The sequence below is a fragment of the Crassostrea angulata genome, chromosome 6 (genome assembly GCF_025612915.1).
Source record: "Crassostrea angulata isolate pt1a10 chromosome 6, ASM2561291v2, whole genome shotgun sequence".
In the NCBI taxonomy this organism is placed as follows: Eukaryota; Metazoa; Mollusca; class Bivalvia; order Ostreida; family Ostreidae; genus Magallana; species Magallana angulata.
Genome location: NC_069116.1, coordinates 17923235 through 18067413, shown reverse-complemented (window position 1 = coordinate 18067413; position 144179 = coordinate 17923235). Strand labels below are relative to the sequence as shown.

The 144179-nt window shown below is 34.1% G+C and overlaps 12 protein-coding genes across 18 annotated transcripts in view; 6 read left to right on the top strand and 6 right to left on the bottom strand.

The window, feature by feature from the left end:
• The window catches only part of LOC128187931 (uncharacterized), a 45624-nt gene extending 44390 nt beyond the window's left edge, over positions 1-1234 (bottom strand). Inside the window, exon 1 of the mRNA XM_052858620.1 lies at positions 831-1234. The gene's annotated coding sequence lies outside the window, so the exon portion shown is untranslated. The remainder of the gene's footprint in view (positions 1-830) is intronic.
• A 1640-nt stretch (positions 1235-2874) lies between these two features.
• On the top strand, positions 2875-5521 carry LOC128189393 (39S ribosomal protein L52, mitochondrial-like). Its single transcript, XM_052860989.1, has 5 exons — positions 2875-3007; positions 3111-3225; positions 5003-5070; positions 5173-5237; positions 5362-5521. The coding sequence occupies exons 1-5, from the start codon at positions 2893-2895 to the stop codon at positions 5470-5472; spliced, it is 474 nt and encodes a 157-aa protein (XP_052716949.1). The 5' UTR covers positions 2875-2892; the 3' UTR covers positions 5473-5521.
• Positions 5522-7399: 1878 nt separating this feature from the next.
• Positions 7400-21261, bottom strand: LOC128189646 (alanine--tRNA ligase, cytoplasmic-like). Of its 2 annotated transcripts, none has more exons than XM_052861327.1 (23): positions 21186-21261; positions 19389-19553; positions 18938-19126; positions 18429-18574; positions 17964-18155; positions 17452-17596; positions 17117-17262; positions 16642-16750; positions 16491-16529; positions 15980-16091; positions 14266-14390; positions 12302-12446; positions 12043-12212; positions 11677-11790; positions 11292-11429; positions 10723-10863; positions 10118-10230; positions 9358-9466; positions 9049-9174; positions 8846-8965; positions 8643-8729; positions 8195-8308; positions 7400-8044 (listed from the first exon to the last, which is right to left on the bottom strand). In XM_052861327.1, exons 2-23 carry the CDS (start codon positions 19530-19532, stop codon positions 7871-7873), a joined length of 2898 nt encoding a protein of 965 aa, XP_052717287.1. In that variant the 5' UTR covers positions 19533-19553; positions 21186-21261; the 3' UTR covers positions 7400-7870. The 2 variants fall into 2 exon arrangements, with proteins under 2 accessions (XP_052717287.1, XP_052717286.1); XM_052861326.1 differs by lacking the exon at positions 21186-21261 and adding an exon at positions 20977-21045.
• Positions 21262-24285: 3024 nt separating this feature from the next.
• On the top strand, positions 24286-64430 carry LOC128188963 (adenylate cyclase type 2-like). Of its 3 annotated transcripts, none has more exons than XM_052860305.1 (25): positions 24286-24513; positions 27781-28114; positions 30635-30775; positions 31569-31925; positions 32464-32613; positions 37685-37812; positions 40056-40167; positions 40505-40632; positions 43357-43515; positions 44195-44333; positions 45363-45512; positions 49596-49619; positions 51669-51724; positions 51886-51966; positions 52410-52586; positions 52889-52973; positions 53630-53764; positions 57874-57930; positions 58435-58589; positions 58733-58820; positions 59482-59640; positions 61406-61552; positions 62471-62687; positions 63021-63145; positions 63259-64430. In XM_052860305.1, exons 2-25 carry the CDS (start codon positions 27968-27970, stop codon positions 63385-63387), a joined length of 3246 nt encoding a protein of 1081 aa, XP_052716265.1. In that variant the 5' UTR covers positions 24286-24513; positions 27781-27967; the 3' UTR covers positions 63388-64430. The 3 variants fall into 3 exon arrangements, with proteins under 3 accessions (XP_052716265.1, XP_052716268.1, XP_052716266.1); XM_052860306.1 differs by lacking the exon at positions 24286-24513 and adding an exon at positions 25361-25756; XM_052860308.1 differs by lacking the exon at positions 49596-49619 and having other exon boundaries at positions 24287-24513.
• A 338-nt stretch (positions 64431-64768) lies between these two features.
• On the bottom strand, positions 64769-67706 carry LOC128188964 (M-phase phosphoprotein 6-like). The gene is made up of 5 exons (XM_052860309.1): positions 67547-67706; positions 67337-67449; positions 66259-66349; positions 65688-65782; positions 64769-65516 (listed from the first exon to the last, which is right to left on the bottom strand). Exons 1-5 carry the CDS (start codon positions 67595-67597, stop codon positions 65342-65344), a joined length of 525 nt encoding a protein of 174 aa, XP_052716269.1. The 5' UTR covers positions 67598-67706; the 3' UTR covers positions 64769-65341.
• Positions 67707-67916: 210 nt separating this feature from the next.
• On the top strand, positions 67917-101820 carry LOC128188220 (uncharacterized). 2 transcript variants are annotated; one of them, XM_052859135.1, is made up of 52 exons: positions 67917-68010; positions 69486-69534; positions 69674-69823; positions 69996-70087; positions 70485-70532; positions 70856-70972; positions 72118-72173; positions 72358-72501; positions 72630-73650; positions 73742-73816; positions 73923-73962; positions 74241-74357; positions 74539-74727; positions 74857-74991; positions 75598-75699; positions 75970-76014; positions 76788-76979; positions 77099-77227; positions 77697-77817; positions 78063-78211; positions 78846-78995; positions 79140-79201; positions 79677-79764; positions 79875-80034; positions 80159-80213; positions 80365-80425; positions 80541-80630; positions 80755-80817; positions 80928-80989; positions 81123-81252; positions 81350-81420; positions 81545-81664; positions 81861-82005; positions 82172-82322; positions 82409-82494; positions 82644-82790; positions 83398-83493; positions 83650-83714; positions 84308-84436; positions 84923-84983; positions 85456-85523; positions 86132-86207; positions 86412-86464; positions 90171-90278; positions 90627-90752; positions 94943-95021; positions 97515-97615; positions 97888-98031; positions 98394-98507; positions 98624-98783; positions 99657-99750; positions 100063-101820. In XM_052859135.1, exons 2-52 carry the CDS (start codon positions 69505-69507, stop codon positions 100242-100244), a joined length of 6249 nt encoding a protein of 2082 aa, XP_052715095.1. In that variant the 5' UTR covers positions 67917-68010; positions 69486-69504; the 3' UTR covers positions 100245-101820. The 2 variants fall into 2 exon arrangements, with proteins under 2 accessions (XP_052715095.1, XP_052715097.1); XM_052859137.1 differs by lacking the exon at positions 90171-90278.
• LOC128188221 (uncharacterized) lies at positions 95077-96778 on the bottom strand. The gene is made up of 2 exons (XM_052859138.1): positions 96222-96778; positions 95077-95645 (listed from the first exon to the last, which is right to left on the bottom strand). Exons 1-2 carry the CDS (start codon positions 96301-96303, stop codon positions 95350-95352), a joined length of 378 nt encoding a protein of 125 aa, XP_052715098.1. The 5' UTR covers positions 96304-96778; the 3' UTR covers positions 95077-95349.
• Positions 101821-106257: 4437 nt separating the features above from the next.
• On the bottom strand, positions 106258-114432 carry LOC128190482 (von Willebrand factor D and EGF domain-containing protein-like). Of its 2 annotated transcripts, XM_052862556.1 has the most exons (16): positions 114290-114432; positions 113812-114053; positions 112973-113059; positions 112490-112882; positions 112243-112392; positions 111640-111846; positions 111348-111553; positions 111197-111253; positions 110884-111103; positions 110154-110303; positions 109798-109981; positions 109273-109460; positions 107870-108115; positions 107637-107664; positions 107248-107338; positions 106258-107161 (listed from the first exon to the last, which is right to left on the bottom strand). In XM_052862556.1, the coding sequence occupies exons 1-16, from the start codon at positions 114333-114335 to the stop codon at positions 106807-106809; spliced, it is 2850 nt and encodes a 949-aa protein (XP_052718516.1). In that variant the 5' UTR covers positions 114336-114432; the 3' UTR covers positions 106258-106806. The 2 variants fall into 2 exon arrangements, with proteins under 2 accessions (XP_052718516.1, XP_052718517.1); XM_052862557.1 differs by lacking the exon at positions 114290-114432 and having other exon boundaries at positions 106260-107161; positions 112490-112878; positions 113812-113830.
• A 1111-nt stretch (positions 114433-115543) lies between these two features.
• On the bottom strand, positions 115544-118707 carry LOC128189984 (F-box/LRR-repeat protein 8-like). Its single transcript, XM_052861828.1, has 2 exons — positions 118572-118707; positions 115544-117537 (listed from the first exon to the last, which is right to left on the bottom strand). Exon 2 carries the CDS (start codon positions 117510-117512, stop codon positions 116316-116318), a length of 1197 nt encoding a protein of 398 aa, XP_052717788.1. The 5' UTR covers positions 117513-117537; positions 118572-118707; the 3' UTR covers positions 115544-116315.
• Positions 118635-123070, top strand: LOC128189985 (U6 snRNA phosphodiesterase 1-like). 2 transcript variants are annotated; one of them, XM_052861829.1, is made up of 7 exons: positions 118636-118841; positions 120063-120211; positions 120538-120715; positions 120843-120896; positions 121586-121691; positions 121981-122064; positions 122262-123068. In XM_052861829.1, exons 1-7 carry the CDS (start codon positions 118711-118713, stop codon positions 122385-122387), a joined length of 828 nt encoding a protein of 275 aa, XP_052717789.1. In that variant the 5' UTR covers positions 118636-118710; the 3' UTR covers positions 122388-123068. The 2 variants fall into 2 exon arrangements, with proteins under 2 accessions (XP_052717790.1, XP_052717789.1); XM_052861830.1 differs by lacking the exon at positions 120843-120896 and having other exon boundaries at positions 118635-118841; positions 122262-123070.
• Positions 123071-124049: 979 nt separating this feature from the next.
• Positions 124050-127952, top strand: LOC128189304 (uncharacterized). Its single transcript, XM_052860859.1, has 8 exons — positions 124050-124209; positions 124373-124562; positions 125316-125490; positions 125759-126030; positions 126532-126598; positions 126693-126851; positions 127082-127239; positions 127766-127952. The coding sequence occupies exons 2-8, from the start codon at positions 124374-124376 to the stop codon at positions 127850-127852; spliced, it is 1107 nt and encodes a 368-aa protein (XP_052716819.1). The 5' UTR covers positions 124050-124209; position 124373; the 3' UTR covers positions 127853-127952.
• Positions 127953-135525: 7573 nt separating this feature from the next.
• LOC128186489 (high-affinity choline transporter 1-like) lies at positions 135526-143465 on the top strand. The gene is made up of 7 exons (XM_052856278.1): positions 135526-135724; positions 137409-137516; positions 137635-137790; positions 138186-138334; positions 138909-139191; positions 141917-142146; positions 142822-143465. The coding sequence occupies exons 1-7, from the start codon at positions 135559-135561 to the stop codon at positions 143386-143388; spliced, it is 1659 nt and encodes a 552-aa protein (XP_052712238.1). The 5' UTR covers positions 135526-135558; the 3' UTR covers positions 143389-143465.
• Positions 143466-144179: the final 714 nt, after the last annotated feature.

Here is a 144179-nt window from a genome sequence, read left to right as displayed (position 1 = left end):
TCTAAAACACAGCCCCTTGGTGCAACAGGTGCCCCTATCAATAAACTCTAGCAACGTGGAATTCTGTCTTTACCAAGAAATACTGAAAGAAAAGGGACATCCTTTGGTAAAGGTCTCCCGGCAATTCTTATGTCACATAACATGCCATAAAATGACAGGGCCTTGCTGATCTTGTCCAGTGTTCTGGAAGAATTTACCTGTAGTTATGGCTGGACAGGCTGGTGCCTATTCCTCTTTCTCTCTCCTTCTCTCTCTCACACCTTCATCTCTCTTTCTCTAAAAATCTATATATTTCAAGCAATGGAAGATAAGCCATACACTTAAAATTGATTAAGTAAACCCTTTCCTGTTGAACATTTTAAATGGCACTGCATTCTGCCAATTCAAAGACTTGCCAACAAGGTGATACAAGAAATCTTTGGCATCATTGTAAAACTAATGTAACATGTTCCTTAAAATTCCTGTCTTGGTTTATTATAGTTATTACCATATATAGTATTGAAAAATCTTATTTTTTATCTGTGCCTTGAATCTTTCGCTGGCTTATGACATATGCTATGGTTTCTTAAATATATAGGTTACATGTAAATTTCGCTTAAAAACTGTGTATTACATGCTAGGCCTTGCTTTCCAAACAGGAAATGTGTACATGTTCAAGTTTCAACACAAAAACCAGGGCTAACTGATGTGGAAAGAACAAACCATTCAGTCAGCTATGAAACTTGGGGAAAAGTTCTCGAGAGATTAGCATTAGAATATTACCAGATTGACATTTCAACATCGTTGTTTGAGTTAATCCTCAAGTTTGGTCAATTAAAGAATACACTTACCCAGTAGCCCAATATTCTGTCGAGATCTTCTATTCCTGTTGTCAACTCGACGTCGCGATACCACGGATATAAATCGGTGGCGAACCTACGTACTTTCTGCTACAGGCGAAATTCCTTTTCGGCGTTGTAAACCTTGATAAATGTTATAAACTTTTGGACTACAGAGGGCGCAACTTCTCTTAGAAATATATTACCAAAAGCGGGAGAAATTAAGAACATAAAGAATATGATGAAGAAAAAGAGGCAGGGAAAGCATTGTGACATTTATTTTGTGTTTTTACATTTTGCCATATGTTCAGCAAAATGTGCGCATGCAAGCGTCACGTTGGTTCTAGATTTGACATTGGCACCAATTACAGAATTACAGCTGACGAACAATTACTCGGCTCGGCATTGGCAACATGTAGTACTGTTAGTTATGATAATTGGGGGTATTTATTTTGGAGTTAGTAGAAAACAAGATATCCTCTGAATATGATATTACTCTGGCTCCAAATGTGTCATTAAACGCATTATTTGGTTTGGTGCACGTACGAATCTACAAATTTTTTTGGCCTCAAATTAGCGCACATGCAAGATTTCTTTTTTGTTTTGTTTGGCGATTAAGGCCCTTAAGTGTGTTTAACTCTCAGAACAAAGCAAGTACAAACATATGGTGAATGACATATTTTTAAGATCTTGATGAGTCTAGAATTACTTTTAGAATGCTTTCTGAGAGAGAGAGAGAGAGAGAGAGAGAGAGAGAGAGAGAGATGTAATTTACTATGTAAGGAACCTCCTATGCAAAAGAAATTGGACAAGCAGTACACTTATTATATTGTATTAGTATGCTATATAATCATTATTGAATTTCTTTTTAATCTAAAAAACAAAAACAAAAAACAAGTGATATATTGCATCCAATAAGTGATATCCAGGTGCTGTCCAGAAATTATTGAAAGGGGGGGGGGCATTTTTTTCTTGCATGGGGGCTGACTTCAGAAGGCACGAAACACAGTGTGTTTGGGGTGGGGATATGGGCAGACATATCTCAAGAACATTGTATGTTTTTAAAATAAAAAATATGCCACTTAACATCATTTAAATATCCATTTGTATTCTGCCATAGCTAAAAAAGTTATATTAATATGAGAACGCCATATCAATTAATTTTTGCAAAAAAAAAAAAAAAAAAAAAAAGAGTGGGAATGGTTTGCCGCGTGCCAATGGAGGCCCCCAGTAGGTTCAGGACAAAGTCCTGGCGGCGGTCCAGGGGACGAAACTTCAAGAATCTCGTTAACGAGAAAAAAGAACATGTAGAATAAGCCTCAACACTGCTGTTCCTGTTTACTGAGAATCTAATATTTGAAATTATTTTGAAGAAATATTCATAGTTATTAATTTTAAAAAAATGGTTACAGAGTGAACTTTTGAATATTGATTCTAATGAATGGATCATGATTTCAAAACCGATTTGAAAACCGAATGGTCAAAACTCGAAAAAAAAATAATTAAAATTGTAATATATATTAATTACTATATAGTTCAATTTATAAAGCTCCCTCGTCCACTTTGAAATTGCAAAGTGTCAAAAACCTACTTCTTCTTTTATATATCCTATTGCTGGTTTTTGTTCTTGTTTTTAAAGCACAAACCATTGTTTATTTCACAGAAATGGCAATATCATAATCGTTTTACTGATAACTTTCAAATTACTGATCCTCTCCGTTTTGTAAGTATATCTTAGCAGATTCTCTCAGTGGTTGGTGAGGAGAGAGAGAGAGAGAGAGAGAGAGAGAGAGAGAGAGACTTTAGAGATTAAACAGATCCATTTAAGTTTTAGCAAGACTTAGCTTCTAATATTTTTTTTTATTGACCAGTTGCCAATAGGTACATTGAACATAAGATAAAAGATTCTACAACCGATATTACATGTACAATCGGTGTGAAATAATCATACTGTATAAAACTCTTTATATACTCGAACACTTTATAGATATATGTTTATTTTGTTATTGCTTTGTGTGTCTCTAAGTTTATTCAACAAAAGTACAGAGAACCCGACCGTCAAAATCTTTTCTGTATGAAATGTATCCGGAACATCGTTCCCCTTTCAGTTTGCCTTTTTTCAGGCACAGCATGTTTCCTGTGTGAAATTTTGACAATGTCGAATGGATGTAAGATAAAACTTTTATTAGGTAAGCATTCTTGAAAGTAACTATTTGAATATCTTACTTTTGTCTTTAAAGAGGGAAAATGTGATTTTTGTTTAACTTTTTAAAGTATGCCATGTATTTCCAGGGCTTTGTTCAAGACGGAGCGTTTCTACAACACCATGTGCATTTAAATATAATGACAGATTTACCAAGTATAAAAGAGAAATAGGAAGGGGCTTTGGAGCCAAATGGAGAATGGCGTAAGATTTTTTATTCATTCAAATGTTCTTAGAAATTTTTCTATTGTTCATGTTTTAAGTTTGGGCTTTAGCAAGTAGACCATATCCCCTTCAGTTTACAGGTTTTTAAAAATATACGATCAGTGCTTACTATCTATTCAAGATGTATTACTATAGTCTGGTACTCTTCACACAATTGCGCTGAAAATTTTAGTTCTTTTCATGATCAGCAAATGTTCCATTACAACAAATGTTTTGATTATTGATGCATATATAAAACAAAATTAGCGTAAAATTAATTGTAAAAGCACCTCTCCCCAAGAAATGTAAATGTGAAAACATCATTTTCCTACGCTAGCTGCCTCCTCTTTTTTTCTCACAAAAATTAAGATCATTTTTTGATTGACAATGTTTCAAAAATGAATATTGCTTACATTATTACAATAATCCTATTACAGTCATGATTATTGTTCGTTTGTTATCACAATTCACACAATCTCATTTTATTATTTATTGTGTATGAGTGTGTGGTGTTTTTGTTATGGAATGGTTATAGGGTGATTTCACCATGCATCGGACACCTTTGGATTTTTCCCTTTGTTCACGCATTAAATATCGTTCAAATATAAATAAAACTTGTTTTAAAAGTTACAGGTTTTCCCCTTGCTTAATTATTGGAGAAAAAATTGTAAAATTGTTAAAAATGTAGCAAAAAAGCAAATTAATGAAGTGTTGAAGTATTTCATCATGGATCGGACAATGTTTACCAAGCATCGGACAGCTATACTGTAGAGATTAAAAATAACAACATTTTCTGGTTTTAATGCAAAAATACAAAGGTTCGGTAAAATCAATTCATTCAATTGCTATTCAGATTTCTTTTAATTTAAATCCTCAAATCTACATAAAGGAATTTAGACTAGTGTTTCTGTTTAAAGGAATATTTATCATGAGGGGTTCTTTATCGTACCAGCTCCTACGGGAACTTTGGACTAAAAAGGCTGTGTCCGAAAAACTCGAATTTGAAGTAGTCTGAGGAAAATGTATCAATTATTTGTTTAATTTTTATTTTACTTCACATTTAAAGCATATCACAAGGAATGGGGACATAATCTCCTTATTATTAGAAAAAATCATGCACTAAAAACTGTCAGATGCATGGTTAATTTGTGTCCGATCCATGGTGAAATGAACATATGGAGCAAAAATGACCTTGACATTAATTGTTCAAATTTCTTGGACTTATTTTAATCAAATTTTCTTTCAAAACTTACTTCTTTCTTATTATTTTACGCAAAGAGTTCATTTTCACTAATTCACAATCAAATGCACAACATTCAAATAATGCTTTAGTGTAAAATCTTCATAACTATATTTTCAATGATGGCATATTTGACGTCATTTTACAATGCCTATATTGCTATTTCTTTGACAATGTGAATGTCAAATTCTTAATAATGATAAATTTCATTAGTTCTAATTCAGGAATATACGAAACAACACAAGAGCGCATGCACATTTATTTGTATATTTATAACCAAAGTTGTCCGATCCAAGGTATGTGTCCGATGCATTGTTAACTCACCCTATACAATTTCTTCACAATTCTTGGAGGCTGTCTAGGTCCCATTGTAGCATTACTGTGTGTACTGCTTTGCTTATCCTGTTCCTTAATTAATTAACAAAATTTTACTCATCATACTAGCAACTGGAGCTTATACAAACATTGGTTTTGGTATTTTTTTTTCAAAGAAAATTAACATGTCCTATTGATGTATTTTTCTGGGATTTTTTTCAGAAATGGTAAATCACATGATAATACAAGCTATGGTCCTCTTATAGATCTTCCAGATTTCTCTTACCTAGGTATGGAGTTTTTATTGATTTTACTAAGTTCTTAATTATTAGATGTTTGTAAAGCCAATAAGTTAAGATTGTCTTAAATTTACATCACATTTTTATCTTTAGATGGGAGACCTGCACCATTAACACAACGACAAATGGGGCGACTTGAAGAGAGGAAACAAACTGCTGTAAGGATATTTTTGTTAAACTTATTAAAAGTAATCCATATATTTAAAAGTGTCATTGTAGGAATTGTCATATTTGCTTTTTTCTTAATGATTTTTATTTTTAACTCTCTTTTTTTTTTTGTAGAAAAAAGTATACACACTGCTAGGAGAAATTGAATATGCCAAGGAGCGTCACAGAAAACTCAGTGAAGAAAAGCAGCATGAAAAACCGTTCCCCTTAAAGCCGAAGTCATGATGTTTATATACATTGTACCTTTAATCGTTTATTAAATATATTGTATGATGCAAGTTTTGTAGTTTTTTTAAAGAGGGTTGCTAGAGATCTGCCGAGATAAATATACTATGTAATATGTATCATTTATTTATTGATGTAACTGGCATGGAAAAATTCTACCCCAATCTTTCCCCAAAAAAAACCCACCATTTACACGAGCTAATAATATTGCATGTGATATGCTGATGGTTTCAATGATGTGTTAATCTAGAGTCTGCAAAGGTTTCTTCTCCCCCTATCTGCTCTATCACAGAAATAGTAAAATCTGGAGTATTGTGGAGTAATATATGACATCAAGGATTAACCTGTAATTTCTACATCTCTTGTGCTCTGACTGCATCAACTGTGAATGAATAATCACAGGTTGCAAAGAAGGTAAAGAAGATGGGTGAATAAGGCGTGTAAACTGCCTATATGATAGATAAGATACTATAAAAGTAAAATATAAATAAATCTTATAATTTCTTTCTAAATTATTGAAAACAATGTACATTTACCATAACATAGATTTATAACCTTCAAATGTGTTAAATATTTGGAATAGGTTGATTTAAACTGGCGTATGCGTGTCAAACCTCCAAATAGTGTCATTTTTAGAACTTCAATGCCTTTTCTTTTATAGAGTGGGTCTGGGCTCCATATTTTTGTCATAGTCTATATAAGGTTTAAAGGAAATCAAACCGATTTCAACCAACAAAAACGTGGAGAGATGACCCACTATACTTCAAAAATGTCATTTTGTAGCCCAACAATTGAATGTTTTAGAGAAATACTACAAGTCTGTAAAATCTTGGTTGAAGTTGCATTTAGCATTTAACAATGAAGTTTGTTGTGACTGAAATGGCTCAGTGGTTAGAGCACCAGACATTAGGTAACATTATAGAGCTAGGGTTTTAGGTTGTGGGTTCGATACCACCAAAAGTTTAGACTTTTTTTTTTTTTAATCGTTTTTTTTAATATTCAAAACTGAATATGTTTAGAAATTGTGCTTTTGTAAACTTGTAATATAACATTATCTAGTATATTTAGTTGGAAAAAAATTAATTTGAAATTGTTTTTACGACAAAACCAAATGGGCATTTGCACTATCTTGTTCCCCCATCTTCTTTGCATCTATGCATTACTTTAATGAGCTATGAGATTTTCCATCAAAACCAGTCAGATAGGAGAGAATTTTACATGTCGGCAAAGATTTAGGAAAATGCTTATTTCCATGATGAACTTTTAACCCCCTTTGGGTAACTTCCAGGCCTAAGGAGGACATAGTTTGAATAAATTTGATTCTGCTCTATCCAAGTAAAAATATTGATGTCACTGGCTACTGGAATTAGGTTTTTGAGATTTTTTAAATACCATACCCGTTTTCATTATTTTCTATTCATCTTCCGTTGAAAAAGGAACTGGTCCTTCATTTGAACAAAATTAGAGAGTCCTTAACCCAATGCTGCTGTATGCCATGTACTCTGTGGTTCAGGAGAAGACATAAAAATATCAAGTAATCAGAAAAGTCATATGAACCTTCAGTTCAGGTTAACTAATAAGATGACATCTATAGAAATCAAAGTGATTAAAGACTAATGTTTATTATTTTTGGGGTAATAACTACTGAATTTTCAGAAATTTTTATGCAAAATATTTAATTTTTTTGTGGCAAGTCAAAAAAAAAAAAAAAGAAAAAGCAAAAGTATTACAGATACTGGTTTACAATATATATGTAGAAAACAGAACACTCACATTTTGAACATCAAAGAAAATTTTTATGTTTATAAACTTTGATTATAAGTTTATTTCTATTCAAAATTTAAAAAACCAAACAATTCATTAATAAACCATTTTCTTTGTTCCATATTTCTGTAAGTTTGTATCACAATACAAAATAACAAATACATGTCATTTCCTTCACTTGTTTTATTTCCTTTGTGTTCATAATCCTTAGCATACATACATCACTGAATTACTTTAATACTTGTATCACATAAAGTACATTGAAACTAAACTTATATAAGCACTTGGTAACACAGAAGCTATTTGTAGACCTTTTCCCTGATTGCAATGAAAACTTGGTGATTTCTTTATAATTTTTCTTTAAACATACATACATTGATGTAAAGAGAGTATGAAAAGTTTTTATCAGAGATACATATGTGTTATTAAACAGTATAATAAATAAGTCAGACACACTAATGAAGCATGGAATGCAGTGATACCTGATATTTTTACACAATCATACAGCATCACTAACAATTTAGAAGTCGAGAGGTCTGCCTTTACATATACCAAAACTGTAAGAATTCTCTGTGGGTTGTCTTTGAGATATGCTTTATGGGGTCACAGTTGAATGCCTAGTCAGTCTTTATCATCAAGAGAGTTTGAGGCCCGCAAACTTGGTGGCAATGTCCATGGCCTCCTTCAATGCCCCGGTGTTGGTGCCTGTGGCCTGGGCCGAGGCCTCCTTGCCTCCCCCTTTGCCCTTGATTAAGGGGACAATCTCGTTAATCCAGCCATTGGCGGTTAATCCAGCAGCTATACTAGACTGAAACAATGAACAAAAAAAATTAGCGTTGTATAAAACGAACAAAATGTAAAGAGAGACAATCAGTTTGATAATCCATGAAATTGATCTTCAAAACCTTGAATGCTGATGTCCCTAACCAAGCATGTTCTTAGTTCCATTAAAGCTTACTTTTGGTGTACAACTCATGCACACAATTTTCCCTGCACTCTGGTCCACTGTGAAGAAGAGGGCAGCAGTTTCTGGACTGAGGGCCTTGTACTGCTTCATCGCAGCATCCAAAGCCTGCCAAAAAAAAACAATTGAACTTTATTTATTTTACAATGATTGATAAACAAGTTCTCTAGCTTAATATCTCTTGTTGGCATAGATATTAGCATGAGGGGATCATTGATGTGGAAGGAAAACCAAAGAACATTGTACCTGGAGAAAACCCAGCTGTCCATGCAGCCATACATTTTTACGGTTATCACACTGGCGTTGCAGCGGTGAGGAGCAAGTGGATTGTTCCCTGTGCAACTTGGACATCCAAAGAGCAATGACAACTCACTTCTAATGATGTCAAATTAGGAGATTACATTAACTACCATTGAGCAACATTTGTACACTTTTCTATTACCTTTGCATTGGCATCTGCCTTGAACTCATGAACTACAAATTTCTGGTTCGGACTTGCTTCAATCATTTTCTTTGCTTCTTCAACAACCTGCATAAAAATATAATTACTAGTTAATGTATCGGCATGCAAAAGGTTCCATGAAAAACTCTACATCTAGTACATGTTGCCACATGTAATCTAAATGTACATGATCAGCTTTTTACCTCTGTCATCACAGCAGCTTTTCTGTTTTTGTCAAGCTCATCCATTTTCTGTTTCAGTTTTTTCACTTTTGATCGAAGTTCATCTTTTTTCCAGTAAGAAATTAAAGATTGAGACACCTCCTGCATAGAAAATCAAACTATTTAAAAATTTTATTCATACAAGAGTAATGTTTTACATGTTGTAATTCAGGTTAGACACCTACGTCATCATAGGACACAATTTGCCGAGTGAGCTCTTTTTCGGAGACAGATTTTGATTTCAAGCCCTCGTCGACATCTTTCTGTAGCTGTAATAATGACTTCTCCAGTAGATCTACTTTATGCTGTGCCTGTCAAAACATTAATATTTAAATTCAATTCTTTGTACACGGACATTCTTTTACCAAATCAAACTATCTGAAGAGTGTACAAGTAAAACACAAACCCGAACAAATTCTACTTCTTTCAAGAGTTAGATAATGCTTCAAGAATTTGAGAATACATGTATTACACTGACAAAACATTTGGGTTACCTTAACTGCTTCAGTTCCTGTGAGAGCAATGATTCTTCGAATTCCCTTGGCAATGGCTTCTTCAGAAACAATCACCATTTTCCCTATATGTCCAGCTCTTTTCAAATGCCTGTAGAATTAATTTAACTTTATATATTATACATACAACTGTATATAGGTATCGGTATGTACAATGATATATGAAACTGAAGTTTGTATTCATCTAAATGATAAAAAGGTAGATCCTACAAAAATAATTCGGTCATTAAGACTGGCACTGCATATTGTTACATGGAAATTTCCATGTCGGGATTATTTTACATTACAGACAAGCACACAATAAGTCTTTTATTCACCTCTGAACTGGCTACTGGTAATATACATTTCATTTCTTAGAGAAAACTTACATTGGAAAAATAGTATAAAATACCAACGGTACTTGTACTGATTTCACAATTGATTCTCATACCATAAACAAACTTATATTTTCATGCTAGGAAATTTCCTCATGATTCATGAGAATCTCTTTATGGTACTTTCTCATTATGATACATTATTTGAAGTCTCTTTCATTTGTTTTTGTACGCAAAAAGACTAAGTCACAAATATTAGTAGCTGCAAACCAGATCATCACCATCACAAAATATAATGTTGCAAATACCGGTAAACGTTGGTTTACAGTGATTAACAACAGATAAATATATCATACTTGCAATGTTATACGTGCTGAATTACTGATGGAATCGATCATCTGGGATCGTAGAAACGATAAGACACTTACGTTCCTCCACAGAATTCAACTGATGTCGTGGAGGCACCAGGTCCCATGGGGTCCTCCACCAACTGATTGACGTCCACCCCAATAGACACCACTCGTACAGGGTCGGGGTACACCTACAGACGGGGAACATATCAGTACCCTCACATATTATAATGGATTCACGTAATGCAGACAAATATCTGTTTTGAAGTTGAAGACATATAGTATGTTGTCTAAAATCAGAATTTATACAAAACTTTATCTTTTTATTATAAAGACAAAGTTAAAATGCTTATAACTTTCACAGCAATTATGGGGAAGCAGGTAAAATAACAATTTTTTTTAAATGGAGTATCCAGTATTTGTCTTTCATTTTCAGACAGATTTTTCAAGAAAACAACTTCTATAATTTTATCTTACAACATAATACACGTTTAAGTACCAGTACAGTGTTAACCCTTATTGCAGAGATTGGAAGGCATTTTAATTTTTTTGAAACCAATGTTGATAATCTTCTAGTTGATAAAATTTTTTAAACATATAACTTTAGATAAAATTGAAATCTCCAACTGCATAATTTAGAAAGTCTATTTCATCTTTGGTTATCGGTGAACAAAGACACCTACCTCATCGAACACAGCACGCAGTCCCTGAATCGCCTTGGCAACAGCCAGACTGACGTTCATGTCGTAAACCTCACCATTTTTCTCGGCCATTTTATTTACTATCTCTTCCACTTGTTTAACCTCTGAGACCTTCATTGCTCCCTGAGAGAAAAATCACATCCTTAAAAATTTTGAAATCTCTATTACATGAAGAGAGACCACCTTTGGACATCAAGTCACTTTTTACTTCAATCCTTTCATTGTTGTGCCTTCTATTATATCTCATCAATGAATGTAAATAATGCAAAAACAAGCACTGTACAAGTAGATCAGTAAATTATACTCTCAGTTTCTGATCGTGTAAGAATGTGTGGCTTTTTCAATTTTTTCTTACCTACCATAAGATTTCATGAATGCATATCATGGCTAAATATTTATATTTTTAAAATCTCACAACGGTGGTTATATCTCAAATTGGGTGAGCTTTCATTGTTACATGTATCTTTATCTCGGAGTATACCATTCCTCCTTAATTTCTAACACTGCAAGTACTTACACAGACATTAGGTACTAACAAAATGCGGGCTCACCTTGGCAGAGAAGTCGAACCTCAGCCTGTCAGGAGCAACCAGAGACCCCCTCTGGTCCGCCTCTTTCAGGATTTCCCGAAGTCCAAAGTTCAGCATGTGGGTTCCTGTATGGTTTTTCATAACTGAACACCTTCTTTCCTGTATTCACATAAAAACATCTTCATCACTTAATTTTAATTAAATGTACTTACGTCCAAATAATATTTGCATCTTTAAAAATTAAAAAAACATTCACCAAGCTATGTGTAAATAGTTATTTTGTGCTCTTATAACATTTTGTTAATTTAAGGCATATTTCAATCCAAAGTGAAAATACATTCTTAAATAAAAATATACGTTTTATCAATGCTTAAAATCTGTGAAATGAGGTTGAACTACATCTGACCTCGTCAATGTTGAGCTGTACGATATCTCCGGTTCTGAGCACTCCCTCCATCACTCCAATGTGTAGCACATACCCTGCTCTCACCTGAACATTGCGGACACTGAACTCAACGTCCTGTAACAGAGTCAACATAAATATAGCTTGTACTGAGAGAGATTAGTTAATGAATAACCTAATGTTTAGTTATTTACAAAGGACCACTTATATTCTTCATATCAGTACCAATATTGAGTAAGTGAATTATTCACCTTGTATTAAGTATCTGATTGCATTAAATATGTCTTTACTGTATCAAAGTAAGATTTGATTCACTAAGAGCTATAAAAAAAATGATAAAACTGCTGTTACAAATAAAGGAGCACTTACAGGATCGTTTTCCTTGACCAAGAAGCCTGTGTCATATATCTGTCCCCCCTGTTCCGCATAGAAGCTGGTCCTGTCCAGTAGCACCCCACACTCCTGGCCAGAAGACACTTCCTCCACAAACTCCTTGTTTCTCCGGAGGGCTATCACCTTGCCTGTTGCTGGTTCAAATGCTGGAACGAAACACACATTCACATAGATATAACACTATTTCTCTTGTTACTGAGAAAAAAGTGATAACATTATTTCGAGACATGCTTACAATATTTGCCATTCTCAGTGGCCTGGTATTTGTATTTGGGGGCATCATCTGTGGTGGGCACCCCCCTATTCTGTAGGTCACTGATAGCATGTACATCTAGTCCAATCAAATCAGCAGCAGTACCCCCTGTCCCCTGTGACAAAGCCTGTCAACAACAAGTTAAATTATTTAAGATTGATTCAAGCAAATTTTTGTAATTATTAAACTGTCATGCTCCCAACAAGGTTCTTCATACATTCACATATTCTCCATACTCTTACATAACATTTTGCTTTTACTGATGAGTTTTTTAACAACAGAAAATACAGCCTACTCCGGATATATTGAAATTCAGGGGACCATTCAAATTTTTTCAATATATCCGTAATTCAATATAAGCGAAATCGACTGACACGAAGCCGCCATTTTGTAAAAGTTCAATCCTGATCTTAAAAGAAGAACAAAACCGAACAAGTTAGTTTGAGCATCGTTTATCTAATGGATACATGTATTACACATGGAATAATACTCTTTGAAAGTTTAATTGAGAAAGTAATAGAAAACCTTTAACCTCATTATAATTCCCTGATTACATTCTTTTACGTTTTGGGGAATAACCACTCAAATGCTTCAATCACTGATGAACGCTGCTTGTAAAGAATTGTCAGCGTACTCGGGTTATTCCCCAAATCCTTAACTATTTCAGATTTAGGCTTTATTTTCTTATCAATAGCCATAACTAGTTCGTATTTAGTGTCCAAAGATAAAGTTTTTCTTTTCTGTATATGGTTCCCATTTTAATTATATCTAACCTCAATACATCCGTGTGTACATGGAAAGAAAGAATTCAACAGTGAATACATTTTATTTTGTAAAAGCAGTATAAAAACACATGAGGTGAGAATTAATCAATGTACACCTTTGTATATCAACAGGTCAGTCAGGCATAATTACTGTCACCAACCGCTAGGGAGCACTTCAATATAACCGTTATAAAAACAACTCATTATCACCTCTAGGGACCAATTAGTGGCTTCAATATAAGCGATATTTCAAAATATCTGATTTCATTTTAACGTTGTTTTTATGCAAAGAAAATAAGAAGCTAAAACTGGGGATTTATATTTATTTCAAAATAAGCGTAATTTCAAAATAAGCAATTTCAATATAAGTGGAGTAAGCTGTATGAGCAAACATTGCATGACAAAATTTGAAAGATGTTCTGCTTATTATTTGAATATTTCATAGAGGAATGAAAGATATTTAAAGTTATCTTTTTCATAAGCAGATCATTGTAACTTAAATTACCACCAAAACACCCCTGCTAATGTGTTCAGAATGTTTTCTTTATCGTTGCTAAGTATCCCGAGTTGCTCAAATGAAAGTTCACGAGACTTCCACGATATTTGTTTAGTTCCTGTGAATGATCGTGTTTCATATTATATCCTACTTCGATTTATGTTAAAACATGAAAATCTATGAAAGTTTTATGTCTTATTTAATTATCTATAGCAGTTATTTAAACTAAACGATGAGTTCAGATGAGAAAATTAAACCTAAGGGGGGGGTCGCTACTAAGCATGTTTATTGTAGCAACAGCAGTAAAAAAAACCTATATTTTCTATTGTCACATTTATTTCCCATTTTTTTCCACCAAATAATGAAGATAAAGTTTAAAATCAATAAATGTCTAGATTTCATATTTGACTACAAGTATCTAGATTCTAGGAAATAGACTATAAACACGAGGCACAATTTTTACTGAGAAACTGAAAGGGTCAAATAAAAACACGTAGTCTAAATTTAAATGACACTAACATTCGCAGGGGTGAAAAGTGAGACCTGGTTTAGAGTGACATGTTGACAGCAACCATAAAACCGACTAACCAGTAACAAATTGTCTGCTTTTGTAAATGATCTTTCATCTTAGAGAGATTTATACAAAATCTTATACAGATTATGTTTCAATCCCACAATTAATATACCTGGGCATCTTTTTTTGCAGACTCGTAAGCTGGCATGTCAACAGCCAATCCTTTCTCTTCTGCCATTAGAGCAGTCAAGTCAACAGGAAATCCATAGGTGTCATACAATCTCCATGCAATGTCACCTTAAACAACAATACACAAGTTCTGTCAAAGTTTAATATCAATCATTTAAACCTTCTTCAAGCCATGAAGGCTCATAAGGCTGGTGCTTATCCCAGTTTCTGTGGTGCTAAATGGACGAGAGTCACTCTGTGGATGGGACAACACTCCATAACAGATAACCGGTAACTCCCAGTACCCAATTTCAGCTAGGTAGACTGAGGCAATGTAGATAAAGTGCCTTGTCTTAGGGCCCAACTATCAACATCAAGTGACCACAGCAGTTCTAAATTAGTGACATCTAGGTTAGTAGCCTAGTGCCTATGACCACTGAGTCATGTGCTTCCACAATATGATATAAATTACCGTAATGTATCGTGTATAATACGCACTCGTGTATAATACGCACCCCCCAAAGTTGACCAAAAAATAGCGAAAAAACAGCAGGTCCTATGTATAACACGCACCCAAAAAATGGCGAAATCAATGGCCGCAATTTCCCCCAAAACAATCGATGTTTCGTGATAATCCATGCGCAATTTCTTTAATTTTGTGATCGGAACATAGCACAATGATGAAAATCGACGGCCGCCATTTTTCCAAATAACTATCGATGTTTAATAATAATTTTGTAACCCAAGCGCAATTACTGTAATTTCGTGATCGGAACATTGCCCAAGCAATATTAGAGTCAAAGTTCTTACAATTTTACTTAAAAAGGACGGCATGATTTACATGGGCGATAGCATTAGAAACTTCGTAAAACAGTGGAAAAGTTGAAGATCATCATACGTAGGGAAGAACGGCAACCGAGCTTAAAAGTTATAATGTTTACAGATATAAACCAAAACAACATCAAAAGAAATGATTTAATTGATTAATTATAGTCAAACTCATTGAATGTAGTTAAATAAACATTCTGAGGAAACGTATGTATGTCGTATATCGTCATTATCAAGTCGTACAAACCATCGATGTATTTTTAGCAGTGTCTTTGTAAAGCAATAACGTTTAACTGCATAACTGGACACGAAGTAATCAAGTTTAATAAAATCAGAATAATCGCTAATCTTCATGCACATGAAAACACCCTGTGAAGTCCGACACAAGACAGGTGCATGCTTCTGACACCGGAAATTGTTAAACAAACATTGACCACGCGCCGAGTCAACAGGTGATTGCTTACGTAATGGCGAATACACTGGCGATATTTAAACTTGTTTTATGCAAGAAATAGTGTTGAGAGTGGATAAATATTTCAATACATGGAAATGAAACTAAGAATAAGGTAGGCCTATTTCTGATGCAGTAAATTTAGTATTTAGAAAACACTCGTACAACTTGCATAACGCGCTATATCAGCAGAAAATATACACTCATACAACTTGCATAACACGCTATATCGGCATTCACGTCTGCCAAGGTATTAAGAATCAAGCTTGAAAAAATGGGTTAAAATTTTAGTCCTATGTATAACACGCACCCCCCACTTTTGATCAAATTTTGGCTGAAAAAAAGTGCGTGTTATACACGCGACATTATGGTACTTACGGTAATAGAAAGACCAACTTCAGCATTTATAGATTGAAATACCATAAGAATGCTCTTTTACCTGGTAGAGAAGTTGTGTCTCCTAGCTTTCCTATTGTTCTTTCCAGCAATCTTCTACCTCTGGTTAATGTCTTCAAGAATTGGGCTTCCTCTTCGTTGATAATGTCTTTGATCTGTAAAATGTTTTTAAGAAAATGACTCATTGCCTCAGATGAGAATGACCTCCTGTCACTGGATATATAAGACACGTCTGCTTTTTCATTCAACAGCAAGCAGCAAAATTTAGACTGCAACATGCAAGAAGAAACGTCTTTTTCATTCATTTTTTGGTTCTTCAGTTTATTAATATACAAAAGATTTTTATCTTATGCAAAACAGAACACTTATCTTGTTTGATACCAACTGTCTAAGGATATTTGTTAGAATTTTAAAGCCTATGAACAGAAGCTGCAACAATAATTAAATTCAAATCTTCAAAGATGTGATTTGTAATTACATGTATCAAAATTGATTTAAACTGTTTCCTGAAAAGAGTTAATAGGTATTTCTTTAGATCTTATCTATTTTCTTACCATCTCTGGGTCTTTCTTAAGTTCTGGAAAAGCATTTCCCTAAAAGAAGAAATAAAGAAATTCCTTATTATCAGAAGTATTAGATTAAACTTAAAAAATTTCCTTTTGAAGAGAGTGAATCATGCATTTGATTGACAACTAATACACTTACAAGGGATTCCACAACCACATCCACAAGTGAGGCAAACATTCCTGGCTTTGCATTAAGTTTTTCAGTGCCATACCTCACAGCACGTCTCAGAATTCTCCTCAAAACATAGCTATTAAATGAGAAAGAGTTTAAAATATAGTTTTTAACACATGAATTCTGGGAACAAGTATTTACATGGTTGATACAACATATAATAATTAATACTGACAATCCCCTTTATATACAAATTTCAAAGAAAAAAGTTCTTTGTTGAATACTTTGCCCTGAGTATGGCCACACAGGATACCAATACACCTTCTTTGCATTGGATGAATTACTGGTACCTTATCCTAATCAAATATCATCTTTTACCTTTGAAATTGATTTCAACATGATCATGATTAATGTTTTTGGAAGCAAAATATTAAGAATAATTAGCACCATTGATCACTGTAAAGTAAGCATTAATCAGACAGTTAATATATGCTTTTCTTACCCTCTTCCCATATTATCAGGCCTTCCCCCATCAGCCAGAGCTACAGTCAATGTCCGAGCATGGTCCGCCAACACTCTGTAAGCCATATCCACTCCGTCCACATCATCTTTTCCAACACGCCCTTGGTATGGCTGGGAATTTGTTGCCTGTTTATCGAAAAGAAGAGATACACATTATTAATAATATGTACAGTTGGAAAAAAAATATCCTGCCTGGTAGAGCTCATTGAAATAAACTGATTGATAATCAATGGGATTTCTATGATAAATTTAGTAAGTGGCCATGGTTGACACATTAATCAGTATTTATCTCATTCTTTCCCCCGCAGTCCTTACTTTTTGTATGAATTCGAAGTATGGTGAGAATAGGTCTGTATCGTAGTTTGAGGTTTTTCCCTGCATGACACACACAAGACGTTCGAGTCCCATTCCACAATCACAGTGTTTCCTTGGCAACTCATTCAATTCTGTCTCAGATTCCCTAAAAAAGCAGCATACCAGTTTCATTCTTTTGGTCATAACAAAACTAGTAAAGATGTAAAAACGAATTGGCTACAAATACTTAACATAACAAAGTTACTCTGAGTACACTTGTGTAAAGCTACTCAAGTAAACAATATATACAGTATGTTTATTTGGAATCAATTAAATCTGGAAGGGGGCCCTAATTTAGTAAGATTCTCAATTTTTTAAAGGTTTGTTGGGAATCAATACCTTAGATTTGCTTCCAAGTATACTGAATAGAGAATATGTTTCATAATGCATTGAAGATAATAATTCATGGGTAGAGGGTATTGAGCTCCCATGAATATCAATGATTGCACAGAATATTATCAGGTGGTGCATACCTGTTAAACTGAATGAACACAAGATTCCAGATTTCGATGACCTCTGGGTCATCCATATTTACAAGGGCCTTCGCGTCACGACCTCCAACCTTGTCATAATGAATTTCTGTGCATGGACCACAAGGACCTGTCTCTCCCATTTCCCAGAAATTGTCCTTCATTCCAAATGGCAGCACTCGCTCTGCAGGAACTCTGAAACAAATAGTAAAGCAGTTTTAATATGAGATATTCTAATGTTTGGATATTTTTTTATCTTCATACCTTTTTTTGTGAGTAAGGCTAACTGTCATAAATAAAAAAAAAAAATTACATATCAACAGGTCCATAAAGTTTTGATTTTATACCAAAAAATTGTTCTATAATTGTTGGATATAAACATTTTTCAGAGCAGAACAATGAATCAAGGGAAATTAATACTCTATAAAAGTGTTGGGTCAAATTCAGTCCCATGAAATGAAAACATACCCCAAGTTCAACCAAATGTTCTTGGTTTCATCATCAGGTTTCAGATTAAACTTTTCATTTCCACCAAAGTAAGTGACATAGAGGCGCTCTTTTGGTAGACCCACCCTCTCCGTCAGGAACTCCCAGGCCCAGGCACAGCACTCAGTCTACGTAACAATACAGGACTATCACAACGAAAAATACATATAGCATACATTCATATATACTCCTTTCAATTCATAAATGCATAAAAACGACATTCTAACATGACTTAAATCAGCAATAATAAAACTTGTATCATTGTCTTATGTGCTGATTTATGCAAGGATATCCAAGAGTTGAAAGAGTTGTTTGTGAAAACTTGTCATTGTCCTCTCCAGCAATGTTTTATTAAATGTACTCTAATTATACAATGTTTTCAATGCACACACTGGCATATATAATCTTTGTTGTTTTTCATGTTAGCAGCCAAAACTGAAACTGATATGCACAATATATGCAATTTAACAGACTTCACTATTGGAACAAACCTTGAAGTAATCTCCAAAGGACCAATTTCCCAACATTTCAAAGAATGTGTGATGGTAGACATCTTTGCCGACATCATCCAGATCATTGTGCTTTCCCCCTGCCCTGATACATTTCTGGGAGTTGGCTGCACGCACATACTTAGCCATGTCACTGTTGGGATCAACAATCTCCAGAAAGATGGGTTTAAACTAAAGAAAAACAAATACATGTATGAAAAATTGAAATCCTTTACAATTTAACAAAATTTCTGACCATAATACACATGATAAGAGTTTACCAATGGGCAAAATCAAATGGAATCTATATTAACAGCTAAAATTGATTCAGAAATCATATAGCATAGATGACAGGTATTAATTGTCTGTTCTCCGTGAAAAGTGTTTTTATAGAGTATTCATACTCCCCATCCCTCTTGTAATAAAATGCAAACAGTGAGTCTTGAAATCTTACCTGGTTCATTCCAGCATTGGTAAACAAAAGAGTGGGGTCATCTAGAGGAACAACTGATGAGGAGTGAACATAGAGATGTTCTTTTTCCTTGAAGAAGTCCACAAACAAATTCCGAATCTCAGCACCTGTCAATTTGCTCTCCATGGCTGGTGTAATCTTCTACACCTGCAATCAAATCAACAAATTACAGCATGTTTTGTAACCAACAAATACAATGTGACTTTAACATTTCCAATCAATTTTTAAAGTAGTCAGCAGAGAGAAATTACATCTCAGTGATGACATGGATTAAGATTTGAGCAACTTGTAGAGATAACAATTTTGTTGATGAGATGTAGTCCCAGCACGTACAGGATTTAAGGTTTTTACAATGGAAACATGCTTCTCTATGACCAATTTTTCTAAATGATGAACTATAGGTGGGTTTGTGAGCAATGACAACTAGTGTCAGCAAATTCTCTATTTTCAGTATGACTTGAAATACATGTATGACACTATGTCTATAATAAAGATCCATATGTAACAGGATGGGAAAAATAATGATGGGTCAGACTCAGGAGATGAATGTGGGCCCCCTGAATCTCTAGTCAGGTGTTCTACCAACTGAGCATTCTGGCGCTGGTGTTCTAAACGGTCTGAAAATCACATTTTTCCCCCATGAAATAATATTGGCCCTCAAAAAATACCATCTGAGGCTCTTTCCACTGGCAGGAGTTGACCTGTCGGTTCCAAAGGTTGATCATGGTACTAATTGTATTCAACTCTTAAATGGGATGAGAGAAAGGATGACTGTTAAGACCAGGAATCAAACTCGGGCCCTTGAATCTCTATAGTCAGGTTCTCTAGCTACCAACTTAGTTTTCTGGCGCTTACAATTAAAGCTGTCTGACCCCCACTTGCCTCCCCCTTAAGCAACCCCTCCATTGAAGATCACTATCCCAGTCTCTTTCACTTGGGCTGGCAGGAGTTTACCTGTCAGGTCAAGTATTTGGTAAAGGCACCAAATGTAATTGTATTAGAGAAAGAATGATGAATCAGCTAGACCAGGAGTCAAACCCTCCTAGTCAGGTGCTCTACAAGCTATCTGGCGCCAGTGATCAAACCAGACTGAATATCACATATCAATTAAAACAGGCTTCGTTAACCACGGGCCCTGGAAGTTATTGTAAATATATTGAATGTGCATGTATAAAAAAGTACTTTTTTAATACATGCACATGCAATATATTTACAATAACTTCCAGGGCCCGTGTCGTTAACAGACTGACAATTGATATTGCAATGAAACATATGGATAGCAATTTTCAAGTTTAAAATAATGTTTAAAGTATCAAAACGATTAAATTGGACTAACTTGCTTTATCTGAATTAAAAGTTTTATTCTAGGATAGAGTCTTAATGACAGAATCTTGAAATGCCGACAGATGATGCAATTTGGATGTAACATTCGAATTTCCTTTAACTTCGAATTTTAATGCCGGTTCACATTTAAATTAAAGAACCGATATTCTTCATTCCTAAAACGCCAGGTGGAATGAATATTGTATATCTAACATTTGTGTTCCATTGTATGAATTTTCTCCTTTACCTTTCCTTTAGCAAATGCTGTTCTATGTTAGCCTAAAAGTAAAACGTGATTATTTTTTTCCAACCAAACGGTGTCTTGTCAACTTTTATCCCCGGTAAAAATTATTCACTAAAATGTATTACATATTTTCTTATTTTTGAACTCCACTTCGTATTTTGTTTATACTATTACAATATAAAACAAACTGAACAAATATGGAGTAAACTTACCTTCTAAACAGTTATTCGGACTGAATTATACTGATCTTGTCAACACTAGCTCAAGGTGCTCGAGTGACGTTACGACGATTTGTGCAACTTAAAAGGAAGTTTCGGATTTTGGGATTATCAATAAGACTCGTTCTAATTTAATTAAAATCCTCAATCTAGTTTTGATGAACGTTAGATTTATAAAATATCTTTTAATTAAATATCATTTTCACGAGATACACAGTCTTCAGCATTGTTCAGCTTTGTTTTATTTTACTTTTGGCGCCATATTTCAAAATACAGAATGGGCATGCATGGTGGATTTTTATTCACTTTTTATTGCATGCTTGTATGATTATCATAATAGTTCTTAATCAAACGTTTCTAACTGATTCGTTTTGTCAAAGCTGGAGATATCAAGAGAGGGAGTATGTGAGGCACGCCAAATTCACAAAAATGAGCTATTTATGTCTCTGACTATAACCATATATATAGTTTCACAGTCGATACTCTAGGTTTAACGATTGTAAACTATGGTTTACGGACAGAAAACTATAGTTGTTAACAACGATAATCTATATTCCACATCTGTAAACCGTAGTTAACGCGATCATATATGTTTCAGAAGTGTAAAACTATAATCAACACTGAAAACAACCATTTGCAATTGCAGAGATATAAATGACATATAAATTATGTCAATATATAGTTTCACGATTGTGAAACTGATTAATAACTCTTAACTATAAATAACAAATATTAGTTTACAGATGTGAATCTATATCTATCGGCAAAATCTATCGTTAACGTTATTTATAAATAGATAAACTTAGATTATCATTCATAAACTATAGTTTACAACTACTATATAAATATGGTTTTGCATATGAAAACTATAGTTAACGGATCGATAATTATAGTAAATTAACGTATCATTCACTATAGTTTACGGTAAACTAAAGTTAAAAATAAGCTATTGTCAACTACAGTTTAGCATTCGTAAACGATAGTTGACAGTCGCGATAAACCAAGTTTATCATCTGTGAAACTTTATCTTACGCCGTTAATCTATATTTCACATATGTAAACCACAGTTAACGCGATCAACTATGTTTTAGAAATGAAAAGCTATAATTTACACTGAATAAAACCATTTGCGATTGCAAAACACAATTTATCTGATAAATATATTTTAACGATTGTGAAACTATGATTAACAACTCTTGTGAATCTATATTTATCAGCAAAATCTTTATATTGTTAACGTTATATGAAGACAGATAAACTTAGATTATCATTCCAAACGTTAAATATAGTTTTACAGATGAAAACTGAATTGTTTACTATAGTTTGTGGTTCTTAAACTATAGTTAACTGTCGACAAACCTGATCATACATACACACATCATACACACAAAACTTAGACATAACTGTGTGCTTCGACCTTTTCAGAAAAAATATTATTGAAAGCCGTAATTGCCATTGTGGATCATCAGAAGATTCTTATCATTTGTTTTTTGGTTGTAAAAAATATACCAATGCACGAAATGAATTGTTTTCAAACCTTTTGAACTTATATCGGATTAACATTATTAACTGTCATTTACTTTTGTGGGGAGACGAATCTCTGAGTGTCAATTTAAACCAACATATTTTTTTTAACTGTTCAAAGATTTATCAGAGATAGTGGCAGATTCTCGTAGTTCCAATCTTACTGCCTAGACCAAATCAAACAGAACTGTTTTTAAATTCATGTACATTTGTTCAATAACTGAACTATTTTAGTAATAAGCTTATCCATATCTATGTACTTTCCGTTGTAATCTACTATACAGTTGTAAATTGTTATACTTGGTAAGAACCTATGGTGTTCCGATGGGGCCACTTCGACCTTCGTCGAAGATGCGAGAGTGCGAAGTTGCCAAGGCGAAAGTGCGAAGGTGCGACGGCGAAGGAGCGAAAGTGCGAAGATGCGACGGCGAAGCGCGAAGATGCGAAGTTGCTAAGGCGACAAAGCGATACTACTATCGCTCCTTCGCCTTTGCAACTTCGCACTCTCGCATTCGCATCTTTGCCTTTTTATAATTGTGGAGCTCTCTATCGTTATGACATAACAAGTTTTGCGTGAATAAAAAAAACCCTAGTTTTATGAATATCGCATGCAAATTTGAATAGGTCACGACGCAGGGGGTAAGTTTTGGTGGTATCGAACCCACAATCTAAAAACCATAGTTTTATAAAGTTAATCTTTTTTATGTTTCTTTCGTGGTTGTTTTTTTTTCTTATTGTTTTTGTTTTTCGTTTTTTGTTTTTGTTTTTGTGTTTTTTTTTAGATTAAAATGAGAGAGAGTTTTCATTATCCAAACAAAAGTTATCTCTCTTTCATTGATAGAATATGTCATAATTTATTGTCTATGTAAATAAACATGAATAGACACTTCAAAATTATCATTCCAAGGTAGAAGGCGACACAGTACTTTCGTTCTTGGCCCATTAGTTTTTAACATACCGGCAGTATAATATATATACATATACATTGATATATTAAATAAACTTCTTTTACATTTTTTTTTTCTCAAGAGCCAAGAGCAGTGTACATGTAATGTATTAGATTGTATTGAAAATGAATTCATTTCTTTGTTCAAACTCTCCTGTTGATAGTACGTGGGTCACTAAAACATTTAACTACAAATAAACACGCCGTGCTGGGTACATATATATTGAGCTTTATATAAAATTGCATCCCATGTGATAATGTACATTTTCATCCCATGAGACAATGTAAGACCCATGTGAAAAGTAGTCATTTCTCATTATATGTAAGTGTATTTTAAAAATGATAAATGTCATATTTTTTCGCATGCCCATAGAAGGCCTCAAGTGGTGAATAAATATACACATATATATTGATTGTTCATTCATTTTATCTATTTTAGCGCAATAATGCGCATGAAAGGGATTGCATTTACATGTATTGCAAAAATACACAAAATAAAGGTCCTTTGTATGTAATTTTATATAAACAAAAAACTTTAATTTCTTTCAAGTGTTCAGTGAAACATGTGTTATTTATCAGGAAACGATAATATAATAGTTATATCCTTGTTCAGTAAATGTCATGCCGTCTAACACACGCATACTCAAACGGTCAAACATCGTGTCTGTGAAAAATCCTCTATAAGTGGACGAGGTCTAATTTTATCTGCTTAATTTGAATTTGATACAGTGTTTACATGTGTCTGTGGGTAGGTATTATCGGCCCGTTGAACAGGTGCGCCAGGGGATTCTCAAGACTTCGCGACATGTGCTGAAGACGGAACAGCGACCACAATGAATTTAATTCATGAAGGTAAGACCTTTTTTTGTAGAATATACACGATCATGTTTAACATTTTGATTCAAAAAGGGTAGTTTTTCTTTAATTACAAGATTTAAATGATTATGACCTTATTTACGTTTATTTTGCTTTATAAATACAGTATACGATATTTTTTGATAAGTTTTTTCCCCATGAACGTTTGAAAGTTTTGACAAGTAATAGCACTAAGGATGTTGATTAATCGAAATATTAAGAGTTAATTCTTCTCTCCAAAACACACCTTCAACAATTTGAACCACCTCCTTCTATGTGCATTATGAACGCAAAATATTTCCGCAGACAGTCCCTATCAAAAATAGTTAAATACTAAGTAATAATACATGTATATACATAATTTTGATATACACTTGTATATATAAGTTGATTTCAGGTCATATCTAGATAACAAGTTTAATTTTGCGCGGAGAGAGAGAGTTAGGAGAGAGGGAGAGAGAATAAGCTGTTACAACGTGAAGAGACGAATCATGCGATATTTTAGATGACAATTTAGCATTTGCCATTGTGTTTTAGATTTCATGTACACGTGCTTAGTTATTTATTTTCAAGTACTTTTCATGTTGATCGATTTACATGCACGCATAATTAATGCAGCAACAATGAAGTCATAAATATAGTAAGTTCAAGTAATGTTTAAAAGAATGAACTTCCGTGGTTTTTTATATATAGGTCTATCTTTTGTACATAGTCTACGGAAAGTGAATTTAAGATAAAGCAAGAACCAAAAAACTTCCTATTAATAATTATTTAAATAAGCATAGCAAGGTCAGCAGTGGTTACCTGTCATCTAGTTACACCTGTAAATTTGAAATGTAGGAATATCTAGTACACAAACAGACATGGGCCGTGTCTTTAGTTAATTTGCCAGCGATTTATAATGCCTGTAATATTGATGACGATTTGTACAACAGTACCCAGGAGATATTTGTGCATGCAGTCATCTGTGCGCGTCATTTTAGTCCGTGTCAGAGTAGCAGATTGCATCGCGTTACGCGGAAAAGTCCGACGTTGATGCAACATGAATGGAATGGAGGCCTGAGAGTGTTGCTTGGACTGTTAATATCAGGTGAAGTCCCAGATATCAGTATTTGGCCCCCCTTAGGAGGAAATTTTATCAGCATCGGTGATAACTTGTGCTCACAAAGCGTGTACATATATCGAATTTATATATTTGACTTTAATGGATTTTAAATAATTACGAATTGCAAGAAAGTAGGTAAGTGATACATGTCATCAAGCATTTAAATCTACATTAAATTTGTTACATTTATGTTTGGCAATTTAATGTTCGCGATTATTTCGTTTGATAATGTGCATACTTAAGTGTAACCGGGACGTGTGAATTTTGTTCCCTTATTGTTAATTAAGTCACATGCCCAATTTTTAGAAAGGTTAAGTTTTTGATCAATCATACTTGACCGACCCACAAAGAGAGAGGAAATGTACAAACGTTTCCTTCATATATACAAAAAAAAAAAATCTAATGTTTATTTTACGTGATACGTAACTACACGTTTTCTCTGTACATATATTATTATACATACAGGTAGCTTCTTGATGAAAAACAACTTACGAAATATAGGCCTATTTGTATTAATGTGACACACTGGTCCAGCACTTTGTTTTAATTTACAGATTTTTGTTAATTCTCAGTTTGAATCAGGAAGTTGATTAAATGCCATGGTGCTGGTTAAATCATGGTTTTTTTAACATTGTGAATTGGTTTATATGACAGTTCCTTAAATTTTACCTCTTGTAATTTTCTAGATGGAAAAAGGAAGTGTAAACTGTTTTGTTTTAAGAGGAAGCTTTTTTGTAACTAAGCTTAAGGGCAGCTTATTAGAATAATGAATTTTATTCTGGGTAGGTATTATGGAATGCAAGCTTCATGGAGTTGATACATTTTAGAATTTCTTGCTTTTATGGAAAGTCTTATATACAGTTATCTAAAGAAACAAATAGCTTTACATTATGTAAAACGTAACCATTGTTCATGCCGTAGCGAGATATTTGATAGCCCCTATTACCTTTGCCTTGATCTATTTAGTGAACTTATGTAGGTATTCATATTGTCCTCTTGGAGGTCTTCATTTACCACCGCTACTGCATGTTACATATTGAATGACTCAAAAGTCTGGGCATGACATGGCATTCTTTACATGGATGTACAAAACAAGAAACTTGTCCCCAAATTCAGTCATTTCCAAGATTAAGGTTCCATCCTCAATAAGATATAAAGAATCGTAGTGTTTATTCCTCCAAAAATCTGGAATTATGCCATGACTATCCTTATAGTGTTAATATATCCTACATTATACATGACCACATACATACATCCTTAGTCCTAGCTTCCCCTTTTTGTTGATACTATGATATAGATGTATAGATAATGCCTTGCCCAAATTTCACTCCCTTTTTCATTGTTCCCAAAGGAAACAAAAAGCTTGTTTTATTACATTCATAAAATCATCAACTGATGCAAATTTATAAATATTCATATCAATTAACGAGGACAAAAGCATACGTTATGCCATATATCGATATTCAACAGAAATGGGACAGATATCATGAACCGAGAGCAAATTTTATACGAGTTACGACCAAACAAGCAATAAGAGTTTACACAGGAGCAGTGCCCGGGGATATTATTTCTAATGACGGCCCAAGTAACTACACAGTGTTTTGTTGGATAACAGGTCAGAGACAAACCTGTTAGATCCTTCATCACTTTACCTTAGGTTAGAAAAATCCAGATTTGGCTACCTCCTAAATAGTAGTTATTGCCTGAACTTATTTATGTCTGACAGATGAAGAGAATGAGTATTTTATTGCTGGACTTAATGAATAACAACCCACTTTTTGTTGTTTCTTAATTTAAAAAAGGATTGACAAGTGCAGATTATATTGCAATATCTTTTATGCATGGGATTGAAAATGTTAACTGATGAATAAAGTGTTTTAGTCCTTAAAAAAAAGTGTGATGGATTTATTGATATCATCATGAGTTGATAAAAAAAAGGGATAGCATTTATTTTTCCAGGTCAAGTGCAGGTAAAAACAGAGGTATTGATTACGGCCCTTGAAAAGGTCCATAAAATTGTAGTTGATGATGTTTTTAGTGTGCCATTCTACAATTCAAGCTTTTAGCTCCATATTTAACTGCTTTAATACTGGAATAAATCACAATTTAAGGTTATAGCTCTCGACATCTGTTAATTTGTTCTCAATAATTTCTTTCAGACATGAAGCTAGGCAAGAAAAAGTGCCAATGACAACCTCGCTGCCTGATTTGCTGTTTTGCGCAAAGACTTCAAGATTAGGGATCAAGGTACCGATATTAATATCAGTGACATCAATCAATTGGATTGAAAATTTAACGTGTTTATGTGAAACAGTTGGAGGTACCATGAAGCATCCAGTTTAGCGAATGATCTCGTTAATGACAATGATCACAAACAACAACACCTTCGGAATTAGCCCAGTGGGCAAAGGGTCCCGCCGGAGAAGTTATGGATTGGTTAATGAAAATGGAGAGAAATCTATGTGGAAGGAATTCTCTTTAGCTCACATCAAGGTAGCTAGTTTTAATCAGTCATACACAAATTAGTGTCATCTATTATTTACATGGTGGTGTATAAGAGATTGGCTTGCTTGACATAAAGGAATATAACTCTGCCCAAGTGACATACAGTATGTCTGGGCGTTTCCTGGCTTATTACAAACTTTGCAACAAATGAAGCAAAGATATAATACATAATGGTGAAAATAATGAAAAATAGTATACCTTAATCAAACCATTCTGTCATTATCATTGAATTTCTGAAACTCCTGACCAGTATAAATTGTATATGGAGGAACATGAAATCTAACGCATAAAAGGGGAGCATGTGACGTCCCCTCCCCAACCCTACCTCCCACCTTAAAAGAATAATATTAAGACCATGGTTTATCATAGATTGAATTGGATCTAGGTAGTCTGGAGCAATATCAATACAACTGATACAGTCAATATTTATTTTCAACTACCAACATTTCATGTACATTTCCCATCTCATAAAAGCTAGCATACAAAAATATTTTTACCAGCATAATATGAAGTGATCAAAGAAAATGGTGATCTTTTATATGAATAATTTGTAAGCCTTTGATTTTATCTAAATCTGAATCTGATGACAATGTTACCTTTTATTAATCAATTATTGATCAAATAGTTAATTTTATGCTATCTACTGTATATGAACACACAAAATAAATGTGAAAGTACCAAAGAAACTCACAAGTTGTATTAATTGATATTTTCACCTAGAGACTTAATTATGGGGTATTTTGAAATTGCATGTGCACTCTAGATTATAAATTTATTTTGTAGACAGTATTTGCATAACACATGCAGATATAAATAATACCGACTTCAGTAAACTATATAATTCTTTTCAGAATAATATTCTATGCTCACATAAACGAAAAGTGTATCAGACTTTATCATATTCACTCTTAGAGACTCACAGTGTTCATTATTCTAATGCTTTATGAAGACAGAATTTTAATCCTGTTTTCTGGTTAATTAATTGTGTGGTAATTTGTCCACAGTGTTGTTGTGGCAGCTTTTTGATTTATTGCCTTGATGTACGTAGTTTGTTCATCAGCAATATCTCACACTAACGTCTAAAATCTCTATATGGCAGCCATAACACAATATTTTAACCTTCGTCACTATCCAAACTCTGTCATCTCTATAAATATAGCAGCCATAACACATAACATACTTCATCACTATCCTAACTCTGTCATTTTCGGGAAAATTGGTGTGGGTGTATAATCAAATGTGATAATGACATCATATTTTTGCCTGTCAAAATCTCCAATTAAATTTCAACAATTTATACCTATATATGTATCATGATCGATATATCATGTCAAATCAGAAATTTAGCGCTTTTCCAGATATTTCATATAGCTCACGTGTTTTTCCTGAGCAATTTTGATTTCTACCGTGAGCTATTTTGTGTAATTAATGATTACATAAATACTATATTTTAGGATATTCAAGCATTTATCTTAAACTGTTTAATGTGTAGTAGTCATTAGAAAGTTAATGTTACTTATGCACTGCATGAAATGCCTTTATTTTTAAAATAGAAAAGATCTTTCAGAATTGAGATTATTTTTTTCTTTATTTAGGGATATATTAATTTCTGAAGTCCAATTATCATAGAATATTTTGTGACAAAAAAACAATATATTTTATCTGAGAATAGTAATTGCATGTAACTGAAATTCTTGTAGTAGTCGGATCATTAGAATTAGTTATTTATCTTATACAGTAATCTAGCTTACACAATGTGTGTAAGAATATACTAGAATGGACTGCAAAATTAGCTAGGCTATTTCAGCATGAAATGATGGACATTGCAATTATAAGTGTCTGAAATCTGACCCTTATCCATCACACAGTCTTAGCCAAAAAAATATCACGTAGGCAAATTAAACACCCTGGAGATCTCGAGCATCTTGACAGTTTTATATTAATACTCTATTTTCTCTCCTTTTTGTTCAATTCTAGACATAGGCATGATGTATGGAATTATGTTTGGACCAATATTTGCCCACCTCTAAAAATACATCATCTATCTTCAGTAGATGTATATAAAAAGAAATTGAATGGTCTCTTTCTATTTATGATACTTTTATAAATTTACATGTAGATTAATGTAGGTGTGTATGAGAGTGTCCTTCTGGTTTAAATATATCACAAAAATACTGAGATATCGCAATACTGTGAAAAAATTGTCGATGAATCGGTTGAGCCACACGCATTTGCAATATATTTATTCTATAATTAACAACCCTAGAGATACATAAAAATGCTTTTTGACTTTAAAAGGTTGATCATTACAATTTGTAGACCTAGAACTTAAAAAAAAAAGAATTATCAACAAATGAACCTTAAACTAAATGGTATATATGCTCACCTTTTTGCTGTGGAATAAATTCTACATGCTGTGAAATGTCTGAATTAATCATTTCTCATATTAAATCATTAATTAATCTGAATGTAAAATGCGTTTTCAATTAATGGGCATTTAATTTTTAGGAGACCTTCAAAAGTCTGCAAATGGAAGAATTGTACCAATACTACTGTGTGCACATGAAGAACTCCTTGACAATTGCACTTGTTGTCATGGCAACCCTTATATGTCTTACCGTTTTGTTCTATCACCTTTTTGACACTCAGGTAAGACTCAGTTGTTTCGGGAATGGATATTTATTTTTATCTGCTAATCTGTTTTACTAGGATGATAGTTGAAAAGAAAGCAAAAAGTTCTTTAAAAGAAATTTAAATAATATAATCTAGCTTTCAGGTAATAGATATCTCCTGGTGTTTTTTGTTTGTTTTTTTTTTACAAGATAAAACAAATCGATATGAAATAAAAGAAATATTAATAAATTATCTTGTTATTTTATCAAGTGTGTTTGTAAATCTTTTCTAACTACAGTAAAACACGGTTATATCAAACACTCTTATAATGAGTTCATGCTTTCACTGAAGTGATTATCATTCCCCATGACTTTATTACATGTTGACGTAATATTGACGGATAGAACAAATTTTGCTTCTAACAAAGCAAAATTACATGTCCTTGGCACTTTGTTATCCAAATTTTAGATAACATGTAAATAATTGATAAGATTACATTTCAAAAATGTAAGTCATTATGATTACGGTAAGCCTGTTAATTGAACTGAGTTACATTTTCCTAAGAGAATGTTTTTCCCCAAACAAATTTTGAACTGGACAAAAATTTGAATCAAAATTGAGTGTTATCAATCCAAAATATTTCGATGGCTTTTTATGGAGAGCCTAAAAGGCTATCTATGGTTTTGAAAAGGAATGATTAGAATAACATACATGAAATTAGAAAATAACAATCAAATACAATTAAGTCAGTTAAAAAGCAAATAAGCATAATTTGCAAGACTCGTTACCGATCTGCCTTAATTATTTGCATTATCTCCCTTCATTACAGGACACAACGAGTACAGAATTTATCTCACATGTAGCAATCTTATCCTCGGGAATTGCTGGAAACTGTTTGTTTTTTGGATTTGTGGTGCGGAGTAAATTCTACTGTCATTATCCGACCAGTATTTCAATTTCCTACTGGATATTCCTTCTTGTGTTGCTCAATTTATATTTCAATGTGCCGTCCTACAACAGACGGCCGACGGACGACATGGTGGTCGTGTTTTACACCATTTTTGTGTGTTATACCATGTTACCGCTCTCTAAGTGCTGGTCTCTTGTACTGGGAGCTTTGACTGTTGTTCTGCAGCTGATTTCTTCAGGAGTTATAGCAGAAGACAAGAAATTTCTAGTAGGACAGGTAAGATTTTTTTACTCTATTCAGATGATACCGGGGCCAATATATCAGAGTGTTTGAAAGAGTGGTTGACTTGATTAATTCGAAAATGAACATTTCATGCATGTGTCAAAGAATTAAAAATATGGAAAAAAATAATGGAATGATTCTCCTTTCCATTTGGAAGCATCCCTTTAATTCACAATTTAGAAAATAATACATGTGAAAACCTCAGAGTGTGGGTTAGTAAATCTTAAATGCAATTTTTGTCATGTGCTTACCTCATAAATCATCTAGCTATGATGTGGAATGTGACATCTGGGTATCTGAAATTAATCTGCTTCGATAACTGTCTTTGATTATCCCAGTTCAATAGAAAAAATCCTTTACTTGAGGATGTCTTATTTCTTTTTGCATTTACATGCAGTGAACACTTCTTTACCAAATTATATTGCTATGAATACAAGTAAACCTTTCAAGAACTTAAATTAATTTAATTGATAAATAGATAGCTGAATTTTGATTTCAATGTCTTTAAAACTGATTTTGTATTTTCCTACAGCTGATGAGTAACTTTGTGATATTAGTATGTGCCAACATCAGTGGAATGTACCACAAGTACCTAACTGATCTTACGCACAGAAGAACATTTCTGGAAGCCCGCAATTACATTCAATCCATGTTTAAACTAGAACGAGAGAAAAAACAGCAGGTAAGTTTTACATACAGCTTCTGTAAATCAAACCGCAGTCTAGTGTGATGTGACCCAGGGACACAGGAGAGTGTGTCTTGAACTATCTTCGGGATCACAGTTTATTAACATAAGGCTGCTTAATGAATGTTGTACGTTCTACACAGAGTCCAAACTTAAGAGCTCTAAATTGATAGCTAGGGCATAATTTTTACTTCATTCATAAGTGATCATCGTATATGTTACATTTAATTAATTTAGTATTGTCAGTGTGCAGTTGTTGTGCATTTGAATTCAAAATTGGTAATTATGCACATTTAACACTGGTAATTGATTTAAAGTCTAGTGTTATTCAATATTGCAAATTCATGCACTTAAGAAAATAAGGATGTGAAACATGAAATAGGTTCATATTTCCTTAATTTAGCACTATATGGTCATTCAAATAAAATTTGCATATATATATTGCAAATTCATTCAGAGATCAATAGATTTATCGATAAAACCAATTTCTTATTGCTAGCCGCCAAAAGCTATTGTTTCATTCTTTTACAAAACTCTTTATCCAACAGAAGACTCAGTTCCATAATGCTAACATACCGGTATGTTAGGTAGGAGTTCTATAGATGAGGAATTAGCTTTAAAACTATCGGCTTTATTTTGAAATGTGGTGTATGTTTTCTCTTAGGCACAATATCCATACTGATTAAATTGTCCAAATGGCCCTTAATTCAAATCTCGCCATCTTAGCTAAAGGTCATTCTAATGCTAGATCCTATCTGCATCAGACTAAAGGTAATGATTGGGGAGAAGAGGTCAAACAGAGAAACCTCACTTAAACAGGTGTGCTACATTCAGGTGATTCTTCCCCTTCCCCTCCCCCTCTCGTACCCACCCACATACACTTTTATTCCTCCCCACCCCTCTCCAACCCACCCACATACACTTTTTGCTCCCCCTCCCCCTTCTCAAACCAACCCACACACACTTTTATGCCTCTCTCTCCCCCTCTCTAACCCACCCACATACACTTTTTGCTTCCCCTCCCCCCTCTCAAACCAACCCACAAACACTTTTATGCCTCTCTCCCCCTCTCCAACCCAACCACATACACTTGTATGCCTCCCCTCCCCCTCTTCAACCCACCTACATACACTTTTATGCCTCTCTCCCCCTCTCTAACCCAACCACATACACTTTAATGCATTCTACTAAGCACTCTAAGTATTGAAGTGCGATATAACTCCTATAGACAAATTTTATTTCATCAAGACTATTGGTGAATGTAATGGATATACTAAAATGTCATTGAAACTTCCTGATAGTGAGAACTGCCAACAGTAATTCTTCTTATAAAGGATTATCAGCATCAGTATCTCCTATTATTGCTTTTCTCTCATCAATAAAAATCGGTCTGGCTGAAGAACTAATGCAGCAAATTTTATATTTTGGATAAATGGACTAAAATTTTCCTTTGTTCTTAGTTGAAATGTCAGCCTCCCTCATATTGCCTGGAGAGTGTCATCTTTTTATGTACCATGGAATAAAGCAATGGTTTTTACTACCATAACAAGGGAATAAGCTTGTTTATCCCATTACTTATAATTTATGATGGAGTTTATTGTGTATATACAATTTTTTTTTATAAACACCAGCTGGGGTTGAGTTCAGAGATGAATCACATCACACCCCCCTAGGAGCAAATATGATTAATAAAAACTGTGTGAGACTCGCAGGCATTGATGTACAAAATGAACTGTTAAACTGCAATATGTCTCATCAAAAACACAACATTAGTTAGTGATACTTAACTAGTAACCCGTGATATAGCTGCAGGTCTGTAGCTCATGGTCTGAAAAAATTCAGATGGACGACCTGGGAGCTACAGTGCCTCCTATACTAAAAGTCTGCAATTTACGGCGCACAAAAATTTGCACTAGTTTTGGACTGATTAACCTCATTTCCGAACACATTCTATACATATATTTGATTCCAAAAAATTCCTTGGACACTTTACTACAGATATCGTCACTTTACTTGCCTCTGATTGTCTTTTAAACACCATCACCAGCCCCATTATTTGAAGTGGTGCAGTTTGTTTACATGTAAAAATGGCGACTCTTGATCTTGACGTGAAAATAACATTCTTCAATTTCTGAGGTTGGTTAGCGTGTTTAAGAGAAAGTTTGAGACAAGTAAAGTACGGATATCAGTAGTAAATTGACTGAAGAATTTAATGGTACGAATGTTTTCCACAGAATTTGTGTAAAAATAAGGTTAATTAGTCCAAAACTAGTGCACGTTTTTGTGCACCGTAAATTGCAAATTTTTACTATTGGGGGCACTGTAGCTCCCAGGTCGTCCATCCAAATTTTTTCAGACCGGGAGCTACAGACCTGCAGCTACCAGTGATATAGTTAATTTATTATTTATTTTTGTAACCCCCCCCCCCCCCCCATTTTTGATTTTTTCATGATTGAGTGGTTTCTTTGGGCTATTTCGCTGGGCAGTGCATATTGGCCTGAATAGCTCAGTGGTAGAGCACATAGAGACAGGGGTTCCAAGTTCAATTCAGGGTCCACCAACAAAACTTTTCTGCTCTTATAACACAACTGACTATATACAAATAAGCATGAGTTTAAAGTGTCCTGGAAGTCTAATAAAAAGTTATGTTTAAAAGGTGTAGTTTAATGTATAAAATATTATCTTATTTTTTTTCTGTATATACATATAGTTAGAATCTCTCTTTGGATGTGGATTGTATTAATCAAATTAAAGATTAGTGTAATTATTTACTCATTGGACTATCTTTAGTTCTGTAGATTCAATGCTTTTTATAGTATAGTTAATTTTTTGAAAGGTTCAACAAAGCTTATATGTGATCATAGAATAAGGTTTTAATTGCCATGTACATGTATTTGTCAAATGTTTTCAGGGTATATAATAGGAAGGCTATTAGATCAATGTTCAGGTACAATATTTCAAATCAGTTAATTACTAGTATTATTTAAGCGCCCCGGGTCAGAATTTATGATTGATTTAAGATATGCTTAATCTTTTTATGATACAGTTAAGATGCACACAAAAAACCCCATCTATCATATTTGGTTTAATTGTTGTTTGCTGGACAGTCAAAAGGTAACTTTTATGATTAATTTGATTTAAGGATTTAGTGATTCATTATGTCATGTTTTGATCAAGGAATGGAGTTTGGACTCTGATTCTTTAATTTATGAGATGACTGATCGATACAGGTGTAAATTTGCATGAAACTATAAAAGAATTTGATTGAAAATAGTCATCATTAGCTGTAATATGTATTAGCTTAAGGACACTGGAATAACAGCAATTTACCCATCAAATCAACCTTCACACTATTTATTTTAATTTTGGCCATTAACTTTTATTTAGTAGATAAAATTCCAAATATTTAAGCTTTAAAATTTGAATGCTTTCCTTTATCTGTATGTATACAGATTTTTTTAGCGTAAGGAGATTTATATATCGGTAGTCTAAATGGCCAAAATCATCCACCCCTCTAAAATTCCTTAAATTTATTGTTGGACAATGATCAGTTGCTTTCCTGATGTGAAAATTAATATATACCTGTACTGGAAATGAAAATGAATGCCTGGTAAACAGGCGGATGATCAACACTTAGATCAAGATTAATTTCCCTAGTTCTGTTTCTGCGTTTGTCCCAAATATTGATATATCAATTATGAATAGATGATAAAGACTCCCATGTCTGGGTAAATGAAACATTGTGCGTAAATGTATTACCAAAACAAGATCTGAGCTGTGTTTTACAAAAGAACTTGCTAATTAATCACTAACTAATCAATGATTTATTCTAATGGCTGGAAAATATAATTATGGGAATTGAAATATTTGTGTACAAATGGTTTTACGTCAATTTTGTTTTTTAAAGATCATTTAATTTTTATGAGACAGTAAATATTTACGACTTTGTCGAAGGTTCTTTTGTAAAATGCAGCCCTGGATATTCACCAGTACTCAGACATTTCAGTAGGAGATACAGTTGAACTTTGATATTCGATATACAATGATATAATGATATCTTGAATACAATGGATATGTCGAAGTGATTTGTATGTACCAAACACCTTTTTTTTAAAAAAATATAAAACCCTCGATATCTCGAAAACTCTGATATCTTGAAGTTTTTAAACAGTCCCATATCATATAGTTCCAGATAACAAAGTTTGACTGTATATCAATAAAATGTTAATTATGCACTAAAATTGTTAAACATTTAAAAGAACATATGAATAAATTCATCGTAAAAAAGAAGATATATTTGTTGACAACAAAAGTATATTTTAAAACAGTGGATGGTATCTTTATTCCCTCATTATTTTAAGTCCTTTTGATGATGTATGTAGTCAAACATCGTTATCTTGAACTAGATGGGACTGTTTAAACACTTCAAACTATCTGAGTATTCGAGATATTGAGGGTAAAATACTTAAAAAATAATTGGTTGGGACTTACAAATCACTCCGACATATCAATTGTATTCGAGATATCCGTGTTCGAGATATCGAAGTTCAACTGTATAAACATACCAGGTTTTTAAAAGCTGATTTTTATGACATATATCTTTGTTAATACTGTAAATTAAAAAATTCAATTTTTATACGTCAAGTGAATGAACTAGGAAGAGCCAAAAGCATCTTACATTTTGGGAGAAAATCTTCTGTAAAAATGTATAGTAGTATGATTTTCCAATAGAAGAATTATTATAGCTCTGTTTTGAACTTGTAACCTTTTGTTCCCCAGTCAGGTGATTGACTTAAAAGCATGCCACAAACAAATTTAATGTAATTGTTATTTTGTGATGTGTTATACATATAAATGTATCTTGAAATAAATAAAAGAGTGTGAAGGATGGGGGTTAAGTTACAATTCACAGATGCAAATATATTGAAAAAGTTTAACATGATGGAAACAACACTTACTTAAAAGCTGGCCCCAGCTTTAAAATGTCATTTCTGCACTGTAATGTATGATTAATTTTTAGGGCTTTTGAAATAGAAAAATATTTTCAAATTGTTTTTGTCCTTTGCAGGAGGAACTGTTAAACAGTTGTATTCCCAATGACTTGGTGGAGGAGATTAAGGACCTAAGTAAGAAGATGAGAAACAGCCAGACCTCTCCATTCCACGACCTTTATGTTCAGCAGCACTCGGATGTCAGGTAAGTGTCCGCTGATTTACAGGTTTATTTACCTGCTTCTCCCAGTTGGTCAAAGGTGTCCTTTCAGATAATGACTTCCTTACATGAATTGTTTAAAAGCTAGTGACTTCCAGAAGGCCGATTCCTATAGTCATGAGTTACAGTGTGAAATAATATGACATGTTTACCTTTAATATTCAGATAATAAGTAATTAAGAAAAAATGTCCAAGGAAAAATATGAAGACCCCCACACTCATGTCAAGGAGAGCGCTAAAAATTAATTTTCTGGGGTAGATCATGTCTGCATTTGATTTCATTTTTTAGCAAATTCATGTTAATAATTATCTTTCTCAATCTGTAAATTGAAGTTATCTCTAATGATTACTGATACCGCTGTTTTCTTTTTGTACTGTTTTTCAAACAAGTTTTCATATAATTTACTGCAAAATCTTAATTTTCTGACTTTCAAATGGAATTCAATTTTTGCAATGCACCTTCTTACAATGCTTCTAGAAAGATAGTAGAAGAAATTGCAAGATGATAAAACTTTTTGAAAAGGACAAGAGCGTACAAGGCCTGATCCCCCGTACCCAGGATTTCGAAATGGCATATGAACAAATCTTTATATTTGAAACTGTGCATCAGTACATGTACATGTAAAATATAGAACTGCATTCTCTGACAAATACATGATATACAATAATACATGCACTTGCTACTTATCTCCTTTGTTTTATTTGATGCTTTCTAAGTATTACAGCATGATCTCATATCAATGCTAGCACTATTTTTATCCGACATTATGTGTACAGATTTTGAACATTACGTAATTGTTGTTATAATATATATGGTATTAGATATTTTTTTTTTCATAAAAATCCAATAAAAAAGCAAAACATGTTTTACTTAAAAGCAAATGAATTAAAAATAAAATGCCGTCTATACGATTCGAACACCCTCTCCATGGAGAAGGATGGACTACGAGCCTCTGCTTATCATAGTGAGCTATGTTGACACACTAGAGTACGTGTGAATAAATTTAACTCTTTGACAATTATTAATAAAGTAAAACGTTTTTGGTGAAAATCACAAATTTGACCCATTATGGGTCTAGACTCCATTTTAATAAATCAATAATAAAAATCAATATAAACTAATCATTTAAATGAAAGTACTTTTAGGATGGAGTCAGGAGCCATTCATACCTAATTTTGCAATTAAGAACAGTGAATGGTTCAAGATTTAGGCAAAAAGTGATGTGCAGCTTAATTTGGAAACTTATACCTGTCGTGGTAATAGAATGAAATCACAATATTGACTTCCATTGTGAAATTTATAATGAAAACAATGCATACAAGTCAAAAATTAATATTCTAACTTGAATTGAAATTCTTTTGTCTTCATTGCTCCGAGTGGGGGATATACAACGCCTTGTACGCTCCTTGTTCTTTGTGAAGTTTTCATTTATGCCTGTAAAAACTGTTTGTTTTGGTATAGTTGTATACCGCATGTGATATGGGTGGAACCCAGCCTTCACCATTAATTGGCATGTTACTCAAACATGCGCTCCTTAGGTTCCACAAAGGACTATGTGCGCTATGGTCAAATATCTGCCCCCAGTTTTAAATAATTATTGAATAGTATCGTATGAAAATAAAATCTTTAAAAATCATTGTACAGTGGACGCCTATCACTTCAATCTTGATTTTAGTCATCATTTCTAATTCGCTGTGTACCTACGACGTCACCCAAATGACCTAATTCCTGCAAATTTGCAAACAAATGACAATATTCTCATTTTTGCTTTATATTTTGCATTCGGAAATATAGAGCGCAGGTCTGCTCAAGTACAGTTCTAAAATATGTTTTTCTTCAGATAATTATACACATTATACTAAAAAATGGTACTTGAGCAAGCCTGCGCTCGATGTTTCCCAGTCGAAAAACCATCAGAAAACACTCACATTTTGCTACAAAACATTGGTTTATCAGAATAAGGCAATCTTCATGATGTCATTTCTACATTATGACATCACTGTGGTGATAACCTTTTACACCTTTATTTTTAATATGATTTTATAACTATCTTCCGCCTTATTTTTAAAGCTCGTTATAAAACTAATTTTGGGGGCAAAAAATGCATAATAACACACATAGTCCTTTGCTTAAACCTTTTTATTCATCCATCACATATATATCATGCTTTACTGCAGGTATTGTAATTGAAAATAAAAAAAAATATTGACTTCTTTCTTTATTTCAGTATTTTGTATGCAGACATTGTGAACTTTACCCCTTTGGCTGCTGAATGCACTGCAGAGGAACTGGTCAAGATGTTAAATGAACTCTTTGGTCGTTTTGACCAACTAGCAAAGGTACCAATAACATACTTAATGTGTGATTTTTACCATGATTCTAATGCTGTTTTTGATTACCATGTATACCTTATAAATCATGGTTATTTGTCCAAACTGGTCTTCTATTTGTTTCTACCGTTATAGCATCCAGATAGATAAAGATATTAACGTCATCATTATTATGAAAAACATTTAGTCTCAGTGTTTATGACTCTATTTTACTGGATAGAACTTGATGTTTAAATAAAGTTTATCTCGGATGCAGATAATGTTTATCTAATCTTTGATGTAATAATAGGATTATGTTTGGTGTCTGATATAGGTATATTGAATTGCATTTACTTTTTCTCTTCAGAAAAATCAGTGTATGAGAATAAAGATCCTGGGTGATTGCTACTACTGTGTGTCAGGACTACCCAACCCTAACCCCAACCATGCCATTAATTGTGTTAATATGGGGCTACGCATGATTGACGCAATCAGGTAAATTCCTAATCTGAATCACAACCATTGCATTAACTATGGCCCGAAGTATGGGGCTATGCATGATTGACACCATCAGGTAAATAACCAATCCAAACCCATACCATCCTTTAAATGTACTTGTTTATATGGGGATCTGTTTGAGTGATGCCAAGAGGTAATTCAACCGGGATCCAAACCCCAACTATGACAAAATGAATGCAAAAATGTTATAAATATTATTGATAATGTCAGTGTGCTCCTTTTTAGCTCACCTGAGCTGATTTTATCATGCCTATTGTTGTTCAAGTGAGCAATGTGGCCCATGGACCTTTTTTTTTTATCTTCCAAGCTTTTTTTAAAATTATGGACATGTCCAGTTGTAGGAGTCTGCAGCAGGGCATCAGTTGACTATACTCTTTCAAACTGAAAATTTTAATGAGACTTCTTGATTGAATTTGCAGTATTATGAACATTTGTTTTGTGTTATTTGCTGATGCAAGATGTTGAAAGATCAGCAATATTTTTGCAGTCTCAGAGTTCATACAATCATGAGTGTCTTTGAGCAAAATGTTTGGAGCATAAATTAGGAAAAAAAGACCTGAAAATGCAGATAGATGATGCTTATTCCCAATCTCTCAGTGGTATTGCCCAAATGGAGTTGGATCGGTTTGAGAGATAAAGCTCAATAATCGACTAAGTAGTCCACTAGATTTGGCATTGATGGTCCTCAGAGTTGCTCGTTTTGATCTTCATTTCCCACTAGTTAATAGCCTTTTTGAATTGACCTGTCTTTGATGCCTCTTCACAAGCATGATCTGAGTAATGGGTTGTAACATTGCTGCCTAACAGTTGATGTTAGATTTCACACTTCCAATTTCCTCATCTACGTAAAAACAATTGTGGTTATTTAGTGCCAAAATGTGATTGATCAGTTTTAGTGGAATTTTCCTTTGTAACATGAATGAGCAGTTATAAACTTTAGAAATTGAATGTCGAATATACTTTCAAACTCTCCATGTTAATTGCTCAAATCTAATTATACCAGTATTGTTACTCTCGATTTAATTAACCTATTTTATTTGAAGATTTTCACATGGTCAGATTTTCTATCCAAGTGATTAACAAAAGAGGAAAGCATTTATATTTTTTTTTAAGGCTTTTTTGGTCTAAAAAGATATGGTTTATTATAAAGTTTTGTTTGTCACTTTTTGGTCTAAAAAGATATGGTTTATTATAAAGTTTTGTTTGTCACTTTTGCAATTTTAAGAACATATCTTTTACAACTGCCTTAACTGGATTTTTCTATGAGACACTTTTGAATACTTGCATGATGGAGTTAAATGTTTTACGTGGTATTATTGCAAATGCCCAAAAAAAAATGGGTTTAAAAAATGTGTATCAGTAAAAAAAAATTTCTCGTTATTCAAATACATTTATTACAAAAAATGAATGTATATACTTGTTCGGAATCAAAATACAAATATAAGTTTAGTAATACACCACACTGTCTGATACCTGCACATGTAAATAAGTACCTCCAATAAGATGTTTGGAGGCCACACGAACCGGTAGTTATAAATACAAAGGAATAAATAATTGAATGTGTAGATTTTTATGAAAGCTTGTGTAACTAAGATCTTTACCAGCTTTGTAAAACATCCACTTAATCAGCATTTTTAACATGGACATTTCAGATATCAAATAAAAATATGAATCTTATTAAAGTCTTTTGTTGATAATTGAACTATTTTGGTTATTCAGGAAGTTTGTCTCAAGGCAGTTTGGAAAACCTTGTCAACTGATATGCAAAAGAAATGTTTAATCTGCTCATATAGAGGGTTTTGATAGACGTTTTACGGTAATCTGATATTAATGAGGAAACAGAAGTTGTTTGGCTTTCTTGTTAAAGATTGATTATTAATGATGCGTTGGGATTATCCCTGTCATGTTTAATGCAGTATGCTCATAAAGGTTTCTAATTCTGAATCACTTAGCTTCAGTAGATACAGAGACATTGTACACAAATGTCTGTTAATCTTTTATGATGCAAAATGAAATACAATATTACCTTTATGGCAATAAAAGACTTTGAGATTGCATGGTTGTGACACATCTCAATTGTGACACATATCTCAATGGAAAAAAATGTTTAAAATTGATTTTTTTTTAATATACTAAATTTTTTAAAAGCTCCAAGTGTTAAAAACCTTTGTTGGAAGATGATCTGCATTTTCATACAAAGCTCATTTTGAAATGCAGGTACCCATGGAGTGACATACGTATTGTTCATCTCCTTTCATATGCATGTCTCCCAGTATGTGCATGCAGTTATTATTAAGATCATTTGATAATTTTATGCTCCTGATATATTTTTACCTTTCTTTTTGTTATTTTCTTTAACTCTTGGCCATCTCCTTAGCTTTTGAAGAATACTTTTTTCTACACTAATGTAATGCTATATATTTTTGTGATTTACCAATATCAATATGATCAATATATTATATAGTTCCTGAGGGTGACAATCAATTTTCTTATTTTATTTAAAAAGTCAACAAGAACTGTACCAGGGGTTCATGCATTTTGTGAATCCTAGATCTTTAATATGGAGTTCTTATCTTTTTAGAGAGGTTAGGGAAATCAATTTTCTAAGTGTAATTTAAAAAGTCATCAAGAACCATATCAGGGATTCATGCATTTTGCGAATGTGAAATCTTTAATATGGAGTGTTAATTATTATTTTAGAGAGGTGAGGGAAGCTACAGGTGTAGATGTAGACATGAGGATCGGGGTACACAGTGGAATGGTCCTCAGCGGGGTCCTAGGGCTCTGTAAATGGCAGTACGATGTCTGGTCAGACGACGTCACCATCGCTAATCATCTAGAATCCGGAGGAGTTCCTGGGTAAGGAATTTTTCTGTAAATGTATTATTTTTAAGGTGTACCACATATGTATACTCAGCGGAAATTGATTTTACAGATAGTTAGCATAAATTTGATTTAGTGCTTTTCTGCATGTACCTATTTACTTACAGTACATATATGCATGACATCAGCAACATTCTTGATTTGATGGAAGTGTCTTTTTGCCAAAACCACTAAATAGAAAACACAGCCATATGTAATACATTTACGATACTTATTTTAAGCAGAGGATTTATTTTCTTGCAAATCTTACTCCTAGTAGATCACCTGCAATTTTCTTTGTGCCTATATTCTTGATAATTAATAATTTTTATTGGATTTTTAGGGGGAAGCAATCTAGAATTAGACTTCATCAGGGATATAGAAAATGAATTCAGATTATCCAGTTAATTGGATTTCTATTTCTAGTGATTAGATTACATTTTCTTACGATCAGATCAAGTTTTTATCATTTAAGATGCTGACATAGGGGATCAGAAAGTGTTGATTTACTTCCTGTTTTATTGGATTTAGTAATTATAATTACCTAATGTTTAATGAATAAAGGAGATGCAGATGATGTATATGAACACAGTCAATTAGAGCTTTTTAATGATCCAGATTATTGTAGTTTTATTTTCATCTCCCGATAAACAGTGGATTCATTGATTTGTTTTAGCAAAGTGCACATCACAAAAAGCACCTTGGAATTCCTATCCAATCAGTTTGAGGTAGAGCCGGGAGCTGGTCACATGAGAGATGCCTACTTAGCAGATCATAATATCGAAACCTTCCTAATCAAACCGAAAGTCCGAAAGGTAGCCTGATCATATTTCATTAACATTTAGTACGTTGTTCTGAGTGAACTTTTCTGCCAGTCAAGGTCAAATGGGATACTTGGGATGGAAACACGCTTAATTTTATTCAATAATTGTAGCTGGAAATAATTCGGATTGTGAAATAATTTATAAATTTGTGCAGTTTGCATGAATAGGTTAATATGTGAAAAATTTAGCTTGCTCATAGAATTTTGAAGGAGAAAATTAAATACTTCTACCGGTATCCGAATATTTCTGACTTTATTGCAGATAATTAAATCATAAAGAGGATAATGATCGTGTTGGAAAACATGTCTCTTAAGACCTAAAAATATGATGATCAATATTTACACCAAATAATTAAAAAGGAATTAGTGCAGCTCATGGACCCTTGATTCCATTACATTAGACATATTACATCTCTAAATGCTTATATAGTTCATAATAAAAGTATTTCTTAATTTTTAGACATGGTCATGTTTTGGGGGTATTGTCTGCATCAAATTTAACAATTGAAACTCCTCCCTTGATAAATTTAGATGCATGTAGCCAGATATCTTATTGAGTGTTTCTCTCATATGCAAGTTCTAAAATTACGTTCATTATGAAGTGTTTTATATACTTTATCATGCAGAGAGGATAATAAAACTTAACCAAAACAATTCAGATATTAATACCTGGACACACCTTAGTACAGGTGCATACACTGGATCAATTAATATGGTGCCAAACAATCAATCAAGTTACCTTGTGACTAAAAATATGAGATTTTTAAAATAATTTGAAAAAAAAAAAGGTTTGACACTGATACAGAAGTGTGCATTTAGGAAAAGACTGAAAATAGAATTTTAATGCTCTTTTGTACTGATTTATACATTACTGTTTCCTTTCTCCTTGCTTCAAAAACTGGCATTTTGAGTGTATGAATCGTATATTTTAATATCCTTGGTGTTGATTGTATCAATAAAAATTGTTTTTTTAATTGTAAAATATTTCTTAGTATTAACCCAGCATTTATTGTCATTTCAGTTTGATGAAAACAGAACCATTCGCTCGCGCTACGAGAGCAGCCTGCGAGCCTCACTCCGAGTCACCAAGTACCTGGAGAACTGGAATGTAGACAAACCATTTGCCACCCTCCATGTCAGTCCCATGGCAACCAAGCTGCTGAGTGTCACCGTAAGTAACCATGGTAACCTTTGGTCTAAGGATATTGACCCATACAAGGTGTATTATTGTTATATTATATATATCCTGTGATATGGAGATATATGTGTATTGTATAGGCTCGAATTGATTTTACCAACCCTGAATCTTTCAGTAGAAGTCATTAAAGTAGTATTGGGATGAAAGGGTTTGTTAGAATTTGCTCTCTCATTATATTTACAGATGGAAATAGAACTATTTTAACAAGACCTTGGAATTTTGGTAGGACATACTGTATATAGGGAAATATTCGCCCCCGTTTTATTTTCGCCCCTTTCGACCTCGTTGTCAGGAAGCGAATTTAAGACTGGGCAAATACCAATTATGTTCGAAGGTATCTGTTTAGTACACAATCGTGTCTGAGCGAATTTAAGACGGGGCGAAACCATGTGCAAGTGTAGAAGGCGAAAATAACACGGGGCGAAAATAACCCTGTATACAGTATTAACTGTCTATTTCTTACATCAAAGCAAGTCAAACATGACGCTTGTTTCGAGTGCAATATGCATAGATTGCGTAGTCTTAGCTAAAAAGCCAGACAAATCTTGCTGCAACGAAATAGAAAAGCCTAGGTCATATTGTTGTGATATGTCTACCGAAAGTCCAAGCTCTTGTCCAAGTGGTTCTAAAATCCATAATGGAATAATGTAGAGTTCCTCTGAGTCATAGTCTGAACATTTACTAGTCAGCTCCTCAAAAAGAATTCAATGTACAGCTCTAAAAGCATTGAGATGAATGTGAATATCTTATTAAAAGTATACAGATAATGGAAAAAAAATGGATTACTGTAGCTGCAGGTCTGTAGCTCCCAGTCAGAAAAAACTTCAATTGGACGACCAGGGAGCAACAGTGCTTCCAATAATAAAAAAAATGCAATTTACAGCACATTTAAACTTTTGCTAGTTTTGGACTAACCTTATTCACACACAAATTTTGTGGAAAAATTAAGTACCATTAAATTCTTTAGACAATTTATTACTGATATCATCTCTTTACTTGCCTCAGACTTTCTCCCAAATACGCTAACCAACCTTGGAAAAAGAAATATGTTAGATGGACATCGAGATCAAGAGTGGCCATTTTTTTTCATGCAAACAAACTGCACCACTTCACTTTACAGGACTGGTGATGGTTTTAAAAGAATAACAAAGACAAGTAAAGTGAGGATATCTGTAGTAAAGTTTTGGAATCATATTTCTACAGAATGTGTTTGGAAATAAGATTAATTAGTCAAAAACTTGCAGTTTATTACTATGGGAGGCTGTCCATCTGAATTCTTTTAGACCAGGAGCTACAGATCTGCAGCTATAAGTATTGTTGATCAATCTTCATGTTTATATTCAAATGAATCTTTTCTGAATATTTCTATGATTACCAAATTTTAAAATGCCAAATACTAGCTATGAATTAAAGTTGATATAATTAGCATATGGAGCTTATAGACATTCAAAAGAGAATCAGTGCTTTGACTCAATATGGGTGATGAGTATAGGAGTTATAAACCTCCTTGCAGTACTTTTGGTACATTGATGTGTACAGTAGTTAATACAGTTCATGAATTTAATTAGAGGAGACTAGATGATGTAAATCAGAGTGGACCAGAAATTGAAAGTTTTTGGTATGATTGATGGATCATCCTGATCAGTATGGAACTTGATGTAATAAGAGTTATTAGTTTTTTTGAGGTTTATAGTTATAATTTTATCCAATTTAACATAAAAAGAATAAGAAATATTTAGGGGCCTTTCTATTTTCTTAATCTTGATATCCATTAGCTTTAGAGTCGTTGGATTGAAAATTAATTATTGGATACCAAAGTTGCTGTAGGGCTGGAGTTTGCTGGCTGCTTGTCATCATACATTGTCATAAGTACTTGGCTGTGATGGAAACACTAAAATGGCAAAGCAGGTCATCATAGGGCATTGCCCTGTCTTGAAAATAATGATGATGGGTCAGGAACATATAAAATGTGATTAGCTTGGGAGTACAGTATGGGCGATAGAATAGAAATGATTGGATTGAATTGTTGGAGACCTTGTGTGTCCCAATGTAGTTGTAACTCCCAAATGCATGGATGTATTCATGTTAAATCACAACACGAATTTAATGAACTAAGAACATGTATTGAGAATTGCTATAACTAGAAACTTTGATTGGAAAATAATGGGAAAGAACTGATTTGCCCTGGAAAAATTGCATATCTTTTACAATTAATGATTGTGAACAGCATCAAAACGTAGACTTTGACATCTGCGATGTTGGGAACAGTAATATAGCTAAATGCGTATTACGAAAATTATAACAGTTTGTTTATTTCATAAGAGATTTATTCATACAATGTATTACCGTCTCCAGACTAGTTGAAGCCTGAAAGCTTTCAACACAGATATATTGTACTTTGCTTGCTGCAGTCTCTGCATCGCAAACATAATTTTTTTTTCTGAACTATTGAAGTTTCTATTAAGAATAATCAATGTTTGATAATTCCAAGCTGTTGTTTTGTGTGTTGATAGGATGGTAATCAAGTTTTTCCAGACTGTTCTAAAAAGATGCTATCCCTACATATGTCCATGTTATAAGATTTTCGGAAATGTTGATTATGCATTTACAATTTTTTTAGCAATATATTAGGAAAAAGAACAGATAAATCTTATTATTAAATCTGTCCTTCAATATTTTACTGTATCACCTGGCATGTCAGTATAAAAAGTAATTAAGGGTAGGGGTATATAGTCTTGCTTGCAAAGTAAATTGCCTCGCCCGACTTCTGCATATTACAGGTAGGTATGAAGTTAAATCACCTATTATTGGAAACTAGTGGTTAATGATAGTCAGAACTTATTACTTTCTCTGCATTGAACATTAGGTCCCTGATTCAATAATTCCTGTTAAAATACTGTATATCGGGAAATATTTCCCCCCGTTTTGTTTTTTTGGTTGCCCCTTTTGCCTTCGTTGTCAGAGGTCAAATTTAAAACTGGGCAAATTCCCATGTCTCAAACTTTCTTTCTTTATTCACAACTTTGGGCGATTTCAAGACGACGCAAAACCGTTTGCAAGTGAAAAAGGGCGAAATAAAACAGGGTGAAAATAACCCTATCTACAGTATATTTGTGATGATGATGATGATGATGATGATGATGAATAATTCTCTAGGTTTCCTTATTACAGTGTAGAAGAAGGCCCTCAAGAATAGGTAGAAACTTAGAGATGTAGAAATTCTGTATCTGATCTTTTGTTTGTGGAACATCTTCTCAGACTTAAAATAGCTGGAATAACTGAAAACCATATGATATATATATATATATATACTTATTAAAATGACACCACAAATATAAACATATAACAGAACTTATAATAGTTTTGGAAATTGAAGTGTTCCAAGATGTACAGTGGGTGTCAAAACTAGGAAGTTCCACAATTTCTGGAATTAATGAATAAATCAGCCTTAATTCTGACCGATATTGATGATCATTCAATACTTGAGTAACACTACACCGGGCTGGCATCACAATGATGGAATATTGAACAAAAGAAATCTGAAGTCAAGTTGATGTAGAGTTTATATCAATACACACACAGAAAAAGAATTTGCAAATAAACATTTTTGGAATATTTACTGTACTTAGTGCTCATGTACTAAGATGACAGCGGTAGATAAGAAAAAAAAAGGGGGGGGGGGGGGTAGACCAGAAATTTGTAAGTATTTTAACCGCACAAGGCTGACACATAGATCTGCAAACAACAATAGAAAGTATTTAGAATGTTTAAACTTAAATTTAAAAAAATGTCTTAAAACTTCTCTTTTGATGGCATCTATACCTATACCATATACTAAACCCTCCCCTCTTCCCTCCCAGTATCCTCTTTGAATGCTTTTGAAGACAACTGTGTTGTTTTCAGACTTAGCACTTGAAGAATATTGTTATCTTGTAGTCGTACCAATTTAACCAGAATCTTGAGCATTTGTAAAATTTAATTCATCCTAGATACACTCAATAACCCATTAAGTTACCTGAACTTAACACCTGAATATGTGATTATTTATTTCTACAGAAGGATTATCATGATTTCATGTTTGTAAGTGTTTACTGGGATCGGGTTTATTTCCTATTGTTTTCACTAACAACAAGTATTTTAATTTTGGAAATTCATTGAATCAAAATGAAAGGTAGACACACATCAAATAATTCATTCTTAATAATTGAAAATACAATAGTATTGCATTTTTCATATCATCAAATGTACATGTTCACATCAATGTAAAATGTTTAGCCATTTATGCCTTGGAAAATTAACATACATGTATCGTAACAGTGTATCCGCTACTTAATTATTTTAGGATGATGGTAGGATATTTTACTACTTTTATTTCAATATCACTGAAAAATAAAACATGCAATGAAATTACTGTGTACTATGTAATAGATGTACTTTAAATTATATATGTAGCGCCCCCCCCCCCCAAAAAAAAAGTTTACAGTCTGACATTTACTTCATTTTTGCAAAATGAATATAAACCTGGATTTATTAAGGTACTCCACTATGTGTATATTTGATGATTTCAGTGTTCCAAAGGTCAGATGAAACCTATATCATAATTACCCTTGGGTAGTTTCCAAAGCTAATTTGAGTATTAAATGGCATTACAGTATCACAACTGCTCTGCTAATTTTAACCATAGCAAACTGGGACAAAAAAAATTGTTACAAAAACCTCATTTTTTTTACTGGCACTTAAAAAATCATGTACTATGTTAATGGACGAATATTGTCTGTACTCTCAGTTCTTCCCAGTGAATAGTGCCAGAACTGTATCTGTTAATAAAAAAATTATTATAATTCATCATGCTTCATTCAATTATATAAAATGATCTTAAATGGTCTTCTTCACAAACAGTCTGCTGAGTGCCTGTCTGTTTGGGTGCAGATATTTTGTATATTATATAACTCTTTAGATAATTAAGAGAATTGGATACTTCATCATGTTATATGAATATTTAGTTCAAAACATGTTAAAATCAGTTTTTATAAGTTAAATTTGTAGTGGAACACCTGTCTCTTCTGTATGTGTCACAGTGATGATCAGTTTTTTGTTTTTTATATATGTTTTTGTTGCCAATGGACCTTTTGAAAGCTTGAAAGAAAAAAATATGCCTCAGCTGACATGAATTCAATCTTTCAAGCTTTTTAAAAAATTTTGTTATGACAATAGGAATGGTACATATAGTTAGTGATTAATATTAACCATGTACCATATTTTAATGTTCCATAATACTACGATAGTAATAAATTAATTGGATATCACAGACCTAAGTCATCTCTCTCAAGATTATTTTAAGATTTATTAGATGAACTTAAAAGCTGATTATTTGAATGAAGAATTATTAGTATGGAGTTCCAAACCTGCATGCCAAGAGAGGGTTAATACAACAAAATGTTTGATGTTTGATTGGTAGTTAGTGGTAATTTGGCCAAGGTAATATTGTTATCTGTACTAAACAGATCATCCCTGTAAGTTTCTGGACAGGTAAATATCACAGCATGCTCACATCACTAATCAAAAAGGGGGAATAATTCTTACTAACACCTGAATAATCCAGATTGATACATACATTGCGTTAAAGGGCAATAACTCTAGATGATAGATTAGTCTGCTTTGGAAATTCATAAAACTCACTTTATTTGTTGAATAAACAGATGAAAAATGGGCATGTATAGGATACATCTATCAATGTTTTAATATATGGCATGATTAATATTTATTTAAAAGAAGAGAAATATTTTGGATTATAAATGAATATGGTGCGCTTTGTTTGTCAAGATATATACTCAGAATATGTGTGTTTCACCTGCAGACTGAATTTTAAGACATGATGTTTTTGTGCTGTTGTATTTAACAAAATTTTCTAGCATTTTCGTGGTTATACACGTGGAATAAAATACATTCAACCATCATATTTGGATGTCGACTCTCTTAATCCTCTGAAATTTACCAGATGCAAAATATTTATAGGGAATTATTTGAAGTAGAGAATTATTTGAGATTATATTCATAAAGATATCTTAAAAGAAAGTTTGTTTTATATAAAGTTATTGAATTGATATAAAATTTGATTTTTTGTTTCAGAGTTTAGCCTTTCTTGATTCTAACCTTGTATTGAACAGTTTTGAAAATGACCATGGGTAAGTGAAGTGATCAAAACGTACTCTTAATACAGATAAACTTTTTGCCTTTCTCCTTTATATCTGATATCTACTAGTGTGGTTTATGTTTAAAGACATTACAATAAGAAACTTAACAAAATTTGTAACATGTCTATAGATGATTATATTTACCTTTACAGAGTTATTGGCCCTAGTCAGCAGCTAAATATCGAAATTAATGCTGAGTTGGCAAAAAAGTCCAAAGATCTTGTGAAGAAGTAGTAAGTGTCAAATGAAAGCATGACATAGTATTTATGTTTTTACAGTCATCTTTGTTTTTTGTACTGTATAGATTAATGTTCTATTATTCAGGATTGTTTGTGAAGCTGAATGTATATATACTGTAACCGTATTACATTTGACTGTGTAATTCTTTATAAATTTTTTGCGGAAAGCCGCTTCTGTCAAATCAAGTACAACGCTAAAGGCTATTCCTGTGTGTTTAAGAATAGGTACATTCAGAAGTATGCCAATTAAAATCCACGCTATTTTGTTGAAAAATTATTTTCCGCTAAATATCGTATATGCTAAATATAATAAGTTTACAGTATCTGGGGTATGTTACCCTTGCAAAGATTAAATGGGCATCAGACTGTGAGGACGTGTATTCATATATAGCAAAACTGTGAAGTTCATGGAGTAGCAATTTGCATTTCTCTTGTAGTTCTTTCAAGTCTATGAAGAAGCCCAAGGAGGATTTTAACCCAATCTTGATGCACTTCAGTAAGCAGCAGGAGGGCGAGTACCAGCACAGACCGGACCCCTCCTTCAAGCTGGGCCTAATCTGTGCGCTGTTCATGTTCATCGGAGTCGTGGTGGTGCAAGCTATCATGTCAACCAGGTAAAAACAGCCAAACAAGGAGGGATCGTGTTAAGTTTATCAATTCAAATCATTCATATAAATCAGTGTTATAAATGTAATAGAATGTAAGGACAACAAACATCAGTTGATTAACAAATATTTTACTTATGTAAGAATACCTTAGATTCATTTATCCACTTCCTTTTGATAAATTATTACACTTCTATGAGCTAAAAAATTTTCATGAAGTTTTGATTTAGTAAAAGTATATATTTTAAGTATGATAAACTTGAATATGGATTGAGCTGTTTTAGATCAATTTTAGTAATTTTCTTCCCTAGAGATGCCTTATACATTGTCAGTATTGTGTGCGGTTGTGCTGTTTTTGGATTGGTTATCACATGCAGTTTCTTTGCAGAATGTTTAGTAAGTATCTTGTATCCTGTATATTTGTAAAGCCTATTAGGATTTAATATCTCTTGCACTGAGGGAAGTCTTGTCTTTTGAGATACATACATGTACAGCTGATGTACTCAAGGAAAATCAATTTAATTGTATTGGAAGTAATAATATAGTTGTTATTGTTGATAAGGTATAAAGAATATCCCGAAAAAATTTCTAAGAAGGAATGAGTATAATAAATGCAAATGGTAAAGAATCAAAATCCAATGATTTAAGAGAATTCACCATGCAATTAAGTGCAAAGCTCGTTATGGTAATGTGTACATGTATTGATAAAATACAATGATACAGTTGTACTTCGATATCTTGAACACCGATATCTTGAATACAATGGATATGTCGAAAAGATTTTTAAGTTTCAGCCACTTATTTTTTAATTATTTTACCCTCAATATCTCGAATACTCGGATATCTCGAAGTTTTCAAACATTCCCATTTAGTTCGAGATATCGAAGTTTGACTGTATATCATTAAATTTCTGTCTCTGGTAACGGTATTTGCAAAAAATTAGAACAGTGATGCAAACAAAATTTAAAGCTTTTAGGTTAAAGTGATAAATAATATCACATTGCAGTATAAATGTTCATTTCGTGGAATAAAAGTATATGTTTTATTCACAGACACCTGTGAAAGGCAGCCCATTGACCAATCGACTGCTAGTATTGGCCTGTTATGTGACCAACAGCTTGGCCGCCCGGATCTGTGTGGCCTCCCTGTGTGTGTTTTGTGTTTTCTTCAACTCTATTGTGCCTGTGGTAGGTCAAACTGTAATATTTTTTTGCATATTAAAACTGTAGAATCAGCATAACCTTTGTGGACCATCATGCACCCAGATACCAATCACCCACAAAATCATGCGTGGTTCTTTGTTATAGCCTAAGGAATTAAAAAAAATCATTGCAGTCAGGTTTAGGCTAACTGGTGCATGCTCTGATATTTGAACATCAGCATCATGGGATTTAGCAAAAGACCACCTCAGTAACTCTCTGTTTATTGAGGGAATTGAATGAATTTCAATGCATACATTGCCTTAAGCGAGACAGCGGAGTTGCTGTATTAGATCAATGAGATTAGCACTGATGGGCTAGCTGCTGTTTAGTGTTTCCATTGGTAAAGGGAAGACCAACGCAATCCCTGCTCTGTATTCTGTTGTTGTGAGAGAGCTAGGCTTGCTTTTTGTACAATATATTAGATGAACAAGATCTAGAACTATTATTATATGCAGGTAAAAATCAATAAAGTCCACTGCAGGCATAAATTAATTTTCTTTATGGAACTTTTTTGAGGACTTTCATTTAATCTTAATAAGTGCTCTTTGTACTTATCATGTAAATTAATTGATCTGGTTTCTTTGCTCATTTATTAGTTTTCAACTGTTGTTAATGCAAACAGTTCTTGGAGAAATTACATGAACTACTATCAATAAAATTGCATTCTTTGATCCAGTTCCTTTTCAAATATGTAAAATATTGATTAGGAAATGTTTCTACAGAAACTGAAAGAGATTAAAATGAGAGAAATTTAACTGATAGGTCAAATGTCAATGATACATGTATTAACTATTAAAGGGGAAGGAAAGTCAAAAACATAATTTATTCATTTTAATAAAGTGGTGTAAATTATATCACATGTGGTCATGCTGTTTTGAAAATAAAATACGTAATTAAGCTTTAATGTACGTTTGAAGTTGGAGAAATCGCATTTACTGGAAGCTGACATGATGTAGAACTCTTTTGTATTAAAAACCAAAAAAATTAATTATATTGACGTCACACCATCTATTCCGGTTTGGTTTAAATATACAAATGAATGTACACAGTACATATAATTTAACGCTGGTTTATGCCTTTCTGTTACTCAAAAAATCGACTAAACAAAATTAATAATGTTTGAGTTCACACGTCAATCTAAAGAATAAAAACATGTATCATTGTATGCATAAATATATGCATTTTTATAAGTAAATGGCAGCTGTTAATCTGCTATCATTCAAAGTTGAAAACGACCTCGATTAAATTTTTTATTCCAAGTCAAGTTCTTCACTTAAGCCTGTCTCACACAGAACACACGGCTTATACGGTTGGCCACTCGTGTAAACCGTACATACAACCGAACCAACCATGGCCTTATCCGACTTACACTCGGGCCATTCGAGTGTATCCGTGAAAGCCGTGTATGATTTTTTAAACTTTTAAAAAACTGGCACGGGTGCCATGTCCGTGTATGATCATATTAGCGATCGTACAAGACTGTGTGAGACCGTACGAGACCGTATATACAACCGCACATGAAGTCCATTCCACGAGTGAGCTCAACCGTGTCAATATTGTATATAAATCGTATGGAATCGTGTGAAACCGTTCCCAAGTCCTACATAACACCTGGATTAACACTCGAATGTCACACGATCACCGTACGATTCACACGAGTGTACACACGGTTTTATACGACCAATACGGTTTCATATGATCGCCATACGACCAATACGGTTCAAGTACGAATTATACATGGTCAAGTACGACCAGATTACGGTCTCTACGTCTGTACAAATATCGTGTATTTATAGGAGGTAGTTCTTTTATAACGGAGAGTTTTCTTTGAAATAAGATTGGCTTTATTATAAATGCACTGCTTATTAAATATTTTATTATTATCACTTTGCAAAAATGAAATTAAAGGTTACCATAGAAAAAATAAGATGTACTTTTATAAGCGAGCAGTGGTTATTTTCTTAGATATTTTCTTTGAAATAACATTTGCTCCCTTATAAAGGCACATCTTATTATTCATTTTTCCCTTTGAAGAAATAACTACTTTGTCCCTTGGTCCAAAATTAAGTCACCAGTTAGGAAGCTGTACTCTTATCAAAACCACTTTGAGCTCAAAAAGTGCTATTACACTTTCCAAACACGATATCTAGCAAATGTAACTGTGTATAAAGAAGCAAAAACATCAAACTGACTGTATATATAAAATATTTAAACCAAGATTACGCGTTGATTGTTCTTGGCAGGATTATATTTTATACTGGAAAAAAGTTTAATTTTATTTATTTTACAACGTTTAAAGCAATTCAATACTTACTTAACTCTTTTGACACTAATTTATTAAAATCTCTTTGAAGACTTCTTGAAAAAAAAAACTTGCTAAACTTTCAAATCATGATATCTAGCAAATTAAATATGATTGTATGTATAATAAGTCCGAGCATTTAGATTCCAATATAAAAGGTTACTAGTCTATATCAACTGCAAAAGTGACTAGTCTATTATATCATCTGTTCTTGCCATGGTACCGAACCAGCTTCCGACATGAAGTAATCCCTGAGGTAGATTTTTGCTTTCCAAGGTTGTGGTCTACGTTGCAGCCAGCATGTCCTCCTGCGTCCACTAGGTAACTGACTCTCGCCATACCCCGGGTACTAGGGCATGATTTTGGTCGCCACTGATACCAATATAAACTTGTAGTTGGCATCTGCCAATGCCAGAAAGATCATGGATAAGAAGCCCTTGTAGTTGTGGTAGAGTGATTATTTGTGGCCCGACACGTCTCACAAACTCCTGAAACAAGTCAGCATCAACACGGAGGAAGTTCTTGTAACCTGGTGTCCTCTCTGTTTAGTTCATGTAACAGAGTATCATATTGACCAAACATGACCCTTCTGTTGAGCCATTCTCTTGTCCAAACTTGCCTCCTTCTTCTTCTCCTTCTGTTGGCTTGTTCTTGTCTCCCCTCGCGCCTTCTGGCCAAAATAATCTCAATTTATATCAGTCTTATCATGATTTCTAATTCCCTTATTCTGTCATCTGCCATTTTTATAACTTCTCTGTTGAAAATTCGAAAATTTATGAAGCCAAGCCATCAAAATGAGTCAATTTATATCAAAACATACACAAATGTGTGATAATTCGAGCATAACTCGAACAAAAGTCGGTGGGACCGTATGTAAACCCTGTAAATGTCCAGTAATTGAGTAAAAGTCGTGTTTAATTGTACTAGGCTGTAACAGACCGTACTAGACCGTACTTGGAACCGTACAACAATCGTATGAAAATCGTTTGCAAATCTTGTTCAAACCGTGACAAACCTTGCTTGACCGAGTATATCCGTGCTTTGTTCGTACATACTCATGCTACATTCGAGTCTAAATCGTACCAACTCATCCCCAGGCACGGTTCAAGCTCAATATTCGTACCAGTTAACCCGTGTATAACCGAGTATACCTTATTGGAACCGTGTGCCCAACCGTGTTCTGTGTGAGACAGGCTTAACTGAATAAATATTAGAATTGTAATCGGGATGTTTAAAATTCATTCTTTAAAGTCGGAATTACCATGTCGAAATAACTACGGCAGACATTTCCTATGATACTTGGCATCTGTTGACAATTCCCATATTGTATTTACGCAGAGATTTCTCCGACACTAACCTCCGCTTTTAGATTTCAACGAACATGCTCCATTTGACGTTAGTTTGTAGTTTGCAAAGGTAAAAGAACGGTCTCAAATCAATTTTGTTTCAAATTTTCCAGAAATTGTCATTTAGAGCGAATATCATGATTTACTAAATACTGATGTTATGTTGATAAGACAAACCGTAATAGATGGTGTGACGTCATAGATTAAAGTTCAATGGAAGCCCCCAGGGCGGTGGGAAATTTAAATCAAGCGATCGAATTTCTTGATTTATTCATTATTTCGGGGTTTTTAATGAAAATAAATAGGATTTACAATTATAGTAGATGATAATTAATTGATTTATTGTACAACATATTTTTAGTTTCCTTCCCCTTTAAGTAAGACTACTGAACAAGATCTAAAGTATACGGTTTAATTGCAATTTTGCTATTTTTTATTTTTGACAGATAAGTAACCAGTCTCCTCCAGAAGACAGGAGTGCCATCAACAATACAAAGGTTTTGGTAAGAATTTCTTCAGAGAAACACATGGAGAAGTCGTTTGTGTTCTTCTTAGGTGTAACATACGGTAAACGTATTATATTTGGTGTGTCCAATATTTGGCAGAGAATGATTTTTCAACAAATTATGTTAGAGCGGATTTTATTTAGCGCATTTCTTAATGTACCTATATTTTATTTATCTACAGATATAGTTGACATTTTGCGATGTACTTGATTTAGTGGACGCTGTTTTCCACTAAAAAGGCTTAATAGAATACACTGTCAGCAAAATATAATACGTTTACAGTAATAGTCTGAATAAGCACCAAAATGAATTTAAATTTTACTTTTGTATCGATCTTTATAACTTTGAACATATCTATATAATATCTGTGCTTTGATTTTAATGTAATGAATTCAAAACTACATGTATATGAACTTGAATTTATAATTGTACAGTTACAATAATGTATCTTGGAGTTCAGATTGAGTAAACTATAATGAATGAAATTTATTTTTCACACAGTACTGGGCACACAGTAGTCTATTTGGAATGGTGACTACCAGCCTCTTTCTACAGATCAGCCTCACTTTCAAGGTCATTTTGACCATCTGTGTTGTTATTGGTTACAACCTAGCTTTCCATTTTACCGAAGTATTCCAAGTTGAAATGTTTATAAGGTAAGGTTTAATCAGTACTCAGTTGGGTTGATAATAAAAGAAGAGGGAAAGAGATGGGCATATTCACATAATGTATTTCTGTATGCTCTAGCTCAGAAGCTTTTTCTTACGTATCTTCATGAACTAGGATTTTCTCTACACAGAAACAGTATTGAGCCTCTCGACATTGCCACAGGGATGACTGTGTATCTGGCTGTTTTTGTGCTGACTTTGATTTTCCATGACAGACAGGTATTAATATATCTTAGTGAATTAATTAATTTCTTGCTGGAGTCAACCTCCTCTGGATTAAACATTTATAGCTCACCAAAGCTTTTCTGGTCAAACTTTGTCCATTGTTGTTGTGTTCGATGGTGATAACTTTTACCATTTTATTGCATCTTCAAAACCACTGGGCCAATATTAACCAAACTTGGCACATGATATGCTTTTATAATAGGTGTTATTAATCATCTTTGCACTATCTTCACAAACCAAGGGGTGGCAAAGATGGTTATGAAGTCTATTAAAAGATAGCTTCTTCCTAGTCATTCCTCTTAATATTAATTCTCTAGCAATATCAGCTCTTGGATTGATATTCTTTTGTATAGAACCATTTTAACAAGACCTTGGACTTTCAGTAGGGCATAGCTATCTATTCCTTGCATCAAAACAAGTTAGAAATGATGCGGTTTTAAGTGAAATATGCACCGATTGTGTAGTCTTAGCTCAAAATCCAGACAAATGTTGTTGATTTCAAAGAGCCATGGCTGAGTGGCTAGCAATGAAATAGACAGGCCTACGTCATGTTTGCTGTTTGACACAACTACCCAAAGTCCAAGCTCCAGTTAAAATGGTTCTATTTAATGTTGATCGTAAGTCATGAAACATGATATTTATGTTGAAATTGCAGGTTGAATATGCCAACAGATTGGATTTTCTTTGGAGAAGAGAATTCCAATCGGAGACGGAGAAGGTCCGGAGTACTGCAGAGCAGAACAAGAAGCTCTTGGAGAACATCCTGCCTTCCCATGTAGCCGACTATTTCCTAAGTGGAAACCGAAGCAAAAATGTTAGTTTACTGCTCTCAGTGGGTTTGCACATTCAAATCTTTGCTCATAATTGTGCTTTTAGTATCAAAGGACGAGTGCATTTATGGGCCCCGGTGAAAAGTGAAAAAATGAAGAATCAAATTAAGCATATTTTTTTCCTTAACATTATCTATTGATATCTATTCCATAAGAATTAACAAGTTTTAGCGCTGAAATTATTGTTTATGAAAAGCACGAAGCTTTAAAACATAGTAGGAGTCAGCAGACATTCGTGATTTTGTATAGTAAATCGAGGACAGGCATTCATTTTAAAGCCTTTGTTTACTGTCAGCCTAACCGAGTACAAACTTGTGGAAAAGACAATATACGCATTATACATTTAGTAAACTCCTGTGAAAGTAAGAAGATTGTACTCGGTTAGGCTGGTACCTAAAAAATGAAAAAAGTATGAAAATTTCAAGGTTTTTCCTATAGCAAGCGAAATCCATTACCTGCGTGACCCATGTTTGAACTCACGCATGGAATAAATTATTTCAAACAATCACGTGGTTTCTATCCAGGTAAACTTTTGTCAAATGTGCTCACTGTAAAACATTGACACGTTTTAGATCGCTTTCCTTCATCTTTGTATGGTCAGGAATATTTGTTTGTCACTATGGTAATATGCAACTTCAAAGCTTCATTCGATTTTTTTTTCAGACGTAAAATAATGCATAAAGTATAATTCAGCAAACGCGCCAATCGATCCACCAACAGAGCAATGTTGATTTAAATGTCTCCTCCCTCTGATTTAAATAGACACAATTCAAGTAGGTTCGGTTCGATTTTTCCGGATTTAGATTATTTATAGGCATTTAAAAATCCTCAATTTTTTTTATTGTATTCTAATTTTGGTAAATTTAAGCGTGCATATAAATCAGAAGTATCCATGAGTGCTTAACTATTATGAGAAAAAAGCAATTTGATGATATTTTCTACATATAAACGGCACTGAAAAAGGGCCCATTCTCTATAGCTTAAGTGCACTTGTTCTTTGCATATTATCCATATCAGTCATACCAGTCTTTGAAGATCTTTTACAACTGACAAGCTTATATGGAATAGATATATATGATATAAGATTCTCATTGACAAATACTGCTAATATGACCATACTACGCAGATTTTTATATCATATTGACCAACACGGCATATTTCTGAATATGGTGGGTCTGTTTGGTAGTGTTAGGTGAATAAAACACGGTTAAAGCAAACACACTTATAATGAATTGATTTTTATTCCCTGTGATTATATTACATGTTGTAAACTTGACGGATATAATGAATTACGCTTATAACAAAGCAAAATCACCCATCCCTGGCGCTTCGTTATAACCGTGTTTTACTGTATTTGTCATTATTGATACGTCTCTATGTAATTGAGGGTGAACAGGATTGATATCGAAGGAAAAACTATCCAGACATTTTAGCTAGGGGTTAATATGCCATCAAAGCATTGCAGCCTACAATGCCATGTTTATTAAGAAGAGTTTTTGCTACTTTTGTTCACATTTGAAGACTTTTCATCCCAGATATAATTATAAAGCAGGGGTGCTTTAGGTTTACTTTAATCAATTTGTTAAAAATCTGAATAGGGAAAGCAACCCTTATCCATTATTTATGTTTTATTCTCAGTTCAAACCAAATGAATACCAGTATGAAATGCATAACAAGAATATAAAATTTCAGTAAAAAAAAAATCATGTGATGTCTGTTTTCAAAATTTGTTATTTTTTTTAATTGCAGGAATTATATAGTGAATCCTATGACAATATTTGTGTTATGTTTGCATCGATTCCTAACTTCAAAGACTTCTACCATCAGAATGCATCAAACAAAAATGGGATAGAATGCATAAGGGTCCTCAATGAAATCCTAGTGGATTTTGATCAGGTAAGCATTCTGCACTTCGATGTCTCTTTGTCAAACTAAATCATATCTTTGTCATTAAGCTGTATGTTTTCATCGATATATCCGTTCTCTTCATTTCACCCAACCTTGTACGAATCAAGGTGTTAAGTTCCTGTATAATATGTTTTATGTTCCCGATTGCCCATCAAAAAATGAAAACTTCCTGATATTAATTAACTCTATTGTCAATATCCATTTTCAGGTTTGTTTACTCTCTGTGACTTTTACTCATTTTTTTGAAAAATTAGACTGCAAGATTCAATAGTAGTCCACAAAAGTTTGATCGATTCCTTTCAAACATAAAAAAGATTTATTTCCTGATCAACATCTCGATCCTTTTCAAATGTCAAACACAAAATTGAATTATATTAATGGTTAGACTGCTACACTTAGTATATTAGGAGGCACATATATTGTAGCTAGTGCATGTACTCATTTTGTTAATCTGTTTTTCATTTTAGGAACAAAATTTTAAAAATTTAAATCAAAAGGGAACCTTAATTTCCTGTTTTAAACAGTTAGAGCATAAAAAGTTGCTCTTAATTGTGTCATATTTACACTTGTACAAAAAATAATATAGATTCAGAAGTGACAGCTATGTACTTTCTTTTGTATTCTGGGTTCAAGAAAATCAGTTGACTTTAGCAAGGATGTGTAATGATTCATTTGAAAAATCAAGAGAGACTTATTAATAAATTATTTTCTTCAGAAAAATTTCTTGCAACAGTAATTAATATATAGATATGCTTCAACTTAGGAGCTGGATTCACTTAAAAACTTTCTAAAATCATTCATAAAAATAAAATAAATTTGAAAGATAGTACAGTATAGATTGGTTTAAAAAAGTTAAACCTTTTCTTAGAAGAAAAAAATACCAAGTAATTCTTTTTTTTTTGGCAGCTCCTGTCAAAACCAGAATTTTCAAACATAGAGAAGATTAAGACAATAGGGAGTACGTACATGGCTGCGGCGGGCCTACAGCCGGGGCGTGAGAGTGGGAACCAGCATGGGGAGTGCCAGAAAAATGTCATCGGAATGACAGAGTTTGCCCTCATGATGATGGTCAAACTAGAAGAGATTAATTTCAACTCGTTCAATCAGTTCAAACTCAGAGTGGGTGAGTACAATCGCTGAGTTATTCCTCTCAGTACCCTTCTTCATCCATCTCAGTAGATGACCCACTGAAGATGAATTTTGTATGATGTTTAGCTAAATCAGTACGAAAGGCTAATATATTTTTATTAATAAGGTATCATGACCCTCTAACAAGAAAGATAACTCAGATTGGGATTTAACAGGTGCTTGTTCACCCTGTAGTATAATAATAACACAAGGTATCTAGCTTCTAGCTCCCAATTCCATGAAGCACCTTCCTTTCTTAACTTTAGAATATTTTGTAATAATAAGAATAAAAATAATGCATGTAATACCAATATGTTGTGATCAACAGGAATTAACCATGGTCCAGTGATAGCTGGAGTTATAGGAGCCAGGAAGCCTCAGTATGATATTTGGGGAGACACAGTCAATGTTGCCAGTCGCATGGACAGCAGTGGGGAAGCCAGTAAAATTCAGGTAACAAAAATAGAATGGTGAAATTGAGTGGAGGAAATAATTTGGAATTCTAAAAGGAAACTATTCCAAAAAACATTACTTGTACGTACCATATATCCAATTTGTTTTTGCAGGTTCCGTTAAAAACAGCAAATATACTCATGGAAGCAGGCTTTAGATATGAATACAAAGGTTTCACCAAAGTGAAAGGCAAAGAGCCGATGCAAACCTACTTAATTCTCCCGCCGCCTGCAGACACTTGACAGTCTTGGTTGTAAACGGAGATGGTCAACTCTACTGACACTCTCATGTGTTGGTTATGACATTAGGCTAGGTTTACAGTATCTTTAACCAGGTCCAGTAATAGTGGCCTCTCAGGGTCCTGTATTTTGTCTTAATTGTGACAAACTGTGCAACTTCGGAATGGAGATGAACTACAATCAAAGAAAAAACAAAGCAGATGTGATCTATGGAGAGAGAGAGAGAGAGAGAGAGAGAGAGAGAGAGAGAGAGAGAGAGAGAGAGAGAGAGCAAACATTCAAGCACAAAAACAACAAATCTGTAAAGTGGCGTTATCCATTATGGTTGTGCATGCATTTGTAAATGACTTTTCTACAAGCAAGTTGATTGAAGTACTAAACTGTAAACAAGTATCCTGGTTGTAATGTTTGTGTAGTAGACATTTTTTATACATGCCATGTGCCAATTGCCTGATATAACATGTTACTGTGATTGAAACAATCCGTATCGGTATCAAATTACTGAAAGGGGATGATCTCTACAATTTGAATGCCTTTTCTTACTTGAAACATGGTGTCAAATGTCTTGATATTACAATGATATTTCTGGACTGATGAAGACACAGAGAATTTGCCATCATTTCCTTTTAATTGTGTGTGTCAATGTTGTATATGTTTTATTTATACATGTACTGTAGAAACAATTTTGCACTGTGATACTTTATTGGGTATATTAAAGGAAGACTATCAGAGCATTTTAAAAAAAACACTGATTTAGTCTTCTGCTTGTGTTATTTTCATGTGCCCAACTTTAAAATTTTTGAAAGGAATTTATTCTAGTACTGGTAGGTCCTTTTTATAACAAAAATTTGAATAGAAAACCTCCAATGTTGTACTGGTGGTTGTTTAATTTGTAGAACAACTAATACACGCTAGCTAGAAGATCAAACATTTCATCATGTACTGTACTTAACTTACTGTATGCTATGTAATACAGTCATAATTATTTTTTGTGTCTATTTGTATACTTTCATAATATTTTCATATCAAATAAACATTTCTAATCATATTGTGTAAATGATTTTTTATTTCATCCCTCATTTTCCCATAGATTGGGTTAAAAAAATGTCGGTCCTTGAATCAAACAGAATTAGAGTTAAAGGATAAACATTAAAGGAAATAAAGTTGTGTACTACATGTAGTATGAAAACATGAAATTAATGTCTCTGCTAACAGCAACATTTAAAAAAAATATTTCCTGTTGTTTGTATACCATTTTGCACTGCACAGAACTGGGAAACAGACTGATACATCAGACATTGAACATTTCCTTTTCTAGTACAAAGTAGAGATTTTTTTTTTTAGAAGAACCCCATTCTACTTCAGATAGTCATATGAAAAACAATTATTTAAAATAGAATTTTACCGTTCTTTTATTGAAACTTAACAGTTCATAACATACATAGACAACTATCTCATACACACATATATATCCATGTATACATAAATATCTATAATAATTCAAGTTTCTATTTCGTTCATGCTAATAAAAATTGTTTTAATATATAAGATGGCCTATATAAATATAAATTCAATTTCTATTTCATGAATAAGATATTATACATGATCTCTTAATTTAAATTACAAAAGCCAATCATTTCAATTCAATGCAAAAACTGTTCACAAGTAAAGGAAAAATTGAAATAAAGTTGATAAAAAGTTCCAAACTCAAGTTGATAAACCTCCATTGTGCAATGTTAGCTTCCCAGGGCAAAAGTGATGTTTGCCATCGGATTGAACAATATGCCTAAGAACTACTCATACATGTATAATTCATGTAAAATAAATTCTGTTCCAGGGCTTTTAACAGTAGGGCTTTGTGATCGTTAGCTCTGGTCAATTGTTCTCTTGACCGTGACCCTTTGGAAGCTGACTTCCATACTGAGCATTGGTTGTAGTCAACCTATGCCAATTGAGCTCATTCATCTTTTGGTTTCATGAATTTCCTTTTAGAGGATTTTTTCTTCTGAGATTTGGGGATTTCCTCTTCAATATCCATACTATCGTTGAATTTATCAAAGGACTCATCAATTTCGGCATGTTTTCTCTTTTTTGCAAACTTTTTGGCAATTGTATGGGATAAAGACAAATACCTAAAAATCAATGAAATGTAAGATCAATCAAATGCAGAAAAAGTTGGGAATATCATAAGATGTATGGTGATTTAATTTAATTAACAATTCTTTCAAGTGGAATAATGAAAATTTCATGAAGTACTTTCTCCTTCTGACAAAGAAGATGTGTGTAACATTATACTGACATACCTGTCAGCCATTTCCTGGTCATTGACCGAGTTCTGGGCCTCTCTTGTGGCTGCTGCCTCCAGCTCTTTGTCTTTACTGTGGATTTTCATTAACTTCTGGAATCAAAGAGAGAAATCATTTGAAACATTCTAGGATATGAACCCCTGTCATAGGTGGGTGTGTCCCATTGCCAGTTTGTAAGTCCTGAGTCTGGAAATGATCCCTGCCACTAACCATTCTTTCAGTGTGTATTAATTCTGATGAGAAGAAAATATAGGCTTGGGGTTTAGAAAAAGGGATTTAAAGCACTTTTAAGATAATGAGCTTTAAATATAAAATATGTACCAGATACTTGGTTTGAGAAACATTTGATATTATAAAATGGAAACTTTCCCCAAAAATATAATTTAACCATTACAAGTTTTGCAAAAAATAATCAAAGCCAAAAAATTACACAAAAAAACCCAACTTACTGAATGAAGATTCAAACTGGCTTGTGATCAGGTTTGTAAATGAATAAAACAAATGGAAAGAAGGAGGGGTTAAGAGTCCATGGTAAATTTTATAAATGCAATTCAAGTTCCTTACTTACTTCAACTTCTGGATTGCAGCCATTAAATGAGAATCTACCATACTGCAACTCCTCAATACAGGCGATGCTTCTTTCTATAACATATCTGCTTCTACAATGAGAGAGTACATGTATTGAGTGTTGTCATAATAATTTGAATATTTTGATCAGTTAATTATATGTACTAAACACAATTTAATGAAAATTAGAACTTCCATCTGCTCCCCGGCTTTGATACTTTGCTTGGAAGAAAATAAGCAATACATATACCCGTACTTTTTAGAATCTGCCTATTTGATTCAATTTCTTCGTTTAAAATGATTGACTTACATTTCCTTTCTATAATTAGACATGTCTCTTTAAAAGATTTTATCCATAGGTTTGAAAAATATGAACAAAAGATGGTTTTTATTTTCATAACTTTTCATTCAATAAAATAAAACGTCTTCTGACATTACTAGAAATGATTTATAAGATATAAATATCGTGCATTTTTTACACCAATTTTAAATGTAACAGTGTGTTACTTGCAACCAAAACAGACTTTCCAATTTCTCATGATAAATATGAAAAAAATTGCATAAAACAACAGAGCATATATCCTTCTATGAACAATGACATCATTTTTCAGAAATGATACTTTAACAATCCATAAAATTATGATGCAGCATATTATTCTACTTTATAATGACTTGGTTTCTATTCAGCATGCGGTATTATTACCCTGTGTACAAAAAGGACAAGGTTAATTGTACACTGGATAGGCCTATGCTAAATATTTTGTTGTATGTGATAATCGATGTTTTAAGTGACGGTGATGTCATACTTAGAATTCTTTGAATGTACAAGTATCACTCAACTTTGCACACTTGAGAGAAATTTCCTAGTCTTTTCCCATGAGGACAGGAAATACATTGTATTGATGTTTACCACTGGTATTTACCAGCTAATCCTGCTAACCTGATCATTATGTACACAAAGCAAAATTGTCTAATCTCTCCTTATTGCTACTGTAATATTCTTGAGTTATCATTTGTTCTTTTGCCATTTAGACCCTATATATCATTATTGCCAGAAGAGCAACTCGACAAGAACTTACTCTTTATGTTCTGTCTCTGGTAAGTCTAGAACCCAATGTTCATCGTCTATTACTTTCTGTTTCTCTTCTTCTGATTTTTCCTTTTCAATCTGCAGGGCACTTCTCTGCATGAACTGAAAGTAAAAGAAATGAATATTGTATTCATTTATTATACTGGTTAAGCGTATAGAACATCAATATATTTGGGTTTTTTTTCCTAAGACAGCTTACCTTCATTTGCAAAACATTCTTGGAGAGACTAGATTTAGGGACATTAGTCATTTTGAGTTAATATAGGGGTATTTGGCTGACTTATATCGAAAAACTGTCTATTTCTCTCCACGTGCTTTGAAAGCCGATGTCTCCCGAAAGCTTTTCGGAACTTCTCTACCATATAGAGTTTTTGTTAGGCTAATCACCGAAAAAAAAATAAAAATATTATTTATTCAATATGTGATAATATATTAATAATAATATTTTTTACAAAAATGTTTTTAAAATTTATTTTAATGTTGTAACCCAATAAACTCCAAGATAAAAAAATAAGATTAATTTTTTTTCTCAAATAGTAAAAAAAATCCGCCGGGCATTAGTAGATTCAGAACGTTAAAAAGCGTGGCTGAAAGTGAAAGAAAACGGCAAAAAGACATGCACGCCTGCAACATTTTACTATAATACTGGAGAAAAAATGCATGGTATGATGCCAGTTTTGTCTTATTTATTCCTTCGGCTTGACATTTCAATATTTAAAAGTATGCACAGTTGCCAAATACGAATGCAACAGGGTAAGCGGGGTTTCCCTGGAAAGAATTTCGAAAGCTATCGGTATCACGAATTACAGTCAACTCGTAACCAAAAACTAACTCTGCTAAAACAGATTTGTAATCAAATAGCCAGAGTTAAAATTGACTTCAATTCTATTATTATGCATGCCTTCAAAGAGTGAGAATAATTTATAAAGGCTTTATTATACATTTCTCGTTCCCAAAATTAAAAGTTTTATAAAAAGCTTTAAAAATAAGGTGGAATAGACCAATCCACACTTTACAAAAGTTATGTCCCTCGGCTGCTATCTTTGGGGGAAAAAACCATAGATTTCTCACAGTAGCCTTTGTGGTGTAGAGGTTTATAAATTTGACATTAAAAATCTGTTTCCGTTGTGTATTTTGATTGCTCCAAGATGGGGCAACACATATCGAAGGAATGAATTAAATTCCAAAAGATTTCATCACAGGATGCCCAAATATTTGGTTGCATAAAGAAGGAACGAGTTGGTTTTATCTTTTTGACCTTTGGGAAACAACTTTTGCAAAGTGTGGATTTGACTATATAGTGGAAATCATTTTGAAAACAAGTATGTAAAAGGTTATCACCAGAGTGACGTCATTAAGTAGAAATGACGTTATGAAGATTGTCTTATTTGGATAAATTGATGTTCTGTTACAAAATATAGGTGTTTTCCATTAAATGTTTTTTTGACTGGGAAACATCAAGCGCAAGCTTGCTCAAATACCAGTTTTTAGTTTCATATGTATAATTATATGAACAAAAACATAAAATCGTACATAAGCAGACCTACGCCCTAAACTATCAAATGCAAAATATAAAGAGAAAATTCAAATATTTTCATTTGTTTGCAAAATTCGGGAAATAGCTCATTTAAGAGACATCATAGATAAACAGCTAATGCACAATGATGAGATTAAAGTGATAGGTATCCTCTGTATATTGATTTATGAAGATATGATTTTAATACGACATTGTTTAAAAATTGGTTAAGATTGGGGACAGATATGTGACCATACTAGATATAGTCCTTAATTTAATTAATAATTTTTTAAAGATAAGATTGCATGTAAAAAGAAATTGTCTATCAAAATTTGAGAAAGGAAACTCTTTGGCAAACTTAAAAGAGATGAAATTCTACATTTAATTGTCTCATAATTTCTAAATTATTTGTAATTATATCAAAACCTAACCTAAACAGGTTATCTTTTATACTTACAATCCATATATTATTGTTTACCACTGGACCAAAGGACTACGAATCTGTTTGGGTATGACTTCAATTGATTCCACTATCATGTAGTCGCATTGTTATTAAAACATCTTCAGTTAAAGTTATCATACTCTTCTATTATTAAATACTGTAAGCATTTCACCATTGCAGGATTATGGAGAAATGAAAGATGTCTAAAGTACAGATAGAAATCTTTGAGGTATGATTCCAAAACCTTTTCTACTACTTCTATTTATTGTCATTGTGGAATGAAATTTAGGTGCACAAACATTAAGAATAAGTCATTAGCTTAAACCTTGTGAGAATTGAAGGACTTTGCTAAATATTTTTCATTCTAGGTGAGGACCCCTAGTTTGTTTTACGGCCGGGAAGTAAATGACAGTGATGATGCCTCTTCAGAGAGAATTTTGTTTCACCAGCTTCATCAAAATATCAACGATCAATTCAACAACCCTCAGAGTTGTGGACTATCATACCAGCCATCAAAGGTAATTTATGCTCTCAAGAAAAAAAAAATCATTTACAATATGATTTCAATTATTTTGTTTGGTAAAGTAGCAATTTAAAGTTTAGCCCCCTACAATTTATGAATTTTTTTATTTTTGTATAGTCATTTGTTTAAATAATTTATTAAATAATAAATTGAAATTTACTTCTCAGAATGAGGTTTGCATTGGAAGAACAGCGGAGAAAGTTTGGTGTAGGGTGAGGGTTGAGGACATGTACAGAAGACAGAGGGGTCATGAGGCCAAGTAAGACCTTATTTGAATTGCTGAATACATGTACTGTAAATTTCTTATATTATGCGAGTACCTTATTCCGTGATCCCGCTGTTTTGTATCAAATGAGAATATAAAATTGCGAACGCTGAACTTATATCCTTATTTCTTATAGTTCTCAACTCTCAAAAAATAATGGCGAGTTTTTAAAATCCGCGAAAGGTGCTCCTCGTGATTTTTACGCGGATATTAATTTTTCGCATTTAATTAGGAATCTTCAGTATGCTACTGGTTAGCGGAAAAGTTACTTGTATATAAAAAGTGTATGATTGATGCAAAAAAGTCAAGAATGACATGAAAATTGAATGATTTTATACCCTACTTATGTCCCCACTTTACATATGTTACTATTCTTAATTATATTTTACAGGTGTTTTCTCCTAGATTTTGGAACAATAGAAATGATTCCATTTCAGTGGTAAGTTATTTGTTTGCCCTTAGCTATGACTATGAATTTGATTAAACATATATTTTCCACATATATATGAAATAAACAGTGGAAATTTAATGTAAACATATTACATTTGGCTGTGTACTCTATTTAGTGTTTTTGGCGGAAAGCGGCTTCCGCTAGAACAAGAACATTGCTAAACGCCATGCATATATATGTTTAATGAAAGGGAGATTCGGAAAAATGCTAATTCACATCCACACCAACATTTGGAAAAATCAATTTCCGCAAAATATCATACACACCAATATTACATGTCGAGAGTATTGAATTTTGTGAAATCCCAACAGGTTGCGGAGAGCCAGCCCTAGCCACCATTCCGTGCCATACCAGGTGAAATCCTATGGTCTGTATGGTATTCAGGCACTGACGCTGGCTGTCCAAGGAGACCTCTCCTGTCATATGGAGTAAGTTGTCCCCCTTTCTGCCTTTAAAACATTTTCAAACAGAATTATTTTGTTATTTACCAGTAAACATTTAAACTCCTTTAAATAGTTTCAAACTACTCTTTTATGTCATCGTATTGGTCAACATAAAATATAACAAAAACCTTAATGGCCACCTAACAGCCGTGCCAACGAGAGATATTAGAGAGGTTAAGCATTTGAACGTGTACGTGTACGAGTACGTGTAAATAGGGGAATTCCCTAATTTAATGTGTAATTCGTCATAATTTCTGCATGCCGCGTATTTCTACAAGTTGTACAAAACGTGTAAAATTAAAAGTACACGGAGGTGTAAACTTGTAGCATTTTTCAAAAGAAATACATACCTTGTGTATATCAAAAGTTGTTTTATGTACAGCAGACGATAGGTTAAGGACGACTGTGCTTTTGGTTTCATCAAATTCATTGAATTATTTCATGAACAGTGAGAGTAAATTGAACATGTTGAAAATGTTAAATCTAATTATTTTTCACGTTCATTTACAAGTACAGTTTATTAAACATACGCTTAATTTTTGTACGTGTAAACATACTTGTAGTTCTACACGTACCCGTAGACGTACACGTTCAAATGCTTAACCTCTCTAATAATATAAGTTGTAGAACTTGTTTATCAATCGTTGTAAAATAATGTAAAATAAATAAAGTTCAGTTTCCAAAAAAACCTAATTTAAGTTATCTCGAGATTTAGAGGGTTAAAAATGATTGAACACTGACTTCAATGCAAGATTGACACCAGAATAAGACCGCAAAAGGAAATAACATTATTCTTGTAAATGTGATCAATAGGTATACATATTTATGTGAATTTTAAAAAATAGGCAGCATGTTCACAACTTATAAGGATAAATTACCAATGGAATGGTATGCATTCTCAGGAAGTCAAGGTAGTGAGCAAATAAATGCACATATTATCTTCATTTTACACTTCCATATCCTTACTTTGATACATACTTTTATATAGTCAACAAAACTAGTGCTAACAAAGCTTTTAACTTGTTTTGTAGGAATTTGTTCTCTGTGTTTCAATGTTTATGTGTTGCATCACTTGTGTGCATGAATTAAAACCTTTATTTCTTGTAAGAAGTTCTCTGTTTGAATTTCAGGCCTTGTGTTTCATGGGATGAATCAGCAACAGAGTATTTTAGAAAATGTCTTCAAAGTAAGTGCATGATAAGGTAATAATTGAATTAAGACAAAATTTAGGAACTGTGGATGGCTTTTAATTATGTACATACAGTTAAAGTGTACGTGTACCAGGTCTGATTGGAGTTGAGTTCTTTTGAAGAACATTTTTATTTCAGAAACCAAAATCAGATTTAATGTGTTCTCTGTTTTATTTACAGTGACAGCATTGTACTTCGTTGAAGTTCAACAGGAAGACGCCAATAAAATAGAAGTTAATTTGTACCTGGCAATAGGAAATCAAGAAATTTGTGTAAATGATGAACTTATAAAGAAAGAGTATGCTGTCAAGAGGGAGCCAGGGGGTAAGACTGTAATCAGTTAAATTACTGTTCTGACCTTTTTCGGATTTGTATTTTTAATTTTGTCAAGACCCTGAGGTGCAGTTGACATATTATGTGGTTTACCCTAAACTTTGTGTATTATATTGAAGATATCCAGAGGGCTGCAATTTCACCTGGTAATTCAACGAGATCTCAACCGTTGACCATAGAGGAGGAACTTAGGAACCTTCAGTTAAAGAAATCCAAAGTCAAATCTAGAAAGACTCCCGCATCTAGTGACAATGAAACTATGTCTTTGCTTTCTCAATCTGTCAGTCAACGGGCTGCTAGGAGAACAGACTCAGAGACGGATTCTGTGAGATCGGGGGTCTTTTCTGATGTCCGCAGTGTAGTGTCAGGAAGGGGGCGTGGCTTACCACCAGGTCAGAATCTTCAGATAGGAAGAAACAAAACAGAGACGTTGAGAGGTCCCGAACCTTTTGTGCACAGGAGTTCTGATACCTCAAGTTTATCTTCCAGTGGTAGAGTTGGCAGCACTCAAGTTATGCAGACCAGTAAAGGTGATTCTCCGACATTATCTTTGGTACGTGATCACCAAAAACCAGAAACGGACAGTGAACGAAATTTACATACCTCCATGGGGAAAAGACAGGGTAGTTTACTCTCCTTGAGTTCTGGTGACGGCAGTGTGCTATCAGCATCTCTGCGATCTCCGATGAATGGAATGTTGGGTAGGCTGATGAACAGTTTAGTCACCCCACCCCCCTCTGTCTCTCAACCAAGTGTCTCAGACTCAGAACTGTTAAATTCCCAACCTCCCAGTGCCAACTATAGACCTCATCACACAGATGGTTCCTCTGCTGAAAGTGTTCAGAGAAACATTAGAACCTATACCCCTTCCTCCTTACAAAGGCAGCAACCATCTGTGGATGAGTATTTGTCCGCAAATATACCATCTGGATCTATGCAAAACCCTGACAGTCATAAAGTGCCAAATAAGAGAAGTGAAAATAGTCAAGTTTCTGGAGCAAGATCATTATCAAGTGTAGGAATGTCCTCAAGGAAAGTAGCATCACCACCATCATCATTGTCATCATCTCATTGGAAAATCAGACAAGGCTTGCAACCAGTAAAGAAAGCTCAGAATATTAAAGATCAAATGCTAGATCTGTGAGTGTAAAAAGAGAGATTTAGATTTATTTGAATCATATTTTTCCAAGTTGATTTGAGATTTCAATTTTATTTTCATTCTTATACACAGGGTTGCGGGGGCAAGGCAGGAATCTTCTTTGCAGAATAGAAAGACAGAAATGATGAGCAAAATGCAGGGAGATAGGTATTTTCATATGAAAAACAAGTTACTGTTAATTTTGCTTTGCTATTTCTAAGATATATTAAATTTTGTACATTATTTTATTCCATAAATATGAATTTATTTTCAGAATTCTTGCAAATCTTTCTGGAGGAGTCAAGTCAAAACTTGTGAGTATGATTTAACTTCAGCTGAGTACAATTCTAAATTTTCACAGATTTACATTTTATTTTTCACTCTTGTCTCCTTGTGAAATACATACATGTAGGTTGAGTTTATGTACATGTAAAACAATAAAAAGTTTACTTTCTGATTAATTCACATTCTTGTTTCTATCCTGCCAATGCCTTTGGAAGTCATATTTAGGAGATCTTTGAAAGTAGTGCTGTATTATCATAATATCTGATTATTACTTGAATGATAGTAAAACTTTGTTTCATCATTATAGACAAGTATTGCAGATATGCCAAAAAAGTTTTATGACAGTGTATTGGTGCACAGTTTGAGAAAAGTGACTCCATATTTAAACTTTGATGATGTGCCTTTGGTCTCTGAATTAAAGGAGGTAAGTAAATAGAATATATTCATAAGTACCAACAAATGATAATTGTATGACTACTAGCTACTTCAAATTAACAAACTTATATCTGAATGAAGAAAATACAATGAAGCAATTTTAAGTTTTTTTTAATATCGAAATTCAAAATTAGTTTTTTAATGTGGAATATTTGAATTCTTTTTTGAAGATTCTGAAAGGCTTTGAGTTCCCCTCACCAATGCTTATCCAGGCCTATGGTTGGCCAGGTATACTAAAGTTGAACCATGTGGTGGGAATCTCACCTGTACAAACAGGTAAAACATTTACATACCTGTGTCCTCTGCTTAGTGAGCTCCTCAATCCACAGTCATACCAAGAGCTGGCCATAGGGAATGGGGTATGTAAAGACAGATTGACTCGGTGATCATTGTAGTGTAAATATATTAGCTCTTGATCAAGTTGCAAATATTAATAATGTAGGAAGATAAGGTTTCAAGTTTAACCATAGAAAGCCTTTTAATTGTAGCCTCTAGCATTGATACTAGTGTCCTCATGGAAGAAAGCCCAGGGTGTGTATGACATCACCAGGGGACTCCTGAGGGAACACAGAAGACCCCGCCCACTCATTATTTACGGAGGGGGATGTGAACACAACCAATATGTAAATACCACTAAAGCTATTGTTTATTGTTTTGAAAACTTGCACATGTACATGTATATTTGATCTTCAAGAATTTGTTAAGTTTTATTCTATGAGTTGAGCTTTTCATCTGGACCTTGGAAGGGGGTTTTAAAAAAACTTTAGTTAGATAAAAATCACATTCCCTTGCAACTTATGGATTATTCCTTTTTATAACGTTTTAAATCCAATTTTATCCGCAAAATTTTACTAGTAATTTACAAAATCCTCCTTGGAGGCAAACTTGTAATACATGCGTTTACTAATATTTTTAGAAAAATAAGAGATTATTAAGTATAAACTTGATATTTTTTTTGAATGATTTGCCCAATGATGAAAACCAATTTATGAGACAAACGGCTCAGACTGCGAAGTTCAGACTTGGAAAATACTTGTAGATTTTTTGGGGGAAAGGGGGAATAATTGATAATGTAAAAATATTAGCATGTATCTTCCAAATACCTGACATCCAGTTTTGAAGCCAGTCTGTGATGGTGATTATGAGAGCTGAGGGCAAAACAATAAAAAAGAACACAACAACAAATCAAGAACAGAGTATTTGGGATTAAAACAACTGTGCCATTTTAGATTCCGCTGATGAATGGCTGTGAGATTCTGATTGCGACACCACCATGTTTGATCAGAATGATCAATCGCAGATACACAGACCTTCAAAGACTCTGTCACCTGGTCAGTTGGGACACCATTTATATATATGTCTTACCATTTCTTGTCATAGATAGAAAAATTTGCTTCAACACTTAATATTACTAGATATGTTTGTCATCACGAATTTTTTATTAAACTTTACTCGTTATTCATTATATAAGATGTAATCTTACCTGCAGTAAAAGATTAATAAAACAAATACTAAGTAACATTATGATATTTCTGATAAATTATTGGTTACAAGGCACATTCATGCAATGATATTGGATCTCTCTTTTATTATTATTTCAGGTTGTAGATGATGCTGAAATTGTGCTGAAAGAGTATTCAGAAGAGGTAAAAAGAACACCATGATTTTAAATTCATGTACAATCCGTTTATTATTTTGTTGGTATCAGGCTGTCAGTGAGCACACATTAGGCAAATCAGGTATAAGTAAATGCAGAAGATGCTGTTATGAAAACAAAGTACTTGTAGTTTTTAAATATGTGCCCAATGATGAAAATCACTATATGAGACAAAAAATAGGCGCTAGACTGTGACAAATTGTATGTGTGAAAATATATGAGTAAAATTTTTTATGTAATTTTTTTTAAAAATGCATTTAGGTTTTTCATTTGAAAAAAAACAAATGCCATATATCTTTATACATCAGTTTGAATAGATTTGTGCCTGTCTGTGATGGTGATTATGAGAGCTGAGGGCTTTTAACTAGGAATTTTGATTTAGCTAGATTACACTTAAGTAAATTAACATGTGGTTGGTTTTCATACATAAAGGACATTCACAGCAATTAATACTGCTCTAAAATTGGTGATTAATTGATTATCTTAGTACTCAATTTTCAATTTCTTTATTATGTGTGTTGGACAGCTTCTGTTATCTCGCTACAGTTCGCATTTTATCCTTAGTAAACCATTCAATGATATTTTTCAAAGCTCTTTTGAGTGATGAATTTCATTAATATAAATAAATATGTTCTATTTACAGTCCTAGTTTTATTTACATCATAGAAAATGTAGCAAAAATTGGATTAAGGATAATAAACACTCTCATTAATAATATGCAGACATGCTGTAAATTTTCTGGACTCTTTCACCAATATGTAGGTGCAGAAGATCATGGAGTGGTTTGCTGAGGCCAGAAAGGAAAACATCCACAAGTCTGTGCCCTATCAGGTGGTTGCCATGGGAACACAGTGGACACCCCCGGTTCTTAGCTTTACACAGGCCTACATGCTGGACCCCACCATTGTCATCACCTCTAGGTTTGAAGCAGCCATATATGGAAAAGTCACACAGGTACATGTACATTCATTTCAAGTTGGCATTTGTTAGCTCTTTAATTTGTAGAAATGAAAAATGCTTTTATTATAATGAATTATTATTCCTTATTGTACCTGTTCTTTGTCGTCTGGCAGCAAGTCCATATGTGTCCCAGTGCTCTGAGATCGACCAGACTCCTGGAACTCCTGGATGCCATTTTGAATAAAGGAATGAAGGTCATCATATTCACCACCACAGTCAATGATGTCTGTTTTATAATGGAGGTCAGTTTATTCAGGTGTCACATTATTCATAAAGACTTGTTAGGCCTGACATCTTTATTCTTAATAATTTGCCTAGATCAATGGAACTATCAGATAAACCAATTGCAATTGCTAAAAAATTTTAATTACTTCAAGATTGTTTCCCAATGTGAATTAGTGTGAAAATTGAAGTCTCCTTTGTTTGAGATCTTTGAAAAAATTCAGTTGCTTAACTAAAACCCTGCATGTTGAAATAAATTACAGTTTCACTTTGATATCTCTAATACTGATATCTCGAATACAATGGATATATTGAAGTCATTTGTAAAACCCAATCACTTATTTAAGTATTTTACCTTCGATATCTTGAATACTCGTATATCTCGAAGCTTTTAAACAGTCCCATTTAGTTTGAGATAACTAAGTTTGACTGTATTTAGTTTTTGATATGCTACAGATCTCTCTTAATGATTGAGTTCTGCTTTTCCAGCTGCTGAAGAGCCACTCCCTGTGTTGTAATAAGATACACCACCAGATGGACAGTTACGAGGTGGAGGCGGTCCTCCATGACTGGAGCTCAGGCCTGGAGAAGGACAGTCCCAAACTGCTGGGTATGTAGATCACTGTCTTAAAGTCTCTATCTATGATAACTTCATCCAAAAATTGTACATTATATGTTGTGGGTGCTAAACAATCTACTGATTTGAAAGAAGATTTCATAGAAACTTATATTCCTACTTCCAAATTAAGCTTTACTGGTGCTCAATTGAAGGCTTTTCTATCCATCTTTTGCAATAAAATGATGAGAAATGTGAAGATTCTGAAATTATATTTTTTTGTTACCTGCTTGTTTCAGTTTGCACAGATGAGTGTGTTGATGATATGAAGATAGATGATGCAAATGCAGTGATTCACTTTGACCTACCTTCCGAATCCAAAACAAGATTTGGCAATCGACTGTCATGCATGAGGAAGTATTATGCAAAATATTCAGAATCTGAAGAGGTATTGGCTATTTTTACTTCTTAATAACTGCTTTATTATTTATGAAAGAGTGAAAATAACACAGGAACTATCTTTTGCAAACAATTCCCAGGATGTTTTAATTTGCAATTCAACATCATAATTAAATTTCCACTGTATATCAACACGCAAGTTTCCTATAGACACGAGCATCCCGATATGTTTTATTGATATATGTGTAATTCACTCGAACAATAATTGATATATATTAACCATCATAAATATATGTAGATAGATTAAGTGAATTAAACTATCTGATCAAATGTTGTACAATTTTAAGTGTAAGTTTGCCATAATGATGGTTTCATGAAGTACAGCTTCTTTAAAAATTCGGATCAGAGTTTTTTGTTTAATAAGGAGTAGGAGACTCAAATTTTGATTATTTTGACAAAAAGCCAAGATATTTAAGTTTTATGGAAAAAAACCCTGATTTATATGTTAAATTGATTTTTTCTCCAATACATGTAGCAGGAAGAATGACAACTACATGTTGTTAATTATTAGTAGGAAAAATCTAATCTATAATTTTTACTACTAATTATTTGCTTTCATAGCAGGAAGAGAGGTAACTGCAGTGTAGTTAATTATTTACAATATTGATTATTTGCTCCAATAGCAGGAAGAAGGACAACTTGTAAAGCCCATGTCCTACATTTTAATGACAGAACATAGTACGGGGCAAGCTCGCTCAGTCCGAGACCTCCTGAAGCGACTCAAAACCCCCATACCCAGGGAACTCGCTGCCATGCTGGCCGGCATGAAACAGGTGAGAGAATCCACTAGTACTGAGTCACACAATGCTTCAATTTTTGAAACTGTAATGCTGTTGTTGTAAGGAATCAATGTTGTGATCAGTGCTGTCAATGAGTTTAAAGATTTGTAGAGAACTGATAACCTATTCTTTGTGCAGCAACAAGAAGGGGACAAAGAAAAAGAACTGTGCAGTTATCTTAAAGCATATGGTGTTTGCAGGTTAGGTCACTTGAAATTGTTTATTCTATTTCATTTTATGAATGAAAGTCAGGAATTTGTGTAACTGAAGATTCATTATTCAAGAGTACAATTTGTGTCCTGTTTTCTTGTTATGCAAAATTTGTCCAATGATGAAAACCAATATATGAGACAATGGGCCAGACTGTGATGGTCAGATTTGGGGAATACATGTAACTTTATCTATATCAAAGTTTGGCATTAAAAGGGGGGGGGGGGTTGGTTGTAAAAATTCATAACAAGTATAAATGCAGGTATGCTCCAAGTTTCTGAAATCCAGTTTTAGAGCCAGTTTATGATGGTGATTATGAGAGCTGAGGACAAATTAATATATTCTTATTTCCAATTGCAATCAATTACTTAATATTGTGGCCTACAAATAGGTTATATATGTACATGTACTTGTTGGATGAAGGTATTGAATTGATATAAATGTACCTCTGTATGGTTTTGACAGGTTTCAGAGCAGGTGCCCCCATAGACACATCATCTTACCTGATGTGGACAAACCAGCTAATAGCTTTTTGACATCTGGTGAAGTGAAGGTCAGGTTACATCGAAAAATCATTGTACTTTGTTATATCTTTTATTTATAACAAAAACAAGATTTTATTAATAATAAGTAGTTTGAATGTTGTTTTGATTGTCAATTCAGATATGTGTAGCTAATGTTGTGAATGCGACATGTTACTACGCTCGCGTGTTAGAGCACCGTGCACAAGATGGTACATTGACGGACCTTTCAACAACAACTTTGTCCATTACATTCGAGTTGAAAAACTGGTTCTCTGTGGAAAAAAATTGCATCAGGCTTGGTGAGTTAATAAGCACACATTTTATGGGTCGTGTTCACTGTTAAATGAAATTTGAGAATAAGAAAATTTAAATTTTTCTGTTGATTTAAAAGTTTTCTTTTGCATGCTTTGTTTGTATGTACAGGCAATGTATGTGCTGGAGATGTGTGTGCAATAGTAGAAGATGACAGCTTCTTCAGGTAGTTATACACATGTACAGATTGAATACTCCAATTTTGTGCCCATTAAACGTTGAAAAACAGCTGTAGAGTTCATAAGTGTTTTAAAGCTTAGATAGATAAATCCTTAAATTCCATTGATAATTGCGAGTATGCCTTGAAAATTTTTCAGAGTGCAAATTCAAGACATTAAGTGGAGCAATTCCCCTGGCTCTAACATAATGCAAGCTCAGGTATGTAACATACTTGCATTAAAAAAAAGCTTTTAGAATGATAAGTTGATTGGTAACTAATCTAATAAAATTAAAAGCACTTTTAATCTGAAATCTTTATTGATTTGATTGGCAGGTGTTCTTTGTGGATGAAGGTCGGGTGAAGGATGTCTCCATCATCAAACTCTATGAACTTCCACCACACTTAAAGTCCTACCCTTTCCAGGTTTGTATTAAGGAGATGGACATTGATACAAGTACAGCAAACAAATACAAGAATAAAATTATGAAAAGCAGGTCATTGGTTTAAATAGTAAGTTTTTAACCTAAACATTTTATCTTGAATTCAGACTGTGGAGGTGTACTTGTGCAGGCTAAGACCCATAGACAGGGATGAAAACTGGACCTCCAATGTAAGTGCTTAGTGTGACAAGAGGGCTGCCAGCCTGTGTGGTGTTTGTACTGGTCACTGCGACTTCAGGCTCTGTGTGTTGAATATTGAATGAATCCTTTCTAATTTCAGGCTGATCAGTATGCCCACGAGTTATTGCAAGACAAAGTTTTGTTTGGAAGAATTGTTTTGAGGTATGTTTGCATTTGGTACCAATGTACATGTAGTTGTTCCCCAAGAAATGTTCTCCTCTGGCCCCTCATCAATTAAGTCTTTAATACTCCACAAGGTACAGAGAATAATGTTCCTCCTAACCTATTTTTGCAGTATCGGACACACAGTGTGGCTGGATCCTTTGGTGGAAAGACAGCACTTGAAGGGTTCCCAAACCACCATCAATAAGATGTACATCAGATCGGAGCTCTTACACAATGGATACGCAGTGGATAATGAACAGGTATATACGATCAAACAAAGTACAGGTAGATGAATGATGTGTGATGTTGGCTTAGGCTGAGTCACTTTTGTTCTTCTTCTTTGGTTGTTTTTTCCAGCATGTCCAAAACTTATATGAATTGTGTGAAGGTTTGCTCCCTGTGCCTAACTTGGAAAACACTCAAGAAAAGTGAGTTTTTTGTGTAAAAATGTGGAACATGTAGTTAGGAATGAGCTTCATTTAGATTTTTAGTGTGAATATTATAGTATTGATTAGTACATGTACATGTAGTTGTGTTGATTTAATGTTGTAGTTCAGAGCTGTCAGTAGAAACAGACCTACTGCCAGAGTCGGAGGAATTCCACAAAGTGTGCATCTCAGCATGTGATGACCCTGGACTCATCTTTGTCCAGCGCTGTGTGTTTGTCAAACAGTACGTGTTCCACTGTCCAATTGTCTATATCTTTGTCAGATGCATTGGCATGCAAGTTAGATTTTTTGCACATGTCTTTTCTGAAGTTTATATTTTTCCTTAAAATTATGAAAAGTGTAGAAATTTGATACTTTTTTTGCTGAAAGGCCTAGTCTATCTCTCAATTTGAAGCTGATTTTGAATAATTTACATTCAGAATGGATGCAATGGTTGACACAATCAACGACAGGCTACAGAAAGGGGAGTTCACTCCGATGAAGGCCTCCTGCTGTAAAGTGGGCACCATTTGTTTGGGGAAGTACACACAAGATGACACCTGGTATCGTGTCAAAATCCTGGAGGTAAGAAGCTCTGTAAAGTATTTGCCAGACATTAAGTTTTCACCTAGGTCTAGAAATTGAAATACTGTGTACACTCGTACTCTAACACAGTGCTTTACTGGTAATGTAAACACAGTAATTAATGCTCTTTCACTTGTGTTATATCCTCTCTGCTGTTGTTTTTCAGTGTTTGGAGGGAGGAGAGTACAAAGTGATATTTTGTGACCAGGGAGACACAGAAGTCTTGGCCTTAAACAGACTCAACCCGATTCCTCAGGAGTGTTTTGAGATTCCTATGCTTGCCATTGAGTGTGAATTGGCCCATGTTCAGCCAAGAGGTGGATAACATTCAGTTAATATTTTTTGTCTTTTAAATCTTTATGTCTCTGAAGAAAAAAATTTCAGGATGATATTTTTATTTCAGGCAAAAAATGGGATGAAAAAGTTGGAGATGCAATTTGGGATATGACTCACACTGTAGCAGGAGGGAATAAACATGTGATGGCCAAGGTCACTCTGAATATTAATCAATTTCTGCACATTATACAATACATAATGATTTTGAATTGTATAGAAGTAATTTGAATCTTGTCATCAATGTCAATAAATCAACTTCCCAACATCGGTGTTCATGTTTGATAGACTTGTTGTATTTACAGGTTGTTGGGAAAAAGGACTCAGTTTTTACAGGTGTTCACAGGTACGTGGTGGAATTGTGGGATACCTACACCGCCAACGACATTAATCTGGCCCAGGAGCTGGTTTGGTCAGGGCTTGTGGCACCAAAAGAGGGATCTAATCTCATGGTAAAATCCCATTTCCATTCTCATTAGTTACACCGTGAAATTCATTTTACACTAAAGAGTAACTGCAAAGAAAGTTTCATCATCTATGCTTCATTTGTATTAGTTATTATTAGTCCCCTACCGGTTTCACCGGAGGGGACTATAGCTTTCCTCTGCGTCCGTCAGTCCGTCTGTCTGTCCTTCCGTCTGTCTGTCCGTTCGTCTGTCTGTCTGTCTGTCCGTCCGTCTGTCTGTCCCACTTCAGTTTTCCACTGTTTTTTTCTCTATGGGTTTGACGAATGACATGAAACTTGCTGAGCAGCTTCAAAATGTCAAACTACAGATCAAGTTTACACTTTTGTAGCGTCTGGTTGAAATATTTTCGAGAAAATTAATTTTTTATATTCAAATTTTTTAATGTTCGGGTTCGTTATCGGGCTCGGTGTGTATCAAATAAATTTCTACAAACCGGTAGGGGATGTGTATTGCTTATGCTCAGAATGCTTGTTATTTATTTGTATTATTTAGTTTCTATATAAAATGAAAGTGTCTCCAAAATGAAAGAAATTTCTATTGAATTTGATTTTTGACAAGTTATTTATTTTTCTTTTTGTTTTTCTTTAACCAGGAAATGTTCCCCAAACCTCCTGTCATTGACTTCCAATTGTACAGAAACCCAACTCAAATGATCATGGATCTGTGTGCTTGTTTATACTGGAGGAAGGTAAAGTAAATGAAGCCAATGAAAGAAGTTTTATATAATGGTGTGCCAAGCTTGTGTTTTTATTTCTTGCTCCTTTTAATCAGTCTTGTTTGATGTGCAAAAAAAATGTGCTTACGGTTTGATTTTTAACATGGAGATTCTTTGCTAACACTATAGGACCAAAAACGCAGAACTCGTCCAGCTCGGGAAATACTTGACATTGTTGAAAAAGCTGTTAAAAGGTAAATTAAATACAAGGTCTGACAATTTTTAGGCCCCAGAGAACAACAACTTTGAGAATCTGATTTGAATACGTGTTTCTGATTGATTAAAACTGTCCTCTTTCCTAACCCCAGGGCAGGGTGCTATTTTAGGCTATTCTGACCTCCATAAAAAGAAGAATTTGGTATAGATATATAGCAAAGAAACTTATACAGATTTTTTACTTATTTGAATAAAATTTTACTGCTAGAAAGATCACATTGAATCTTTGATGGGTGCAATCTAATTAAAATTAGACGTTCTGAATCCGCTACCGCTTCTCAAACGGGAGCGGATTCAGAACATCTAATTTTAATTAGAGTGTGATTGGTGTATATGAAGGTAATTTGTTCCTTTACAATGTACCTATACTACAGTAAATAAAGACTTCATGTGTAGTTTGTTATTACAATTAACAGTCAGAATCAAATGCTATAGCTAAGTTCAAGATCATATTAAATACATGTAGCTTGATTATCATACCATTTGTTTAGTTAAAATGTTCAAATGTGTTTTTTAAAGAATTGCATGGCTCCCTTACTCTTAACATATATTTTTGACACCTTTATTATAGTAGTCCATTGGACCTGGTGGGCTACCGAGGACTTGCTGCAATAATTAAGCTGATTGGTCGATTGTCAGATGACAATGCCCACAAATGTCTTCTGAGGAGTCTACTGGTGGCTGCTGAAGCCAGTGACAGGTAGGGACTGTTTTCACAACTCAGTAACATTATATCAATAACTAATCTATATTTGTTGTGCTTATAAAAGCTCTTCATTATGAGTCAAGGATTTTTTCTAAAATTTGTATAAATATTATATACTTGTGTATACATTAAGAAGTTTTGTTCTTGATAGGACACATGTAGTTTCACAAGTTCAAGTATAGTTTTCCATTCTTCTCTGTAGACTACGGTATATCCGTTGTGTTTTTTTCCACATGTCACAAAATTTGGAAAATGCTGAGAATATGTTACTTTTGTATTTGTGCGAGTCATTTTTGGTGATTTAAAAAGTTTCTTATACAAATTATTTAATTTTTTGCATATAGAATATTTTGAGATGTAAAACTGATTGCAAAATAATCAATATTTAGACCATCAAGAAAATTACTGGATATACAGTATTGGTAGATGGTTTCTTTTTAATTGTTTCATTTATTGTAAGGATTTTTATTTTCTCTGTAGACTCGCGGAAGAAATTGTGAACCAAGATGGTGACCACAGTGTCATTCAGTGCTTAGATCAAGTAAGACTTATTTTTCAGTCCTCTCAAATTGATGCATGTTTTTTTTCTTCATTTAACCAAAATGGTCTCTATTTTGATGGTATGCATACCCTTTAAGGAGTATATGAACAATGCATATTTTGAAAGATATTACTGAAAATGTATTGAGGTTAATTGATTGTTTGCTTCTTTTTTAAGAGTACTTAACTGTATATTTGATTCATACATGTATTTCTACTTTTATAGTTTGGGAACGGTTTTCTAACATTTTTATTAATCCATAAATTTTTAAAGTTATTCATTACCCATTTTATACTTTAAAGAAAATTATTTATAAGCACATGTACTTAACATTAGTCATACATTTGATAAATCAGTACATGTTTGGATCTTTTTACCAACAATTAAGGGACAGCCAGTCTAAATTGTCCTTGCATGTATAAATACATGTATAATATGAACTATGATTTCTGATGTATTCTGTTGTTGACAGAGAAGCCAGCCAGAGATCCAGTGTCAGGCAGTGGATGCTATATATAAACTGATCAGCTGTAACAACAGGTAATTAGTCTTACCACTGGCATTCAGGCCAAGCATTCCATTTTAGGCGAGATACTCACAATTTTTAGCAGTTGAAAAGGCAAACCTTGATATCTTGTGGATTTCTGACAGACGAATACTACGTGTGTAGCTCAATCAGATTTTGTGATTTATTCAATCAACATACCGTTTTTTTTGCAGTTTATAAGTACTGTGATAAGCATGATCAATAGCAAACACCTCTCGGAGTAAAATGTTATAATTGCGTATCTCAATGACGAAAGTTTAGGGTTCCTTCTGTATTTAATAATTATGATATCACACAAGTAGATGAGATATTATTTTTAATCTAACATTTTGTCAAAAGAACATTAGCAATATTAATATTAAGATTTTTTTTTAGATATATTAAATTCTAACTCTTACTGTATCAAAATCAAAAAATTACCTTGAAATAAGCATATGTTCTGATTTTTATAGATCCAAAGTATGTACAATGATGCATTTAGAAATAGAATATACAGGAGATTACAGTGTTTTGTTGTAAAAAAAAAAAAATTTCTTAAAATAATATATAATTTTTAATGGTTCAATAGAAGAACAGCTGACTAATTGGATTCCTGTTTTAGGTTTGTGAAGGCGTTCAGTGACGCCTCAGTCCTTGAAGTTCTGTGTGAGATCCTAGAGGTGGCCGACGAACGAGAGGTCTGTTGTCTTCTCTTGAATCTACAGTATAAATGTTTTCATGAAAACATTCCTTGTATAGTGTAATTGTGTACTTACTTTAAACTTGAAAGCAAGTTAGTGATAAGATGTTCAGACTGATCATTATTCATTATTTTGAGATGGAGAGAGAACAACTATTAAGTTGTGATGCATTAACATGTGATGTTTTTTTCTTCTTCACAGACACTGTATGGAACAGGGAGAGCACTGAATATCATCTGTAAAAAATCCAAAAGGTATGTGATCCTGTATGGGAATTGATTAAATCAGTTGGTTATAAGTGTGGTGCACTAGATAGTCAAACAAATTGCTTTACCGATTCCTCTATCTGTTTGCAGTATCTTTGTTTTGCTGTTTAGGTTAAGCTATTGGTACTCCAGTGAAGATGCATTGTAGCTTATATTACAGCGAATTACAGAATACCAGTAGAGTTTTCAATAGCTTGCTAGATTGATCAATAGGGTATTCAATTTGGTCAGCAAGGTATCACATTAGGTTTAAATCTAGGTCATTGATTACTCAGGTATGACAGCAATAGAGTGAGTTAATCTGGTTAACATTTGCACGTTTTGGGCCTTTTTGTTTCTCTCTGTTATCCTACATTACTGCTATAAAAGTCTGAACTAATTAAGCAGTAAGCACAAAAAAAAATATTGGACCTAGTGCTGTAAGATGCACCAGAAATCAGGGAACCAAAATGTTTAATGATTTTTTGCAGTGAAAAATACCTCCTTTTTAAGTTATGCTTGTCTCTTTTGTTTGTTTCTTCAGAACTGCCTTTTGAATTACATTTTTTGAAAAACAAAATTCAAATTACTCCGAGCAGAATTGATTCTCTATAGAGTCCAGTGCTGTCCAGGTGAACTTTCTTTTTAAAAGTCTATGAATAGAATAGCTAACAATAGGAGGGAGTGTTCTAGAGGTTTTCTTTGTGTAAAATGAATGGGTTGAGTGCAAAATAAGCATCTACACTTGAGTAACCACAGGACCAAGATTTAAACCTGATGTGATACCTTGCTGACCAAATTGAATACCCTATTGAGCAATCCAACAAGCTATTGAAAACTCTACCGGTATTCTGTAATTCGCTGTAAACTGGAATCATAACTGTCGCTCATTTTCAATTTTAAATAAGATTCTCACTACATATTGTAATGCACTTAAAATGCTTTCTGTGCATGAAATGGATTTTTGTTTCAGACACATAGTTTAGATGATAATTTTTTGGACCTTATGAAGTTAGAGAGGTCTGACATTTGCCATAAAATGTACTTGTTTTAAAAGTTATCTTTACAGAAATTAAAAGTGTTGTACTTTTTCATAAAAAGAATATAATAGGTTTTTAGTATAAAATTCAGTTTAAAAAAAAAATTGATACAATTGGTAGATTACATCATTATATTTAGCATTTTGACTGTAGATGCCTTTACTACTCTGACTTTTATTGTGCATGATGAATGAAGAACACTGTAGGTGCATGCATCTAAATGTTGGGTTTGGAGTCATAGTAATACTTAGATGAGTTTACTTTTGGTCTTGATGGTTATTGATATTTTAGCCATAATTATTCTTTTTTTTTTCATCACATATTTTGAGCAACATAAAGTCTTCTGTGCAAAGCTCTCCCCACTCATTGATGTGAATGTTGAAGCTGGGTATTATCTATGAAAAAGTTTCCAATTCTTTAATTTGTGAGAGTTTTTAGGTATCAAAGTAATATAGTGGACACTGGACTCGCTTCTCATTGGGTATGGTGGTTGCCATCTTGGACCTGTGGCTTCTCTTTGGGTACTATGGCTTCCTCCCACATCAATGACCCCTTTGCGTTAACATCCATGCCAACAAGAGATATTGATATAAGTTTTAGAAATAGTTTATCAATCGTTGTAAAAATAAAATCAAGTTCAGATTTTACCATATTTATGGCACAGTTCAAATCCTGGATGACTACTTGGAAATAACATACTAACCTTCTCTTGAATATAATGGAGTGTTTACCCATGATATTGAAGATGAAGCAAGTTAAACATGAAAAAGCATGAAATAGCTTGAAATGAATTTACATAAATGTTTTTGATGCATGGTTTTTGCATGAAATATACACATGCCTTTATATTTAAAATGCCACAATAAAGATGAAAACATACTTGGGTCGAAAGATTTTGTTATTTAGGGGAGTGATGTGGCAAGTACATGTAGGACTGCTCTTTTTGCATTTACATGAGTGGAAAATTTCCTAACAAAATTGAATTGAAAAGTCCAGAATTGCTTACCATTTTACACAAAATTATGTTTGAGTATTTCTGAAACTTAGAGAAGTCAAAGTAGTATACAGGGTTGTCTCTAAAAATTGAAGTAGAAGGAGGAAATGAAAAAGTAGCAGGGGGTCTGGGGGTCTTGCTTATAGCTACATTGTGTTTGAAATGCAATAATTGTCGGGTAATTAAGGCATTATAGGCGGGGGACTTCCCCGCCTCCCGGGTCTTAGAGACAACCCTGAGTATATGTTGGTGGGGTGTGGACCATGTGTTTGGGAAATGTATGTAAACCTATGCACCCAAAATTGGAGTACCTATGCACCTGCCTAAATTATTGCTTAAAGATATTCATCTGTGACAGCAGTGCTTTGTCATTTATTAACAATAATAATTTTAAAAATATATGCACTAAAGCTTTCCAAGCCTGACATATTTATGAGTGGTTTAGGTTATCAAAACAGATGTTTGTTAATCAAATCCATATTAAAAAAACAAGAAAATTCCCAGTCAGTTGTAAAAAAATTAATTGATTGTCATCAAAATGTTTTCTTGTGTCAGTTTAAATGGATGCTAAACTTCACCCTAGCTTTACCAATGATGATTCGATAGAGTCATTCCAAGAACATTTTGATAACCCCTCTAATATATTGATATTCATGATTAATTTGTATTTTGATTTGTGTTGTTGTGTCTCTTTTGCATATTCATCTTTTAATTAACCCATTTAAGGTTCTCCAATCCTCAGCCTCAAAGTATTTTTTTTTCATCACAAAAATTTTATCCTTCAAACTTTATAAATGAAATAAAATAAAAAGAATTTAGTTATAGTATCCATGCATTTTACGAAGTTATTGCAATTTTGGCTACAGTGGATATAATGGAATAAATATACAAGCTTTGATCAATCTTTTAAAAGAGGATTGTACCGTTGCATCGATGGCTGAAACTCCTGTACTTTGTGTAGTTGGTCTCTGCGGAGCCACTAAGCCAAGCAGGTCGTTGAAAAGCTGATATTTACACTACAAGACTAATTAAAATTTGTCTATATAAAAGGCAGATTTATGGTACATTTGGAAATGTTCCGATTAGTATAATTTAGATTTATTGAACATAGCTGAGGATCATTGATTGTTAAGAAACTACTGCGTAACAACAAATTTTATTCCAGTTTTGTTTGTGTAGGTAGAAATGGACCAGACTTAGAGATATGTAATTGTGTGACTATTTGATACATATCAAAATACTATGAACTTTTAAACTTGCTGGTCAATTTTATACTTTCATTTTTTGAGTATTTTCTGAAACAAAATACGGAAATGAAGTCATTTTATGAAATTTTTACAATGCTAACAAATTTCAACATTGCATGCTATTAGCTGACAGGGAATAAGAGTCCAAATTCCCAAGACAGTCCTCATCTGTACAAGATAATAATACTGTACAATTCAGGACAAGGCATTGTGAAGTTGATTGTGTTTACACAGTAAATTGATACATGCCCTACCCTCGGCCTGCTTTGGGTTGGTTACCAGGCACTGCAGTAGCTACCTGCACTCATTTCCGGCTCTAACAGATCATTGCAAATTTCCGAAACTTCATTTTCTCATCATAGCTCATCGCTTCCTCATCATTTCCTTCTCTCTTCTTTTGATAAAGGATTGTTTTTTTTTACAAATTTGTTTAGTATGTGCCGATACCGGAAAAACCACGTCCGTCTTCCGGGACAACAAGATTCAGTCATCAATGTTATAACACAATCACGTTCACAACTACCTGTCTCTACCAAGAAGTGGTAAGTGTGAACGCTGACGGGGCCGGCTTCACTCTCTCTGTAGTCTCTCTGTAGTCTCTCTGTCACTAATGTAGATAATAGTCAGACTCTGAACAAGCTCGGGCTTTAATGATGCTACAGCTACCCACAGCCCCTCTTATACAGCTTTGTAAATGAAACACATATTGTAAAACTTGACTGGTTAGAGTGGTCTTGCATGATGATTAGCACAACGGTAGAGCCATATAGCAATGGTCATTCTTGCTTGCTCCTGCATTTTTAGTAGGGTAGAACATTCCTAGAGTCCTTTTTTTTTCAGAATGTATTCTTCAGTGTTTACATATTTTTGTTTTATTTATTTGTTTGCAGTGCTTCTGATATTGTGTACCACTTCAAAGTCTGTCATTTAATTGCGGCATCACTGGAACGCACCACCGACCTCGAGGCTTGCCGAGCTCTCCTGGAGTTTCTTGTGACACTAGTGGATAAAAATGGGTAGGATTTACAGAAAAATAATATTATGTACATAAAGGTCTCTTTGATTGCTGTATCTGCACCAATATGCTTAAAAGTGTCTAGCTAACAGAGGATAGAAAGAGCTTATGCTTAAAAAAGATATACCGTATTTTTCCGACAATTAGTATTTTTTTTCTTTTAAGCAGAGCACCCGACTTATCGTCTTGATCGACTTGTCTAAGGCTTGAGGTCAGAAAAATGTTAAAAATAGTATTAAAAATCTTGGTTTTAATCATCTTGAGTTGGCTGTGTGCTTGAAAATTATGTTGTTGAATTCATTGTTCATCTTTAATAATTATCATTTTCACCCATCTGTTAACACTAGAATACATAATAATAACAGTTATTAAAAAATGCTGTCAAATGCTGTTTTGCACATCACACGATATCTGGAATTGTTTACAATGCAGGCAACTTTGTATATGTTGCCGGTGTCATATAATATTTTGAACCCCGCGATATATTGAACCCGGGTTCAAAATATCGCTGTGATATATTGAACCCCCCCATAAAATATTGAACCCAGGTTCAATATTTTATGGCCGCGATATTTTGAACCCCCCTCTATTTTTCATTGGTATTGGAGAGGGGGTTCAAAATATTATGGCTGCGATATATTGAACCCCCTACCTTTTTCCAATTCCCATTGGATAGGGGGTTCAAAATATTATGGCCGCGATATTTTGAACCCCCCTTTTTTTTTCATTGCTATTGGAGAGGGGGTTCAAAATATTATGGCCGCGATATTTTGAACCCCCCTCTATTTTTCCAATTCCCATTGGAGAGGGGGTTCAAAATATTATGGCCGCGATATTTCGAACCCCCCTCTATTTTTCATTGCTATTGTAGAGGGGGTTCAAAATATTATGGCTGAGATATATTGAACCCCCTACCTTTTTCAAATTCCCATTGGATAGGGGGTTCAAAATATTATGGCCGCGATATTTTGAACCCCCCTCTATTTTTCATTGCTATTGGAGAGGGGGTTCAAAATATTATGGCCACAATATTTTGAACCCCCTCTATTTTTCCAATTCCCATTGGAGAGGGGGTTCAAAATATTATGGCCATGATATTTCGAACCCCCCTCTATTTTTCATTGCTATTGGAGAGGGGGTTCAAAATATTATGGCCACAATATTTTGAACCCCCTCTATTTTTCCAATTCCCATTGGAGAGGGGGTTCAAAATATTATGGCAGCGATATTTTGAACCCCCCTCTATTTTTCATTGCTTTTGGAGAGGGGGTTCAAAATATGATGGCTGCGATATATTGAACCCCCTACCTATTTTCAATTCCCATTGGAGAGGGGGTTCAAAATATTATGGCTGCGATATATTGAACCCCCTACCTATTTCCAATTGCCTTTGGGGAGGGGTTCAAAATATTATGGCTGCGATATTTTGAACCCCCCTCTATTTTTCATTGCTTTTGGAGAGGGGTTCAAAATATTATGGCCGTGATATTTTGAATTCCCTCTATTTTTCATTGATTTTGGAGAGGGGGTTCAAAATGTAATGGCTGCAATATACATGTATTGAACCCCCTACCTATTTCCAATTCCCATATATATCGCAGCCATGATATTTTGAACCCCCTCTCCAAAGGGAATATTTGAACCCCTTCTCCAATAGCAATGAAAAATTAAGGGGGGTTCAAATTATCGCGGCCATAATATTTTGGACCCCCTCTCCAATAGCAATAAAAAATGGAGAGGGGTTCAAAATATCGCAGCCATAATTTATATTTTGAACCCCCTCTCCAAAGGGAATTGGAAATAGGCAGGGGGTTCAATATATTGCAGCCATAATATTTTGAACCCCCTCTCCAATGGAAATTGGAAATAGGTAGGGGGTTCAATATATCGCAGCCATAATATTTTGAACCCCCTCTACAAAGGGAATTGGAAACAATAATATTTTGAACCCCCTCTCCAATAGCAAAAAAAAATGGAGGGGGGTTCAAAATATCGCAGTCATTATATTTTGAACCCCCTCTCCGAAGGAAATTGGAAATAGGTAGGGGGTTCAATATATCGCAGCCATAATATTTTGAACCCCCTCTCCAATAGGAATTGGAAACAGTAGGGGGTTCAATATATCACAGCCATAATATTTTGAACCCCCTCTCCAAAGGAAATTGGAAACAGTAGGGGGTTCAATATATCGCAGCCATAATATTTAGAACCCCCTCTCCAAAGGAAATTGGAAACAGTAGGGGGTTCAATTTTCGCAGCCATAATATTTTGAACCCCCTCTCCAATGGCAATAAAAAATGGAGAGGGGTTCAAAATATCGCAGCCATAATATTTTGAACCCCCTCTCCAATGGAAATAGGTAGGGGGTTCAATATATCGCAGCCATAATATTTTGAACCCCCTCTCCAAAGGAAATTGGAAACAGTAGGGGGTTCAATATATCGCAGCCATAATATTTTGAACCCCCTCTACAAAGGGAATTGGAAACAATAATATTTTGAACCCCCTCTCCAATAGCAAAAAAAAATGGAGGGGGGTTCAAAATATCGCAGTCATTGTATTTTGAACCCCCTCTCCGAAGGAAATTGGAAATAGGTAGGGGGTTCAATATATCGCAGCCATAATATTTTGAACCCCCTCTCCAATAGGAATTGGAAACAGTAGGGGGTTCAATATATCACAGCCATAATATTTTGAACCCCCTCTCCAAAGGAAATTGGAAACAGTAGGGGGTTCAATATATCGCAGCCATAATATTTTGAACCCCCTCTCCAAAGGAAATTGGAAACAGTAGGGGGTTCAATTTTCGCAGCCATAATATTTTGAACCCCCTCTCCAATGGCAATAAAAAATGGAGAGGGGTTCAAAATATCGCAGCCATAATATTTTGAACCCCCTCTCCAATGGAAATAGGTAGGGGGTTCAATATATCGCAGCCATAATATTTTGAACCCCCTCTCCAAAGGAAATTGGAAACAGTAGGGGGTTCAATATATCGCAGCCATAATATTTTGAACCCCCTCTCCAATAGCAATAAAAAATGGAGGGGGGTTCAAAATATCGCAGCCATAATATTTTGAACCCCCTCCCCAAAGGGAATTGGAAATAGGTAGGGGGTTCAATATATCGCAGCCATAATATTTTGAACCCCCTCTCCAATGGGAATTGGAAAAAGGGAGGGGGTTCAATATATCGCGGCCATAATATTTTGAACCCCCTCTCCAAGAGCAATGAAAATTCGAGAGGGTTTCAAAATATCACGACCATAATATTTTGAACCCGGGGTTCAATTTTTTATGGGGGGGTTCAATATATCGCAGTGATATTTTGAACCCGGGTTCATAATATCGCATAATATATTGAACCCGGGTTCAATATTTCGCGGTATCAAAATATTATATGACACCGGTATTTGAAAATATGATGCATAAGTACAAGGTGTAATTGTTTAATTTTTAATCATTAATAATAATTGGTAGCAATATCGGGGACATCATGGCATCATTCACTAATAATGTTACTGCAGTTTTACACGCCATTTTGAAGTGATAAGATCGACGTATCATCTGAATCGACTTTAAGTAGGATTTTGTTAAAATTTTTGCTAAAAATGAGCAATTTGACTAGTCGTCTGCATCGACATTCGTCGGGAAAATACGGTATGTACTTTGGAGAAGAGAAACTGTAATATAATGGTACATTTAATTAATGACTCTAATAGAAGATGTCAACTAAACTTTTATAGGTCAAATTGGCCAAACTCTTAGGACAATAAAACAGTTGCTTTAAAATTCACTTATGACTCATTTTAACACCACAGGTCTTTAAAATCTGTGCAGTAAAGTAGTACATATAATGGCAAATCTTGTCTGATACTGAAACATTCATATTCTACCTGTCAATGAATATAAATACATGTTTCAATTCTTAACATGTAAAATATTTTACTTCACAATTAGGATGTGATGTGATACAGAAAATGTTTTCAATGCTAAACTGATTATGATGGAGAAACAATCTTTTTAGTGACATAGGAAATGATATCTATGAAATTGTGAACATTATTGTATTTGAAAATTATGTTTATTAAAAGGTCTTGAGTTAGATTAAATGACCCTTCAGATTGTTTATTAACGATGCATGTATGTTAACACTTCAGTATACCTAAAACACATTTTTTTCTTCCTAAAGAAAACAAGAACCACTTCACAATGAAAAACTTGCCAAAGTTGTTGTTTCCAAGATGGATTCGTTCTTCAAAGATGATGTGGTGAGTTCACAGTGTACTCTAATATGACCATAGTTACAAAATAACTCAAGAGAAATCTTTTTCTGGAACAAAATTTATTTGGCACGTTGTGTTGTATAAATCACAGTGTTTAAAGTTTTATATTTCTAATCACTATATTAACATGGTGGATCATTGAGTAAAGGTCTTTAGATTTTTGCTCTCATAGTAAGTTCTATGTCCCATGGATTTTTTGTTCAGAAAGTTAAGCACAATTTTACATTAGCACAGCCTTATGCATTTTCAAGCAAGTGTCAAACAACTCCATATCACAGTTAATGGCCTGTAATGCTTGGGTTCCTGCGATTATTCACTGACTTCTGTACATCTGACAGAAGTTCTCAGTCTCTGGTTGGGCCATTCTATCAATGACCAGTCTTCTGGTAGGGGACTCTGGGAGAACGGTCACTGCCTCCCCAGGGGAAGTCTGGAGGATCAGGTTAGACAACTCCAGAACCCTGGACCAGACCTTCCTCCTGTAACACTTGACCATGTACTGGTATCCCTCAATCACTGAGAGTCGCAGTAGGTATTGGCGCTGGAATTCATTCTGCCCAGTCACTGAGGCCTGGAACAATCTCTGGTCAAGTTCCTTTTGAATGCTTTCTGAATTAAACAGAAAAAGGTTGCCATATGAATTCTGTGTCCTCAACCAGAATAACCTACAGGTCACTAATAAAAGTCATGCAACCTATTTCAGCTTGAAGTTATATCCACTTCATTTTACCAGGGTTTACATAGAAAATACAATAATTAAAGTTAAAAGTATTGGTTCTGATAGCTTCAGTTTTCATACAAGGGAATTGGTTGACAATTCATCAAATAATTTTTTGGAAAAACTTATCCTTTTTGTGTAACATACATTCCAAATTTACAAGTCTTGATTTAAAAAAAAATTCATCTAATTCTTAAATATGCTTTGTCCTTGCCTTTGATTCAGGACAATTTGCTTCAATTATAAAACCTCCTTACAAAATCTTTATACTCTCAAAGAGAGATATGTTGATATCGAATTATACAGACTTTTCAACAGGTTTTGCTTTATACAAATAGTTCTTTAAGAAAGCCACAAAGTTCCTTATATTATTTACAAAGATCTAATTAATTTTCCCTGACTTTTAAGCCTACCATGAAATTAAGTTCTGTATTCTTTAAAAAATACACGTATAAGACTTTTCCTACCTAAATGTTGAATTTTGCTGATTGCCTCATCATGGATACACAGCAAGGCCTTCAGTTGTTTGGCATTCTCCATTGTGTCCATGTGTGTGTGGGAGAGTTCCAGTTTGTCTGAGGGTAGGGTAGTGTGTTCACCTCAGGGTTGGGACCAAGACTGAGCCATCCTGAAGTGTGTTCCATTATAAGTAGTCCTGAACCCGGCTTCACTCACTTCCAAGCACTGCTTAAGAGTTAAAATACTGCACTGATAGAGATCAAATCCAAGGGACTTAATTTAAATTCAGGGTAAAGGGGGAGTAATAAATGGAGTTATTTATTCCATGTGAAGGACCCATATGAAGATATAACAAAAGAAGAAATCAGAATTGTTTTTGGGATTTGTATAAAAGCACTCAAAATAAATAGCAATTTTGATAGGCTTTGTATAGGGGCTATTTACCTCCTGAAGTTAATTACTGCAATTATCACCACATTGAGTTTCTTAGAATAGGGGTCATTTGTGTGGGATTTACAGGTAAGATGTTTGTTCACCTGTTGAGTGCTGTAATCACACAGTCGGGGATCAACAGGTAAACAAAGGGCCAGGTTAACAGGTGAAGCAACATTCATTGTCTTGGGGGAGTGCTAGGCTTTGTTTTGAGCGTGGAGACAACTGTGTATTGTTTGTCTGCCCCATTTCCAGCTCTGTTCAATTATCAATTAGGGCTGTTGCAGGTATTCAAGGGGCTCTGAAAGTGCAATAAATTAATTTTCACACTATGGTTAGAAATAAAAATTAAGAATATTCAGACCAAATGACAGTAATTGAATTTCTTGACATCTGACTATTATTTTTTGGCTGCATGCATTTGATTTCTGAAATAATTGAATTTATTTATATTGATTTCAATTAAATATTTGATGTAATGAAAGTTCTAGTAACCTTAAAAGTATGAAATTATACTGGCATGCAACCATGCATGTTCTAGCTGAGTACCATTTTTACCTATGCAGTTTAAAACACATAAAATTATATACAAGAAATGATGTAACAATGCACTGGCGAGAAGTAGTCGCAAAACAGTATCATAATTATATTAAAAAAAAAGTTGAACTAGCTTAGGATATAGAGTTGAGGTTGATTGTGATACTTACTGGTAAAGATCATGGAAGGTGGTTTTTCCAGGGCACTAATTTACTTACATTTAACCAGTTCTCCCTAACTTTACATATTTAGGAGTGTTAATTGAATTTTTTTTTATACCACTGCATCAAATTGTGGTGTTTTTCTTACTTAATTGGTGGACTTTTTTTTAGTGCATTGCAAGTGGAGTGCGATACTGTGAAAATTTATGCAAGGAGAACCGAAAGAAGAAGACATTTCTGCTGGAACAAGGAGTTGTGGTTATTCTGAAAAGGTAGGTTATATTTCTTAACCCCCTCCCCCTTCAACACCTCAACCCAATTCAAGGTTTATTTTTAATCCTCAAAGGACATTGTATCAAACTTAAGGATTTATTGCAACAATTTTTAAATGTCAAAAAAGTTATTTAATTCATCAAATAATTGACAAACATGTTCATGATTTACACCAAAGTCTTGAAGCACAATGACATATACATAAAAAAACTGTATTTGTATGGTTTTATTGTTGGATGATTGAAAATGAACATGACATTTTGTGTGTTAGGGCCATCAAGCAAGAGAGGTTGAGTGTGGAGACGTGCAGGAGATGTGAGTGGCTGATGAACCACCTGGTGGTGCAGGTCCCCATCTCCAGGGCCCTCAACAACCAGCCCATCCACCCACGCAGGGCAGGGGCCCCGCACCAAAGGTAGGTCACCACCACTAGACTGGGAGGGGGATTATTGGTGAAGTCACTATCACTAGACTGGGAGGGGGGTTATTGGTGAAGTCACTTTAACTAGACTGGGAGGGGGTGATAGTGAAACCTGTACCTGCTTACAAAATCTAACATTGTAATATCATCGATATCGGTGCACAGTAACACATGCATACAGGAAAGGGTTTTCATTATAGAAGAAGTAGTTGTCATTATTTGTGAATTATGGTTGATGAGAAACACTGATAAAAAGAAAGGGTCTTCATTTTATAAAATGGGTTTAAAAAAGTCTGGCATTCTTCTTCTTGTTCAACTCATTTGACAAAGATAGATGTTTGTTGACCATTTCATAGGTTGGTTCCAAACATAAATTGGATCCAGAACAAACGCAATGTCATCCTGGAGATTCAAGTACCGCGAGCAAGAGACGCTCCTGTAAAACTCACTCCTAACAGTTTCATGTTCAGGTGAGGAAGATATGAGGATGTCAATTGATTTTACAGCTATTACAAAAATATTGAATGTCTTATTTATAATGATTTCTTTCTGCATTTCTTTGAATTTATTTGTATATGTTTTATAGAACTGTTGTGGAAGATACTTTATACGAGGCAATGTATGAACTATACAGTAAAATTGTCCCAAGTGGTTGTTATGTGTCGGTTAATCGGTCAGAGGTTCAAGTCAAGCTGAAGAAAGAGGAGCCAGGGACTTGGCCACGCCTCCTCAAAGAGAAGACAAAGGTACGTGTACATGTACTGGCATTCTGTTTATTATATGAATCAATGTATGCATTTTTGAATCAGAATGTCATTTAATTAAGAAATGAAATTTTACATGGCCTGCATTGGTCACAAGTTTCAGTATAAAGGAAATGTCAAAGCATATATATACCCCCTGCTCCGAAGGATACTGTTTTACCCTTGTGTGTCTGTCTGTCTGTCCGTCCGTAACAAAAATTTCTGTCACATTTTTCTCAGCAACTGTTTATTGCAGATGCTTGAAATTTTAAAACACTATTTGTTTAGGCATGTCATATCGTGGTATATATTTTTGTACCAATTGGATGTCAACTTCATATTAAATGACTACTTTATTTATTTATAGCCTAAATTTATAAACAAATTTCCGTGGAAGATTTCTCAGCATTTTTAGCCTAAATTTTCAAACAAATTTCCATAGAAGATTTCTCAGCAACTATTTATTGCAGATGCTTGAAATTTTAACACACTATTTGTTAAGGCATGCCATATTGTGGGATATATTTTTGTACCAAATCGGATGCCAACTTACTGTTAAATGTCGAATTTGCTTATTTTGATATTCACATCGGAGCAGGGGTATCACTAGTGAGCATCGGCTCACAGATATCTTGTTTTTTTAGGCCAAATGATCTTAATGTATCAATGACATCCAAATAAGTTTTTTTTTGAGAAAGAGCAGATTATCTAACCCCCAATTTTTAAATTTTTATATGTATATAAATAGTACTGTATTTAATTGTAGTTGAGTAGTACATGCATTTTACATATATACATGTAGTCAGTATATTTTCACACAATTTCAGTTTCTTACCGTTGCACTTAATTCATTTGGATGTTTTTCTGTTGTTTTAGTTTCCCAATATCAGAATAAACTATGACAAGTTTGCTGGCAGCTCATCAGAGGAAGATGTCTCAGATGAAGACAATCCATTTGTTCTAAAGAAAAGTAAGGGCAGACCGCAGTGTAACGTTAAATAACAAGAATAAAGAAACATAATTTATTTTCACCTTGATATAATCTTTGCTTTTTTCATGACCACTTTCACATCACAAAAATACAATATGCAAACTTTATATCTAGCATTATTTGCCAGTAGAATCTTTTTAAATAGCAAAAATGACTGACACTTATAAAGAAAGTCAGACATTTACCCCATTTTCTCAAATTTTGTGACAATAGTTTTTGTTAATATATTAGTATTTTATAACCTTTGGAAATTTGGTTCAACTTGGTTAAATCACATTTTCACATAAACAGAAAAAATAAAGAAATTCCCTAAAGACATGAAGAAGCCTAAAGGGGCAGCTGTAGACGTTAAATACCAAGAGAGTGAAGAAGATAGTGAAGAGGAGGAAGATAGTGAAGAGGCAGCGATGGGCTTCAGGACATCACTAGTGGATGACTATGACCCTTATGATGTGTTTGGAATGATGTCATGATGTTAGCTGTGATCGACTTATCGTGCCAGTATTTTAGAGATGCAGTAAGCAAAATTAAAGGCTTCCACATGTTTATCAGTGTAAAGGGTAAAGATTTTGGCAGATTTCTTGGTCTGCTCATACTAATGTGTTCAATTTAGAAGACTAATTAGATTGTCAATTACATGCTCATTGTTGAACTTTCACAATTGTCCATTAATATATAGTTTGGTCTTTTTCCATTGATATATAGTGCTTACATGCATCACATCATCAATACTTGTTAACCATTGTTATAGGACAAACAGCATACCACGAAACGCAGGGAAATTGATATCAGTAACAGCTGATAAACAAACAGAACAGAATTTATAAGCATTATGTGGTTAAAAACTCTTATTTGTTATTTAAAATACTTTATTGTTTCAAGTTTTCTGACAATCTTTTGGCCAAGTAGCCTTTTTGTATTGAATACGTAAATCATGAAGAATGATCTGATTTTTAAAGATAGTTTTCAGGTTACCTGAGTCACTCAGGTGACCTATTGCTATGCCTTTTTGTCTGTTGGTTGTCGTTCATCTGTCGCAAACTTATGAGTATTTTAGGTTATTCTCATAAAATACGAGGCCAGTCTTAACCAAGTTTGGTGAAGGATCTGTAGATGAGGGGGAAACAAAAATTGAAAAATTAATGATTCTTAACATCATGGCCATAAATAATGGGAAGAACTGGGAAAATTGATTCAGATTTTCAAAATTCTCTTCTTTATTTCTTGGCATATAGCAGACTAAATAAGATGTTGAGTTAGTAAAAATCTGTACAAATCTTGTAAAATGCATGGCCCAAGGGGCAGGGGTTTGGTGGGGCCACAATGCGGGGTCAAATTTTTGCCTAGGAATATTTTGAGAAAATTTTAAAAAATTTTCTCAAAAACCATTTGCCCAAAAAGCTTAAACTTGTTTGTAAGCATTATCAGGTAGTGTAGATTCAAGTTTGTTCAAATCATGACCCCCGTTGTATGATGGGGCCACATATGGGGTGGGGGCGGGGGTAAATTTTTGATATAGAGAAAAATCTTCTGGAAAAGCATTCAGTCCAAAAGCAGAAACATGTGTGAAAGCACAGGTTTTGCAGATTAAAGTTTTATCAAATCATGATTTCCTAGAGAAAAGTGGGGCCACAAAGTGGGAGGAGGGGGTGATTTTTATATAGGAATAGAGAAAAACTTTCTTACAAATGCTAAAACAACAAAAGGTGATGGGTACTTACCATAAAAGTATGTAGATAAAAATCGGCAGAATTTTTTAAAAACTTTTTGAGCAAGATCTACTGTACTTAGTTGTCAAGATATTTTGATTTTGATACTGTTATGTTGATTGAATCAGAGTTATGGCTATTGTTGCTCAGGTGAGTGATGTGCCTCCTGGGCCTCTTGTTTAAAATGGCTTTATTATACTCAGGTGACCGTTAAAGCCCACGCGCCTCTTGTTTTAATGGCAAATGATATATATTTTTTTACTTTTGAACTGTTTATACTTTTGTAGTTACAACTGTTTATTATACGATATACAGAATGTATATTAAATTTTAACATCAACATTTGATTTTGTTATTTTTTGAATACCCTAAGCATCATTGTCCCACACTACGGTTAAAATGTACAGTAGACCATCATCTCTTTTCTTGCCGTAGTTGTTTGAGAAAACTAGTGCGATGTAAGCTTTGTTGAAGGTTGAGGTTGATAATTCCATCGCAGTTGACTTCATTTTTAACGCACATTATTCAAAATGGGTTCTTGATGTGATCAATTAGCTAAGGATAGGAGAGAGTAATGCGGACTCCGGGCCGTATGATTGGACGATGAGCATGCACAAAGCCAGGTCCAAAGTGTTGGAACTTCAAATATCCGAGGTAGCGTAACATACCCTTGTCTTAAGGTGGCTCACTACACCTTGAAATATTTTCTCAAATCAGCAGAGTATTACTTGATTATGATAGATATCATAATGGATAAGAAGTATTTAAGTCAAATAGGCAAAAAATGTGCAACTTTCGATGAAAAATTACATTTTCGAAAACATGAACAAAAGCTCCAGACAGATTTGAACTCATGATCTGCGGTTCAGAAGCCCAATACTCTAACCACTGAGCTACGACGATATACAACCCAATCGAACGATATAAACAGTTAACAAAACATTTATATCGCCATCTTGTGATGTCCCAGAATATCTGATACCATTTGAAATTCATATAAATTTAGTAATGCTCGACTAAAACTACAAATTATGACTCAAAAAAGTAAAATTGTTTAATATTTTCCCACAAAAACATGTAGGAGAAAAACGTGCTTTTTATAGAATTTCGATGTCGCAGAATTGCATCATATTTCTTTGGTTTATCAAGATGAATCGGACAAGAGAACAGACATCTTCTGTTTTAAAAGTGTATTTTCAAACACAGACTCCATATATGGTTGTATAAATTATAAAATAAAAATACCCTGGAGAAAAAACAACTCAACAGGCAAAATTTTCTCTATATAGTGAGACGATTTAAGAAAACTTGATCCGTACAGTGGTCGTTGCGAGGAATTGTACTCATTCCAATTTGACGTTGTCATTGATGGAGGGACGTCATTTTGACGCGCTCTCTTTTTTGTTATGTTTTTAAAATCAATGCCCAATTTGTAAAAAACTTATGAATGTTCGTGAAATTTGTTGACTGAAAATTTACATTATATACAGTTATGAAAATGTCTTTCATTTTCTTTAAAATAAATTCAATCAAAATTAAAGTTATTTAAAGATTAAATGGTATCAGATATTATTGGATACTCTGTACTCTAAACCTCGCCCTTACTACATCTTGGATAGGAAATCCAAGAAAGTAACAAGTGTTGTTTATAGACGCCACGTTTTCTGGAGTCCACGCTGTCACTGCACGATCGACCACTGTGTGTAATGTGCGATGATAAAAGTGAGTATTAAACAAAATTAAACATATCATACGAAAAAAATGCATTTCAAACAATAAAAGTTATCATGCGTACATATATATTTTTTGTCTTTTGAATAAAGACTATTATTGTGATTATTTTGGCTTAAATTGGAGACGATGGTGAATGTGTTATGACATTAACGATATTTATCTACCATGGGAAAAATTATTGTTCGGTCAGCTCCCTTTTTTTTTAAAATACCACTGTACATTATTTACAGCAAAGCCTAAATCTCCCTTTTCGTTCTTTTACGTTTACTTCAGTTTGCTGAATACTGTATACAGGTTCATTTTCGCCATTCTACACTTGCAAATGGCTTCGCCCAAATACAGTTGTGCTAAAAGAGCTTTAATTAAATTGAGACATTGGAGTTCGCCCAGTCTTAAATTCATCCACTGTCAACGAGGACGAAAGGGATGAAAAGAAAACGGGGCAAATATTTTCCTGCATAGAGTTTAAAGGCTGATGGATGGGAGACATTCTTCCTGTTTTATACATATCATTTTTTTGTAAAATGCGTAGAGTGTCGATAATAAATAATATTGATGTACCTTCTAAACGAACTTTGAAAAAAATATTTACACAAAGTGCGTAACTTTTACAAAGTATGTTGCCACCTAACTGTTATAAACAGTTCTACATTAATTGAACAGTCATAATACGCGATAGCAATGATACATGTATTTTGCCTGACCATCAGTGATCTTGCTATTTATGCAGTTGCACCCATGTTCCAACAGAACGTTATCCCAGAGCTTTGCTTGTTTGCTATTATTGAATACAGAACAAGATATGCAACAGTTCACAATTTATTATTTGCCAACACAGAATCAATACACAGATGAGTGACTATGTCAAAACACAAACATGTTAACCACAAAGTCCATGGGTATTGGCGAAAGGCCACACTGTCCTTGCTCGGCTATGGAAAGGTCTGGGGGTCCACCGAAATACCAACACGCAAAAAGGTGCACAACGGGCAAGACGGGGGCCTTGTGTTGATCACAAGTGCCAGAGATGTCCCATGCTTGATGAATGACATGTGGACAGGGATGACTCGAGACATGACTGTTTACCCGGTTTTCCGGTGATTGCTCCCTGGTATATACTCGTACTTGCTAACCTTGAGTACACCAGGTGAGCCTCCCCCCTTTGTTAGGAGGTGGAGGGGGTCCCAAGTATGGCGTGATACTTGTGAACCCCAATCATTAGCACATGGGATGACGATTTCCCAACACATGTATACCAGCCCTCCGCCTAATTGACAGATGGGGGAAAACGCACGGGCCAGACATGTCCCGAAAAGACCTCCCATTAGGTCCCCCAGGACCCGCCACGAACATTGATATGATGTTCTCCATTACCCAAAGAATAACAGTCCTACACGCAGTCACATGTACCCAAAACAAGAAAAGAAAAACAATTTCACTTCCCTCCTGTAAGATTGATAGTCAAACAAAAACGTCTTACGAGAATTCCCTGGCAGTGTTTGATAAGAATGCTAACAAGCCCCCCTCCAAATTTTTGAGGTACAATTCATTTCCTGTTCGAGACAGGTGTGTGCCGTCATGTCTAAATAATTGCGTAAACTTTGCTAGGATGTTTCGGTGTGAAATAACCATCCCTCCCAAATCTAATACAATTGATCGAACTTTCCTATTGATTGTTTTTCTTTTCTTTTCAATTTTTTTCCCCGAATTAAGTGGCGCCCCATGCCAGTAGAGGCGAGGGAGAATAGCTGACCATACCAATGTGGTTTCAGGCATTAGCGCATTGTATCTTAAAAGAGCACACTCAATTTCCTTGATAAGTTTTTTACTGGTCAAACCTTGTGTGGTTAGGTCGTTGGAACCAAGATGGACGACTAAAAATTCTGGGGGTGGAGAGTTTTTTAACAATTGCAGAATATGGGGATCGAGTTGGTGCCACTGCAGTCCCCTTATTGTATGCCATTTAACTCTGGCGGAAAGGTTAAGGTTCCTGCCACCAGGTTGGGTGGCTGCCAGTTCTCCGGCCCAGAAAGGGATTGATGATCCAACTATCCAAATGTTTTTCAGGGTGCCTGAAAAACTTTGCTTGGATTAGTGGAAGCTAATAATTTTTTAGATGCAATAAAGGTAATAAATTCCACCCTATACCTACAATCTAACATAAGAGGAAAAAACTTGCGACCTCCACCTGCCTGAGGTTTTGATTATTTGATCTGGGACCCCCTGTGCTGCCATATCAGTTGCTCTCCTAATTCTGAAACTATGCGTACTGAAGTGCCCTTGGTGACTTATGGTGGAGAGCGCTTTCTGAAGAACTGAGTTAAATTGGTATCTTGTGAGTGGCTTGGAGTCGGCGTGGATGAAAAAAGGAGCAGTAGGGGCTGAATGGGGGCGAATGTTACTGTAATTTAAGATGGCCTGAATAGGACACAAGGCCTTCTCAGACTCTCTAGAAATGATTAGTGTGGAAGATTTGCCTGTTTGGTCTGTCTTAGAGTGAGGTATAGTGAGCCTCAAATTGGACTGATGACTATGAACTGTTACGTTTTGAAGTATTAAACAATGAGTGGATGGTGATTTGTTAGTGGTTGTGAATTCCCCTACCCTAAGTAGGCCAAAATAAGCCAATGAAAAGGCGGCGGTGAATAGCGTGGCCTCGTATTGTGAGGAACAGACGGTTGGGAGGGATGAAATTAATTGTCTCAGGAGGGGACGAGTGATTGGACCTCGGGTGTCGACTGTCTTGCCCTTGCTGCGTTTCAGGCCTTCGATTGCTTTGGATACAAGAAAAGACTTTGTAGTGTCGTGTTGTGCCTTAAGTTTATGATTGAATGAAAGGGCACGTACGTAGAGTTCTACTGTCTTAGCTGAGTATTTTTGAATTGACAAGTATGCAATGAATTTGAGTAAGGTATCAGTAGGTAAACAGTTCTACATTATATTCAGTTCATTCAGGAGGCAAAACAAACAAAATGTGTATCAAAACAAATCTAAGTAAAATAAACATAAAACAAAAATATAATTGAATTTACATATTATATTTGAAGAAATCATTTTGACAGTTTTTTCACAGTTTGTGAAGGCAGCCGACAGCTTCAATTTCCTTTTTTGCTCAACTGAGAAACAATAACCAAAAAATCTAATCAAATCAGCTTTATTAGACAAACAATAATAACGTGGATTTTATAGAAATATAGAATACTTAAGTACTTCAAAAAAGTTTTTTGATATTCGGTTAAAATTAACAAAGATTAATAGATAATCTTCGGTAAAATCACAAATGTCTTAATTATGTGAAATGGCTCTTACATCCAAGTTACATCGCGATCGCTATTTTATGCAAAGTAACTTCCAAAATCCGTTATGAATTCAAAGAAAGACATGAGATATGAAAATATAGGCAATCTCAATAACTTTTGACAAAGAAATGTATCGGAAATATTGTCATTGCACCGACGAGAAACAAAGTCAGACAAGCGAGGTTCATTTCGCATCCAGATCCATCCGCATCCCCTAAGATACATTCACTGCTTTATTAATAACACCAAAGAATACTAGTAATAATCAAAACATATAGTCAATGCACAAATCTTCAAGATTTGTAGGGTGAGAAGCGTTTGTTTGAATTGAGTTCCTGACGCCTTGGTAGCTGGGAAATAATGCACGGTTCCAGAGGGGGTAACAGAGGGGGGATTCTGTGTGGCCTCGTGTTGTGCTGTAAATGACTGGTCGGAGGACTCTGTGGATACTGAGCACTGGACAGGAAACTGATCGATGGCTTCCGCCTCCGGTCCTGACCCATATTATGCTGCATAGGTGGGTGACTTGAGATAATGGAGTCGTCCATTTCTGGCATCTTATTCTTTTTCGTTTTACTGTGGGGTATGATGGAATGTTGTCGCGGAGGAGGGCTTGTTATCATCGATTTTTTGACAAAGCACGGGAAACTGTTAGGAAAAGATTTATTCCAAAAGTCATCCCACAAAATAAATACAACCAATTTCCTATTAAATTCAGCGCGATTATACTATACCTTTTGTATTTTTTCAAAATTAGGAAGGCTGTTATTGCAGAGAGAACAACAGACATAACCGTTACCAATATTGCTATCAAAACTAGATTATCTGAAAGGGAAAGAACAAAGCGCTATATACAGATATTTATTTCTTCTTTATCGCCATCATTCTGCACTTCGTCTAACCATCCTCGAGTTTATTTTAGTAAAAAAGAATAACATGTATTGATGGGACAAAATTACAGAATTTGAAGTTTGTAAAATAATTTATTGTAAGCGTTACAGATTGCATATGCTATATATAATGAATAAGTAAAATATTTTGTGAATACTAGCAAAGCTATCTCGATTATCTATATACATGTAATTATTTAATATCAGTAAAATGAATTTTATTTGCAAATTACCAGAGTCACTCGGCTCTTTTTCTTCTTGCTACAACAACAAGTATGGATTTTAGACTCTTCAAAATGGCTTATATTTGTATTTTAAGCTGTCTATACATTTATTCTAATTTCGTATTCAATACTTTAAGTTGAAATTTTCAGAACTGAACAATAACTTAGCTATTGTAACATTTCGTTAACCCCCTAAGGGAGAAGGTATCTTCTTAAATCGAACTAAACTATAATCAACATACCGCTTTTGAAATACATTCAAGAGTTTCTCTGTTGCAATCATACATGTCTTTGTCATATATCAACAAACTTTGGGGATCTCCATAGGTCGATCCGTCATAACTCAGAGTGACGTAACAGCCAATCGCAGCCCCGGTATTATTCCCCAGACTGTCCAAAGAAATGTCAAGGGCTATCAGATTGTAGTGATGATATGTAGCATGGGTGAAAGACTCTGAGGTGTTGATGACCGAGTTGTTGGTAAAAATCTAGAGTAAAAATTTTTTTTCCTTAAATTTACAGAGGTGTACTTGGTTAACTTAGATGTAGGCTTATTAAAAGGGACTTAGACGTGATTTGACACCAACATTTTATATTTTATTACCATTATTAAATAGTTTACTTGTGCATTTTAAATAATTGAAAAATAATTTGAATGTTATAAGTCAAGTTACATGCAAAATACAGAGGAAATATATCATTGTTATGTAAACAAAGCTTGAGTCTTATACTTGTTTACAAATATAATGTAAAGTAAGGGAATTACTATTTCTTTGACAAAATGACCCCTGACAAAAAAGAAACTGATTCACAGTGTTCATAAATAACATCATGAACAACAGAAAGCACCATTTAACTGAAACTTATACCAATACAGCACATATGTAAACAATAACAAGATTTAGCTTTGTTTACAAAACAAAAAATTTCATACTCTGTAACTTGCTTGTATCTTGATTTTTACTTTTAAATTCCGACAAAGCATGAAAACTACCCATATTAAACATATTACACATCAAAACTGGAAAAATTAAATTTGACAATTTTGAGCGCAAATCGTATCAAGTCCCTTGAAAGGGCATTGTCACGATTTTGGTCAAATTTTAAATTTTTTCTATTTTGACTGTTTACAATGCTTGAATAATGCATTTCTATGAAAAAAATTCTTTTTCAAGCTAAATTTTTTATTTGCTAATTCGTTTTGAACACCAATAAACAGTTCCTTATGTTTGAGACCTTCATTTTAGTTCTAAACCTGAAAATTTCTTTTCAACATTCAAAATGTAAACAAAAACATGATCAGAGCTTTGTTTATATAACAAAGAATTGTGAGATCTGTATCTGGCTCATTACTCCGTGGCTGAAACTCAAATTTTGAACAAATTTGCAGATAGAAAAATCAGTTTGAAAAAGAATTTTCACGGTATATTGAACCAATGTAAACAAAAACATCGCATTAGCTTTATTTACATAACAAATTATTGCGAGTTCTGTTCCTCGCTTATAACTTACCGATTTCGGTTAACTATTATAAATGCCTTACTGAAGCACTGTAAACATTATATACGGGGAAAATGTTGACCAAAACCGTGACCATCTGTTTTTAACATCTGTTGACATTTTGCAATGTAATAAATAAACTTACGACAAAAATGGATAACTTCACAAAAATGACATCTGAATGGAAAAAGCCAATGACAAAAAATGTCTGACAAGATCCTGGTGCAGAGGAGTCGCATAAACCGTCGAATGGCAGACGGAACCCCTCGAGGGGAGAGGACAGTTGGATGGAACAATCACTGCCGATGAATCCCGAAAAACAATTGCAATTACCTGTAAAATATGTATATATTTTCTGTTTTATTTCACTGTACTCTTCTAAATTTTGAACAGAGTAGTACCTTGACAAGTTTTACGAAATTTTTGTCAATATATGCCATTATGCATACTTTATTCATTATGGTTACATTTACATAAAATATTCACCTTGAGAGACAAACACATACAAGAAATAAGCTAAACTGCTATTTCAAATGAGCCAAATCAATGGAGCTTGCGTCTAGTAATAGAGCTTATGATAAATAATTATTTATTACAGTTGTCGCTCTCTTCATAAACAGTCTCGGCTACTCTTGCAATTACCCTCTCTCCTTTCTTTCCATAAAGTTACCGTTTGTACAATTTCCATTTCCTGAACAATCTCGAGGACAGAGAACAGAGAAAATAATGTCAGCGAGAAACCGACCATCCGTTGTCCTATTGACGTAATACACTTCATCATGCGTCACTTCCTGGTAACAAGCACCTTTGAAGGTATTCATAGTGTCCTGAAGGTATGTAGTGTTTCCTGACAGCTGAAGAGTAATAAAGAGAAAAAGAAAAACTTATACACGTGCAGGAATTATGTCATAGATTTTTCGGCAAAATTTTCAAATGAATACATGTTCAATATTCCAAGGAAGTATTGCAAGTTAAGGAAATCAAAAATGAATTTTTGGAAAACTTCTATAACCAAAATTGACCTACTTTAATATCTGCAATGCAACTTTCGATGTAGGAACTTGATTCGATTTTTGTCAACGTCTGACACTCGTTGACCGCGAGGTCAGTGTTAAAGGAGTTCTGACAGAACGTCCGTGCAGTACTCTCAGTCCAGCCATTCCGCCAGACAGACACCTAGTGAATGCAGTCAAGCTCATGTAGCACCCTCCTTAACATGTTAAGATTACAGCTTTACTATTACATTTGTAGTTCTAAAGGTTCACGATTACATCTTATAGTACATATAGCATGCACGTAGCATCAGGGGGGCCTGCCCCCCCCCCTCTCACTTTTTTTAAATTTACATATGAAAAATTGAATTATTATGGAGTCGGCCCCCACTTTTTGGGGAGTATGTAAAAAATTGATATGAAAATAAGGAAATTAGGAGTGATATTAAAGTTAAATTGAAGTTATAGATATACTACGCCCCCCCCCCCCCCACTATCAAAAACGACGACTCTACGTGCCTGTATAGTTCATAAAAGCTTTTCGATTTAATCTTACTGTGGATATACATCGTAGTTCTAAAGGTTTGCCATTACATTTTACTAAACATATAGTTGAACTTCTTAAGGTTTACCATCATACATATATCACTATACATATAGTTCTAAAGGTTTGTGATTAGATCTAATATTCTATATATTAACGATTATATCTTATAGGTGTTCGATTACATCAAACATGCAGTTCCAAATGATGAAGGTTTTACCTGGGGTGTGTCCGTCTCGCTATAGTTTGGATCGTATGAGAGATCCTCCGTAAACCCCGCCTCTGTTGTCTTGTCCGACAGCAAGGACAGATTAGTTGTTATGGAGTTGTCCTCAGTACAAAGCATGCTGGGTACGGAAGTGTTAAGGACGACTTCAGAGCTTGTGTCGTTTGGTATACTTGTACATAGACTGTACATTTCATACTCCCTCCTATTTAAACTTTTAGAGAAATATGAGGTTAAAAAAAGGCTACTAAGGGAGTTCTAAAACATATATACATTTCAGATTATCTATATTAATCTGTATACGTACTTCGGCGATAGTTTCGGTTGTTTGGAAAATAAGCTCTCGTTGGATTTCAAGGGCACCCTGTAAATAGTGAAATTAAAAATACAACATCAAAATGGTAAATGCATATGAATTGTCGCTTAATTATATATTATCTAAAATTTCTTTTATTTACCTCCAAGACAAAAGAAATGTCTGTTCGTCTGTAGAGTTGTTTTCTTGTTTAGGAATGAAATCATCGCTTTGGTCTCCATTAATCAGCCCACACAAGCCCTCAGTAGCATCAATGTCAGAAACTGAGGCGCGGACCCGGACACTACTTATCCACGTATCATCATACGACAAATCAAACGAAACCTTGGTTCCGGTCGGAAATGTGGCCTGGAATTTAACGGTTTTTAATTTTTTTTTTTATCTTTCAGGTTTTTTAAAAAGTTGATATAACTTCTGGGTTAATATTTTATTACCTCATATAGACGCCCTAACTTGGACACATGCAAATCGGTTGTTCTGTTGAGAGTTAGGTTTTCATATGGAAAGGTAAGGAGTTCTGTTTGTGTAGAGGAAACCTGTGCGCATGTCCTGACCACATAGAGACTGAGGTTGCTTCTGACAGCAACCCCGCAATTACATGTTGCGTATCCAGCAACACACGAAGAAAACAAGACATTGACCTGAAAAAAAAAAAACCAGAGCGAAAATGTTTACATAATATCTTCACTAAAATTTTAGATATTCATATGTAAAATAAAAATATTTAGATCATTTCTTTTTATTCTAAATTGTATTTTAAAAAAGATTGCATAATGCTATTCAACAAATCGTCCTTGTTTAACTACCCATCTATTTATAACGGATCCTTGTTCATCAGATACATGTGCACTTTTGTTCCAAATAAATAAGAAACATCTTGATGAAAATAATGAAGAATGTTTTACTACAAATGTACATTTCAAAACTTGCTCATGAATGATGAATTTAGTCCAGAAGGTGATATGTCCGAAATATTTGTGTCCGAATTAATGAGGATGCACTGTACGTATGTTTCAATATTATAACTGGACATTTACAGAATAAGGTAGGTGTTGGTGTCTGTACATGACGAACTCGCCCGGTCTGTGATTCTCCCAGGTCTTGCCATCAAACGTTGTCATGTGGGGGTCGTTGTATGACGTACACAGCTTCCAGTCCACCAGATAATCCCTGTCCACTACTGTCGCCTTCAATTTACATGATTTTTTGGACATTATTTCGTACGAAAAAAAATGTAGGAAAAATATATCTTTTATTATCAAAATAGAGTTGGAATCGACATACCTTTATTTCAGGGATGCTGATATTCCTCCAGATTCCGTGTCTGTCATAGTGATAATTAGACACGTTAAAATGGATACGACTTGTTCTGTTTTGATAATTGATCATCCCATCAGTATAACCAGTAACATTGAAAACAATGCTGGAATTCCCAGATTCATTGAATTCAAACGTCACTGCACATTGCAGGCTGTCTATGAGAAGATCTTCCATTAACAGTCCGTTTCTGCACCTCTCCCGATACTTCTCCGCTGTTGTCCATATATTCACTGGCAACTTGCAGCTCCCTTGTTTCATGGAATCGTTCAGTGACGTAGGACAACTCAGAGGTACAGAATTTGTCAAACGAATTTCTACCTGCTCACTTTCTTTGACCACTATCTCCGAAGATTCTGACTTCACCAAACAAACACAGCAATGTTAATGCAAAGACAATAAAAATAAAGATGAAGTGTTTAATTTGATGTCCTGCGTGATTGAACTTACTGTTATGCCTGCAAAATATGGCGAACTTGTGTTGTTGTAAACAGTGTTTCCAGATGTTGCATTTTTAATAGTGACAGAACAAGACACCTGCAAGAATTTTGTAGTATTGGTAAATTGTACATGCAATAAGAAACAAGTGAAAAGCTGTCAATGTAACAGCAAACCGGGGACCTCGGAACCCCCCTCCCCCGGGCAAGCAAAATTATCTTTCAGACCCCCCTCCCCCGGGAAAATAATCCATGTCAACCCTAAATTGAAAAACACTACCTACCCTATACAGTGAAATGGAGTACCCTATATGCAATATTTTGCCTAAAATTGACTAAGTTCAAAAGCTGGTATTTTTTCATAAATTGTCAGAAATCAAAATCCTAGCAATATGCACACCTCTGATATATGTGCAATTGATCTGCAAAAGAACAACTTTCTATCTTGAAAACTGTAGGAGGAGTTATCCGTACAATAAGGGTACCCTATATGCAATATTTTGCCAAAAAATGACTAAGTTCAAAAGCTGGTATTTTTTTCATCAATTATCAGAAATCAAAATCCTAGTTATATGTACACCTCTGATATATATACAATCGATCTTCAAAAGAACAACTTCATATCTTGAAAACTGTAGGAGGAGTTATCTGTACAATGAGGGTACCCTTTGGCAGCCGCCCGCCCACCCGCCTGCCCTCCATTTTCACCAATTTAATAACCGGATTTATCCGTTGGAAAAGCCGGTTAAAAAGTACAAGTTATCATAAAAGATGCATGCTACATTGTATTTAGTTTTCTTCCATTGAAAACCTAAGTTAAAATGAACTAATCCTCTGACTCCCTATACTTACGTTAAAGTTCAAGCTGTAGTTATCGGCCCAGTGGTCTGTCTTCAAAGAAGAGGTGTTCATAGTTTGATTTGTTACATTATATGACCCAGCTTTAGGTATCAAGTCATTACCAATGAACCACTGAACGTCATACATAACCCCATTTTGCGGATGGTCAACAACACATTTGAAAACTGGTTCCAACATGGTACCGTCGGAAGATTGTTCCAGAGAGGTTTCAACATGGACACTGTATGAGTTGACTATGAATTAAGTAAAGCAAACAAAAGAGATGAGTACCGTTATCAATTTTTGAATGCTATTGTTCTAATAGTAGTACAATATACAAAAACGTGAGGTCGACTGACAAGAAATAGGCAAAAATTTCTTGGAAACTTTTCTTAAATACTTAAGTTAAATTAATTATATCTCAATCTAGAGGACAAATTAAAGGAACATTCATGAATAAACTATCAAATAAATAGTGACCAATACTCACCAAAAACAACATGAATTAACACAATATAAATCCAGTGGACAGTCATAGTTTAACATCTATTCAGGAAGTACGAAGATATATTTCGTAACATATATATCGAAGTGTTATTGTTATTTGAAGTATACGTTTGCTACTGATACATTTAAATTGATAGAATAACGATTACTATCAAGAAACTTAGATCATTGTTTGGAATTGTTAAAACGCCGCCCATTGATATGCTTCAATGTTAATTTTTTAAGACGAGACAACGAGTTTGAATGAATTATTTATCTAGATCTTAGAGGGTTAAATGTCTTGCTGATAAACCCTAAACCAATAATGCTAGTACACATAGGCATACAATGGACCATTTTTTTTCTCTTTAGAGCATGTTTAAAATTATTGCTGATGTTTATAATGCAGATATTTTATCAAACCTTCCTCCTGGGTCGTATCAGGGAAATGATGATGATGACGATGATGAATTTTTGGATGCCAACTAATTGTCTGTTTCACGTGTTATTATAAATATAGAGGATAATTTTGATACATGTACATGTATATATATACATGTATCCTACACTTTCTTCGCATTAAATGTCAATCTGATAAATATGATTCTTTAAGTACTTTTCAAGCAATTTGCAAGTCGTTTTCAAGCATTTCTAGGAGTTGATTTTAATCAACTCTCCTATGCAGTTACTCTGACAAACCGAAAGTGAAACAGTGTTTGAACCAAAGCACAAATCATCGCCGCTGACAAGAACTAGTTCTTGAGAATAATTAATAAATTCGAAATAATTTTTTTTCTCAAGAAAACATATTTATAAATACCTTGAAAATAGTCAGATTTTAAATGGTACGAACAATTTAGATATTTTTTGTAGTTGTATGTATTCTTACGCCAGAGTTCAATATAGTCTCGTTCAACTCGACGCTCGGCTGTCTCCGTAAATCTCCGACAAGCAGAGAGTCTCTCTTGCTTGTTGGGGATTAACGGCGATAGCCGAGCGTTTGGTTGGACGAGACGAGAGTTCAAAATTGTTTGGATCCATAAATTTTCCAGAAATTTTTCTATCACTTATACATAGTTTGATTGAATTTATTCTATTTTTAAATATTACTTAACATGATTCATATGGGGTTTTATGAATTCATATCATAAAAATATGCGTAATTTAAATACAGATTAGAAACTACCGGTACTTGTCATGCAAAATAACATATAATTGATTTTAAAACAAATAACCATCGATAAAATCAACTCCCGTCAGTTCTTCGGTACTTTGATTTAAAATATGTTTTATAATACAATAAATAACACAATATAGTTCTTTAAACATCTGTATGACATTTCATTGAATCTTATGTTGGCACTTCCAGAAATGCATGAACTGGCACTCAAAGTCAAATAACTTTTTTACAAAATGAAATTATGGTTATCTGTGAATTGCACTTTATCCAGTATTTATTGTCAAAAAAGAAGGAAAAGACAAAATATATTTTAAAAATAAATATCATTTGAAAATAATTAAAATACAAAACATTCCTATATTGCACCATTAAAAATAACACAACATGTTTTGAAGACCTATTTCAAATACGATTTTAAAAATCATGACTATAAAATGTACAACATGTATAAATAAAATGCAACTCCGAATATAAAGCAGACAAAACCTAGCTGCTATCAACATTTCTACAACCTTTTTAGATTATTGAGAGGGCAAAACAAACAATATATATGACTACACCAATCTAAATAAATAAGCAGCAATATTATTAAATTGTGCAAATATTTGTTTTCTCTATAAAAGTCCTTAACAGCACTACTTAAAATATACATCTAACATGAAAAATTAATTTTGACAGCTGTTTTCACATTTTGTGTAGGGAGCCTACATCATTAATTTACTATCTTTTATTTCTCATTTTATTCTTTGGTTTTTGATTTTTTAAGTACACTGACCAATAAATAAGCAGGCAGTGTTTTTTTTGGTTGGAGGAGGAGGGGGAGGGGGGCTATCTAAAAGCAGATTCTCTCTCAATCCCCCTCCTCTACCCCCACAACCCATGGCTCTGCCTGAGCCTGCCACTTCAAAATGTAAGTCTTATCTTCCTTCATTTTGGGCCTCAGAGCCAGAATTTCATCCACAACATCCTTCTTCAACACACAGTATACACAGAGTGTATGGAGCTGGGCGCAGCGCCTGGCCAGATTGACCAGCGCTCTCTCCAGCTCCGAAGAATTCCTCGTCTGTAAGACAACCACCTCCAGTGTGTTCTTATAAAATGACGTGGCTTGTGTGACCTCCTCATAAATCATGGTGAAGGTCTGTAGGTTCAGGACATGGACCGGGATTTCTGGTTTCATTATTTGGGAGACTCTGTGAAGGGGACAGGTATGATCAAAAGACAGCATCACTTTTAGATCTGGCAACTTGGTTACCAGCTGCTGCCATGCTTCCGATGACAAATCAGTGCCATACTTCTCTTCTCTCCTACAAGATATGCCAAGTTCCTCCAAAGGGGCTCTATCATCTTCGGCGAGAGCCACTAATGTGTTGTCAGACATGCTACTGTGAAACACAAAGAGCTTTTTCAATTTTCTGCATTTCTTCACCAGTTGGAAAATGCAGTTAGCTGACACTTTGCACACCAATACTTTATTAAGAAGATTTAAACTCTCCAACAATGGATGGTTCTGTGATAAAAGGTTTAACATCTCATCATCAAAGGCAACTGGCATTCCACTCAAATCTACATTTACTAGAGAATGCATAGGTGTTTCAAGTGCTTCAGGGTTGCGTCCAAATAACAGCTTCAATGATTGCACAAACTCAGCACCAGCATAAAAGAGAGGATTTTCACCAGTAAAGTCAATTTTAATGGAAGACAGTTTCCTGTTGGTAAGATTGGCAATTCCATTTAAAATATCACGAGCAATGGTTCTGCAAATTTGTTCGCTCTGATCTACTTTCATTAAAACATGTTTCAAATGGGCACCATGCATCTCCAAGCACTTCTGATGACGAATGGCTTCTTTCTCATCATTGTTTTCAACAATAAAGACAAAATCCCTCCAGAGAACTGGAAAGTGGAAGCAATCATTCCAAGTTTTGCACACAAATGAAGCACGGAACTTGTCTTGGAGACTCAGATAGGAGAAGATCTGCACTACGATGTGGTCAGGCAGAGAGTTCCAGGATAGGTCGTCTCCTTCTGGCTCGGGATCCGCCATCACTATCTATACTTTTGGTAGGACACTGAAACATAATAAATACCGGTATATTGCTTTTATTTATTTTTGAAAAATATTACAAATTATATTAATTCAACTCATATCAAATATACATAGCAAGTTAATATCCTCTATATACTGTAGAAGCAGAAATATTCGTTGAGGATTTAATTTCGTTATTTTCGTTGGCAATATAAATCAACGAAATTAAATCCATGACGAAGTTTTAACCCTGGTATTAATGAATACAAAAAGATTACGATATGACGAAATTAAATGCCAACGAAATCTTGTTTGGTTTAAAAACAACGAAATTTTGACCCAACGAAAATATATGTTTCTACAGTATATTCAACATAAGGTACAACTTATTTTAACACAGGATATAATTCTACAATCTTATTCCTTTTAATATTGATAAAAATAAAAAAGTTAACCTTAAATTAAGCAAATTCCTTAGGTTTCAATAACAAATTATCTTAGTCAATTCTTTAACGTTTTCAGAATACTTGCAATTACAAATCATGTCAAAGCACACAAAATTTCTGTGCTAACGCCTAAAATATAGGCCTATATATATTAGGCTATCTAATTTAAGTAAGCCACAAACAAATTCTTCAACGCTGAAATGTTTAATCAAATAGCACTAGTGAATCAGCTGATCAGCGCAATGTATGACTAATACGGAACACATGAGTCACTAAATGCGTAAAAACGGGTTGGAGTTAAAATTTATTTAATGGATTTGTATACAACATCCGTATAGAAAAATTGCTTAAGAGTTTTGATGGTATTCTTCTTAATTTTTTTGTAAGATGATTTGGAATCATGAACCCAGAACCAAACCAATGTACATACATTTACTTACAACAGTGTACAAAACTTAATAATAATGAGTAAATTGGTAATTACCGTTCTTACGGATAAATTCTCTTATTCTGCATACATTCATGACAGATAAGCGTTAAGTTTCACATTATAATTTACAGAATCTAAAATCTTAGCACCATTCTGAAAATATAAGTTTAAGTATATATATATGGTTTGGACAAAACCTACCTCAGTACCTGTCACTGTCAGTCAGGTTGTATACAAGCACTCTCTACTTTTAGAAGATAGAAAAACGGCGTCGTACTTTCATTTTCACTTTGACGTTCAGATTAATCCACTCACCACATCCTATGCGAAGTTTGTGGCAATGAACTGTCTAGTGCAGTACTCAGACAGCGAAGATGAATTATCCGATAAGGAAGATCCAGATTATATAGGAATGAAGCGAAAAAACCCAACGAACTTCAAAGTTTGCACAGAAAATAATAAGAAGTTGAGGTAGGTGGCACGTAATATGGCTTGTCTCATAATTGTAAGGAATGCAGGAGAAAACGTACCCAGGAGAAAACGTACCCAATTTATAGGGTACGTTTTCTCCAGGAGGAGAAAACGTACCCGGGTACGTTTTCTCCAAGAGAAAACGTACCCTATGAAAATAATAAATAATGGTTTTCACAGATACTCTTAAATGAAACAAAATAAAATATACCATGAACATTTGTATCATTTGTTGCTCTTGTTCTTAAATGAATACAATAATTTGTAACATACACATACAGGAACATGGCCTGAGCATTTTAATTAGTCGACAATCAATCCACCATAAACGGAACCGTTAAATAATTAGTTTTTATTGCAATCTCATTTGGAGAACGAAATGATGAGTATCTGAAGAAGTCGATATCGCGTTTTTTAAAACATTTTTTTTAAAATTATCTATGAGACAAGGTTGCTTTAATAAAACCAAGTCCAAGTCTTTTAGATATTTGTTTGATTCATATATATGGAAAGTACTACGAGATGTAACATTGAACAGCCAATTTGCTTCCGACGCCACTGACATGTATAATGTGTGGAGAGTGAATATTTTTACCTCATGCCGCATGATGCGCGGGGAGGCAATACATAATATTACATAATAATAACTGCTCAGGTATTTAATTGATTATCACTATAATTAAAATCAGGGGATCTCGCATAAAAACACTCAAATCAGTAAGGCTACCGATAAATGGATAATTAGAAAAAGTGGACTGATAACACTTTATGACAGGTCATGCATTCGTACTAAAATAAAAGTTGCTACAATTATTATAAAGATATTATTCATAAAATGAATATATTTCTATACATCTATGCATTGAAATATGCATAAAAGTAGCATTTGAAAATTATGTAAAAATATTAAAAACTATTAATTAGTATAATTATGATTTTCATAGGGTACGTTTTCTTGAGAAAACGTACCCAGGAAAAAACGTACCCAATCTCTAGGGTACGTTTTCTCCAAGAGAAAACGTACCCGGGTACGTTTTCTCCTGGAGCAAACGTACCCTAGAGATTGGGTACGTTTTCTCCTGGGTACGTTTTCTCCCTGGTACGTTTTCTCCTGATACCATTGTAAGTAGGATAATCACGACAGAATGATGTGAATAATTGTTTTAGTTCTGTTACTAAAAGTCCATGCGATTGTGGTGTTATGTTTTTCATAATTTACAGGTCCGGTGAAATTCTACCCCTCCCAGATTCAATAAAAACTTTATTTTCCTCTGGAAAGAATCGTGAAGACAATCCCGAGGTTCATGAGGGAAGAATTCGATCTTTTGAACATTTGGAAGGAAACTGGGCTACACACGTTGGCGTTTCATGTAAGGGACATTCATGATGATATAGATCTAAAGTTAAATTGTATCCGCATGTATGCATTGATTTTCGTTGGAAACTTCAGTTCAGTGTATCATGTTCTTAATTAATAAAAGAAATAAGTAGAATATAAATAAAGACATGCTCACATAGATATTGTTTTTAAGCCAAAAGTATGTTTTTTTTTTAGCAGCTTTTAATGTTTAGTGTAGAAATTGCATGAAGATCCTTAATGCATGAATATGGATTAATTCAAAAATATAATTAATATGACAGTCTTGCATCTAAGTTTGATAGAAAGAAATCAATATCATTTTCTTTTTCATTATAGATGATCCCGATGAAAGAATGATTGAGTTGATTGATGAACTATTGAAATGCCTGAGGCCACTTGAATTTAAACCAATGAAAGATCTTCATTTGAGTTTGTCAAGAACCGTTGCAATTCGTCATCACTGGATTCAGCCACTGACAGATAGACTGCAAAGAAGATTTAAACTGCTACCAAAGTAGGTTTAAAATGTTGGTATTTATAAAATTTTGATCTGTTGTAAGCAATGCAGAGTTGACATTTTATATCTGTGTAAAGAGTGAAGTTACTTGACTCAACAAGCAATGTAATATTTAACATTACAGAACATGCTGTGAAATTTCTTCTGTGAAGCTCTATACAAATGATGAAAAAACAAGGTTGGTAAATTAGCATGTGTATTAGCTGCATATTGCATGCATTAGTTTACTTAGATCCTTCTCTGAGGTATGAAGGTGCATAGGGCCGATGCTTGTTTCTGGTTTTTGTGATGCTAAGAGGTTGAGAGTACTGTAATTTACTTCCCCTCATTGGGCACCAGTCCATCAGAGGTTAACCCCAGCATAAGCTGGTACTCAACTGCAGCTGGTTCAGTGAGACAATGTAGATAAAGTGCCTTGTCTAAAGACCCAACACACAACATCAAGTGACCACAGTGGGGATAAAACCCGCACTTTTGGGTTAGTGGCCTTTCACCTGTGACATCTAAACCATGTGCTCCACATATTGCATGCAATCAGTAATGTATTGCTGACAATGAAAAAAAGCTGGAGGGATTAAATAAAGCCTATAAATAAATGCATATAAATTTATTGACTGCATACATGTACATTCCATATTGCATGCAGGTCATCTACAAACCATGTTACTAATAATGAATGCCAGTTCCAGTCAAAGCACCATATATAAGGGAGTGGGAGAGAAATTGATATACCCCGGTACTAGACCTTGATTTGAACCACAGATCTCTGGTACTCTAGCCAAGAGCTCCTCCCACTGTAATATCTGGATTTGATGATATTTTCAATTATTTTGCAGACATTGAATTAATCATGTTTTTTTATTATAGGACCTTTTTGTCACTGACTGTCTCTGCACCTGGAGATATTCTACAGCAATACACAAAAGCTGTTGATGAGTGCTTTGAGGAATATAAATTACCAAAGTACTATGAGGTATTTATTAAAGTGAAAACATTTTTGGAATTTTATTTCATAGGCAGACATAAATGCTTAGTACACATAGATTAATTGAAAAGTGATGAAAATAATTTTTATTTGTGCAATAATTCCATTACGTCAGATACCTTGTTTTGTTATTATTAAAGAGATCACAACAGCTGTTTTTTAAAACAAAATTTTACAGACATAATACTTTTAACTTATATATATATTTTAAAAAGAATGTTGCAAACATTCATGTAGTAGTACATCTTAAACATTACTATGTATCTTTTCCTGTTAGAATCCCTCCTTCCACATTAGCATAGGCTGGTGTCTTAAAGATGTCATCCCTCAGATTAGCGAAGAAACACTGAACAAATTGCAGGTACACCGTACATTAAGATGTACCTCATAATATTTTCACTTCATAAAAATAATTGGCATAATGAAATTACCATTTATTGATAAAAGAAGGTTGATTATTAAAGGTCAAATTCTCAAAAATGATTCTGATAATCTTCAATCCAAACAAAAATTATAAAGTTTAGAATTCTCATTGCCTAGTTAATTGTGTTATTTCAGGATTTAGTTGATAATGCAATGGAAGAATATCCAGAATTACGGCTATTCGCCGTAGAGGAGGCCATTTGTAAATCAGGAAACAAACAATTCCCTCTGCCACTGTCCGATTTCACAGGAGATGGATGATGAATCAAAATGAAAGAGATTGTTAAGTTATCCCATAGCATTCCTTAGATGTCAGGAGAGAGCTGAAAAAACCCACTGAAGGACAAAAACAGTTGGACAAGAAAGATCAGTGCGGTGCAGAAGCTCCTCCCAAAACACCGTGATACATCTTGATTCGTGATGAGGTTTTTAGGATTGTTGAAACATCAAGTAAACAAATAAACTTAAAGCTATAAACCTAGCTGTTGTCTTCTTAAAAACAGAACATTTGCTGGATTTTTAGAATTTTATAGTCAGAAAAGTGTACAGTCAAGAGCCCTGTACAGAACGTTGGACCAAAAGATTCACACAAGCAATTGTGCTAATGAATGTTAGAAATAAAGTGTAATGTTTTGCATTCAAGTAAATACAGTATCAAACAGTACACAGCTCACAAGATAACCTTTAGAGTAACCGCAATTCTATTTCTAAAACACAATATGTTGCCAGACTAAAACTGTTCTATACTGAATCCCACATGGTGCCATGGTCGACCAAATTAGAACTTTTAAATTATACCATCTCAGAGACTGATAATGATGGTCCAATATACATCGTTCTATAAATTTGATTTAATGGTTCGAAAAATGATAATTCAAATGTTTTACATTGACAGAGTAATTGTTTTAGAAAGTGTGTTCTCATTTTTACAAACGACGAAAACCAAATATACCAGAGGATGGAAGAGTAACATAGCAAATGTATCTTATTTATAAAAAAAAGAACTTAAGAATTCACCATAATTATAGTTATCGATTAAAAAACCTACATAATACAAGCAATAGTTAAGGAATAAAGAATCAATAATTGACTTTTATGGTGTGATCATTTTAGTCGGCTATGCACGTGATCAAATCCAATAAACCACGAATAAGGTCTGACGAAGCTTTATGAAATTTAAAGAATGATTCCTTTCTACTTTTTGAAAACTATTTTTAAAGTTTATTCGTAAAATTAGAATAATTGATATTTTTACCTGTTTTTGTCATGCAAATTCCGCTTGTGCTCCAACAGTGTATGTCATTTAATTAACACATTTCGATTTGCATGAAATTCAGACGCGCGGTTCAAAGCAAAGTTCTACGTGATGCTGCTGAACACGCTAATTTTAGGCAATGTACCATGGATGAAATTATTGAAATAACCACAAAGGTGTTGGGAAATGTGAAATAGTGGGGCTGGAATATGGTTGTACTAAGAGAAAGCCCTCGAATACAGCAGAAGTTTTGGCACAACAAAACAACAAATACTGTAGGTATTCGAAAAATACAATTATAAAACAGTTGCACGACAAACGCCGGTTTAACACGCGTTCGACTGAGAGAGTTCTAATACACCAATCGTCACTTTTGGGTAATCGAAATTTCAATTTATATACAAATATTTAAATAGTTTATGCATTAAAATAAATTATTTTATTTGAGGTTGGATTTGGATATATGGGTATATTATATATAAGACCATTGCATTTTCCAAACAAAGAAAAAAGTTTTTGTACAAAACCCATTTTTTTTGTTCAAATCGAACACTATGTTGCAAACAAAGTATTCTTGATGTTGACGATCTGTTTTGTACACTGGATACTTTGGTCGGTGTACATGTAGTTGCGGTGATGCTACAAACAAAAGAACCGGTTCTTGGCACCGGAAAGACAGATCACTCCAAAAATAGTAACAGTTCGACTCAACACTCCAGCACGGGGAAAACTCGCACACCCGCTGACACCGAGCAATTGGAACATCGTGTATTTAGACTGACTCTGACTGTGTCGATAATACTAAGACCAACTCCAAGTCGAAAACAGGTGAGGGTATATCGGTAATGCATATTTACTATAAATACCCTTTTGAATGATTTCAAACGAACAGAAGGGATATGATCAGCATTAAAAAGCACGATATATATACTATATCGGTTAGAGGGAAATCTCCGTAGTAATACTTAAACAATTTCCTTTACATGTCTAGTATGAAGCTGGAACTGTGTTGGTTGGTGGTTGCCCTTGTGTGCGGTCTGATACGCTCCGTGGGAGGGGTGGTCAAGTTGATGTCCTTCAACACGGGACTGACGTCACGCATCCCGTACCGCCAAGAACGGTCCCAGTACATCGCGGGGCACCTAGCACAGAGTCAGCCAGATTATATATGTCTACAAGAGGTAACTGTGCTCGTGTAAAGTAGTCTAATAGAATTCAGTTGAATCAGAAATACATGTAGTTGTATCGAATAAAGTATATTACTATGAACCGTAACCGAGATAAATAATGTACAGATACTAAGATGTCCAGTTTTTCATTTTCGTGAAATGTAATATGCAGGTACTGTGGAATCATTTTTATTGGTGGGGGTCAACGTTTGTGGGTAGTCAAATTTTTCCTGGTTCGTGGGGGAGTAATTTCGTCGGTAGAAAATTCGGGATAATTTTATTAAAAATTAAATAAATGCTTGTATATACGTTCGTTGGGATGTAAATTCGTGGGCAAGGATTACCAAGGATAGCCACGAACATTGACCCCCCCCCCCAGAACAATGACTTTTACATAGTATATTACAAACAATGAATAGTCTAGGCATGACACGTGACCGACCTCATTGAATATCAGATCATTATTCATTTTCATAACAATATTGTTAAAAAATTCTCAATGTCAGATATTGTTCGATCAACATTTTGAGATTTACTAGTATCCCGCGAATTCAAAACATTAAAGTCCACAAGATTCATTGCAAATCTTGTTAAAATATTGTCCAACCATTGAATTTATATTCATTTTTCTTCTATAAAATAGTCAATGTCAAAGCTTATCAGAGCCACTGATTGATCGTTTCCTTGTAACGGTGATGACCTAATAGGTCAAGGTCATAAATATATATGTTAATATTTTTTGAACGAATTTTCATTTTTTTTAAGGTATGGCACTATCGCGAGCTGTACAATATTGTGAAGCAGAACATCGCCACCTATCCTCACTCGTTTAGCGCCATACACAGCAGTACCCCTAGCCTTCTCAGTAACAAGGGCTTTCACTGGCCGCCATGTGCGAGATTTCAAGTCGTCAAAATGTTTTTCAAAATGTGGTGGTATGGTAAGCATATACTCTTTCACCATAGAACAAGGTGAAAAAAATAATTCATATCATATAAAAGATTGTTTGCGCTCTATACATTAATCAATTTGTTCTTTCAGTTTTAATGAGAAAACCGCACATTATTTGATTACTGTTTCAAAAAAATTCAACAGTGATTCAGAAAATTTAGTCCACTTCGCAAATACATGTATAATATAGAAATTAAAACAAAATTTTTTTCGAGCTTATTTAAAAATAAATATACATCAGGCACTCTTTTAAATAGGTTGTACGTCCAAAAAGAATGACGTCGACCGTTTGGTCTGTGTGACTGAGAAAGCCGGCTTCATGGATCTTCCACAAGACTGTATCACGTGCCTAACCATGACCAAGCTTACCGCCAGTGCTGCCTTCAGCAACTGCCTGGGATCTATTAGGAACCAAATGAATGTCCCCGGGTTGTTGGTTCTGAGCAAACGGAATTTACATAATACAAAAATGGTTTACTTCCGGCCTAATGTAAAACAGCTTCTTCCACGAGGATACCTAATGGCTGAGGTAAAAGTGTGAGCTTTAATATTATTGTTTGTCGTTGTAATTTTGTTTTTAAGAAGCAATATTTCAACGATAGAGACAAGTGGATGATATTTTACTGTTTCTTTACCTGCTCTTTGTCCTGAGGATCAATTCTGGTTTCACGCATTATTTTTACGTGATCATAAGAACCTAGTCCATCCCATGCAAGTTTGAAGTAAAAGTGGTACGATGGTACGGCAATTGGTCGTAATTCAACTTTTTGTACAGAACTCCAGCGTGAATCTAGAGAGGGTCGGGAGTCCAGACCCTCATGAAAAATTCAAATTTATTAAATATGCCTCCCCCAAGCTAAAATATCCCTCGGATTCCACTTTTCTCCCTGAAAAAATACTTTGGCTTTAATGGTACAGGACTTCTAATTGGAGCAATTTAGATATAGACCATATATACGTTCTAAGTCAAATTTTGTTTATTGCTACTCTGTGAATTTTTGCTGTAAATAAATCTATTCTATTTATGTAGGTTCCTGAACTTGGCGCCGTTGCTTGTACACATACAGCCGCAAATTTAGGCAAAATATATTACGAGCGTAAGTTTCCGCTTTTTTTTTTTCAAAATAAAAATAGCTTTTCATATGAATTTATGATACAAATTGAATGCATGAAATACTTTTCTTTTTTCAGCAAATTTAAAATCCCAAATTAGCAGTTGGGAAGAGGAAAATATGCAGGACGCCGGCATTTTGATACGAGATTTATCTTCCTTTCCCAAAACCATAATAATGGGGGACCTCAACAGCAGTCCCTCTATTCCGGATAAACAAATACAGGGAGACTTTGAAAGTAAAGTGACCACAAGCTTTCTAATTAAATATGTCTTTCCTGAAATATTCTTTAAAATTTGCATGTCAAGGAGTTAAGCTGGGGATATCAAAGAGGTCATTTGTTTTCGTAATAAATCAACAGCTTTGAACATGATATTGATATTTTATATGTATATGATTATTATTTAATTTTTTTCTATCAAAAAAAAAGCTGAGTTCAATGTTGATATGTACATTTTATATGACCAGGGACCCTAGCACTCTTTACGAAGAAAAACTACACCACCCCTTACACGGACCTGTGTGGGTTGTGTACCTTTTGTGCTGAGAACAACTTGGTGCCATATAAAACAAGCTGGATTTTGGACCATATATTGATCCGAGGCATGAAAGCTCAACAAGCTAAGGTATAACACATGTAACTGGAGGAGGGTTTGGGAAGGGGTGGGATTGAGATAGTTTTGTTATTAAGTTGTTTAGTTTCTAAAGGTTTCTAGTACTGAATTCCTTAAGTGGTCAACGTATTAGCAGTCAAATCTATGACCGCGTTGGTTTAAACGGTACTAGAGCATTCTTATGGAACTGTATCCGTCGTGCGTCCCCGGAGTGAACGGGGTGAGGAAATGTTGGCCTAAAGAGTACGAGGTATAAGGTTGAGGCGCGCTGTGGGTGGTAAGGTAAAAGGTAAAAACAAGGTTAGGTATGCCGTATTCCCAGAGGTCCACCCAAAAATACAACTCCAGAGAAATAAACCAAGAGTGAAGGATTTGGTATTTATTATTGAATTTCAAAGGACAATAACAAACAAAAGGGGAACACCGACGGAGGTGGCCGGTCATCCGTCTGGCTGATATATTCAGTCTAAATAAGACCACGCCCTCTGAATTGAACTTGAATGATTAATTATTATAAGATGATATATTGTTTTTACAGAGAGTGATGGACGTGAAGATACCTGGGCACAATGTCCACCCCTCGGACCATTACGGGATACAAGTGGAGGTGAATAGCGCCACCTAGTAGGTTACTATTCCGAAGGCAACTGTGACCTTATGGACCAAATAAATAAAAACAATTATAACATTTGTTTAAAAAAATCAATAAAACATTTTTTTTGCATCATGGTATTAACCATAAAAGTACTGCAACTTTCTATTAGGAAAAGATTGGTTTCCATTATACATTGTTGATTTCAGGTGATGAGTTAGTTTGAAACCGTTTTACTAAATCGATAAATACGTTCGTTATGTATTTCAGATAATTATATGAAATCACAACAACGCTTTTCTATACTAAATATGATTGCTGTGATCATTGCACAAAAAATCGAAAACCTTCTGGTTTTCAGTATACCCTAAATCAGTTTGTTACATTAATGAAAAGTCAGTATGGTGTATGCACCCCTGCGAATGTGTTCGGAATGTTTTCTTTATCGTTGCTAAGTTGTAATAAATCCAAAGGTGCTCAAATGAAAGTTCACGATACTTCCACGAGATTTGTTCAGTCCATGTAAAATATTAGTGTTTGGATAATATTCTCAAAATACGTAAGTACTGGTAGTTTTTCATATCATATCATACTTTGATTTATGTTAAAAAACGAAAATATATCAAGATAAATGTCTTATTTAGTCATCTAGCGGTTATTTAAACTAAACGATGATATTAAGAACAGGGTTATCGTTCGTGTTCGACCATTCTACACGTGCACCCTGCGAATGTTATTGTCATTTAAATTGTAGACCACGTGGTTTTATTTGAGCCTTTCAGTTTCGCAGTAAAAATCATGCCTCGTGTTTATAGTCTATTTCATAGAATATAGGTACTTAATTAAATTGTAATCAAATATGAAATATAGACGTGTATTGATTTTAAACTTTATCTTCATTAATTGGTGGATAAAATCAGTTCTAGAAATAAATGTGACAATAGAAAAATAGGTTTTTTCTGCTGTTGCAACAATTAACATGTTTAGTAGCGACCCCCCCCCCCCCCAAGGATTAATTTTCGACCCGCGCCTGGCCTAATAAAAACCCTAATAGTGAAACAGACTATACTAGTTTATGTAAAATAGAACCAAGATTTTAGGAAATAGACTATAAACACGAGGCACAATTTTTACCGCGAAACTGGAAGGGTCAAATGAAAATAAAATTCGCAGGGGTGGTATAAATGGCAATATATTGAGTTTGTATCCTTAAAACAGCCATTGCATTCCACACCTTGCTATGTTTAGTCATGTCATGCTGTTAAAGCTGAACACCGCTCGTAAATAGGCACCGTCAACTCACACAGGTATATAAACCCCTCGATTTCGTTACACCCGATTGCACACCTGAAACTCGTGGCCAACGTTTAGTATTCCTTTCGTGGTCTTTAGATTTTGTGCATTAATTTCTTATTTTATGTGCATATTCTGTTGTAAATAATGCATTGACCAATGGATTTGATGTTAGTATTTTTCTGGCTTGAAAAAAGTGCGTAAAGAAGATGGATGAATAAGGCGTGCAAACAGCCTATATTGGGATAAGATATAATAAAATTAAAATATGAACAAATCTCATAATTTCTTTCTAAATTATTGAAAACAATGTATATTTATCATAACATAGGCGTCGGAACCGGGGGGCGGGGGGGTGGGGCTAGGGGGGCACCCCACGGATTAGGATTTTCATGATTTTGGGAATTGTGGTTTTTTTTTCTTTTTGCTTGTCAAGATTTCTGAGGATTAGTCTAGCCCCCCCACCCCCCACTTTCATTCAATTTGCTTCCGACGCCACTGCACAACATCGATTTATAATCTTTAAATATGTTAAATATTTAAAATAGGTTTATTTAAACTGGGTGTGCGTGTCAAAACCTCCAAATACACCCCTGCGAATGTTATTGTCATTAAAATTTTAGACCACATGGTTTTATTTGACCCTTTCAGTTTTGCAGTAAAAATCGTGCCTCGTGTTTATAGTCTATTTTATAGAATCTAAGTGTAATGATGGTGTTATTGTAGATAAAGACAACAACTCCAACGTAGGGTTCTCTATTATGACTTTATATAATATCATAAGCTCTGAAATATTTAACAATACATGTATCACAATAAGTAATTTATCAATATCACATCATCATAAAAATAAAATAGATCATACATAATATATCATTGCATTGTATAAGAATCAAAACATCCATTTCATGATTTTGCTAAGCACAGTTTACAAGCAAGAGTTATTCCCCTTATCACAGTGCTAACTGATATATTAAGAGTTCAATAATATTTATCCTGTGTAATTAATAATTTAGATAGTTATTAATGTTTAATAAATAAAACATATTAAACTTAACTTAGGCAATAAGTATCAAATCTGATATATATTTATATATATATGCATACCTATGTGTGACACAAAGCCTAATTGATCTGCATCTGCATGATCCTTCTATATTCTTCAGGTATGGAATCTATATACATATAGCAATACTCTTAAAACTACATTTAGGTTATCTAGCTTAAGATTGTTAAAATAACAGTTATCAAATAATGAGTATTGCTCAAACACTAAGTTTTCACTCATGATAATTTACATTTAAATAGATTTACATTTCACTATATATCATTTACTTATCTAGTAAATATAATATACTTTATTAATAAGCAGTAATCTTAATAGCATAAAATACAAAAAAATTACTTACAGTCTATAGATTTCTTCTTGGTCTTAAGATAAATACATCTGGTCAGTATGAAGATCAGATCAAAAAGGACAAAGCAAAGAGAGGGAATTTAAAGGACCAATGAAATTGAGAATTCAAAAATAGAATTGACCATGTGATATATAATTAACTAAAACAGGTTTACACTGACCATAATGACCATTGTGATGTCATACTATATAAATAACTATGTAGCTATTTACATACTGTTAGGTTGTACATAAAGTTGTTTATATTGACAACTTTTATAGTAAATACTGTAAACTTATAATTTATAGAACTATTAATTGATAATTTCATGATAATGAAATTATGACTTAATTAATATGAAATATCACCCTATCACATAAGTACTTGTTGTCAAATATAAATTCTAGACGTATATTGATATTTAAACTTTATTTTCATTAATTGGTGGATAAAATGTGTTTTAGAAATAAATGTGACAATACAACAAATAGTTTTTTTTCTGCTGTTGCGACAATTAACTTGCGTAGTAGAGATCCCCCCCCCCTAGGAATTAATTTTCGATCCGCGCCTGACCTAGTATAATAACATCAATAGTGAAAGAGAGTATACTATTTTATGCAGAATGTTCCTTGAAAATGGCTCGATATACTAAGTTTTTATGCAAAACATTCACCCATTATTTTTTTTAAAACATAGTATTGCACACCACAATCATCAAACAGGGCTATGATTTTATTTAGCAACCTTATGTTTATATTTTCAACCACTCTACACGTGGTTGAACACGAACGATGACTGTGTTCTGAATATCATCGTTAAATTTAAATAACCGCTAGATGGTGAAATAAGACATAAATCTTTAAAGATTTTGATGTTTTAACATAAATCAAAGTAGGATATGATATGAAAATTGACCAGTACTTACGTATTTTGAGAATATTATCCGAACACTTATACTTCCGCTCGAAATTTCACAGGAACTGAATAAATCTCGGTGAAGTCTCGTGAACTTTCATTCGAGCACCTCTGGATTTATAACATACTTAGCAAAGATAAAGGAAACGTTCCGAACACATTCGCAGGGGTGAAATAGTGTCATTTTTTAGAACTTCAATGCCTTTTCTTTTATAGAGTGGGTCTGGGCTCTATATTTTTGTCATAGTCTATATAAGGTTTAAAGGAAATCAAACCGATTTCAATCAACAAAAACGTGGAGAGATTACCCACTATACTTTAAAAATGTCATTTTGTACCCCAACAATTTAACGTTTTAGAGAAATACTACAAGTCCGTAAATTCGTGGTTTAAGTTGCATTTAGCATTTCACTACCAAGTATGTCGTGACTGAAATGGCTCAATGGTTAGAGCACCAGACATAAGGTAACATTATAGAGCTAGGGTTTTTAGATTGTGGGTTCGATACCACCAAAACTTTAAAATTCATTTTTTTTCTTATTGTTTGTTAAAATATTCAAAACTGAATGTAGTTAGAAATTTTGCTTTTGTAAACTTGTAATATAACATCATCTAGTATATTTGGTGCAAAAAAAAATAATTTGAAATTTTTTTTTCTCGACAAAACCAAATGGGCATTTGCGCTATCTTGTTCCCCCATCTTCTTTGATAATTTCATCGCGACCGAGTAACACGGAGGGGCAAAATGTACGTCCACACAGGTGAGACCTCAACAGCAAAGTACTTTGAACTGTTAAGAGGTCTTAGCCTTATATACGGGTTGTAGGGACAGCAGTAATGAAAGAGAAATATAGCGGACAGTGCTTATTTACAAGCTGTATTCAGCTGTAACTAATTGATTTCATTCTGTCTGATCTGGATATTTCCAGTAACACGTTATACTTTTGATGCAGACTCGTGGGTTATCTATTAGAATTTGTCATATTAGGTGTATGGCGTGAATTTTTAAAAACATCATACATGTATTAACATCCACCAAGTATCATTTCCTCTATTTCTTATGGAAATTGATTGTAAATGTAATTCATAGCTGAGTAAAAATTGACAGGACTGAAATCTACAGGCCCCGTTTATCGATTGGTCGAAACCTACAGCATCGCGACTGCACGAAATAATCATGATGATTTCAACCTCAAATTCCCAAAGAAGGCGATTTGGTTTCTTTTAGCTAACGTGCAGATGATTATTAACGGTAATATAGTTTGTTTTTTTTTTTACGTTTTCCAATCAGTTGATTGATTTGTTAATGAAAAGTGTAAATATGAATAATATGATTCATGCGGGTATGAAGGTAGCAATCATTGCATAAAAAAAACGCGGGTTATGCACTTTTCTGAAATGTCGCCACATTCACATCCTGCGTGAATAACCAAAGAAAGCATTTTACTGTTTAAGTAATTGCAAAGTAGAAAAAACCCTTTATAGTCCATATCGAAGCGTAAATGCCTTTTGCCATATTGCTTCAATGCACTTTATAGCTTAGTCCGTTTCTCACCTTGAGAGTTCCATAAAGAATCTTAAGTTTGCATTCATTTGAGATTTAAACTATTTTTGTTCATATAATAACATGTTTTTAAGTTCAGATTACATTTGACAAATTGTGCTTTTCTGCATTGTAAATTAAGTGACACACTTGGCTGTGAACTTTAATATAGTTTATCAATAGCCTTACATTTACTCTCGCAGAACATAAGACGACAAAATTTACGTTTTCAGTTGAAATTTTATAAACACAAACATCAGCATGTCGACATAAAAAGGTAGCATCTAGCATCTTGGATGTCACAGGTGGGCGATATTTGAGATTTTTTGAGATTTTGTATAATTCATATCAGATTGCAATTTCTTGCATGTCAACATAGTTATGTTGCATGTTGACATAACTATCTTGCATGTCAACATATTTATCTTGCATGTCGACATATTTGATAGAAAAATAACTTGCACACAAGGGGCAGAGATATGCCACCATACGAAACTGATATTTTGCGGAGATTTTGAGCAGGACAAGCCTCGCGCGAATATATGTGATCCGAATATAAATTTCTATAGTGTAATCTAAAAACATAATTTGAAACTTTCATTGCAACAAAACATATAAAATACTCGTTTTAACTGATTCACCGGGGAACATCATCATGGAAAGCCAACGAATTAAAAAATTAATGTGATTTCAACGTAAAGGACAAGAGCGTAGAATGCCTGACAAATCTCTCTCTCTCCCCCCCCCCCTACCCAGGATTTTTAAATGGCATATGAACACAAAAAAATCTGTACATATGAAAGTGTGTATCAGTACATATACATGTGTATTATTGAACTGCATTTTCTGCTAAATAAGTGATAAACATTAATACATACACTTGGTACTTATCTCCTTTGTTTTTTTTGTTTGCTTTCTAAACATTACAGCATGATCTCATATCTGTGCTAGCGCTATTAATGAACATTACGTAATTGTTGTCATTATATAAATGGTATTAAATATTTTTTCATAATGATTTAATAAAGAAGCAAAATATAATTTACTTGATAAGTTAAAAAATAAAACGCCGTCTACACCATTCGAACACCCTCTCAATCGAGAAGTATGGACTACTAGCGTCCGCATAACACAGTGAGCTACGTTGACATATTCGATTACAAGTGAATAAAATTAACTGTTTGACAATAATTAATAAACTAAAACGTTTATAGTTAAAACCACGAATTTGACCCATTAAGGGCCTAGACTCAATTTTAATAAATCAATAATGAAAAAAAAAATTTAAAAAAATTATTTAAAAAAAAAATGTACTTTGAGAATGGAGTCAGGACCCATTCATACCTAAATTTTGCAATTTAGAACAGTGAATGATCCAAAAATTTGGCATTAACCGCTGTGCAAGCTTAATTTGGAAACCTATACCTGTTGTGTTTTTAGAATTACGGCACATTATTGACTCCAATTGTGAAATTTATACTAAAAACAATGCATACAAACCAAAAATTAATATTCTAACTTTATTGAAATTCTTTCGTCTTCATGGCTCCGAGTGGGGTGTATACAACGCCTTGTACGCCCCTGTTCTTTCTTTTGATTAAATTTATTCAAAAATTGATATTTCGCTGTTTGCAACGGAAGCCATTTCGTGCTAGGTGAAAAAAGTATTTTATCTGGTACCAACAGACGAGCAGACGGTTCAAGCGACAGGCAAACATACGGACAGTAAGACGAAAAATAAGTTAGCCATGCAGTCAGTCGATGCGGAGTCTCCGTAAGCGGAGATCACATGGAGGTCACACTAATATAATGTATAATTTATCGTCTCTACATTGACTGAATTTGACAATGGAGACGCTTGTACGCGCACGGTCTCTGGACATAGTATTGATGACCCGTGATCATAACCCCAAGGTGTACACACTTCTCTGTAATCTCTCCCTTTATTTCCTTGGAGGCGAGATGCTTATTGCTGGTTTCGTTTTAGATGGAAATCTTCCATTAGCAGTACCAGTGTGTACAGCAATCTTCACTGACCTGAGAGAAATATTTGAAAAATACTTTGTTTATATATTTTGATATTGAATGTAGTTCAATGCCGCTTATGAGTTGTCGGTGGCGGGAAAAATAGTGTACAGGATAGAAGTCATACGGTGGAGAGTGGAAACAACAAATTATACATTACCTTATTTAGATATAGTTCGGAACACTATACATGTATATGTATTTTCTTTAGCTTTAATCGATATAGGCCATAATTATCTAATGAATGTTTTAAAGATAGAAATGTTTGGGTTTTTTAAACAGCAAAATAAGTAAAAAAACCTTTTATATACTACTGTAAAACTCTTTTAATTTGATCTCACAAGTTTTTTTGTGAAAATATTGAATGGTGCGTGTATTCTCTTCCGAGAATATTTAATATTTTTTTTATATTTGCTTGTCATTTTTGTAAGAATAGATAAGAAGTGGTTTAAAATTCAGTGTATTAAAAAACAAGGTTTTCTGTCAAAACTTTCAATATTTCTGCCCACGGTAGGGCCTCCATATATAGATTTTGACTTCCCGCAGTTGAAGGTTTGTGAAGAAGGATGGCAGTCAATGTTCCTGGACTCGTGGCTGTTATCGTTTTCTATGTGTTAATTCTTGCTCTTGGACTATGGGCAGCAAGAAAAAACAAAGGAGAAACAAAGAGCGAAAATATAATGTTGGCTGGCCGAAACATCAACCTTTTTGTGGGGATGTTCACCATGACAGGTAAAGAAAAAGAAAAATTGTGAGTAAGACGTTAAAGTTAAATTGCGATCGAATTTTCATATTATTGACGTCGCACAAAATGAATTATATTGAAAATTTGTAAATGAAATAAAAAATGTTTTCTCAAATATGAATATGAAATATTCAGACATTGTTTCAGGCTACTCGCTATTTACAGAGTAATGGAGAGGGCAATACAATCATGACATTTTTATATACCGGTTTCTGACTCTAAATATCGCAGTGGTTTATATATCATTTATCATCACAGGTAAAATACTTCATCAAATAATTCATACGGTTCACTAAAACCACGCTATGGAACACTTTTTTTTAGTTTCTAAAGATGCAAGTGCTACTTCTTGTACTTAGCAAGTTCAACGTTTTAGATTATTGATTGTTTGGACCCCCAAAATGAATTTTGAAACTTTTGCCCTGTATTTTGCTATTTTGCACGCATTTTAAGTATATAATCCACATTTGTATTTTTCACTGAAGTTAATAATAAGCGAGTATCAGATCAATAAATCTGATATTTTAAAAAAAAATCATTTAAAACAATATATATTTAACATATCAGTGATTTTAAACCTATAAATATGTTCAATACTTGGAATATGTTGACTCAAACAGGCGTATACGTATCAAAACCTGCAAATACTGTCATTTTTTAGAACTTCAAGGCATTGTCTTTTATAGAGTGGGTCTGATTTCAATCAACAAAAACGTGGAGAGATGACCCACTATACATTTAAGATATTATTTTGTATCCCAACAATTGAACGTTTTGAAAAAAAAATGCAAGTCCGTAAATTCGTGGCCAAAGTCACACATAATATTTAAACATCCTTCTTTGTTGTGTCTGAAATGGCTCAGTGATTAGAGTACCTGGCGTAAACTAACCTTATATATCTAGGGTTTTTATTATATGGGTTCGATACCACCAAAATTTCCAGCAATATTGTTTTTCCTTATCTTTTGTTAAATATATTAAAAACTGAATATAGTTAGAAATTGTGCTTTTGCAAACTTGTATCATAATATATTTGAATAGATTTAATCGGGAAAAAATAAATTCAAAATTGTATTTCACGACTAAACCGAATGGGCATTTGCGCCATCTGATTCCCCCATCTTCAAATTTCATAAGAATATAAGGAGAGCTTATCAGATGACTTAAGAGTTGAAAGGTGATACAAATCAACGTGTTTTTCTTGATATTTTTGGAAATATAGGAGTTTATGATAACTATTAATATTATTTAAAATTTTACATTTAATTCTCAATAAAAGATTTATATAAAAATAAATGATGAAACCGACATTTATGCATGAAATACCGACTGTGCAATTTTAATTTTTTAAAATAATTGTGTTAATTTACCAGAGTATCTATTTCTAACTGTGTTTGGGGAATTTCAGGACGGGGAGAAACCGTTTGCAACTGTATAAGTGCGAAAAACTCACGGGGCAAAAATGTAAAGTGTATACAGTATTTCTATTTCAAAATTTTTCATTTCATTTATTCATCATGGCACAACAAATGAAAAAAATATGTTAAATAAATTATATACTTCAAATTTCTTACAAAAACTCTTTGATAGCGGTACATTTTAAATATTTTCAGTTTTATTTATGGTCAAATGGAACTGATAACAAAGTAGAGGAATTTTCTTCTTTTGTAGCTACCTGGGTGGGTGGAGGCTTTATAAATGGCACAGCGGAGTATGTCTACACCCTAGGGCTGGTCTGGTGCCAAGCTCCTCTTGGGTATGCCGTCAGCCTCGTACTCGGTAAATTGTAAACATTTAATTTGAAATCAAGCAACTTGATTTCACGTCGTCGAAATATCTAAATTTAAGAATTAATAAAAAAGTAAACGTGTTTACGACCACTCCTCTTCATTGGTAGGAGGTGTATTCTTCGCCCAAAGAATGAGGTCCCAGGGTCACGTGACGATGTTAGATCCATACAGCAGGAAATTCGGCAACAAGATGGGAGGGATTCTGTACATCCCTTCACTTCTAGGGGAGGTCTTCTGGAGCGGAGCCATTCTCTCGGCGTTAGGTAAGTAGATAAACACGTGAAGTGGTATGCTCTCTGCACCATTGTTGCCTTTTACAGGTATGATCATAATTGTAATGCATGCACTAGCCACTGATGTCTCCTGTACAGGTATATTCAATTATTCATCATTGATACTTGTAATAATGGAGTTCACTTTTTACAGTTAATGGAGCTTGATGGTCAACAAATCAACGAAAGAAAAAGTCCAGATATTTTAGGAGTTAAAATTTGAACATTTTTCTATATCTTTATATATAGCTTTTCATTTAAAGAAAGTAAATATAGTCAAAAACAGTCGCGACCTTCAATCCCTCTTAACGGGTGAATTTATCAATGTACATGTCATACATGCACAGAACTGGGGTACTCTAATGACTGTGTGGTAACATTTCCAGGGTCCACACTGGCCGTGATCCTGGACATTGACCAGACCCTGTCCATCATCATCTCGGCCTGTATCGCCGTCCTCTACACACTGTTCGGGGGACTGTACTCAGTCGCCTACACGGACGTACTCCAGCTTACCTGTATGTTTGTCGGTCTGGTGAGTGTGTTTTTGTGTGGGCGTTAGCCATCCTTTGATATATACATTGGATCAGTGTATATATCAATCATTTAAAATTCTAATTAAAACCACATCACTCTCCCTGTTCAGTAAACGAAATATTTAAACAAAGAGTCTTTCTTTTAATGATTCATGTGGGTATGAAGGCAGCGAGCATTGTAGAAAAACATAACCCGCAGTAGAGGGCTATGTAATCTTCAAAGGTCGCACGAATTATAAAAGAAAGTTAAATGGATTATTGGGTTAATTAAAAAGAGAAATTAAAAGCAACTAAATTATTACGCCAGATAGAAGAAATGGCCAATGCTTCTATATGGGAACTTGATTCTGACGTCATTTCGTGCAGTGCACGATTGTGTTAGGTAACTGAGGGTTTCAAATCAATTGATGGATAGAACTTCTGTTTTCAGCCCAGTTAGTTTCTATAGGATTATGAATATCAATTGCTATGGTGTTTTTTTTTTTTAACGAAAAGTATACCTGTACGGGGTAGAATTACCTCGCTTGAGTCACACTATGTTCTTGGTGAAAACTCGTCTTGGTTTTCCCTCAGTGGTTGAGTATTCCATTCGCCATGACAAACGAGCATGTGACCAGCATCACAACCAATTCCTCCACGGTCTGGATCAAGGAACTGGAGCCCAAGTACGTGGGTTACTACATGGACTCGTTCATGCTGCTGATACTGGGCGGGATTCCGTGGCAGGCCTACTTCCAGAGAGTCCTGTCCGCTAACTCCGCCTTCAACGCAAAGATGCTGTCCATCACCGCCGGGCTAGGGTGTGTCATTATGTCCGTACCATCGGTCTTGATCGGGGCCGTCGCTGCTAACACAGGTGGGTGGGATTACGGTGGTATTTTTTATACATGAGGACTGCATCATTCTCTCTGTCAAAATAAAGTTCAGCGCAACGCATTTTGTAATGGGTTTAATTTCTTTTTTCAACCATTTTCTCTAAAGTAAGGGGAAATAATACTTTTTTGTTGAAAAAATTGATATTACTGCTTCAAATAGACATAATTTTCTATAAACTTTATAAAAGGGTTGTGTCGTGTCGTATTTAAGATGTTATTGATGTTATGACTTTGCGACACTATAAGTACGGGGAATAGCAACTCGCTTGGCAGTGGAGGACCCTTAGTCACTAAATCCGGTCCAAAAGGTTTGGGACTAGCGACTCTGAAATCAGATACAGGGAAGCCTTGATTAATTAACTGAACAACTTTATTGATGCAGGTCTCCGATTAGAAAGCAAACAACATAATAGTCACCAGGCACAATAAAAAAATATTTCTAACTGCTTTAAGCATTACAAATGTAGGTGCCCTATCCTACCTAACGCTGGTGACTATCAGAGTGATCAAACAATATAAAAATACTCACTCTGTATAAAAAATCTAAACAATTACACATTTCTAAATAGTTGTTAAAGTAAACAAATGCTGAGGAAATTCGAACGTATAGAAGTAAATAAGGTAAACAAGTGATTTGATAAATAAAACTTTACAACGATAAACCATTGATAAAAGCATGTATAATTTTACCCGTTTCTTCCTTGAGATAAAAATCAAATAAGTATAACAAATAAAACTTACGATGTAGACGTTTCACGCGGCTATTGTTTAAAGAAATAGTGAAATGAAAAACCAAAACGGAATAACCATTTCCGGTTTTATAAAGAGAATATAAAAACGCTTATGCCGCCTGGTGTCAGTTATGAAACTTGTTAAAAATAAATTTAACTAATCAACAAAATGAATAATCAAGCCAAAAACCTTTTTCAACTAACTTAACATTTAAAAGTAAAAAAATATCAAAACTGGCTTAATGAAAATAAACAAGGTCAAATAAAAACTTTAACTCTGATGAAAGCTCAAATTTCTTAAAAGTGCATTTAAACATTAAAAATAATAAGAAATACTTTATATTTCATTAAAATAAAGAAAATGAAAAATATTTGAACTTTGCATGAATGAATTTAACAAAAATGAACGTAAACCATAATTTACCTGAAATCAGATACAGGGAAGCCTTGATTAATTAACTGAACAACTTTATTGATGCAGGTCTCCGATTAGAATGGCCGAGGTAGGGCACGCTATCTCAATCGGAGACCTGGGCTTCCCTGATCTATTTCGACCAATCAAAAATTAGATTCTTTGTTCGGAACAATTTTGGTAATTAAAAAATTAACCCACGTGACCTTATCGACGGACACTGGCCATAAAGAAATAATTGAGTTAACGTAGGTAATCCCTTGACAAAGAAAAATCTGTTGACACCTGAGCACATCTTGTTTTTGACACCAGGTAAAAAGATAAAAAGACACCGTAATAACAATTACAAACATTGAAGCACCCATATGTAAATTTCATAGGTCTTCGGATTAATCAATTACATAATTATACATTTTTGTGACATTATTACTCCGCGTGTTTTACAGATAATGTTTAGATAAGTAATTTGACAAAAATAAGCCATTTACTTTGAATCATCTGACTTTGTTCAAAAACTCTGTAACAATATTTGTTAGATATGCCGACATTAAAGTCTTGTATGTATTTTATATAATGGAGAAAAAAATCAAAATTAAAATGTGCATTGCTGATAATGGTAAACCTGAGTAAAATATGAGATCAATAAAAAATATTCTACACTACATATCAAACACACTAATTGGCTAAATAATGTCTCTAATGAAATTCTACACAAAAAAATAAAAAAACATTTATCTTTAATTAAGACACACATATATTGTTATTAATCATATCTGTCCTTTCCGATATATTTTATTTTATCAAATAAAACATACAACATACAACTTTCCCCCTTGCTCAAAGTAGTCATGTTGTATGTTTTATTTGATAAAATAAAATATATCGGAAAGGACAGTTGGAACATGATCCAAGCCACCCCTCTTTTAAAACATTTCCCTAGCTTGTATGTACACGTTTGTATGTAAATGTAAGAAAAGTGAACAATGACAATTAAAACGAACATACTGTCAGCTAAAACCTGCATAGTATCATTGTGCTCGTTAGTCAGTTTGTGATTGATGGTTGTAAATGGGTATTACATTCTAGTCATATAATGTTTAATCAAACCCCCGTAGGATGATTTATGAATGACAAGCCTCGGGTATTTTCTGAGAATCTAGTTATAAAATATCACATTATACATTTTGTGACGTGCTTCTCGTATCAATCTTATCAATACAGTATACTGATCTTATTTGATGTCACGGCATAATAAACTTCTAGCATTTAACATATAGCAAGTTCTTGTTATAAGTTGTGAACACAGGCGTCGGGAGGGGGGGGGGGGGGGGGGGGGGCTAAGCCCCCCTTCCACTTTTTTTGCAAAGTTGTACATAACTATAAACAAAAACCTTTATTTTTTTGCCTGTCAAGATTTTTTTGACAAGTTTCCCACCCCCCAACTTTCAATTTGCTTCCGACGTCACTGTTGAAAATTTCTTTGTCTGTGATATATGCTATATTACAACCAATATTCATATATCCTTGTATCTATATGTAGATTTTAACTTAATACTAATTCAGATTGGAACGCAACAACGTATGCAACAGTGGACAAGAAGCCCGTCCCCATTCCTAGCGACCAGGCGTCCAACATCCTCCCCCTGGTCATGCAGTACCTGACACCCACCTGGGTCTCCTTCATCGGCCTGGGGGCCGTGGCTGCGGCCGTAATGTCGTCCACGGATTCCTCCATTCTCTCAGCGAGCTCCATGTTTGCCAGAAATATCTACAAGATGATATTCCGTCCCAAAGTAGGTTTTGAATACATGCGCAGATCAAGAATTTTTTTTTTTTTGGGGGGGGGGGGGGGCTGTTTCCAAGAGATAATTGTGTTTTCTGGGAAGGGGGAAGGGTCCAAGGACTATTTTCAGTAAATTTACTATGTGAATTTGATAAGTTTGAATTTTCCGGGGGGGGGGGGTCCGGAACCTCCAACCCCCCCTTCTTTTGATCCGTGTGGGGCATGAAAATGTTATCCTTACGTAAGCTGGTAAACCAGTATGTTAGCAAGCAGGCGGTGAGTCGGTGTAAAGGCGAAAAGTCATCCCCTGTTGCAATTTTAATTGACTTATGAAATTGACATATAAAGTTAAAGAACGTTTATTAATGATGATCATGCTTGATTCATTCGTAAAGTAGGAAGAATTTCTCTCCCTCGATAGAAATAATTGACATAATCAAACGTTTCAATGACATCCATCCTGGAAGTTAAATAGTTTTCTTAATCAAGTTAAATGGCACGTTTTTGCATCAAAAAAGGATCTTCTTAATCAAATATTCTCTTATCATTCATCATAATGTATCATTAAATGTATTATCAAGTTGGAAGATAAAGATCTCACAAGAATAAAAATGATCGCATGTTTTTTTTTAAAAGGGGTTTTAACATTTTTTATAATTTCTTTCTCCTGTAAATTTTCTTGTAGGCCTCTGAGAGGGAAATAATGTGGGCGATGAGAATCTCCATCTTCTTTATCGGCGCCCTGGCAACTTTCATTGCGATTGTTGTTGAATCAGTCTACGTGCTGTGGTTCCTATGCTCAGATTTGTTGTACGTCATCAGCTTTCCACAACTTTTATGTGTTGTCTACCTTAGGGACACCAACACTTACGGATCGGTTGTCGGTTTTGTTGTCGGTGTAGTTCTCCGATTAACCGGTGGTGAATATACTCTGCATATCACGCCCGTTATCAAATATCCATGGTACTCCGAGTCTGAGGGATTACAATTATTTCCGTATAAAACCTTCGCTATGTTGGTTACTTTCACTTCCATCGTTGCTGTTTCGAGCTTAACAACGTACGTATTTGGACGAGGATTGCTTCCTTCGAAGTTCGATATCTTTAAATGTTTTGAGGGAAAATCAGAATGTTCAGTAGAATTGCATGTATCGTCATCATCAACAAAATACAACGACAACCCTGCGTATGCGCACTCTCAAAACCAACTTCATGGAAGATACCAATCAACGAGAGAAATCCCAGAGAAATGAATCTTGATCACACCAAATGTTATTTTAAAGTTTTTAAAAAAATACTTTTATTACTGTAAGTAAAATATAGAACTGTCTCTGATTATTTTTATATTCTGTACAAGCAATTTTCAGTATCATTGTTTGCCAAACATTTCGATTTTCATGCTAATATTTCTATGCTCAAACTAACAAACTAAATTTTTTATAACGCGCATTCTTTTTCCTGTGGTTGAAGTGCATGGCGAAAAATGAAAATAAATTAAAAAAAAATCCTTTGGGATTTTGCATTGAAAAAAAGTTGATAATGCCGAAAAATTAAGCGAGATGTTAACAAATTAAAATGAATTAAATATTTAGCGATTTATTATTTTGTCAATGTATTTGTACGTATGGAATGAAATTTTATAGAGTAAAACTTAGGGCAGCGGAAAAAGAAAGCGTGTTATATAAAATTTAGTTTTAGACAATGCTACTCAGAGCAGTTACCGCAGGTTGGCCTGAGGAAATGCCGTTCTGCCCCTCTGAGTAGCATGGATTCGCATGCCCGATCTTACCATGTGGGGGAGTTTTGGGAACGGAAGCCTCGAGGACCGATCTTCAAACTTTCTGTTAAAGATTTTCTCTCATAAAGATTAAAAGGTTTAAACCATATGTATGCGTATTTGTTAAAAGAGATGTAATGCAGAAAATCATCAAAATACAAAATGGCTTTATTCCCAATTCACAATCTTATGGAAAATATTCTAAATAGATTTAAGATAAACTTAACTGTTTAGAAGCAACCCCCCTCCCCCTTTTTCAACCTCCAC

Bases quoted from the DNA above. Each gene is read 5' to 3' on its own strand.
- LOC128190482 (XM_052862556.1), bottom strand. From the start codon at position 114,335: ATGACTGTCCACTGGATTTATATTGTGTTAATTCATGTTGTTTTTG. The intron at 112,393-112,489 runs GTATGTCGATTC...TGTAAATTGAAG, and splicing joins TCAGCATCCCTGAAATAAAG to GCGACAGTAGTGGACAGGGA. The intron at 111,104-111,196 runs GTACGTATACAG...TTTCTCTAAAAG, and splicing joins CAACCGAAACTATCGCCGAA to TTTAAATAGGAGGGAGTATG.
- LOC128188964 (XM_052860309.1), bottom strand. From the start codon at position 67,597: ATGACTAATGTCCCTAAATCTAGTCTCTCCAAGAATGTTTTGCAAATG. The intron at 66,350-67,336 runs GTAAGTTCTTGT...CTCTCATTGTAG, and splicing joins CCAGAGACAGAACATAAAGA to AAGCAGATATGTTATAGAAA. The intron at 65,517-65,687 runs GTATGTCAGTAT...ATTGATTTTTAG, and splicing joins GACCAGGAAATGGCTGACAG to GTATTTGTCTTTATCCCATA.
- LOC128188220 (XM_052859135.1), top strand. From the start codon at position 69,505: ATGTCTAAAGTACAGATAGAAATCTTTGAG. The intron at 81,421-81,544 runs GTGAGTTTTTTG...TTAATGTTGTAG, and splicing joins TTGGAAAACACTCAAGAAAA to TTCAGAGCTGTCAGTAGAAA. The intron at 99,751-100,062 runs GTAAGGGCAGAC...TCACATAAACAG, and splicing joins TCCATTTGTTCTAAAGAAAA to AAAAAATAAAGAAATTCCCT.
- LOC128189984 (XM_052861828.1), bottom strand. From the start codon at position 117,512: ATGGCGGATCCCGAGCCAGAAGGAGACGACCTATCCTGGAACTCTCTG.
- LOC128188221 (XM_052859138.1), bottom strand. From the start codon at position 96,303: ATGGACACAATGGAGAATGCCAAACAACTGAAGGCCTTGCTGTGTATC. The intron at 95,646-96,221 runs GTAGGAAAAGTC...TGTTTAATTCAG, and splicing joins CAGCAAAATTCAACATTTAG to AAAGCATTCAAAAGGAACTT.
- LOC128189646 (XM_052861327.1), bottom strand. From the start codon at position 19,532: ATGGAGAGCAAATTGACAGGTGCTGAGATTCGGAATTTGTTTGTGGAC. The intron at 12,213-12,301 runs GTAAGCATGTCT...GTTTCGTTCCAG, and splicing joins CACTGAGAATGGCAAATATT to CATTTGAACCAGCAACAGGC. The intron at 10,231-10,722 runs GTAGGTGTCTTT...CCCCGTCTGTAG, and splicing joins TGCGTGCTGTGTTCGATGAG to GTGTACCCCGACCCTGTACG.
- LOC128188963 (XM_052860305.1), top strand. From the start codon at position 27,968: ATGATCTCGTTAATGACAATGATCACAAACAACAACACCTTCGGAATT. The intron at 45,513-49,595 runs GTAAGTAACCAT...TTATTTCTACAG, and splicing joins CCAAGCTGCTGAGTGTCACC to AAGGATTATCATGATTTCAT. The intron at 52,974-53,629 runs GTAAGTATCTTG...TTTTATTCACAG, and splicing joins GTTTCTTTGCAGAATGTTTA to ACACCTGTGAAAGGCAGCCC.
- LOC128189393 (XM_052860989.1), top strand. From the start codon at position 2,893: ATGAAATGTATCCGGAACATCGTTCCCCTTTCAGTTTGCCTTTTTTCA. The intron at 3,008-3,110 runs GTAAGCATTCTT...ATGTATTTCCAG, and splicing joins TAAGATAAAACTTTTATTAG to GGCTTTGTTCAAGACGGAGC. The intron at 5,238-5,361 runs GTAAGGATATTT...TTTTTTTTGTAG, and splicing joins AAGAGAGGAAACAAACTGCT to AAAAAAGTATACACACTGCT.
- LOC128189985 (XM_052861829.1), top strand. From the start codon at position 118,711: ATGAACTGTCTAGTGCAGTACTCAGACAGCGAAGATGAATTATCCGAT. The intron at 120,897-121,585 runs GTTGGTAAATTA...TTTTTATTATAG, and splicing joins ACAAATGATGAAAAAACAAG to GACCTTTTTGTCACTGACTG. The intron at 121,692-121,980 runs GTATTTATTAAA...TTTTCCTGTTAG, and splicing joins AATTACCAAAGTACTATGAG to AATCCCTCCTTCCACATTAG.
- LOC128189304 (XM_052860859.1), top strand. From the start codon at position 124,374: ATGAAGCTGGAACTGTGTTGGTTGGTGGTTGCCCTTGTGTGCGGTCTG. The intron at 124,563-125,315 runs GTAACTGTGCTC...ATTTTTTTTAAG, and splicing joins ATTATATATGTCTACAAGAG to GTATGGCACTATCGCGAGCT. The intron at 126,599-126,692 runs GTAAGTTTCCGC...TTCTTTTTTCAG, and splicing joins AGGCAAAATATATTACGAGC to CAAATTTAAAATCCCAAATT.
- LOC128186489 (XM_052856278.1), top strand. From the start codon at position 135,559: ATGGCAGTCAATGTTCCTGGACTCGTGGCTGTTATCGTTTTCTATGTG. The intron at 139,192-141,916 runs GTGGGTGGGATT...ATACTAATTCAG, and splicing joins GGCCGTCGCTGCTAACACAG to ATTGGAACGCAACAACGTAT. The intron at 142,147-142,821 runs GTAGGTTTTGAA...ATTTTCTTGTAG, and splicing joins AGATGATATTCCGTCCCAAA to GCCTCTGAGAGGGAAATAAT.